At 33.0% G+C, this 144179-nt stretch overlaps 7 protein-coding genes and 1 pseudogene across 14 annotated transcripts; 4 read left to right on the plus strand and 4 right to left on the minus strand.

Moving 5' to 3' along the window:
• Positions 1 to 2691: 2691 nt before the first annotated feature.
• Positions 2692 to 11328, minus strand: LOC129291985 (DNA (cytosine-5)-methyltransferase 1-like). The gene is made up of 12 exons (XM_054929473.1): positions 11032 to 11328; positions 8052 to 9558; positions 6165 to 7680; positions 5640 to 5804; positions 4935 to 5133; positions 4740 to 4851; positions 4504 to 4651; positions 4225 to 4422; positions 3858 to 4136; positions 3603 to 3764; positions 3299 to 3517; positions 2692 to 3100 (listed from the first exon to the last, which is right to left on the minus strand). The coding sequence occupies exons 1-12, from the start codon at positions 11099 to 11101 to the stop codon at positions 2963 to 2965; spliced, it is 4713 nt and encodes a 1570-aa protein (XP_054785448.1). The 5' UTR covers positions 11102 to 11328; the 3' UTR covers positions 2692 to 2962.
• Positions 11329 to 17596: 6268 nt separating this feature from the next.
• LOC129293804 (T-complex protein 1 subunit gamma-like) lies at positions 17597 to 24233 on the minus strand. The gene is given in 15 exon segments (XM_054931915.1): positions 17597 to 18178; positions 18430 to 18504; positions 18595 to 18699; positions 18828 to 18953; positions 19033 to 19433; positions 19436 to 19694; positions 20209 to 20282; positions 20901 to 20972; positions 21059 to 21127; positions 21436 to 21505; positions 21615 to 21682; positions 22009 to 22081; positions 23373 to 23434; positions 23642 to 23759; positions 24046 to 24233. Coding segments are annotated over 14 exon segments (1671 nt in total). The 5' UTR covers positions 23667 to 23759; positions 24046 to 24233; the 3' UTR covers positions 17597 to 17986.
• An 11411-nt stretch (positions 24234 to 35644) lies between these two features.
• LOC129293003 (uncharacterized) lies at positions 35645 to 62596 on the plus strand. 3 transcript variants are annotated; one of them, XM_054930778.1, is made up of 22 exons: positions 35651 to 36226; positions 37110 to 37172; positions 42339 to 42462; positions 42537 to 42678; positions 42802 to 42901; positions 42976 to 43053; positions 43149 to 43208; positions 43328 to 43432; positions 44781 to 44891; positions 49042 to 49083; positions 49281 to 49394; positions 49487 to 49668; positions 50894 to 51177; positions 51253 to 51374; positions 51495 to 51537; positions 51621 to 51712; positions 52385 to 52433; positions 54661 to 54731; positions 54852 to 54971; positions 60589 to 60689; positions 61365 to 61410; positions 62241 to 62596. In XM_054930778.1, exons 1-22 carry the CDS (start codon positions 36050 to 36052, stop codon positions 62289 to 62291), a joined length of 2277 nt encoding a protein of 758 aa, XP_054786753.1. In that variant the 5' UTR covers positions 35651 to 36049; the 3' UTR covers positions 62292 to 62596. The 3 variants fall into 3 exon arrangements, 2 of the variants coding, with proteins under 2 accessions (XP_054786754.1, XP_054786753.1); XR_008589082.1 differs by lacking the exon at positions 62241 to 62596 and having other exon boundaries at positions 35645 to 36226; positions 54852 to 55025; positions 61365 to 61381; XM_054930779.1 differs by lacking the exon at positions 60589 to 60689 and having other exon boundaries at positions 35646 to 36226.
• Positions 62597 to 79582: 16986 nt separating this feature from the next.
• On the plus strand, positions 79583 to 89726 carry LOC129293220 (uncharacterized). Of its 5 annotated transcripts, XR_008589116.1 has the most exons (17): positions 79589 to 79852; positions 79955 to 80032; positions 80105 to 80164; positions 80245 to 80349; positions 82291 to 82404; positions 83214 to 83255; positions 83330 to 83603; positions 84745 to 84872; positions 84969 to 85011; positions 85110 to 85201; positions 85474 to 85522; positions 87795 to 87865; positions 87991 to 88110; positions 88209 to 88319; positions 88397 to 88672; positions 88985 to 89085; positions 89283 to 89300. XR_008589116.1 is itself a non-coding variant. In XM_054931050.1 (16 exons), the coding sequence occupies exons 1-16, from the start codon at positions 79805 to 79807 to the stop codon at positions 89616 to 89618; spliced, it is 1512 nt and encodes a 503-aa protein (XP_054787025.1). In that variant the 5' UTR covers positions 79601 to 79804; the 3' UTR covers positions 89619 to 89726. The 5 variants fall into 5 exon arrangements, 2 of the variants coding, with proteins under 2 accessions (XP_054787026.1, XP_054787025.1); XR_008589115.1 differs by lacking the exon at positions 88209 to 88319 and having other exon boundaries at positions 79583 to 79852; XR_008589117.1 differs by lacking the exon at positions 88397 to 88672 and having other exon boundaries at positions 89283 to 89305.
• Positions 89727 to 94064: 4338 nt separating this feature from the next.
• On the minus strand, positions 94065 to 104311 carry LOC129292818 (uncharacterized protein At5g08430). Its single transcript, XM_054930469.1, has 8 exons — positions 104119 to 104311; positions 102296 to 103082; positions 100460 to 100572; positions 99926 to 99985; positions 97974 to 98024; positions 97178 to 97249; positions 95679 to 96048; positions 94065 to 94688 (listed from the first exon to the last, which is right to left on the minus strand). The coding sequence occupies exons 2-8, from the start codon at positions 102969 to 102971 to the stop codon at positions 94288 to 94290; spliced, it is 1743 nt and encodes a 580-aa protein (XP_054786444.1). The 5' UTR covers positions 102972 to 103082; positions 104119 to 104311; the 3' UTR covers positions 94065 to 94287.
• Positions 104312 to 127524: 23213 nt separating this feature from the next.
• LOC129292282 (uncharacterized) lies at positions 127525 to 131341 on the plus strand. 2 transcript variants are annotated; one of them, XM_054929860.1, is made up of 3 exons: positions 127525 to 127878; positions 130598 to 130788; positions 130849 to 131341. In XM_054929860.1, exons 1-3 carry the CDS (start codon positions 127711 to 127713, stop codon positions 131141 to 131143), a joined length of 654 nt encoding a protein of 217 aa, XP_054785835.1. In that variant the 5' UTR covers positions 127525 to 127710; the 3' UTR covers positions 131144 to 131341. The 2 variants fall into 2 exon arrangements, with proteins under 2 accessions (XP_054785835.1, XP_054785834.1); XM_054929859.1 differs by having other exon boundaries at positions 127534 to 127878; positions 130598 to 131341.
• Positions 131342 to 136212: 4871 nt separating this feature from the next.
• Positions 136213 to 137384, minus strand: LOC129292403 (uncharacterized; annotated as a pseudogene).
• A 1575-nt stretch (positions 137385 to 138959) lies between these two features.
• Positions 138960 to 141837, plus strand: LOC129293877 (uncharacterized). Its single transcript, XM_054931995.1, has 2 exons — positions 138960 to 139216; positions 141138 to 141837. Exons 1-2 carry the CDS (start codon positions 139043 to 139045, stop codon positions 141672 to 141674), a joined length of 711 nt encoding a protein of 236 aa, XP_054787970.1. The 5' UTR covers positions 138960 to 139042; the 3' UTR covers positions 141675 to 141837.
• The last annotated feature ends 2342 nt before the right edge of the window (positions 141838 to 144179 follow it).

The following is a 144179-nucleotide window of genomic DNA, read 5'->3' on the forward strand; positions in this document are numbered from 1 at the left end:
ATTTTTATAATTTTATTTTTTAAAATATAAAGATCAATATTTAAGATGTTTAAACTTCAGGAACTAAATTACAAGAAAAAAAGTTCAGAGACTGATTTACAATTAAGTTAAAATTTTAAAGACTGAATTATAATGAGTCAAAGTTTAAGGATTAAGTTATAACTGAGTCAAAACTATATGAATTAAATAATTAATTTTTTAAAAGAAAAAATTAAGAGGGATATTTTGATAATTAAAATCTAAAACTTTATTACATTGAAGGATTTTGGAGCCGCCAGCAAATACGTTGATTTTGAAGGCCCCAACGAAAATTCTCATAAAAAATAATGATAAACCCATATCACGTGACAAAATGATTTGACAAGGAGAGTATAACACATGAAGTGGCACGGTTTTCATTTACTACCCCGTGTTTTGGTGCTGCCCCTTTCACCCCACTTGTGCCCCTTGTCTTATTATACCTCTTGCATCGTTTGTGAGAAATAAATGTAATACATTTTTCATGGGAATAAAAAAATAGTTTTTTTTTAAATTACTGTTAAGTTTCTCACAACTATTTTTATTATAAAAAGTCTCACCAAATATTGAAATTTAAACATAAGGTTTTGCGTCTACGTTTAATCCTTGAGGACTTGCTAGTTGCTACAAGTGGCCAGAGCCTACCAACCAATCTTTTATTTTCTTTTTGCAGATAGTTCAACTGTTTAATATCATTTTTGTTTATGCATATTCATATATTATGCAAATGAGTTACCATATTCATTAACATTTTTCCCATTTCTGAACATATTGCGACCGTATGCTATAATTTACACATGATTAGGCAAACTTCAATATTTGGGTTTAGCCATACAATATTACAATTATTTATCAAAGTTTTTGTCGTCACTCTAAATCCAAGCACTAACAATTGTTGATTTTAGGAGAGTATAACATATTCAGTGGCATAGTTTTCATTTACTTCATCTTTTGGTGCTGTCTTTCTCCCCACTTGTGAAATTTAAGTAATATAGCCTTTTTGGTTTTGTATTCTGTTTTTATGTTCTTAAACCAATTTTGAAGAATAGTTTTTCAAATCAAGTTTTGGAAACAAAAATAAAAAATATATATATTTAAATTATTATTTTAAAAAACATATTTAAATTGGTGAAATAAAATATGAAAGAATAATTTATTTTATTAACATAATTTTATTAATAAAAGCATGATATTTTATGCCTTTTTTCTAGTTTTACAAAACAAAAAGTAATGAGAGATCTAAAAGATATTTTGGTTTTTTAGTTTTCAGAACAACTTTTAACCTTTTTGTTTATCAAAACATGCAGCAAAAAACAAATTTTCAAACATTTTTTTCATTTTTTTAAAATAAAAAAAACTGTTCTAAAAACAAGTAATCAAACACGTATTTTTTTTGGCAATAAAAGTTAAATTTCTTTCTTTTTTTATATACAATAAAAGTTAAATTTGTAAACAGTACTCTTATGATGTTTTCACTGCCTGGTGGCGTCTCCATGGCATCGTAAGCATCAGATCATATTCATTATAAAATAAAGAAATTAGAGGAAAAGAATACATGGTTTTAAAAAGATTAAAAAAAAACTCAATTCACAGGATGATTTTCACTATTTTCTAGTTTCTTTGTATGATTTATTTAATCATATTCGACTAGCGTATTTCGGAATAAAATAAAAGGAAGACAAAATTATTCATAGTTTTATAAAATTTTGTTTTTAATCCTTATGATTTTTTTAGTATTTTCAGTTTTTATAATTTTCAAAAAAATGGATGACATTAGTTTTTTAAATTATTATAGTTTCAATATTTTTAATATTTATAAAAATTAAAAATATTAAAAAAAGACTACAAAGACTAAAAACAAAATTTCATAAAACTACATAAATCAATGATTGAGTTTTTCTTAAATAAACATTAACTTTATTATTAATGATTTGACTCTGTACAGGAGTGTCAAAATGAGTTTCATTATAATTTTATTGGACTTTGTTTTTAATCCATGTAATATTTTTAGTGTTTTCAATTCTTATAAGAACTGAAATCACTAAAAACACTAAAATTATAGAAATATGAATAACAAATGTCACTCATTCTCATTCTTGCTAAAATTATAGAAACTAAAAATATTAAAAAAACTATAAAGATTGAAAGTAAAACACAATGAAACTAATGCTCATTTAAATTTCAATTTACATCTAATAAAAATATATTTGGGAGATCTAATTATTTCTTAAATTTGACAAAAGTATATCTCAGATATAATTTGAATATACTTTTGACAGTTATCCAAACAGGTGCTATAAAAATCAATGATTGTGTTTCCTTAAAAATATTACGAAAATTGTATCCTTTCTAACAAATATTTCCTTCCTATTCGAAAAACTCATTTTTTGTACCATATGCACGTTCATGTGTTTTTATTTGAACAATTGTCTTAGTATGTTAGTTTACTAAGGTTTAGTTACTGACTATTAATATTTATATTAATTATTTCTCCAGTTACATTTGCACTTGCATGTTTAATCCTTGAGGACTTGCTACACATTGCCAGAGCCTAACAACCAGCTGTGATCACACCAAGTAAATCTAAACACTACCAATTGTCAATTATATCCTTATCACTTAAACAGTTAAACTAATCTCAACATTTTAATCAAAATATTTTGAAGATAATAATTTAATCACATCATAAGTCCATTTTTTTAAATATTATTTTTCTGAAAAATGAATATTTGAAAATCATACAATGACTGGCATATAAGGAAAAAATTTACAGAGTGAGTTTTACTCAAGAAAGACTCAGTATTTCCCTCTGCTAAAGATAAGAACTGCAGTTCCTGAGTCATGACTCATGAATAATAGCCCCCCAATTACTGGATTTACAATTATGAAGGGTTGAAACCATCATTTAATCCCAAAAGCATCCATTTCTGTTATCTAAATACCCCTAATTGGATTTCTTGATATCTAAGGCCTCTTTTAGTTTCCTCCCTAATGCAAATGCCAAAGGAGGAGGAACAGCATTCCCAATCTGCCTGTGCTTGTGTTGTATATTTCCAGAAAATCGATAGTTATCAGGGAAACCCTGCATTTATGAATGCGAGGCATGTTAATTGATAGGCTACACCAAATCAAATGGCATCGTTATTCATTTTCCTATTTGGGAAAGCAATAAAGATCACTATATTCAAAATTCTCAGCCATTTTAGGAATTTTCACTTGCTCATTGTAAAATCAACTGAGGCATTTAAGGCAATAGCTAATAAGAAGTAAAAATGCTTACTTGAGATCGGGCACACTCTCGAACAGTAAGAATCCTGTCTTGCTCAGGATGGAAGCACATTCCAACCTTCCCCATTGGTTGAGGATCTGTTATGGAAGTTGGAAAATTTCCTTCCCAGTCCAACCGACCAAATAACCCCTTCCATTGGTTGTGTCTCTTAGCTGTGTTGGGCAGGCACCATGGGATCAAATCTGCTATTTGTCCCGTAGACAATTTCACCTGCATTTCGTTGATGTTTGATTACCATAAATCAGTTCAAACCAATATATCTTGTCTAATAAGCCACACAAGAATTCAATATTACCTTCTCATCAGGAAGATCACGCCAATCTGCACCTGGCCTCCTAGGGATCTTTTGGCATCGAATCAGATTCAGTTCATTCATTTCCTTTGATATATGGTCAGTCAAGACAGCCATGTCACCTCGAATATTCTTTTGAAACCATGAAACAGGATCGTTTCCATACTGGGCAACAAAGAATTGAGTCAGTACATGGGAAAATTCCAACGCAAAAACAGAAGGGTATCTTAGACATATTTTTATTTTGTGACAATATACCTCCATGTTTGCATTAGAAGCTCCATTTCCCACAGAAGGGAGATCTCCAATGGTATCTCGAACAGTTATTGCACGGAATGGAGCACCATTTGCTGTACTGCGAACAGCAGCATACTGAACACTGTTCGATAAAGAGATTCTCAACTCTGGAGCTGCAAACACGTGCATTGGCTCAGGCCACTCAGGAAGAATGTCCTCTGGGGAGGCTGCCCATATAAATGCACGTTTTCTTGACTGTGAGACACCAAAAGCTCCAGCCTCTAGGATACCAAACCTCACCTGTATACATGCAAATAAGTATTCAGTTGTGCCCCCAAAGCGTAATTAATCAAGAAAAATGAAAACAAATTGCAATTAAGCAGTTTACCTGATACCCCATCTCAAGAAGTGAAGCTAAGGTTAACCTGAATGTCTGTCCTTTATTGAAAGACACAAAGTTCCTCACATTCTCTAACAGGAAATACCTTGGCCGGAAATAATCAGCAAAAGATAAGAATGCCAGTATCATCTCACACTGAACTTTACTCCAAGTACTCTGGTTGAACCTGTTCATCCCAGAGAATCCCTGGCACAAGACATACAATTATTTAATAAGTACCCAAAAGTTCTTCTTAGAAGAATTACTAGAATTCCAGAAGCTACAGACCTGACATGGAGGGCCCCCATTAATGAAATCCACTTGCCCTGGTATTGGCAAGTTATTTATCTCCGTCTCATCTAATTTAGCAGCTAATTCTGCAGCCTCAGTGGTTGAGATACAATCATCTGCATCCCCACACTTCTCCATCACAGCCCTACATTACAATGCATCAGTTCACTTACAAATGGGTCCTTTTTTAAGATTGGGTACTGGGAGAGTTTTATGGCAACAAGAAAATTTACCTAAGAATAACATTGCAGTTGTTGATAAACACCAATGATTCAGGATGATTGAGTTTGAATGCATCTCCAGCTGGTTCTTCATACTCAATAGCCCACTTAGTTGATGAAACTCCTGTAGCATTCAAGCATTAATGCACAAATTATACGATGCATTTAGAGCAGATAGTGTTTCTTGTTATGGAAGAGTAAATTTACCTGACTGCTGCAACCCCTCTGATAAACCACCACAGCCGGAAAAAATGTCTAGGGTTGGTAATCGATTCTCACTCAATGTCTTTTTTTCCTCATCTCTTCCTGAAATGCCTTCTCCCTCTTTGTACTTTCCTTTTTTCTTCCTAGCTGCATCCTCACCAGTATCTCCGCTGGAGTATCTTACTTTGATATGTGCTGGCAACTATTGATTTGAATGATAAAAGGCCAAAATAATTATGGTTATTAATACAAAGCATTTTGAAGTTGCTGCAGAATCTTATATAAATTACGTGAATAATAATCCTATATGTATCCTCTTATTAAATCAATAAATAAAAGGTGAAATGTATTTGCAGTGATTTAAATTTTAACATTGAAAGCACAAATCACTGCCCTGGCCCCTGGGACTAAACAAGAAGAACGGCTTTAGCTAAAATGCCATATATAGTCATAGGTAGAATACTCCATGTTACAGTTATCGCTGATATCCAGTACCATGACAAGATTAACGTCAGCAATTAAATTACATAATCAGCCACACATGCATTAGTTCAATGGCATGACCTCACGAAAACTAGATGGGCCACACTAAACCTGAAATTTAAAAGATACAATATTTATGTATAAATTATAAAACAGAATCCATTGCCTTGAAAAATTTATTTGATGGATAGGTTACGTGCACATGAAGGGGCTAGGTATCCATACCTTCTTGAGTGAGCCAGTGGCAGGATCATACAAATTCTCACAGAAGAACATGTGTTGAAAAATTCCAGGGGATCTACACGCTGGGATATCATTCTTCTTTCTTACTTGACATTTTCCTTCAATAGATTCTACAGATATTATGTGTGTTTCTTCACTGTAATATACCTACAAAATTTTAAGTCAAAAAACTCAAAAAAAATGACTGAAAATATAGCAACACGTTTAACAACGGTGGGGTGGGGTTGGGTAGTCATCTAGGGTTCAAACCCTCCTAGTGCCAAAAAACTTAAAAAAAACATTTTAGATAAAAATCTAAAAATGAAAAAAAAAATAAATAACACGCATATAGGCAGGCAGGCATGCTCAGGACACAGCCATTGATGAATTCGTTATTCCAGCAATTCTCACTTCATGCAATGACTATGGTCAATTTTACTTGCTCATTCAATATAGCATTTCACGGATACTCTCCAAGTGTTTATGTACGTGAGTTTTTTATTTTGATAAGTTATGAGTAGCCTTTACCTCTCGAATATCAGAGCCGTATGCCTTCTCATTTGATATGTCTTCAGGTCTGAAAAACCTTCTGACTTTGACCTGGGTGCATTTCACTTCAGATTCTCCTTTTTCCTTTTTCAAAATAATCTCCAGCAACTGGCACACAACATATGCTTTCAAACCTATGTTCCTTCCACTCTTATTAGTTCCCTGCTCTATTCTGTCTTCAAAATCATATGGACTTACAAAAATATAATCATGGAGAGCATATTCAGTTCCTTGTAATTGAAAAGCAGTCTTGGATGAGTTCACAGAGAATTTATCCTTTTCCTTTTGGGCTTCATTTAATTTGCAAGAGTGGCAGATGCCTGTGCCTAGGCCCAAAGTCTCAAGCGGAAGCCTAAAGAAAGCACCTCTTTCAGGCAAATACAGGCTTTTGCAATAATACTCCACAGGCAATCCTTTCTTCTTCCTCTCTTCTGCTCTGGCCCTATCAATTTTATCAGCAGAGATATTATCCTTCCGGTGTTGGTGTCCCCATTGAATTTTCCGAATATCAACAGCAGGAATCTGCTTGATGTCTTCCAGTTCCAAATTCTGACATTCATTTGTCAAAAACAATTCTCTCTCACTAGCAGCATTGCCAAGTACTGTCTTACATCCATACTGCATCATTCTTCCATGAAACATTTTTCTTCCTTTCAATGATTCAAACAAATACTCAACCAAATAAATGTCAGGAAATTCATTTACTTCTGCAACTTCCACAGACACAAATTTCCCTACAGATATTTCTTCTCCATGAACAATGGCTTTTTTGTATAGGACACAGCCAGAACTTGTTTTACCTTCACTCTTTTCATCCCATCTTACTTCCCCATCAGGAGAAAGATATTTGGTCTGTTTTGACAATGAAGGGGATTTATGAGTTTCCTCCAAAGGTAATGATGTATCCCCCTCAGCATCATCATCGTCATTTTCTTCTTGCTCCTCCTCTAGCTCTTCAGCTTCATCTTCTTCCTTTGATTCACTCAAAGCCCCTTTCGAATCTTCAGGCAAATAATTAGAGTAATACTCTCCCCATATCCTATTAATCAGTTTTGTTGTAGTAGCCTGCATGGCTTTTCTCTTTGATACAATAGAGGCCACTGCTGCTCTAGGATTCAAATTCGGTTCACTTCTGGGCACAACCTTCTTTGTCTTCACCAACCACTTGGTGTGGTGTCGGTCCTCCATTTTACTCATAAGACCGGTGATAAATGCACACTTTCTAATCTTTGCATCAGGATATTCTGCAAACAGTTGCAGAATTATTTGTCCATGGACAACAATGTATCTTTCAACTGTTGCTAGATCAGATGAAATGTAGGAGCGACAATCCTGACCAAAGTCAGATACTGCCTTAATGACATCTGCAAAAGAAAGACGTGATACTCGGCTCTGTTCCTTCAATAAGGTGATTATGCTGATAGCAAGCCTTGCAGTTTTTAAAATTGTCTCATGCCAAGGAGCATACTGCTTGGATGGCTTGCCCAGTCTATACCTGAAAGGAAAGTTTTGATGTCTTTATTAACATCTGCTGTCAATTCACTATAAAATGCAAGTGCATCAACATTTTATATACAACTTCACTTCTACTTTTGTGGCTTTACTAATTCACTTACTATTATAGATATCCACTTATGAGCAATACAAAAAACAAATATTAATAATTAAATGTTTAATTCCATACAAATTGATTTCCTATTTTCATTTTGCTTCAGATAAGATTGCTGCTATAAATAACCCAGGTTTCACATCCATATTTTTTTATCAATCACGCCCATATTATTTATCACCCTACAGGAATGGTTTACATTATACTTTAAATGTAAGAAATATATAACTCCAAATTTTATGCAAAGGACGACATACCAGGCCATATCAGTCCGAATCAAGATAAAAATCATGGATGAACCAAATTCTATCATCCATTCCTTGATCGCACTAAGATAAATAGGGATTCCATCTGAAGCCTGTGATCCAGACCCAGAGGAAGAAGAATGACCAACATCAGTATCCAGATTGAATCCACTTCCATCATCTTCAGTCATGAGTCCTGATCCAAAGATTGTCACATCAATCTCTGAACAGGGTCTCATAGGAAGAAGTTCCAAAGAAATCAACCTGGCATCTGAATTGTATAAAGACCAATTATTTAGCATGCTTTTAGGAAGATCCTCAGGGTCATAGGCGTCAAAATCATTATCAAAAACTATATACTCATCAGTTTCTTGGAGAGAGGTTTTGTAATATGCAGGAAGAGGATAGTCATTCGCTATCTCATCTTCATTAATTTTAATGTAAAATTTGCTTGGTGCGGAGGCAGATCTGTGGCTTTTCTTCTGCTTCATAGATTGCCAATACTCTTCCTCTTGCAACAACCTGGCCAACTTCAGATCCTCATTTTCCTCAGGTAGATCAGTTGTTGAGTTTACCTGAATCTTGTTCTCTTCATCCCAAACCCCCGAATCAATCTTTAAACTACCACTCGATGGAAATACTTGCGCTTGTATTAGGTTTCCATGATTCTTGCTCGCATCTCTTAGGGCAGCAAGAACAGGAACATCCAAGAACATCCTGTCATTTTTCTTGGATGTCATATCTAAGCCTATCAGTTGCTTATAGATAAACTCACCTTGAGAAATAACAAACTCCTTCACAGAAGCAGTTCCAGAAAATCTCTTGCATCCACTCATGGACCGTGCCATGCCAGCAAGCAACTCATCTAAACTTATATCAGGATTCCCACCTGCTGATATTGTGAGTTTTTTGTAAACTTCTACACAGGCCCGAGCCTTTTCATAGAAATGATCATAAAATTTCTTGTAACAAGTGGCAGGTTTTAAGCAGTCATAATCAGCGACATCAGTAGAAAGCCAGACCACCGGAGAGCCATCTTCATAACCAGAGATGTCCCATGACTCAATGCGTCCAAATCCTTCACACCTAACGCCTTTCTCTTTCTTCTTATCAAGGCTTTCTTCAAGTGGCAAAATAAGTCCAGATATAAACAGATCATTGACTTCCAGCATCTCTAGAGGTTGTTCTTTGCCAGTTTCATCATGAAGAATAAAGTCTGTGAGCCTCCTATTTAGGCGACCATCACCATCATCAGGTCCAGCAGTCAGGCGCACAGCTAGAAACTCCTCTTCCACAACCTGTTCCTTCTTCACTTCAATAAGACCAGCCTTATCAGATAAGTGGAAGGACTTTTCCTTCAAACTTGTACATGCTGCAGCTCTTTTTGGCATCTTGCGAGAACCAATGGACTGCTCACTTCTCTGTGAAGAGCTTCTCTTTCTTTGCTTATCTCCAGCCATGACTTCTTCTTTGATTTTTGTAACAACAGATTTTTGTTTACTCTTGCTACTCTTTTTACCTAATTAGTTAAAACGTCCATGGTGTCGAAGAAAAAGATGAAAAATTATAAATATGATGAAGAAACAGAAAGGTAATAATATAAGCTAAACGTACTGTAAAGGCTCAAGGCAACTGAAACAGATAGAACCCAAATACAAAGTGACTCTAGAACAACATAAAAGTACAACATGCCAAGAAAATAAATTAATGAAAATTGTAAGTGCAATAGTAGCTAACAAGATAGAACTAGGAACTGCAGTGAGGACAGAATTTCCCAAATATTTATTCCGTATATGATCGAAAAGAGATCTAGCGAAAAGATACAAGGAAATGGAGTGACATAGCCACACATAGTAAGAGAGGATAGATGAAGTTGGCGATAGAATGACAAGAACGACTTTTTGTAAGCAACATAGCCAATTGAAAATAGGCAATCTATCAGAGCTTAATAAATAACAATTAAACCTTACCTGCATAACACTGTATCAGCTACAGAATCTAAGGCTTGATCTATGGATACATCAAATAAATTTTCAAATATATTAGTTCGTTTCCATTCAACCTGCTCCTTTTGTTTTAATTTCTTGGAAACAAATCAAAAGATGTTCTTATATGGTAATGTCTGAGAAAAAGATGGTGACTTTAGACCCAACCCGGAGGTACCCAATTTGTTATACATTATTAGGGTCACTGGTTCGAATATAGAATAACAAGAGAAGACTTCGCAAGATCACAGAAAATAAAAGAAAAGGTTAAAAAGAATGTGTAACACCGTGAATCGCCGCATTGTCATCCCTAGATCCAGATGAAATTTATCGCATTGGAAAGATGAATTCTGCTTCCAGCAACTAGAAATTATACAACCATTGCACGAGCTGAGGGCAAAGAAATACAATAGAAGTTCAAATATTCATCCAAAAATCATTCCGAAAACATCAGTCTGGGAAAAAGCACGTCAGATTACCCGGTGAAGAAGACGACAAATCAAGTGTGAAACAACGAAGTAAAGCCTCAAATTTGAGCTCGAAGTGCAAGAGTTGTGACCGAACGAAGATGGGTGTCAACACACGGGTAAATTAAAAAAAGAAATGGGAAAGAGATAATTCGTTGATTAACAATCCAACGCCGCTGAGAAAACTTGGCAAAAACACGAGTTTCGAGCACCCAGTGAAGAAGGCAAGAAAGAATCAAACCTAGAGTCAAACAATAAAGCAAAGTCCCAATGTTGAACTCGTAGTACAAAATTTTAAGAGTAAACGATTCCGCATTTCGGATTCACACATGAGAAAAACGGGAAAAAAAAAATCTACGATTATCCACCAATGACCACTCCGCATAATCATGGTTTGACAAAATCACGAGTTTCATGTACCTTGTGGAGAACAAAGACACAGCAAAACCAGACTCTACCCGCAAATGAAAAGCAGACAACAGCAAGAAGATGCCTACAGTTTGTGCGTGAAAACCAAAGAAAGCAGATGGGCTTACATACCTGATTTCGGAGCATCTCCCGTAGAGGAATCATCGGGTGCTGATGAATCTATAAGGGCTGCAGGTGCCATCCGTTAAATGTCCTTCTTTGTTTCAAAATCTTAGATGTTTGATTTGAAAGGAAAGAAAGAAAACCAAGGAATGGACTGGAACGGTTTGAACTAATAGGTGCAGTGGTTTTGGCAAATCCCTCAATCGATGTGAATTTTTGCAGAAACTTAAGTGCGTTACTTCTTGCTAGTTTGGAAATGATGCGGCTCGGTCTTCAACCTTGGCTTTGGCGGGGACGCGCGAAACCTTTTTTGGCGCCTACAGGCTCGAATTAAAATCTTTTTGTCGAATTTCACGAAATTTCGGAATTTCCCACCCCTGGCGCGGCAATTTTAGGTCAATCTACCAGTATCATTGACTGAATTAGGAGGTCAAATAAATCAATGAATCATGGAGAATTTTCGTCGATACCTAGCATTAATTTGTTAATTAGTCGACGCATCAAAAAAATTAATTGAAAAAAACAATGTTCAAATATCAGTTTTTAGCATTGCCTAGCAATATAGGGTGATCAACCTAGTGTTGTCAATTAGTCATAATAGGCTAAACTATGCCCAATGTTACTCATCATTACTCATTGTGTTAATATTCATACCTTTTATTTAAAAATTTAAAAAATATAAAATATTTTAAGAAGTAATCATTATATTTTTTTTAAAGTACTTTTAATTAATAAATTATTTTATATTTATTTTTAAATAAAATATTTTATTAAACAGAAATAAATATGAAAAAATGATATTAGTTTGAAAACAAATAATTATATTATTTAAAAGTGATATTCAACTAAAAATAATTTATATTTTTGTAAGAGGGGAGTATATTGTGAAATGTACGGTATTTAACCTTTTTTCATGAATATGCTTGTGCTGAAAATTGTTCTACTCATATTGACTCTCTCTCTCTCTCTCTCTCATTTTTTTAGAAAATATGATTTAGAATTTAATGAATTTAAATATTTAATTAGAGTCAGTATTAAAAAGTTAGTACTCCCTATGTGCTAAAAGAAAAAAAAAAGGCAGCACTCCCTCTCTTAAACTTTTAAATAATTTGCAGATTAAGTTCCCAAATTATTTTTTGATTCTCACTTTTTTTTAATACAAGGTTACAGTAAAAACTATGCAAGTTAATCAAGATTAGGTTATGTTAGAAGCTATAAAACTTTCACAATTAGTGGGTGGACTCTCAAATAGACTTTCACAATCAGCATATTTATTAGTTTCTTTATAAACACGATCAAAAATAATCTCTCAATTTCACATGATGAGATTTCTAATGTTACTGATAATAGTTGAGAGAAGATGGCTACGAGAGGAGTTGCATTCAATGAGAGACAAAGCTTCCATAAAATCTAAGCAAGTATTAACTCTGAAAATCTTAGCACTCCAACAAATGTTTGGCCTTTTCAATGTCCTTATAAATCCAACTACTATGCTAGGTTGCTAGCCAATATTTAAAAAAAAAAACCTTTAATTTAATTACTTTTATTGTCTCCAATAAGGCCTTCACAAGTAGATACACCATTAGAGTTAACATAACCATCAATGCCTACTCTAACTCATCTCGAATTTAGTTGACTCCATCTAGTTTCCTGAATGGTTTCAATTTTGCTCAAAAGATAAAGTTTGAATTGAAGCCTCAAGTCATTGATAATTTGTTGAATGCAGGAGAAGACAATGTCATTGCCTAAAATAATATCTTTAGAATATACTTACTTGCATTTAGCTTTTCACATATTTCAACAGGCTTAGCCAAAAAATTTTTGCTAGTGTAATCTTCTTATAGACGGGTTGTCTGCTTCATTTTTAGCATTTCAAATTATTCAATCCTACCCATAGAGAGAAAAGAAATTATTATGGTTGGTAGAACTGACTAATTTTTCCCAAACTTAATTGGCTTTCTTATAATCATGTAAGATATGAATAGAAAAGTTATGAGAGTTACAACTAAAAGGGCAAGTATGTTGCTGAAGAGTATTTCCATTGGAAAGTGTGAAATTGATTTAGAAACAATTCCATGCAACTTTTTAAAAAAAGTATTTAATTTTTTTTATAAGTTGGCCATTTCCAAAATTTGGACCTGATATTTGAGTGTCTCTGAATTTGATGAGTCTCTATAACTTTATAAGTAGATTTGATCTAAAAAGTTATTATCAGAAGAAGGCCTCCAAACAAGAATGTTGCCTTCACCATTCCGAAGGTTGCATAAGAGCAATATGCTCAATTGCATTAAAATGGAGATATCATCTTATAATATCAAAATTCCAACCACTCACAGGCTTACAGGAATTCAAGACTCTAGCATGTAGAATAAGTTCAATGTCATGTAAAGCGTGCTTCACAAGAGGGTCAAGTAGGAAAGTACACTTATCATACCAAAAAGATATTTGATCTCCTTTTCCAGCTTTCCAACCAATGCAAGACATGAATTTATCCCAATTTTTCAATATACTATTCTATGTACAGGAACAAGAATTCAATTTAACAACTTTTAAGAATTGTGAGTTTGCTGCAACTATATTTATCACGAGGACCCGCACTCAGACAATGGTTTGACAATGAGACCCCAATAAAGTTTCATAATAAAAAAATATTTTAATTCTTGAGCTTTTTGAAGCCAACAACCCTAACTTTTTTTTTGGGTCCAAACCCTCATTGCAGCGTTTATTTTTATTGACGAATTGATGAACTATGAATAATTAAATAATTTTCACATTGATTTGTGGGATTCAAGTTGTTGTCAGCGCCAAGGCCCTAATGGCTGCTGATGCCAACGTTGGCTCCGACAACGATGGTGGATGATGTTTTTTTTTTTTAAAAAAAAGAAGGAAAGGCATTTTGATAATTCACTAATAAAATATAGGTAAAAATACATAAAATCCCTCCAAAATTTGAGATAGTTGTATATAATTTTTTTCACACTTAAAAATTTAAAATTAACCCCCTAATTTTTAATTTTGTCTTTCAAAACTCCCTATTGTGTTATTTTTTCATGAGGGTTCAAATATCATTTAAATAAAAAATATTATTAAACAAAAATATATTGCATAACTATTTATAATAAATTTTTTATATTTTTTGAATAGTTGAAGTATTGATAACAAAAAAAATATTATTATCACTGTATAAAAATTTAAATATTTATATTTATATTAGTTTTATTCATGTTTTTTTGTTATCAATGGTGCATGATTTTATTATTTTAAAAGATAAATTTTTATTTATTTTTCATGTTAGATTAATATAATGCACATGGCTAAAATATTTAAAATTTTATGCAGTGATAATAAGATTTTTTTGTTATCAATGCCCAACTATCCAAAAAAAAATATAAACTTTATTATAAATAGTTATACAATATTATATTTTTGTTTAATAATATTTTTTAATTGAATGACATTTTAATCCTTGAAAAAAAATATAATTAACAACGGGGAATTTGGAAAAATAAAATTAAATATTAGGGGGTTAATTTTAAACTTTTAAAGATAAGGAGAGTTATATGTAACTATCTCAAAGTTTAGGGGGTTTATGCATTTTAGCCTAAAATATATTTTCAATTCAATACCTAAATTTTATTGTATTCTGTATTCTATAATTTTTACATGTTGATTTCTTCTGTCCGAGGTCATTAAGCTGAGATTCTCTCTTGATTATATTGTTCATTCTCAATTCACGTTTAGAATTCATTAATTGATTTCCCAAATCTAATTTAATGCATTAAGAATTCATTACTTGTTAATAAAACTGGCGCAGCCCATGCAATGCTTAGTATATACTTGTTCATAATCTTGCATTTTTTTACAAAATATCAATAAACACAAAACAAGTAGTCAGCATTTATGTACTAATACACTTGATTAGTTGATTCATATATTCAAATGGAACACTAAAAGTAATACTCTCCCGTTAAGAAATACAATGTATAATTTGGAGTGATTTTTTATTATCAAATGCTACTTCCGTTAATTATTATAAGACATTTTTTGAAGTATCATGTTTTAAAATAAAAAGTATTTTGAACTTTTAAGATATAATTAATATTGTTTTCTTAAATATCCCTTAATTAGAAGGGTAATTAATAAACATTAAATTAAATAAGAATAAATATAGAAAGAATGTATAATTTTTAATATCATTAATGAATCATTGAACAGTACTATAAATTAGTTAAAAATGTTTCAAAATGCAGAAATTATATAATCCAACAGATAATGCACAGTCCTTTGCATATTTAAGTAATATCTTTTCAAAAAAGTTCTTAAAAATTAGAGTTATCAATTAGGGCCAGCTCGGCCTTAAAGGGTCAGCCCTTGAAGGGCTAGGGCCTAAACAGGCTGGCTCTAATTAGCCCGATTGTATGTCAGGGTTTCATTTTATAAGACCTGGCCCTAGCCCTTAGGGCTAAAGGGCCGACCCTTAGGGCCTCAACCTTATTTTTTTTTAAATTATTTTTTTGATTTAAAATTATAAAAAAAATATATTTATAATCATAAAAAAAGTTATTATACATAAAATTAAGTTTAAGAAAATAAATTTAAATTAATTTACACCACAACAATAAAGAAAACTAAAATATTTAGGTCTAATATCAAATAGCAATGAATACCAATAAAAATTAAACTTAGCTAATATTATCATCTAAATCTTAATAAATAAAAAAGGGATGGATGAGTACATTTAATATATTCATTTATTTGAGTTATATATTTAATATTTTATTTTTTATATTATAATTTTTTTAAAAAATTATAAAAGAGCTTAAAAGGGCCGGCCCTTTTATTTTCAGGCTTAAAAGGGCTGATGCTTTTATTTTCAGGTTTAAAAGGACTGACCCGATAGGCTCGATCCTAATTGACAGCTCTACTGAAAATACTCAAAATTATTGAACAAATTATGATTTTTTATTTTCCAACGCATGTGGGGCATAGGTGGAATCAAACTAAAATTGTTGGAGATACAAATTTTAACTTTGTATAGTAGCAACTTAGTGCCTGTTTGAATTTTAATTAGGTATAATAAATTATAACAATAATTAATTAAGTAATAAATTTTAATTATAATTGATTATGTTATAACGTAATCTGTTTGGATACTGTTTTTTACAATTAATTTTAATAGAATTAAAGATATTTAAATAATTTATTCAGAATTAATTTTAATTATATAAATTATCATAAAAGACATTACTTTTAAAATTAAATTATTGATAAATTTTTATATAATATTATTAAATTTTTTAAATTTTATTTAAAAAGTAAAATATATTATTTAAATTATATATCTGATTAATTATAAAAATTTAAATTAGATTAATATTAACAATTTTAATTTACGTAAATGAATAACTTAATATATCTTAATTCAAATCAATTTAATAAAAGACAAAGATTTAATTTTTAAATACCAAAATTAATTTTACAATAACTAATAAAAATGATAATATATAAATTAATTTTAATGATATTATGAATATGAGCCATATCTGACGAAAATGTTAAATACTGTCTTAAAATTTTGACAATATAAAAAATGTAGCAATGCTATAAATGATGTAAAATCTCTCTCTATGAACCTTTACAACAATACTTATCATGACTCTAAATTTTAAATTAATTTTCATCTACTAATTAATATTTTATTTAAATTAATTTTATAATAAGTATTAAGTGAAGGGTGATAATTGACAAAAATTTATGCTAACAACTTTTTTAAAAATACAAAGTTTGAATTTTATTTATAAAAAAACAGAGAGAAGAGAAGAGAGTTTAATTTTATTTTTTATTAAATTATGTTTTTTCTTTATATTTTTTTTAGTTTTTCTTTGTAATTTTCTCCAATGCTTTTTGGTAAGCTTCCCTGCAAAAGCTTGGATTCTCATCTTTCAGGAAAAAATTAAATTTTGGGCCCAAAAATGAATTAACCCATTTTATGGGTGTTTGGATAATTTTGGTTTTTAATCAATCTTTTTCTCAAATAATCAATTAAAAACGCTATCTAAACACACCCTTATAATTTAGGACGGAAGAGTACTTTCCCCAAATTAACATGTTAATTGCACACATCAATGCATACAACCAATTACCCCTCCCATTCTTATTACAAGATGCTTCAGGCATTCACAAATTTATTTGTCAGCGAGCATTCAAATACTCCAATCATACACATATTCATCTATTTTAAGCCTTGGCTCAAATCACGCGACTACTATTAATATCCTAAGAATAAAAAGAGAAATTCAGTCAAGCTTTTGAGCTTTAACACAACACCATTTAAATTAGACCATCTTAGAAAAACCTATATATGACCAGAGGGAATAGCTTCCTTTGCAAAACTTTTACCTAAATGACGTGTCAATTTTTTATTAAAAACATACTCTACAAAAACCAACACACTTATTATAAATGATTAACTAATTTCCATAATCCAAATAAATTATCTAACTACCACAATTAGAATTGTAAGGAGTACTATTTTTTAGTGAAAACTTGGCCAGTATCAAATATTCACACCCTCTTCGCCAAAATTCCTCCATTGAGACATAGTAAAAGAGTTAATCCAATGGAATCTTTACCCGCTTAGATCCCATAATAGTAAATAAACAAAAAATAAATTAACAATCATAGTTCCCTGGTAGAAATCTGATTACACAATAAAAGGCCCCACTCAGATGTTACGCCGGCATTCGAAGTAAATGAAAAACAACGGACAGATGAACACTAAAATAGAGCAGATGCCATCCGAAACATCATGAAAGAAGTTGCAATCTCTTGTGAAAACGGTACAAGGCACAAAAACAACAGCACCATCGATGACCCAAAATTTTAATTGTAATTAGATTCAAAGCTCAACAAGAATCTCGAGGATCTTCAGCCACGTCAAAATGAAACGTCAGTTCAACTGTTATCAGTCTGGCAAAATTTGCTCACCGTCAGCATCTGCCTCGGTCTCAACCTTGGGCTTTGATGGAGCCTGGCCAGATCCAGGAGCCTGCTTCTTCTTGATTCCACTCACTATATCATCAATTCTCAGGAGCATGCAAGCAGCTTCAATGGCGGTCTTAAATGTTTGTGCCTTTACATTGTAGGCATCCCAGATCTAGCACCATATTAACAATACATGTAACATTGACACACAATGCTTTACCAAGACAACCCAAAGGGGCAAGGGTGTCCAAATATGAAAAAAAAAATATGTCAAGCTTTAATGTTGGGGAGGACCCCCAGGGAGGTGCATAGGTCCTTTATACTGTCGCACATTTTGGTGACACTTGAAACGTTAAATATAATTATATTGTCGCATATTGGGAGAACCATTCAAATTTACAAAAGGCAACTAAAGTATGGTACCTTCTGCTCTTTCATGTCAGTGATGGCCCCGGTATTTCCATCGATGCCAATCCATGCATTCTCTCCATTTGCATGCTATAATTTTCCCAACACAAACATGCCATTAGCCAAAATCAAAATTAATAGAAACAGCACAACAGCATAAACAAAAATTTCTTGTCTTACTTTTCCTTGCAGTGCAGTCATAGTGCGAATCACATTAACCCCACAATTTTGTGCTAAAGTACGGGGTATAGCCTCAAAAGCAATAGCAGCAGCTTCATAAGGCCACTGCCAGCAAGAATCATAGTAATCAGGACTCATGGCCCAGAGTATATCATTTTACGAAAAAAAAAAAAAAAAAAAAATGCTCCATATCAAACGATCTTTAATAGAAGAAACAGCAATGTCACACTCACCTTCTCTATGCCCTCAATGGATGAACTCTTCTGCTTCAAAGCTGCTGACACAGTCAACTCTGTAGCCCCACCTCCAGGAACAAGTTTTGGATTTTTTATAATGTTCCTTGCAACAGACATGGCATCCTGGCATACAAAAAAGCTTCAGAAAGCATTGATGGAAAAAATGCAAGTTCTCATATCATATCTCCGACATCAAACTTACCTGGAGGTTTCTTTCAACTTCATTCAAGAGATCCTTACTGGCACCCCTTAATAGTACAGTACAAGCTTTAGGGTCTTTGCAATCAACAATAAAAGCAAAATACTCATCTCCAATTTTCTTAACTTCAAATAACCCAGCACCAGTCCCCACATCAGACTCCTGTAATTCATCTGGTCTGTTTACAATAACAGCACCGCATGCCCTTGAAATTCTATTATTATCAGTTTTCCTCAGCCTCCTGATTGCACTGACTCCATGCTTACTCAGATAATGACACGCCAAATCACTAAGCCCCTTCTCCGTAATAACCAAGTCTGGTTTAAACTTCAATATTTGCATGCACATCTCCTCGATGTATTCTTCTTCCATCTTCAACAAGATATTCCAGTCTTCTTCCTGAGGAGCTCAGCATTTGTTTGGTTTTCACCCTTTTTATACTCAAGGGGGCAATCCAAAAGAATGATACGTGGATTAACAATCTTTCTCCTCATCTTGCCAGGGGCAACTACATCTTTGTTTATCATAACTCCTTTAAGAACTCTTGAATCCTCCAGCTGACCACCAGGGACCTTTTCAACTTTAATATAATTTTTTATATCCACATCTCTCAAACCTTGGCCAAGATCAATGCCTACCGTTGTGGTAGCATCAATGGCTAAATCCTGCAATTTTACCCAAATATAAGGTAAATGCTGTGGTGTTGCAGATGCCCAGCAGTTATATGCACTCATAACAGCAAAGAGGTTTTTATCTTGTTTGTTCGAACAGAAACAACAAAACTGATTATGAACAAGAAAATATACGAAACAAGGATCATTTTGCAGAACTATTTTCTAGATGTACATGTATTAGCAATTAAGGTTGGAAAAAAATTGTATCATTATAGATGCAAAGCTCTTAAGCTTTACCAACTCACGAAATATGGAGATAATCCCAAACCTATTGTCTCACTAGATGCTAAAATCACAATATGAACAACAAACAAGCAAGTCAAATTCTTTAAGAGCAGGGGAGGGGAAACCGATTGACAATATGACCCACCAACTCCTCCAAAAATTGAGCCTTTTATCAAGGGTTTATACAACAACCATGTGCCAGATTTTTTTTGGGGGAAAAAAGAAGATATTAAAGCAAGAATCAGCTCAAAAATCTAACCCACGTAGATATGATACTCACGGCAATTAAATCTCCAAATTGACTAGTGAATTTGGTACCTATGCAGCTTTTCACTAGGCCTAGCATTGTACCTCCTGCAGCATGATACACCAATAGCATTTAAACTTCACAGCAGTGAAAAAAAAAAACTTCTCCACAAAAAAGATGAATCTTATAGATGAAATCAAAATATTTTTCTTTTAAAGCAAGAAAGTGCACATGAATTCTACGTGTTAAAAGAAATAAGGAAAAAAGGCTATAGACACAAACAAAATTGTGAAATGTATTAATCACAATGAGGTTGACAGGCTCAAAGCAACTGCCTCTAGTGGAAAGGAACAGGAGCACTGCCCTGACAATTACATGCCATTGAATCACAGCAACTAGTTATACTGTAGAGATTCGTCTTGACTTAAGACTTCCAGTCGCAAGGAGTCATGAATAAACCATAACTACAATCATATCCAGTTTATCACCAAATTAGTACAAAGTACATTATGATTTGAGTTGACCCAGTCTCAAATTTAAATTTAACGGATCCTAAAATCAAATATCCAACTCAGTTCGGAACTATTTACACATCTTGTTCATGCAGTGCTTTTGCTACCCGGAAAACAGGTTAGAATTGGAAAAGCTTGGCCAACTATAAACTATCAAAAGCCAATATGAGGAAGAAACAGTCTTAAGAAAGTAACAGTAGCAATTATACTTACGATCCTTGGTGTCAATGGGCATGGCAATTTTGTCAAGCACAGCAATGGCATCCTCAAGAGCTTTGTTATAAGCTGTAGGTCACATGATTATAGGAGTCATCAATCATCATATACAATCTCAGACTTCTGCAAAAGAACAACTTATAAATACTTCTTACCTCGGCAAATGACTGTAGGATGATAATTTTTGTCGATGAATGCTTCAGCAACATGGAGCATCTCACCAGCTATAAAAGTAATTTTATTAAAATAAGAAAAAAAAAACAGAACAAGGCAGCATCTATCCAATAAATCAAAAAAACTCATCCCCTCTATTAGGTACACAATGACAACATAAAGTCCATTCATGACTAATTATTGACAACATAGAAAAGTACTGAAGCTGTTCTGTAGACAAAATAACCTTTTCCCTATTCAATGCCCTAATCACAATAACCAAATAAATGAATAATCCTGAATAGGTCCACAAGACGTATAGTCTAAATAATACTTCACAAAAAGATTAAATCAAATAAACTTAAATTTTAAAACCTACCAAGAATGATTACAGAAGTTGTTCCATCTCCTACTTCTTCATCTTGAGTGCGACTTAATTCTATCATAGACTAAGCAATTCCAATAGAAGAACAATGTCAGAAAGTTTCAATCAGAGTGTAGCAGTAGAAATGAGTGTGACAAATACCAATGAAGCAGAGCAAGAGAAATAAACCATACCTTAGCAGCTGGGTGAGCAAGATCTAATTCACGCAAGATAGCATTTCCATCATTAGTCACCACAATTCCTGTAAATTAAAAAGAAAAGAAACTATGCCAGTGAGACGTGTCACACGCTATTAAAAAGCAATTTACAACACAACCTAAGCCACAGGAAGGCCATGAAAAATTTTTAATGATCCAACACAGTTAAAAACACTAAAATAGAATCCAAGAAAGTGTTGGTTAAATTAAGCAGTTACTTCAGGTTACTATAACCAAGAAAAGGATCACTTTCTCAAGCAATGGAGGCATAAATCATATAAGCAGATATTTGGCCTCATGAACAAATGCAATAAATACAAGTTCTCAATTATCTGTAAGCTCCAACATGATTAGAAAACAAAACCCTAACCTCCACTAGCATCAAGTAGCATTTTCAACATGGACCTGGGTCCCAAGGTAGTGCGAATTATGTCAGCAACAGCCTGGCAAGCATTAACAATATATTCACAGCGTTAAATCACAACCAGAGTCTAGGCAGTAATAAACTATGTAATAAAGGCCACATCTATTGAAAATTCAAAATTTTCAGGCAAATTCAAGTTATTAATCATTGGAAGATCCAGTATTACATTATAGAGAAAGACCATAACAAAGGAAAAGAATATCTGAAAAGAAGCAAGATAAAACTGTGTTCAAGCTTTGAAACCATGGTTAAATAACATGTAGAGTTAACATCTGCAAAGAAGCAATGCCCGAAACCTAAATGAAATATCAACTAAAACTCTTGAACACTTTTCCATAGCGTGACCTTCCAATGCAACAAGATACTAAACACATTTTCAGCATCTTATAGGCATAATTGTCTTCCCTGAATATCAAACAAGATGGATATAGAAATATAGTACCAGAAAATCTAGTCCTCCAGCTCCGTGAGTTTGCAAATTATACTCTTCAACAAATATGGTTTTATATTTTTATATTGATATCAGGATTTCACCAGAAAGAATGACCAAAGTAAGGCCACTATAAATTTTGATGACAATATAGAGCGGAATATAATGTTCTTCTATGAGACATGATAATTAAGGAGATTTAAGCACTCAAACAGCAATTCTCCAATGCATCCCAAGGGTAGAATGCCACTCTTAAGCATGTCCCTGTGACTTGATAATTAAATTTATCAAAAATGAACTAGCTTCACGCCTTAAAAAAAAACAGATCATCAAAATTTGTAAACATAAAAAACAATCTGAGATACCATCTCCATCAAGTGAACATGTTTGCTTTTAGGTGATAGAAAACAAATAGGAGTTTTCACCAGAAGATAACAGACGAGATTTTATATATATATATATATATATACTTATTTTGAAGAGTATAGCAATTAAAATAAAACCACATCCGATTGCAAGGATACCAAACAGAGCAGCTTCTAAAACATCTAATTTCCTGCCTAGTGCACAATAAACAAATTAAAATTACATAGAATAAGAAACGACTGGACTCCCCTCAAAGTAATGTCTGTGGCCAACATAGGAGGGATGAATAATCACAAATTTTACATTATTCCAAGTAATTGAGTTCAACTATGTTACTTCTTTCTCAAAAATGAAACCGAAAAGTAAAGTCATTCCCTCTTGCAAAATGTCATTAAGCAATCCATCAGCTAAAGATGTAAGCTACTATATAAAACAGTTTTGAACATAAGACTACCAATAATGGGAGCGGTAGAGCACAGAAAAAACCCAAATGAAGCGGTACCAAAATTATTACCTTTGATGCCTGAATATTAGCATGTTGCACCTTACTTCCAGACTCCCGTTTCAAAGAGTCCTCTGTACATATTCAAGAGGTACTTGATGAGTCAAACAGAACAACGAACGTTCATAAAAAATTTGGACACACAGAAATTGGTGGCATTGGTGCATTGCTTCCAATAACAATCCAAACAATATGAAACAAATCTTGAACAGATCAGTGAATGGCACTTGACGTTCAATATTGTCATCAGTCGGCGAGAGAAAGAGAAAGAAATGACTCACTGAGGACTAGAACCGGCGCGTGCATGATTCTTTAAGTATGAGATACTGCTCGAAACTCTTTGTATGCACAATTAAACTCTGAAGTGGTAAAGAAGATCCTTGGGACTCTAGGTCCACACTGCTCACCAATTAAAAATATTAGCAAGTTGTTAGAACTCAAATATTTCCATAAGCCCATAACCAAGTTAATAACTGTAGTAAATTCAAATATCAGCCGAGTATGATCCTGAAACGCGCTAAACAAGTAAAACTTCAAATCCCAAACACACGCCTCTTCCCTCCAACGCTCGACTGCAGAGGGGACTGAGCGCTGGATGCGCCGCTCCAAGCCGCGAGGCGAACCGGGAAGTGCAGCGAGCGACCAAAAACTTTAACGCACGGGTTGAAATGGAAATGGGAGTTACCTGATGTTGATCGGAGAATGGGAGGTGGTGCAGTGTTCGGAGTAGATGGGTTCAGACCGCAGAGGCAGACGGGCGTGCTAGGGCAAACAAGAAGTGATCAGAGGAGGTGAGAGTGAAATGCCTCCAGTTGAACAGCAGAGAGGCTTCTAGTCCGCCAAAACGTGCGAGAAAACCCTCGAACGCCGTGGTGCTTTCTTCGTTTCCATGATTTTCAATTTCCAAAACAAAAAAACAAAAACAAAAACACAAATATTAATTCGGAACAAATATTAACCTGTTTTTTATATGGTTCCGCGAGAGAGTCACCTTTGAGTACTGGGATTAATTGGAGTGGCTCTCCAATAGTGATATAAACTTCTCATGACTATTTAAAATTAAAATTTGACAAAACCTTATTTCTTTTATTTAAAATATAAAATATTTTTAACTGAATTTCACTCATTAATAAAATAATTACATACTTTTCAATTAACCCTAACTTTTCATATTTACCCCTATTGAATACCTTACAATAAATAAAATTTATTATCAATAAGAGCACTTTTAAAAAAAGTGATTACACCTTAAAGGGCTAAAAATGCCTTATATTTTTAAACGAAGGGAGTATTCATTTTTATCATAATATAAATTATTATTAATTAATTTATATTTTTTAAAAACTTAGTTAAAATCTTGATTTCTGTACATTTTCACATATTCTTAATTGTACATATAATAAATACAACATTTAATTTATTCAAAACACTATCATTAATTATTTAAATTTAGTATAATAAAGTGAAAGTGTAATTGGAAAGACTTATATAAAACCTAGGTATAATTGGAAAGACTTATATAAAACCTGCCTAATAGGTCCATAACCTATATTTTGGACCAGCCATATTTTTAGAAAATACTCTATATTATTATCCGGAGCTTGTTTTCAATTCAATCAAGATATGTATATATTTTTATATAATTATTTGATAACAAACTCTTTTTATTAATATTATTAACACTTTAAATCTACTTATTTTGATTTCTTTGGATAAACATATATTAAGAATATAAAATATACTTTAAATCTTTTGCATATCTTCAGCATTTTTGTTCAATAATATGTTTATAGGTTTTGAGGAATTAAAACACTTGTCGGTAATAGACACATGACAAGTTGTTGTTAACCTTTTTACAGAATGTGATCAATGGTAATCCTATTTTCTTATATGTTGTATCCTCAAGTACACTCATGAATGCTCTAGGTTGCAAGATGAAACTGGGGAAAAAGTCTCATTAGTAAGTATATTTAAAAGATACCTTATTATTAAGGGGAAATTTCAATAAGGGACTCTTGACTAGAAATAATAAAAAAGATGACCCTAAATTTTTGAAATTTTAGTAAAGGAACCATACAAGATTTCATTCGAATTTGTGACAAAAATGATAAAATTACCTTTATTTAAATAAACAACATAAATGACTTATTCGTTTTCATATTATATGTTATTCATTTATTCATGGAATGTTGTTGATTTTCCTGCTTTACTTGTTTATAGTCATGCAGAGAAACGAACAACATTCCATAAGTAAATGAACGACATACACTATGGGAATGAACAAGTAGTTTTATCATGAAACCAACATTTGGAATAAGTTTAAGTAAAACTAAGACTATAAATAAGCGAAATAAGAAAACTAACAACATTCCAAAAGTAAACAAACAACAAACAATATGAGAATGAACAAGTCGTTTATATTGTTCTTTTAAGTGAGGATAATTTTGTCATTTCTGTCACAAATTTGAAAATAATTCCATACGAGTCATTCAATGAAATTTCAAAAAATCTTGGGTCCTCTTTTTCATTATCTTGGGTTAAAAGTTCCCACCTAAAATTTTCGCTATTATTAAAGTGTATATGAGGAAAAAAATGTAATCTTTATAGTATTGGTTATACAAATGGTGAAAAATAAAAAATACTTTTTAAATCACTGAAAATGAGAAAATCAATACAAGGAAAGTTATGGTTTGAGAACTTAATCGAATTGTTACTCATAGAAAGTTTCATATCATAATAATGATGATGTTGTCAAGAATTATGATTCTATTTTGTGAAAAAATTTGGCTAGCTTGTGGCTAAAGATTTTAGATAATGTTGTGTGGGAATGTAGGAGGGTAAAGAAATAAATTTATAGACTGATTTTTGGCTAGATAATGGGTGCCCTTTATATCAAAGGGCGTTGAGAAGGCCAAAAGGAAGGTTCGTTGAATGTAATATTGTTGACCTGGTTGATGAAAGAAAGGAATGGGAGTTGCTGTACTTAAAAGACTACTTATTTGAAGTTGATACACTGAAGTTACGAGCCATAATTCCAGCTATGGCTAGAAATCAAAGTGACAATATTATATGGATAGGGTCTATGAGAGGTTTGTATGTTGTGGCAGATATATATATATATATATATATAAGAAGATTATATGAGAGGTAGATGTTGAAGATAAGGTTGTATGGAAGAAGATTTGGAAGTAGAAGAGACCTAGAAAAGTATAGGTTTTTTATGGTTGGCAACTCATGATAGGTTATTCATTTCTATTAAAAGGGCAAGAATAGTGGGTGGTTCCTCAATATGTAGTAATGAGCGTGTAATGCATGTTTTAAGAGATTGTGAGGGGCACAGAAGGTTTGGAGGGCTTTGAGAAGGGAGAAAGTATCTAATTCCTTTTTTGTGTGGCAAGGAAAGGAGTAGATTTTAAATAATTTGAATAAACAGGAGATTGGGGACTAGTGTTTGCTATCGCTTGCTGGCGGTTTGTGGGGTGGCATTGGAGAAACAGTCACCATTTGAAGAGGGATTTCAAATGTTTGAGAAGCCTAAGTTGATTATAAACAAATATGTGCGTGAGTGGAAGCACTTGACTAGTTTGTTTGGTTGACCTAGCATATGTAGACAAGAGGTGTCAATGGGTTGGGTGAAACATGAGACTAGTTGGATCAAGCTCAACTTTTATAGAGCTATTAATTTGATTGAATCAAATACTGGTTGTGTTGGGTTACTTAGGGAAAATGATGAAAATTGGATATATGGTCATGCCAAGCGTGTGGGGTTTTGTTTAGTGGTTATGGCAAAGTTGTGGGGTGTGTTGTGGGTTAAGGTGGCTAAAAGAAGGAATGTGTGTAGGTTGATTATTAAAAGGGACTCCTTGGCTATTATTAGTATGCTCAAGGGGATAATGGTTGATGGCTTAGATAGAAATAATATAATGAAAGTGATTAAAGATCTACTTTGTACAATTGACGGGTACAGATACAACATATTTATAGAGAAGGAAGTACTTATACTCACTAGTTAGCTAGTGTTGGTCCTTTGTAGGATTTTAATCTAAAAGAACTTGTTTTTTCCTCTTACTGGTATAGTGATACTTTGTACAAGGATGAAATGGGCGTAACTATCCCACGTGAAGTTTTAATGCAACTCAATTGAGGCTTTGCCCTCTTTGCTTATCATCCTCATCGTCATCATCTACAACAACAACAATGCGAGTGTTGTGAGACGATGGAATGTAAAAATCTCCCCCGTTTGAGGCAAAGGTAATAAACATGCAAATTGACTTGCAATTTGGAACTTCCTCCAAACTAATGATGTGTTTATAGCTAGTGAATGAACCTTAAAAGGGTCTGTCCTATGTTACACAAAATATTTTTATAAAATATTTGGTAGTGGATGAGGTATTTTAATCACTAGCTTAATAAGTGAATTTTAAAGTATTAGTGTCCAATTGTGCAACAAGACTTTCAATGTGGCATTTTTATGGTATCAAGTGTGGCAAAGTAAAGAAGTCGAAGAGAATATTTGGGCTATTAAAAGTTCTTTTAGTTTAATTCAATGAAGTTTTTCTATTTTTATTGATTTTTTGTATTTTATTTTCATGTGTTTTATTTATTTATTATTTTAAATTTAATAGCCTAGTATGGGCTTTTGGGTTTAAACTATTTATTAAAGTTTTTATGTTAGGATTTTAGAGAGTAACAATTGAGTTACGAGTATTTTTATTTCTTTAAGTACTACTCATATGCAAACAGCACATAGAGCGAACATATAGAATAAAAAGTTATCTCTTTTTATCAAGTTTTACTTTTTTATTAGTGTTCAAAGTTTAATACCATGTGGCTTTTTTGGTTATTGTGGCATTGATAGTTCCTCATTTGAGATATCATAGGTGCAATTCTAGCTCTTTGTGTGGGTGTTTTCAATTAATGTGTTCTCCATGAAATAATATATCGTATATAAACCTCCTTCAAACCAATCATGTTCACGTATGGCTAATGTATGGAACTCCAAAAGTTCTTTTCCATGGTACCTTGAAAATTAGTTAAGGGCAAAGCTAGGTGCATGTCAAGGGGGCTGCTTGTCCACCCCTATACTATATATAAGAGTGTGTTTGGGAATTTAAGATTGAATGAAAATGAATGGTTATTAATAGAATGGAATGGAGTGGAATGGAATAAAACAACATTTTTCATTGTCTGGGAGTTTTATAATGAGAAGAAATAGTTTTGCATGATCATTATTTGGGAGTTATCATAAAATAGATGGAACGGAATGAATTAAAACTTTTTTTCCTATGTTACACAAATGACTAAATTAAAAAATAATAATACTCATTAAATAATTATAATATTGTCCAACAAAAATAATAATAATTGAAATTAATGGTAAAACAAGATACCTAAGAATTAAGAATGAAAAGAAAAGGTGAGTAATAGAACTACTCAAGTAAACATACATGTTGTGTAAGAGGAAAACACAATGAAGTTGTAGTGCTGAAAGGCAAGGGGGGAGAGAGATGGTAAGACTAAAAGAGATATAGTAGAAGATATGGCTGTACAATTTCTCAGGATATGAGAAGAAGGAATAGAAAAAGGTAAATAATGATGATAATGAAACTACATAAAAGAAGGCTACAGATTGTAATAATGAGTAAAGCACTTTTTGGTAGAAATTATGGGGGATGTGAGTGAGACAATGTCTAATTGACTATTTTTATTTTGTCAGGTAGGGTTTTTATAGGTTATCAGTGGCGACAATAGAATCATAATATCATCTTTTGCTATAAGTGACTTTCATATATTTTTTCTGTTTATTTTTTTTTTTGCGTAATGGAATCTCATATGAATATTGGTGAAAAAACATTATTGTTATTTGTTAAAGAAAAATCTAGAATAGATTCCTTTGCATACACTTTTTTCTCTCTCTATATTTATCATAAAAGCATTTGGTTTTGTTTTATAAATTTTTACCTTCATCGATAAATTCAAACTAAAAAACTTACATACTCCTTCAAAATTGTTTTAAAAATTGATATAATATGTAAATTACACTTTTTTTGTTTCTATTAAGTTATTATTGATTAGAATGCATTTTTTAAAATACAAAATGGTTAGTATGTAATTTAAACCCTGAACTATAGGTTCAGAGGTAATTTGAATTCTAAACTTTTAAACAAATATATCCAGAATCCTAAACAATTAAAATTGAGGCAATTTTGCCCATATTGTTAACTTTCAAGAAGCGTTCGTTAAATTAGGGCTTAAAATACAATTTTTTTCAAATGAATTTGATGACCATTTGTTAAAAGTTTATGATATAGGCGAAATTGTTTTAACTTTAATTATTTAGGGTTCATAATACACTTTTTTAAAGTTTATGATTCAAATTACTCTAGCGCCTATAGTTAAGGTCCAAATTACATATTAATCCTTTAAATTAAGGGCATCAATGGCAAGGATTTAGATTCAATCCATGTTCTAATTACACACATTGAATGAGTATCATTATGTGGCTTTATCTTTGCTATCGAATTAAATCAATGATTCCAAGTAAGGCTATGGATAAATCCATGAAATAGTGACCATGCATGCAAGGGCCAAAATTTCTCAAAACTCCCCCCTTTACATGCACTGTAAAATTTTTGTTTTAGGCAACAATTTTATCCGCAATAGTTCTAAAAGTGTTGCCTAGTGTGGTCATAAGTAACAGTTTTTGTATGTTGCTATTGATATCTTATTTAAGCAACACATTTTTGGCAACATTTAAAAAATATTTCTTAAAGTAGAATAAGCAACAATTTTCAAATGTTGAAATAAAATTTTTAAATAGGCAACAAAAAAGAAATGTTGCCCATAAAAGTTCTTTAATAACAATATTTCAAAATTGTTTCCCATTTTAATAGGCAATAAAAATATCAATGTTGCTTATAAATCTTTTTTCTAGCAACATTTAAAAACTATTGCTTGTTATTTTTCTACACATAAAAAATTATTTTTGATTTATAGTATAATTTTTATATAAATTTTTTATTTATTTATTCTCTTAATTTTTTAATTTATTATTTAGATAAATTAAAAAATTAATTTAACAATCACACAAAAAAAATATATTTTGCATTACATTATCAATAAGTCAATTCAAAAGAATGGTTAAAGTCGCTATTTCTCTCAAGAGGTTCGGGGTTCGAATCTTAAGTAAACAAGAAAATATTAATATTTAACTTTTTAACTATTTTGCAACAATTTTTAAATATTGCCTATTTTATGTAATAAGTAATATTTCAAAAACTACTGCAACAGGTCTCCAAAAAATCATTGTTTATTCTCATAGTTTTAGACAACTGTTTTTAAAATGGTATGGCTAAAGATAAGAAAATTATTGCCTAAAGTAATAGGTAACACTCAAATTGAGAACACTCAAAATCTATACATTTAGACAATATTTTTCAAACCTGTAACAACACTTTTGAACTATTTCAAGATAACAAACATATTATAGTGATGTGTGATGTCACTTTCCATGCACCCATTTCCATATCTTCAGTTCCTAGTTTGCAATTTTTCTAGTTGAATATTGCTTTCCTTTTCCCCCCTCAACACCTATATTACTTGAATTTGTTGAAATTCAATGATTTAGAAATCCATCCATACTTAATTTGATTTGCAAGAACCCATCTCCATTATGTTCCTCTTTTATATCTCCATCCTGACATTGAGAGGGAGGAAACTCCCCATTGTTGGAGCTTTCTTACTTTTACTATCATGATCTTTAGGTTCATTGTTTTCAAGAAGATGGTTGTATGGTTCTTAACATCAACGTTAGATCCCCTCCCTCGCTACTTCAGAGTTGGTTCTCTCCTTTTCAAAGGAAGGCAAGTTTTGTTTAGAGAAATAAGGATGGATGTTGTGGTTTATTTAGTTGCTCTTGCTACTCTCAAAGATCTCAGTCTATTGATTTAATCGAATGGTAGAGATAAGGTCACATTGTGACACTTATTCAATGCGTGTAATTGGGACACCAACTAAATCCAAGTCTTAACAATAAGAGTTTATCATAAAATAAAGGGAGAGTTTTTGTTAGGGCCCTCAAAAAGCAAGATACATACATTAAAGACTCAAGGGAATCTGAAAATTCCTTCGCAGGTTGATGGCCCTTCACATAATTAATTTATTTATTTTTTGCTAAAATGACAGATGGCTCTGCCTTCTTCTTTTTTAGAAAAAAGTTGTCACTGTTAGTGGCCACTAGAGCTAAATTATAGGCAAGGAGGCCACTACCATTGGAGCTTCATTTACTACCAAACTATCAAAGCCTTTTGATTATACACTACAAATATATATGTGTGTGTTATATTATAACTCCTATTTTTTAAAAAAATATACAAGCTATTGTTCGGATATGAACAATAATGCATCCGTGATTGACCAGATCATATGAAAATGTTTGAAAAATAAATTTATAACATATATTTTTTATTTGGTATAATATTGATAACTTATCAATATTGAAATAACAAGTTGTAAAGAAAATGCTTGAATAGGTTGTGTTTAAAAAATTGAAAACTCATCTTATATATGAACAAGTCATGGTTGAATATTTATAAATGATTGTTTGTATATGAATAACAATATGTCCATGATTAAATAAAGCTTATAAAAATGCTTGTAAAATAAATTTAAAACATATTTTTTATTTTTGTTTAGTATAGTATTGATAACTTGTCAATATTGAAATAACAAGTTGTTGACAAAATGCTAGAACAAGTTGTGTTTAAAAAATTTTGACAACTTATCTTATGTTTGAATAAGCTATGTTTAAATATTTACAATTGATTTTTTATATATGAATAAAAATATGTTCATAATTAAATAAAGCTTATGAAAATACTTGAAAGATAAATTTATAACATTTATATTTTTTATTTAGCATATATATTGCTTCCGAGGGCCCTAACTGAAATTATCCCTGCAATAAACAATACATAAAAGATTAACATGTCTTGATTAAATTGAAACTGAGCACTTTAAATATATAATATCAAGTGTATTGGGTTATTGTTGAATGAAAAAATGACGAGCCTTGCAAAATATTAAAGTATGTATTTTTTATTTTCTAATTTTATATAAATTTTTAATTTAATTTTTTAATTTTATAAAGTATCATTTCAGTCCCTTAACCTTAACGCTATTTGTTTCAAATAATTATTTTTTATGTCAATTATTGTTATTTTTTAAAAAAATTAAACTCAATGTGTTAACATTTGAAAATATTTTATAAATATTTAAAAGTCTAATGTAAAAAAAAATTTGTGATAAAACTAATGATATTAGAGTTAAATGACTGAGAAAACTTTATAAAATTAAGGAGTTAAAATGAAATATTGTACAAAGTTAAATGGTTAAAAGTATATTTTAATCTATTAATTTTTTAATAAACATGTTAAATTAATAATGTTAATTTCCTTGATTGCAAACGCAAGTTAACGTTAGCAGGAAGATCAGAGGCGAAAGTTAAAGTAAAAGTGGTCAAAGGGAGGTAGAGTAATTTCTCACGTTTTCCAAACAACTCCCAAGTTTTTTGACACCTGCCAGTGACCAAATCAAATTCAAGGGACCTTACGGTAATCAAGCTGTTTACACGCACCTTTATGTAATTATTATTGATTATTGATATTGATTTATTTATCCACGAGATACTGTCAAATAATCTTTATTATTTTTTTATTTTCTGGCCAACAAAGAATCTTTATCTTAAGTTAATTGAAATTGATTCATGATACAAATATTAGTTGAGACGCCACTCATGCGAGTAATAATTGAAGTTGGGACAGGTGTCAATAATTAGTGTCCAACAGTCAATAAAAACAAATTATGCACAATAAAAAACTTCAATCATAAATAATATGATGAAAAACATTTGAGGAAATCAACCATTTAATTCTTAAAATTTTAATCCAGCAACAATTAAACTCTTAAAATTTAACTTGGTATAACTTAGTTTTCTAAGTTTTTGTGTTAAATGTGTTCATCTCTTATACATAATTAATCTTCCACAACTCATTTATATGTAGAGATGGGCTAAGTCTATAAGTCAAGTTATTTCAAAATTGACCTTTTTTGAAGGCCGGTTGTTATTGAAATGGTTCAGGATTGAGTCTATAAGCTCTTTTCATTTTTTTAGTTTTTAAAATTAAAAATTTTTAATTATAATATTTCTTGTCTTTTTCAAAATGCAAATTATAACATTAAAAAATAAAAATGAGTTATAAAAATTTTAATTTTAAAGTATAAACAATATTTTAAAGTTTAAATTTGACTTAAAATAATTATAATATTTCTTGTCTTTTTCAAAATGCAAATTATAACATTAAAAAATAAAAAATGAGTTATAAAAAATTTTAATTTTAAAGTATAAACAATATTTTAAAGTTTAAATTTGACTTAAAAATAAAAAATATTTTATTTTTTCAACAGCAAAACAAAAACAGGTTTAAAAAGGCTTCGAGCTTATACTTTTTTTTTTTTAAAGATGGTCACATTTTAAAGCTCAATTTTTTTAAAAAAAATATTATTTTTTAAACTTTAATCCTTATAAAAATGTGGTTAAAATGGCAATCTTATTAACTTTATCTATCTGTGACATTAACTTTGACCAAACAGGTAGAATGATCATTTGGCATCCTTGATAATGCCACATGGAACCCCATAAATATACGCAAAACTGAAGCTGCTCTGTGGAGGACTGGAGGATGAAGTTTGCAGAGTAGAGCACTTTCCATGTGGCATTGACTAAGATGCCAAATAATCGTCTTCGCGAAGTTAATGCCTACGTTGATAAGTCAAGAGCACTGGCCCCTTTTTTTCTTTTTCTTTTTTAATAATTTTAGGGGCAGGCATGGTGCCCGAAGGGCCATGGGATCGCACTTAAAATTTAATGCCACAAAGGCACAACTTGGCACCACTAGATAAGGGTCTTTGGTTGCAGGACTAACTTTATATACATATATATATATATATAATATATATAATATATATAATATATATATATATATATATTATATATATATATATATATATATATATTATATATTAAATGGTAGATTGAGTTGCACTGAGACAAACTTCAAAAACTGACTGTAGCCGAGTTAAAAACTTTATCATGATTAATTTTACCAAAGCATTTTACTTGATATAAAAATAAAAAATTAATTATGAATTTCAAGAGCAGGAAATTATGCTTCAAAGCTTTTTCAAGTTAAATAATTGAAGCAAGTGACCTCTGAATTAGCATGTTGATTTGCAAACATATTTGCTAGTTAATTTTTTCTCTCCCAAACAAATGAGACTTGCAATTAATAAATAAATAATCAGCAAACAATATTTTTTTTTTAAAAAAGTAACATATCAACGAAGCTGTGTGTATTTTATAACATCGATTCCAATCATTGAAAGGAAATAAATAACACAAAGACAACACATCCCAGCAATCAATGAGAACCATGTCAAGGATGCAAATGTAGAAAAATATAATGCCTGACAGTAGATTTTCCATTGCCACTTGGAGACGTGGATTGTACTCCACTCCAAGATAAGCGATCGTTATAATTTCCATGTTTTTTTTAAGCTAACTTATTGCCAGAAAGAAAATATAAATGGAGCTATATCTGTGACAAACAATAAATAAATTCAGAGAAAAAAATCTTATATTTAATTTAATTATTATAATAAATAAAAATAAGAGAAATCACCTATTTTTGTTTTATATGTAGAATCCAAATATCAACCACGTTGTTATTATTATTATTATTCTTCTTCTTCTTCTTTTTTTTGGCCAACAGCCATGTTATTCATACTTAGTAAGCATTACAACTCATAACGTACCATTTTATGAATAATCTATGTAGATTTTTAGATTTAATTTTCATATTATTAATATTAATATGCTAAATAAAAGCCACCAATTTAGTAAATTTTACCAGAATAAAAGCAGCTATTTATTTAATTTAATCTTTATAAAAGTTATTAAAAATGATTATAATTTTACTGAATGAAATTGTTAATAAATTTTATAATATTTAATTATATTTTGAGGAATTTGAACATAATTCAAATTTCAACTTCATTTTTTTAAAGTAAAATATTGATTTAAATTGTAATTTAATTACACGTTTTCATGGACACACGCACTTGACTTTATCTTCACCTTTTTCTCTCCCCTTTTTTTTTGCCAATGGACTTGACTATACTGGTGGTAGCATCATACTAAGACACGGAATTTATTATTATTATTATTGGATTGTTAATTCATCACTCTTCATTGCGAGCTTTTGGCCTTTTATTGGATGTTAGGGTTTCGATTTCTGAAATGTCCATTTTCTTTCATTCCAATTTTAATATATCGATTTCTTTCCTCGAAATCCCAGTTCCATTTTGTTTTCGTTTTTAGTTGAATCATCAGCTCTCATTAATTTTTCCCAATCTCCGATTAGTTGCTTGTGCTCCAGGCTGCATTTGATTGATGCAAGGGTGGGAAGCGAATGTGCATAGTAATAGGTTTTGGCAAGGTAGCATTGAGTATAATAGTCAGTAAAGACGATGCGTGGGCGTTCCTAAGTATTGGGTTGGGTTGACAGAGTCGTGGCTGATTGATTTGCGTGTGCTGTTGGCCAGTTATTGCTGGGGGATTGTAGAAGAAGGGCATGGAGAATGGTTATGATGCGAAATTGGCCGAGAAATTCTCAGGCTTGGGTGTTAATCAGCATAATCAGCAACATGATCAACCGCGGGATCAGACTAACCCCACTTCTAGCAACAACGACAGCTTGTATCAAGTCATGAAGGCCGTTGAGGCGGCGGAGGCCACCATTAAGCAGCAGGTACTTTCATTTCAACATATGCGCTATTTAAGATTTTTGATCATGTTCATCAATATCTGAATATAAAAATTTTTACAATTTGCTTAGGATGCTCGCTTTTAAATCTAAACTGACTTTTGTTTCATAATTGATTGATGTCGACGTATTTACTCATGTCTTATATAATTGGACTCGATTGGCTTGGTAATGCTGACAATCCTGCTAATTTTCAGCAGTTTTTTTTTTTTTGGGGGGGTTACTTCTCATCGAAATTTTTGTCTTTAGACGCTGGAGAGCTTTAGCGGGAGATCAAAGCGTTTAGACTAGTTTATGTAGATTATGGGTTGTGTATGATAAATAGCCTTGGTGGTTCATCCTCTTTTTTCTCTTCCCCTCTTTTTCTTTGACTGTTGTTTTAACCCATGGGCTTCGATTCCTCATTGCTCCCTTCACTCATTCACTATTTTTTTTCAAGGTATCATGTCATGATTTTTGAGGGAGCAATTAGACTGAATACTGTCTTTATTATTTAGGCACAACATCGTGTCAACTGTTGTCCACTTGTGAAATATTTCAATTTTAGAGGAAGAGGCCCCCTTTGGCATTCAAAATGATAGGGAATGGAAAGAAAATTGAAATAAAAAAGTAATTTGTTGATGAGAAATGTTTTGTCATTGGATAAAAATATTGAAAATTTCATGATTACGATTGAGTAGTGATAACAATTATAAAATAATATTGCATATCGTGCGTTTTGTTTAATGAAAAGATATTCTCTGCCCAACGAAACGGAGCCAAAATTGCATGCATCTGCAAAAACGTTTACTTTGTGCCATAAACGGTGCTATCTATGTTGAAGTCCTTTTGGAGTAGATATTGAGGCTGCACGTGTTACTTTTGGCAGGTGGAAGAGAATAACCGGCTTAGGTCTGAGCTTCAAAGAAAAATTCAGGAACTTGAAAAATATGTAAGTGTTGCTCATGATTACTTGCATATCGGTTATTTTTGACACGGCTAGATGAATATTTGATGGTTAACTGTTTTCCGTTTTCATGGAAAACTTTAGATTGCTTATTTTTCTTCTTGAATCAAAAGTGTTGTCTAAGCGAGCCAGCTTGGCCCAGTCCATGAAGTAAACCTAAATCTTCAGTGGGTTGGGCTGGCTCTATACAGTGCGATAGATGCACTGGCTGGTCAAAAAATTAAAAAGATGTTCATAACAATTAGTAAACTTTTTTTAATTTTAATTATTTGCCAAATATGTGAAATATCTTAGACAAAGGTAAAAACTGGCTGACATTTTGAAATATCTTACTAATTGACAAGGGTGATAGACTGTCTCACTTTCATCAAGTACCGTTACTCTCAGGGGGAATCTTTAATGAAAAGTTCCAGCATATTGGATTGGCTAGTTCAGCCTTGTTCATCTACCTCTTTGGTGGGTTGGATAGGGTTGAGCTCTCTTTATACAAGGGCTCTAATTTTATGAGCCCAATTTGATGGTCTCAACCTATTTTTACATCTTTATATTTGAGCTCCAAGTGGAGCAAGGATTTTACAGTTGGGACTTGCATTCTGGATTGTAGAAGTGAAAGATTCCATAAATATTCTACTTGCCAATGGGCTTATCGTCTCTGTTTATGTACTTGTATTCTATTCAAGGTGGTCAATTGTGAAAGGCGCTTATTAAGGTGCTAGAACCCCATTAGTGCCTTGAGGCAAGAAGTGCAAATGCTACCTCGAGTGAAGTTAGGCTCTAAAATAAGAAAAAAAGAAGAAGCTGAAAATGCACTTTGTAAATGGAAAATATTTGTAACACAAACTATTAGGAGGACATTTGACGCATTATTTAATTGACTATTAAAGCATAATAATCATGGGGAAGTTAGAATGATGCAAAGTTTGTAAGAGAGGAGGTTTGGATGAAGGGCCCTTGCCCAACCCACCAAAGGCACGAAGGAATCTTTGCCCCTTCACTCATTTCCTTTTACTACACTGGCTCTATCTTTTGATTACCAGCTAGATAATGCTATTGGCAGAAAATGGGAGGGCTGTGCTTTGGTTTACACTAAGTAAAGTATGATAAGTTTGCATTAGACACTTTAGAAGAAAAAGTGGGGCAAAATCTGTGAAACGATCATGGTAGAGGCACTGTGGTACTATTAATTATTAATTACAGCTGCAATAAAGCAGAAGAATTTCCTTACCAACCAAAAAATCTAATCACCAACAAAAAATATCTTATGAGAGTTCTTTTTTAAATATTTTAAATTTTAGTATGACATGTCCTTGATGGCAATTATGGTTAATAAATGAAGGGGATTTTAGTGTATTTCCTCTAGTTCTAATTATAGGGCAAAATCAAGTACTCCATGGTTCTTGAGGGGCTGTCATTGCCATGCCTAAGTTTGTAGAAAAATGCATACCATTCTAATTTTGCCTTTCACTAAAATTAATGTTCACAATAAAGTGTTGTACTACAATTAAAAGCATGCCAACAACGTGGTGCAATAAAGAAGGGCAACAATTACAAAAGCCTTATTTCATTAAGTGAGGTTGATTACATGGATTGTACAATGCCATTGTGTTATGTTTGAACCAATTCTATTGATAAACCATTAACCAAGAGATCTTGATTAATGACTTCTCCAAGTGTCCTTTTTGGTCTCCCTTTTTCTCTCTTTATAGGGTTAAAGGCTATTTGCTCACCCTCCTTATTGGCTTCTCAATGGCCTTCTTTGTATATGACCAAATCATCTCGATCAATTTTCCATCATTTTCTCCTCAATTTTCCCTTTTCTGTGTGGTTACATATTCATCTCAACACTTTCATCTTTGCTACTCCCATTTTATGCTCATGTTGTCCTTTCAATACAGGAGGGGGAATATTGGAAAAAAATATTAACACCACATCTTTGCCCTATATTTTGGACCAAGTAGAGCTTTTAACTTTTCCCTATGATTAGAACAAGAGGGAGTAGTAGTTATTTTGTCTGGACTAGAAATGAGATAATCAAAGGGCTCATTTTGTTAGTTTTGTTGTAGGCTTAAAAATGAAGTGGGATTCAGTCTCGGTAATGTGCTGTGTAAAAATTTGATTGGAAGGCAAACAATGATGGGATGTTTCTATTTAATTAGACTTTTCCTAGATTTGGGTGATAAGAAACTGCTAGAAGCAATGGTTTGCCTTTTTCTGTGGTTAGTTAAACTACAAAAATCCTTCATTGGTCCTATCTCGAGCTATGCAGCCTTATCTCTACTATAAATATGTGCAACACAAGCCTCCCTTCATATCAAGTCTTTCCAAAGCATTCTCTCTCTCTCTCCCCCCCCCCAGAAATGATTATGGGCTTCAAAAGTATTTGAGTATGCTATTGATGCCTCACTTATCCCTGCTTTTTGGCCTTTCAAACATCTAAGAATTACCAAGGGAAATCTTTCACTTGGATAACTTGATTGGTTTTGATGCTATGTATTTGCTGTAAGTTTGATGATCCATAAATTGCTGTTGTACAATACGTGCTGTGCTAATGAATGTGAAATCCTACAGTTACTGGGCAAATTGATTTCTATCTCATTCTTAAGTCATAGCCCTTTTCTTTTGGCTTTTAACAATGGCTGGTCTATGAGTGTTTAAAGGGTGTGTAGTTGGCTGACATTGAAGTAGATTGGAGATTTATTGGCTCCAATTATTTTTCTGGCCTATGTCAGTGTTTTGGTGTTTGTCAGATGAAGCTTGATGTTGGTCAGTTGGGAGTATTAGATTCATGAAATTAGGGTTAGGTTTTTCTTGAGAAGATTAAAGGATGGAGGCAGGTAAAGGCAATAATAGTTTTGGAGGAAACAGAACGGGGTCATAGGGTCAACTTGGTGCTTGTTTGGGCACTGTGAGTGGCACTTATGGTAATGAGGTCTTGGGTTTGATGGGGTTTTGGGTAATATCATCAGGGTAAACGAGTTACTTGGTTGGGGCAAATTTTTAATGATTTCTAGATGGGAAATCTGGTCTGGTTAGTTGACAAAGTTAATGTAAAATATGATGGAAGATGAGCAGGAGAAAAGAGACATTGCATCACAATTAGGGGCTTGATTTTATTGATCAAACAATGAAGAGCAATTTGCTGCTACAGGTCACATTACTAATATCTATGAAATGAAGTCAGTACAGAACATTAAATTATTAACCAGATCTTGGCCTTCGATAACTTAACCTTGAACAATGTAGGATTTTTTTAGTCCTGTAAAAATTCAGACTCTTTACTATAATGGAGCACATAAGAGTTACGTCAATGCTAAAACAAAATGCTGCAACACCTAATTACAAGCACATGCCCAATGCCACTGAAGCTCAGGAAGTACAAGGGCTTGTTTGAATTCTTTCTCTATTTTTATATTCTTAAAACAATTCTGTAGAGTAATTTTTTAATAACAAGTTTTGGAAACAAAAAATTAAAAGAATCTGTTTGAATTATTGTTTTGAAAAACATATTTAAAGTGGTGAAGTGAAAGATGAAAGAATGGTTTGCTTTTTTAACATAATTGTCACCAATGAAAACATAATGCTCTTTGCTTCTTCTCTGATTTTGTAGAACATAAGGTAACAAAACATGAAAAAATATGTTCTGGTTTTTTGGTTTTTCTGAACACATAACCAAAAACATTTTCAAACAGTATTATTTTGGTTTGTTTCTCAAAACAAAACTTTTTTGAAAACAGGCGATTAAACAGGCCCTAAGTTTTTAAATTAAACTTTTGAGTTGTTTGGGAAATAACACATAATGTATTAAGTATTATAGTTTACTACTCCTAACAATCTCAGGTAATTGTGATCTGGTGAGGTTTTTGAAATATTAACGAGCTCCATACTTGTAGCTGAACCAAAATATTGAGTCTAAACGATATTTTTATACTTTAGCTTTCTTAATGTTGGTGTGCCCTGCCTCAAAGTCTCACGCGCCAGCTTTGTAGCTTTCTTGTTCTCTATTCCTAGTCAAACTTTCTTCTTTTATCATAGTTGTTCAAAGTATTGATTTGAAAATTTAAATCGCTCATACTGTTTAAGAAACTATGACTAGAGTCACTATGGAACTTTGTGGTGAGCATAGAATGAATTATTCCGTCACCTTTTACTGCAGAGTCACTGCACAGTATCAAGTTGAGTTTGCTGTGTCTTTTAATTTGGAAAGGGGGTTTGGTTCACAAATATATATTGAAGGATTAAAGTTGTGAATGGCATTTTTTGAGGAAAAAGTGTCATCCAAAAACGTAATCAATTTGGGTTAAAAAACTTGGAAAATGATGGGTGAAACCAGCTTCGGTTGGATTTGACTGCAAAAGTTTATTTGATTCTTTAATTTTGCTTGTTTAAGTTTGAAGTTCATCAAAATGTTCTTGAGAGTGGCAACTTACTTAGATAGCGTCCTTAACACATCTTGAATGAAACTAATATCATGTGGGAGTAGTAGATTTTTGATACAAGGAAGTGCATGCACCTGATTTTGTTGGTGCAAAGGAAAGGGACTTTCTTGCAAAAAAATCTGAGACGTGTAATATTTATTGCATCTCTATTCATATTACTCAACAGTTACGGTCTCTTTTTATTAATTTTTTAAATTAAGGAGCAAAATGAACATTTTTATCCAGAAATTTACTTTTTGCTATTCTGTTTCATTGCCCATTCCATTCTACTCTTCATATCAATTGACCCTTCTGGAGTATGTGCAGTAATAGAAATAAGCAGATAAAGTAAATAACTTTTGTGCTTTTGGCGCAAAATAAACATGCCTGCTTCTGGAATCCCCATACTTCCATGGGCTTAATTTTTGAAATTTTCTCTGATTTGGCTGAACAGTTTATCCTCATGATGATTACATGGGGTCAATCTCCACACCCCCCCCAATTTTTTTTTTGCTTTTGCTTTTGATAAAAGAAGAGAAAGGAGGATAGAAAAATATCCTGCATAACAATGAATTGAAATTTTCCTCAACAGGACCCCTCATATGCCTTTTTACTTCCCTTCTATTCTACAAACTTTCCTTTTTCATCACAAAGGAAATCTCTCCTTGACAATGTCAATGAAAAAGGAACAGTAAAATCAACAATCTCAGCTGTGCAAGTCTTCTAATTTTGACAGAAGCAAGATGAGTCAATGGATCGAGGACCACAATCTGTTGCACCATGGGATGAACAGAGTCAAGGGTCTTATGAAGCTCGTCCGTCATTTGTGCCATTAGGAAATCAAGAAGATCTGCTTAAGGGTATGAATATGTTTACCTAACTGATATAACTCGTATGCAAGTCTTCCAGTATCTAAAACATTGAGATGATGCAGCCAGAAGTGATGCAGAAATTCATTATCAAGGCAGTAAATTAAATGGGACATTCAGAATGCACCCAAATGATCGGCTATATGCTGATAATACTGGCCCCTCTCAAATGTCTCCATTATCTGCAAGGTCAATCTCTCCAAGAAGGTATGTTGCTGTTGAATGTCCATAGTATTGTTGGAATTGTATAATATCCATATGTTTTTATTCTGCCCAGGTATTATCAAAGAAGAACTTTCATATTTGTAGAAAACTGTATTTTTGCTGTAGGCATAAAGTTGAAGGGGGCTATGGTTCACGAATTAATTCTTCTGGACAAGGGTTGATGCCCGTGGCTGAAATGAATAATTCTAATAGCCTATGGAAGCAGGTACTGTGATAGTTCTAAAAGTCTCATCTTTTATCAGAGCACGATATTTATGGCCCAATGTCATATCTATTTAGGATCTTGCCATAAAGATTCGTGAACATGAAGAAGAGATCATGCAGTTAAGGAAACATCTTGCAGATTATTCCGTAAAGGTAAAGGATATGCATATTCTTAAAGCTTGTGATAATTAATATTTTTTTCCTGTTCATATCATGTTACCGGTGATTAATCGTTATCTTTACAATAGGAAGCACAGATACGCAATGAAAAGTATGTTTTGGAAAAGCGCATTGCATATATGCGTCTGGTAAGCATGATATTATTTGATGTCCATATTTAATTTCTTAAGAATTTTTGCTTTCCTTCCTCTTCCTGAGTTTTAATTGGAATTATGCTGTTTTTTTTTTTTGTTAATCATACCATTAGGCCTTTGATCAGCAGCAACAAGACCTAGTAGATGCAGCATCAAAAGCTTTATCATATAGACAGGACATAATTGAAGAAAACATTCGTCTCACGTATGCGCTGCAGGTGTTTTCCCCTTACACATTTTTTTATGGTACAGGGGTAAAAATACTCACAAAGTAGTCAGTCAAGGGCACCCAATATCCTAAAGTGAAGAAAAGGACATAAATACCCATAATGGTACATGAGTGGATACAAAAGTGATTAAATTGTTAACTTTGACTTAATCGTTAATTTTGACCGGTAAATGCTAACTATACATGTCATGTGTCAGTCTTTGCTGACGTGGACTAATAAAAGAGCAAAAGTATCAACGAAGTCGTCAGTCAAGAGCAAAAATACTCATAACTTTATCAGAGTTGGTATAAAAGTGACCAATCCATCAAATTCCTTAAATGTTGACGGTTTAGCTGACAGCTAAGTAGAAGTTGATTATTTTTTTGCTGATGTAGATAAAAAAATATCTTTAGATAAATTTTTACGGAGGTTGATTGATTATCGTATGACTACCCATAATGTTACTTTAGTTGATGGAATAGTGGTCAATTCGTCAAAATTCATGCCACATGATTTCTTTTCATCACCACATATCCTACTCCTTTCCTCCCTCCCTCTCTATTCATTTTTCTTGTTTGCAAAACTTGAGATTCAACATAGTGAGATAGGTTATACACAATTAAAAATTGAAACTGAGCACACCTCTTACGTCGTCCTACTTTAAAAACATTGTCATAATTTTAAACAGTTTCATTCATAATAAGTTCAAAATTTTCAAATGATTTTCATCAGTGCTGTAAAAAAAACGGGCGATTTAATTTGATATTCTGTTAAAATGACATTTTTTCACATGATATTCATAAGATGATCGAACAATCTCTGTAAAAATTCATTTAGGAGTATTTTTTGTTTGCATTAATAAAAAAATAGTCAATTTTTACTTAGGTGTCAGTTAAACGGTCAATGCTTAAAAGATTTGATCGATTGATCACTTTTGCACCAATTTTGATAATGCTATGGGTATTTTTGCTCCTGGCTGACAATTTTGTGTGTATTTTTGTCCCTTTATTAGTTCACATCAGCAAAGGCTGACACTTGACATGCACAGTTAGCATTTAATGGTCAAAATTAACGGTTTGGTAACTTTTGCATTCACTCATGTTAACATTATAGGTATTTATGTTCTTTTCCTCAATTTAGGATATTGGATGCCTTTGGCTGACCACTTTGTGGGTATTTTTGCCTCTTTACCTTTTTCTCATTATTGGGGCATGTTAAATTGTGCATGTGTGATAGTTTGGTTGAACAACATTTCTTATGTTTCATCGCATTTCAGTTTGGTATCATGTTCTGTTGGCTTTTTATGAACAGTTGGAAACTTGGGACTAATTTTTAGTTGTCTCTTTTCTTCTTTCAGGATGCACAGCAAGAAAGATCAACATTTGTTTCGTCCTTGCTGCCTCTTCTAGCTGAATACTCCCTTCAGCCCCCTGGTCCTGATGCTCAATCAATTGTTAGCAATGTCAAGGTCAACCTTGTTCTGCTTCTTTTTGTTTGAAATATTGCTTCTATTTTTTCTTAGGTATTTGAGTTATCACTTATACAAAATGTTCTTGATGTATGCTGTATTTCAACATTTTCATGCAGCCTCCTTCCACATGTGGGGTTGTCAAAGAGGGAATAAATGTCTGGATATAGGATGGGAATTTTAAAAGATGCCCGGGTAAAGGAGGAGGGTTGTGTTAGGCCATCAACAGCCAATGTAAAAATTTGTTGAATCTATCATGAACATGGACAATAGACGTTATAATGTTAATGCTAGGTCGTTGCCCGTAAGTAACGCGCTGCATGGCTCGAGTACAGTGATAAGTGAGTTAGAGCCGCTGCATCGGCGCCCGGATGTAGTGTTAAATGAGCAAGGGCTACCGCGTCATTCTGGACGCACGCGGCTAAAGAAGTTAGTCCATAAGAGCAAAATTAGATTTGGTACTTGGAATGTTGGGACATTAAATTGTAAATCTGTAGAGGTTGTAGGGGTTATGATTCAAAGGAAAATCAATATCCTTTGCTTGCAAGAAACAAAATGGCGTGGAGAAGAAGCTAAGGATATTCAAGGTTTCAAACTTTGGTATACAGGAAAAGTAAGTGCACGCAATGGAGTAGGCATCATTATAGATAAGGAGTGGAAGAAGAACGTTGTAGAAGTTAGCAGAATTGGAGACAGAATTATTTCTTTAAAAATGATAATTGGACGTGAGACTGTTAATATTGTTAGCGCTTATGCGCCGCAAGTCGGGACAGAAGCCAGTCTTAAGGAATTATTTTGGGAGGATCTGGAGGGGTTGATTCGACACATACCACAGAGTGAAAAGATTTTTATTGGAGGAGACTTTAATGGGCATGTCGGGAGGGAAGCTGGTCAGTATGCGAGGGTGCATGGTGGTTTTGGTTTTGGAGAGCTAAACAATGAAGGGCAAACTCTTCTTGATTTCTCATTGGCGTATGATTTTAAGATTGCCAATACTTGTTTCAAGAAGAGAGATAAGCATCTCATCACCTACAAAAGTGGAGCCTCAAGGTCGCAGATTGATTTTCTTTTGGTTAGGAACACAGATAGAAAACTTTGTAAAAATTGTAAGGTGATCCCTGGAGATGCTGTAACGACACAACATAGGGTCCTAGTCCTTGATGTGTGTATTATGAGTAAAATCCAAAAACGTCGACAAGTAGTAACACCAAGGATTAGGTGGTGGCAATTAAAAGGTGAGAAGCAAGATATTTTCAAGCGAAATCTTTTGGATAAAGGAATTTGGGATTCTCAGGGAAGTGCTAACATCATATGGGAGGATATGGCTAAAAAGATACGGGAGGTTGCAAAAGTAGTTTTGGGAGAATCGAAAGGTCTTGGTCCGAGAGATAAGGAGTCTTGGTGGTGGAATAATAGTGTACAGGACAAAATCAAGTATAAGAAGAACTGTTTTAAAGCCATACATTTGTGTAACAATGAGGAAAATTGGGAGAGGTACCGTATGGCTAAGAAGGAAACTAAGAGAGCTGTGGGTGAAGCTCGTTCTAAAGCTTTTGAAGAATTTTATAAGAACCTTGAGACGAAGGAAGGAGAGCAAAATATTTATAAGATTGCCAAGAGTAGGGAAAGAAAATCAAGAGATCTAGAACAGGTAAGGTGTATTAAGGATGAAGAGGGAAGAATTTTAGTTACAGATGATGAAATTAAAAATAGATGGGAGACTTATTTTTCTAAACTTTTCAATGATGGAGAGGATTCATCTAGTAACTTGGAGGATTTAGTAATTGGTGAAGGAGAACAAAATTTGTCATTCTATCGAAACATACGTGATAAGGAGGTAAAGGAAGCTCTTAAGAAAATGGCAAATGGTAGAGCTAACGGACCTGATTGTATATCTATCGAAGCGTGGAAATGTTTAGGTGAAGAAGGGGTGAGATGGTTAACTAAGTTATTTAATGTGATTTTACGGTCCAAGAAAATGCCTGATGAGTGGAGGAGAAGTACATTAATTCCTATTTATAAAAATAAAGGAGATATTCAGAATTGTACTAACTATAGAGGGATTAAACTCATGAGCCACACAATGAAATTGTGGGAGAAAGTAATTGAGCATAGGTTGAGATTGGAGACAAGTATTTCTGAGAATCAATTTGGTTTTATGCCAGGTAGATCAACTACAGAGGCGATTTATCTACTAAGGGGATTAATGGAAAAGTATCGTTGTAAAGATAAAGATCTACACATGGTTTTTATTGATTTGGAAAAAGCTTATGACCGTATACCAAGAGAAGTGCTTTGGAAAGCGTTGGAAAAAAAGGGAGTACGGATTGCTTATATTAAAGCCATACAAGATATGTATGAGGGGGTAAAAACTAGTATAAGAACGCCTAGTGGTCAAACAAAGGATTTTCCTATAAAGATTGGGCTACATCAGGGATCATCTCTGAGTCCTTATTTGTTCAACTTGATTTTAAATGTTTTGACGGAACATATTCAAGAGGAAATCCCGAAATGTATGCTCTTCGCGGATGATATAGTTCTTATAGCAGAGACAAGAGAAGAGGTTAATTGCAAACTTGAGTTATGGAGGAGGACATTGGAGTCGAAAGGTTTTCGTCTGAGTAGAAGTAAGACGGAATATTTATATTGTAAATTTGATAAAGGACTATTCGAAAATAATTTGGAAGTAAAATTGGGAGATCAAATTATACCTCAAGTGGAAAAGTTTAGATATTTGGGAGCCATTATCCAAAATGATGGCGAAATCAGTGGAGATATTTCACATAGAATTCAAGCTGGGTGGTTTAATTGGAGAAAAGCTAAAGGAGTTATTTGTGACCGTAAGGTGCCTAATAAACTTAAAGGAAAGTTTTATCGTACTGCTATCAGACCGGCAATGTTATATAGTAGTGAATGCTGGGCTCTAACGGGACAGCAAGAGCATAAAGTTGGAGTAGCAGAGATGAGAATGTTACGATGGATGTGCGGACATACACGTAAAGATAAAATTCGAAATGAGCACATACGTGAAAAAGTGAGGGTGGCACCTATTGAGGAAAAAATGGTAGAAAATCGGTTGAGATGGTTTGGGCATGTACAAAGAAGACCAAGGGAGGCACCAGTGAGAAGAGTGGAACATATAACTTTGAGTCCGATTAAGAGAGGTAGAGGAAGGCCTAAGAGAACACTCTTGGAAGTTGTTGAACGTGATCTCTTAATTAATAATATTTCTAAAAGCTTAATAAATGATAGAGCACAATGGCGTCTTGCAATCCATGTAGCCGACCCCACCTAGTGGGATAAAGGCTTGTTGTTGTTGTTGTTGTAGTCAAATATGCACCTTAAATCTCACTCCTTTTTCTCATAGCTTTAAATTTCTCTTAACAACTACTTATTCTTGCAATAAAAGTGAATGTTTATTGAATAGAGAGAATACTGTAGGATCGTTTAAATATACTGCATTTAAACATGGGGTGATGGTGTTAGCAAAACGGCATGGACAGGGTTTGAAATTAACATTAGGCCATTAATCTTGCCTTAATTTGTGTTATGTTTATTAGCACTTAGTGTGACTTTTGATACAAAAAGTTAGACTCATACCTGATAATGAATGTTTTTAGGGCTTGTAAGTCTTGCCCATGGTCCATTGCCCATAAGTATGTTTTTAAAATTTTCTGATTTTGTAAAGTTAACAATTTAGGTTTGATTAAAGCATGTGTTTTCAGGTTTAATTCCTGCGTGTGTGTGAGAGAGAGAGAGAGAGAGAGAGAGAGAGGAAGGTTTGACTGCCAGGATCTAATTTTTTAAAAATAAAATTATTGGGACCAGATTAAAATTAAGAGAATTATAGGGACTGAAAGACTATTTCAGCTTTTTTTATTTTAATTTGGAATTCTTGATGGAATCAACTAAAAATTGCAGTAGAAATATGTTATCTCTTCTTTTCCTTGTTGCGGAATCTAAAAAATTGTACCAAATTAAGTGCTCTTCTTTTCTCAAGTTGTTGATTTTGTCATCTTTTGAATTTTAATCTGTTAATTGTGGGATATTTGTGCGTACGATGCAATTGCAAAATGTCCTTTTATATACTTAGTTCTGAATTTTAAACTATCACGTGCGTGGTTTTATAGTAAATTCTTCTTCTTGGCAGGTTTTGTTTAAACATTTGCAGGAAAAACTTATTCTCACTGAGGTATGTTTGGCAGATAATGATATTTTTTGAATTCCTGCATGCAATGTTAGGACAACAGGTTGGGTTTTTGGTTGATTTGTTAGAATTGATACTAAAGATTGCATGAACTATGCTCTTGTAAAAATCCTGGGATTTATGGTATTTCCCTTTTTGCCAGCGTAATGGTGTTTATTGACAATGTCAATTCTTCATTGCAGTCGAAGCTAAAAGAGTCACAATATCAACTAGTGCCTTTGCGTTCTGATATGAACCATTCGAATTTTGCTTCACAATCCCCATCTCATTCAGTTGGTGCAGCATTGGCAACCTCAGTATGCTCATTTTGTCTCTCTCTCTCTCTCTCTCTCTCTCTCATCATGCTACTAGCTATTATAAAATTCTAAATCGTTGCATTTTTTGTTAGAATAAAGATGGACTTGAACTGGTTCCTCAGCCCATGTATTCCCAAGTAAAGCCTCAGGTCTCTGTTGATGGTCAGATGGGAACTGATTGGGATATATTGGGTCGCCATCAAAGTGGTGTGGGTGGGATGACGAAGAATGTAGATGCTGATGTAATGGGGAGATATTCACCTCTTGCAAGCAGGTGAGCCTGGTCAAATGGAGACTGCTACTCTGAACTGAATGTATTGGTGGGTTCTATTTTCATGGAGTCTCTCTTAAAGTGGTCCTGATCATTTGACATGTGGATAAGCCTTACATGTTGAAGTTGTTAGAGACCATGTTTGGTTCTATCCAAAGCAGATGGGAGAATCTATGAAGTGAATATGGAAGTTATTGTCTTCACCATGTTCTGTGTAACATGGTATTTAAGATTAACATTTTTTATCATCTCATTTCCTGGTGACTTTCTAGTCGATTTAGAGCTTCACTTTTCATGAAAATGTGTTCCATGAAGACTTAAGTGTCTCATCTCATTGTGAAGATTGGAAAGAGTTGTCATTTTTGGAGATAGTCTGCTGGCATCTACGTCTGTTTTGCACTTTTGCTTATGTGAGACTGATTTGCAAAAGCAGTTGGTTCTCAGGAAGCAATTTTTTTTGAGGCCGATTGAAAGAAATTTTGTTACATATTTAAGATACGATGAGGTAGTAAATAAATACTGAAATAACTTGGTTGTGTTTTGCAGTACCTTTTGGGGTCTGTTACAGGCTGTTATTAAGCTTTGCATGTAAAATAGAAGTTTGTTGGATACTTTGTTTTGGTTTCTGTCTTACAATCTTAACTATTTGAAACATCCTAACCATTGTGGTTTTTGACATTTTTGTAATTTTGAAATAAAAGCATAATTGATATTGTTTTCTGATGGGCTTGATAGTAATGGGCCAAGTCTGAGTTATTTGAAGGGTGTGAGGTGTGAGAGAGATGAGAGTTGCAGTAGGCTAGTAATGAGGAATTTATATGTGGTTGATGGCTAGAGTGTAGTTTCAGGTGATTAGTATGTACTTGGAGAGCCTAGTACAGTAGTACTATCGAACTGCTGGGGGTTGGTGTGCCTTTTCTGCTATTTTCTTTGTTACTTTCTGGGTGGATTTGCATTCTGCCAGATTGTAACTAATTTGAATACTATTTGGGGCTAAGTTCCATTAGTTTCTCTCATGTCATTTTCGTTTAGCTGCTCCTCTATTGGTTCCTTCGGTTAAATTCATTTGCCATATTAAGGTTGCGGACTGATGAATATTTTAGTTTTGTGAAATTCTAACCAATAATAATTTATGATTTGAAAAATATATACATTTTTTGGTTTATAAATGTCTTTAGTTGATTGTAAAGAAGTGCATTTGTGCACAATTGTATTGGCTATTTGACAGGACATCTAGCCATGATACCCCCTCCCAGCATGTAGTTGATGGTGCTCGTCCTACGCATTATGGAGAAGAAACAACTAACAAACAGGTTACATTTCGTGATCCTGTGAGTAATAGTGAAGTGGATGATACTGATGGTGATGGAAATCAGAATGAGAGAGAAGCTTCTGCTAACTGGAGTTCGGGCAACTCTCCTTATACAGCTGCCGCTGATGATCCCAGTTCCTCTTATTCTCCTTATCATCTACCACCAGTCCTAGAAGAACCTTGTTCATCATTTTCTGAGGGTAAGAATTGATGGTTTTTGAATCTTAATTATCAGTTAAAGAACTAACCTTGGCATGAATAAATGCATCATGCAGCTGCAGATGATGATCCGTTACCAGCTATAGAGGGTCTTCAAATTTCAGGAGAAGCCTTTCCAGGAAGAGAACTTCAGGCATGCGGATACTCTATCAATGGCACCACTAGTTGTAATTTTGAGGTGCATTTTAGCCCTCTACAAGTTGAAACTTTTTTCCTCATATTACCTAATGCATTTTCATGTTCGATAACTGTTGTACTCACTCAGCATTGCCTTTTGTGTGTCCTGTTGGATTGTCAGTGGATAAGGCATTTGGAAGATGGATCTGTTAATTATATTGATGGTATTATCTTTTTCTAGAGAATGTTGTTTTTTTCCTTCATAACATTAAAGCTTGAGTCATTAATCTTGGATCCAAAAATATAGGGGCAAAGCAACCCAACTATCTTGTCACTGCTGATGATGTTGACACCTACCTTGCCATTGAAGTTCAGCCTCTGGATAACAGAAAGCGCAAGGTAGTTCTTACTTAAACATAGTATTGTATGGAAAAAGATACCTGAATATTGACAGCTACGTGGTATATCATCTTCTTAGCATTGAAATATAGGTTTTTAAGGTTGTGATTTAGATCACAATGTCGTCTGATCTTACAGTCCCACCTTTAAAAATCAATTAGAAACTATGACATTGGTGATCCAGATCCTAGGATTGCATAAGCTTAGTTATTCTGACATGTGAAGGGACACACACTGGCTATTTTGTCCGTTTCTTTTCATTAAAGTCTACATATTAAAAATATTGACTGTAGTTCCCTCTCCCCTCTCTCTCTTGCAAATATGATTATTAGATTCTGAAGAGTCATAAAAGATTAGAATCAGTTATAACATTCCCAAACTAGCCATGCAAAATTTACTGTTCACTTGATTATAAGAAGTCCCCGGAAGGGTCATTTGCATTAAGCCTTCAACATGTACTTTTGGTGTCAAGATCATGTACATAAATCCCATTTCTGAACTGTGAAGTAGGTAATGAGAGTTAGAAAGTGTAAGAGGATGATAAATCACAAAATCAAGAAGAAAAAAGACAAATTCTGTATGGAAATAAGTATGTTATCAAGTTAATTTGAATGACTCTGGATATTTCAAATATGGATGTAACTAAATTGCTTGCATACTTTGTGATTATAGGGAGAACCTGTGAAGGTTTTTGCGAATGATACTAAAAAGATCACTTGTGGTGAGTGCTTTACTGTGATTTGGCGTTTCTTAAGTTCAGCACCACCCTAAATTTCTTTAAGTTGCTTCAATGTGCAAGAAGTGAGATAGATATGGGTGAGGAGCAAATAATTGCAAATTTGCGGATTAATTTCACAAAACTGCAGCGTTGGATAGTAGATTTGTTGGAATCTTGTGATTGTGTGGCCATTCATTTTCTAACCGCCCCTTGTTTATCATATAAGATTTTAGTATCACAGTCGATTTCTTTTATTCCATGTATCATGCTACAGTTATTATCTATTTCTTTTTCTAGAGTCGACAATCTCGTTTATGTGGTTTGTCCCTTTTTCATAGTAAAATGAATCAGTTTAGATTTCTAAATTATAAAATTTAAATTATAAAATTTTGGATATATCTGTCATAATTGTGAAAAATGATTTTTGATATGGAAAATAGAAAAGATGGTAGAATAGAGAAGTAGAATAGAATAGAATTGAGAAGGAAGGACGAGAATTCAGAAGAGAATAGAGAGAACCAGAGGGAAATCAGAGGAGAGAGTCAGAGATTAATCTGAATAGTACGCTTTCATTATGTCAATATGCTAGCTACAATGGAGGGAGTAATCCTGATACTTATAGGATTCAGAAAATGGTGAGAAACAACATTAGAATATAGGCAAAACGACTTAACTACCCTCAACCAACCAACAACTATCTAAATAACAGACTTTTATTATTTTCATATCAGACTTCTACTCAACAGAGTTAAGTTGTTGAAGTGAATACCTAGAATATTTTTATTGTAATTTCTAATTGTAATGCATGTCTGTATTAAAGTCTATTGGACTAGAAGTTTGAACAAAACATAGGCTCTTCTTACCAAAAAAAAAATTGAGAGAATGTGGAGTGGTGACTGGTGAGGAACTGGGGATCAAACTCTACTTGGTGATAAAAGCTTTGACACCATGTTGAAGACCATGCCTTTTTCTTTATAGAAGATTAAGCTGTTGGAGTAAAATTCCTTGAAACTCTTGGAGCAACCTTTTTAGGATCTAGCTCACATCATTTGTTGGATCTTTGCATTATTAGAGAAAGTAAAAAGGGAGAAAATTTATGCTGGTTGATGTGAAAATGATGTTGATGTAGTTTTGATGTCGCTGGTGCATGTTTAACATGGGTGGTGTTTCTTTATTGAATTGATGAGGATAGCTACAAGCTAGAGAAAAACAAAAATACAAGACATCAGACGGTAGGTATTAGGCACGGTGGTATTCTGTTATGTAATTATTATAAATAAGAAAAGAATTAAGAATTAGTTAGGATTTAAATAGATTTCGGTATGATTTATGATTTAAACAAGATTTAGAAAGGATTTGATATTTAATTGCATTATTATTATATTACTTGGATTTGGATAGACTAGGATATATATTCAGATGAAAATAATGCCTATGAATAAGAGGCAGTAGAGTGCCTACTTTCTGACTTTGATTTCCAATAAGAATTGCATATTCAGATTTGCTCTTAATCTTTCTGTTTCTGTCCCTATCTCTACCCCTCTCTTTCTCTCTCTTTCCAATCTAAATTCTATAACATATTCACCCCGGCCCTTGCCATAAAAAAGAATATTAGCAGTCTCTAGGGGCCTTCATGAAGAAGAGAAACCTGATAGGTGGTGATTCTGACATCTTTAGTATAATAAGGTTTCTTCTCTACACTGGGAAGTTATACATGGGCTTGTAAAGTTGTGTGTTCTTAACATTGATCTTGTTCTTGGAGAGCATAACTTGCTATAAAAGTTGTTGAATTATTTGGAATAATGAGTCGATTAAATTTCTTGCTTTCAGAGGCAAATGCTTATTGATATAAAGGAATATTTTTTCGAATTGTGTGCATTTATTTCAACTGAAGGGATATCATGTTCCCTTTGGGGACGTTTGATAAAATTGGAATCATATAGAAGGGATATTACGATTAAAAGAACTAGTACAATATAACTTAAGACATGGCAAAGGAGGATTAGGCATTATCCTAACAACCAAAACATAAACTACGAACTGATTCCATCTTGTAGCCTGTAGGATATCTGATAGACTCCCTTGAAGCAACCTAACAAGGTCAAGCACCAAAAGGAAGGCAAAAGAAAAATCTAAACCAGCTAACCTGCTTTGGATTTGTCATATCTTTATTTTAGTTCTGTGACCTTGCTTTCCTTAATAGTTTATTAAGCTATTATCCTCTTTTCAGACCCTGAAATGCAGAGCTGCATTGAGAGGACCCTTTATAGTGGAGTGGCATCATATAAAGTTTCTCTTTCGGTAATTTGATGATAGCAGTTTCTTATTTAAGTTTCCTGTCTGTGTATGCAAAAAATTATTTTACAGTGCTTTAATGAAGAGCTCAAACTGTTTTGAAACACTTCTGGATTGCCTTTACAGACTGGATATCTGGATATATGGGAACCAGCTACTCTGACTATTAAGAGGGAAGGGTACAGTATCAAACGCAGTGGACCCAATGCAGTTGTAGCTGCAGACAAATTTTCTTCGCCTGTCAGTGTATGTCTCCTTATGTACCATATAATGAGTTTGTGAAAACATTTTGGTCAGCTGGTACGTTATTGATGCATCAGGGAAATACAAAATTGTAGTTGGCTATCAGTAATTGTGCATTTTAACAATTCAATTCGTTGGAAATTTATTGAAGAGAAATTTATGATTTATTTGGAATTTTCAGAATTTTGTGTTTGTTATGACATGTTTTTGACTTAAGACTTGTATTTTAGCCAAACTGAAAAATTTTGGTAGTTCAATGATAGCATGCTGCGTCAATGTGAACATGGACGTCTACTATTGACTTATTAGAGAAGAAAGGGAGGAAGTTAGAGTCAGTTATGCAGAATTAAATTAATTTTAATTTAATTATTTCATTTTCAGTTTAGTTGGCTAAATAAGTGGATCAACTTTTGTTATGTGGTTCACCCAAGTTTAGTTTGTTTGAGTCAATTTCTGTTTGAGTCTGTTATTATCCCAGATATGTTGGGATATTTTCTTATTATTTATTATTTTGGTGTAATTCCTGCGTTATAAATGGGCTAGCTTTCATCATAGCTAGACATTGAAAAAATAAAATACTATTCCTTTGGAGATTCTCCTACTTTGGCTATTAAATATTTTTAGAGTGAGATTCTTGCTCTAATTTATTTAATAGATTTATTTGCTTTCCTTGTCATTCTGAGTTCCTATCAATACCAGAGCATGTGATCACGTAGCTCTGATATTGATAGGAACTCAGAATGACAAGGAAAGCAAATAAATCTATTAAATAAATTAGAGCAAGAATCTCACTCTAAAAATATTTAATAGCCAAAGTAGGAGAATCTCCAAAGAGATAGTATTTTATTTTTTGAATGTCTAGCTATGATGAAAGCTAGCCCATTTATAACGCAGGAATTACACCAAAATAATAAATGATAAGAAAATATCCCAACATATCTGGGATAATAACAGACTCAAATAGAAATTGACTCAAACAGACTAAACATGGGAGAACCACATAATAAAAGTTGATCTACTTATTTAGCCAACTAAATTGAAAATGAAATAATTAAATTAAAATCAATTTAATTTTGCATAACTGACTCTAACTTCCTCCCCTTTCTTCTCTAATAAGTCAATAGTGGACGTCCATGTTGACATTGACGTAACATGCTATTAGTACCCCCCTTCTGAAAAATAGACTTGAGTCCTCAAGTTGAGAAGTGGGGAATTCAATGGCTATTAAATCATAGTCTTCCTAGCTTGCATCTTCAAGTGGACGGTGATCCCATTGAATTAGAAGTTCTAGAATACCTCCTGGTGTCCAGCGATGATTCAGTACCTTTAAGGGAGTAAGGAGGAGCTCCAGATTTGCAGAAAGAGGTAAAGGTGCTGGTGGTGAAGATGGTTGTTGCCCATGAGCAGGCCGAAGTAGGGAGATGTGAACAATAGGGTGCACCTTAGACTCGAGGCAAGTCAAGCTTATAAGCAACTGGTCCAATGCGCCTCACAACTGTATAAGGTCCAAAAAATTGGGGGGACAATTTTTCATTCTTATGCCTAGCTAAGGACTTTTGGCGATAAGGTTGAATACGTAGAAAAACTGCATCCCCTGGTTGAAATTGAAGGTCCCGCCTATGCTGATCTGCTTGTGCTTTCATCCTATCTTGTGCTTTCTTTAAGTTATCATGTAGTACTTTGAGCATGGCATCATGCAGCTCCAGTTGCTCTTCTAAATCTGCAACTAATGTTTCTCCTTTACATAAGGGCATAAAGGAGGAGGATCACGCCCATAAACCAATTTAAATGGAGTAGTGTTTGCTGAAGAGTGAAAGCTGGTGTTAAATGAGAATTCAGCCGAGCAGAGAAATTTACTCCATAATTTAGGTTGCTCATGAGCAAAGCATCGTAAATAGGTCTCCAAACAGCAATTTACTACCTCAATTTGGCCATCGGATTGTGGGTGATATGCTGTACTCATGTTTAAGCGTGTTGGACTCAAGTGGAAGAGTTCTTGCCAAAAAGCACCTAGAAAAATGGAGTCATGATCTGAAATGGTAGACTGAGGAATACCATGCAACTGTACAATCTCTTGACAAAATAAACCAGCCACAGTTTTTACAGAATAAGGATGTGACAGAGCAATGAAATGACTGTATTTACTGAGCCGATCAACCACCACCAAGATAACATCAAAACCTCTAGACTTTGGGAGCCCTATGATAAAGTCAAGAGATATGTCCTCCCAAATTCACTCCGGAATAGGGAGTAGGTTAAGGAGTCCAGCAGGAGCAAGAGTTTCATATTTATGTTGTTGACAAATTAAACATCTTTGTACAAAATGTTTAACATCTGTTTTCATACCTTGCCAATGCACACTTGATCCTAATCGCTTCAAGGTCTTTAGGAACCCTCCATGACCACCCATTGGAGTTGCATGAGCTTCTTCCAAGAATTTAGCTCGTAATTGAGCATCATTTGGAACCACAAGTTGTCCCTTGAAATATAATATGCCTTCCACCAAGCTGTTATCTAGGTGAGATTGTGGATTTGTTTGTAATGCATCCACAATAGCTTTGGTTTCAAGGTCTATTAATAATGCTGCAGGAAGTTGTTGAAAGGCATTTGCTAAAGGGATGACAATCTGGAAAAAGTCAGCATGTTGAGGCCTTTGTGATAGTGAATCAGCTGCTGTATTGTCCTTTCCTGCTTTGTATAAGATGGCAAAATTGAAAGGAAGAAGCTTTAGCATCGTTTGCTGCTGGGAATTGGTGAGGTTGTGCTGTTCCAAGAGGTACTTAAGGCTGCAGTGATCAGTTTGGACATAGAAATGGTGACCAAGTAGGTAATGGCGCCATTTTTGAATTGCAAGCGCTAGAGCCAACAGCTTCCTGTCGTATGTGGACTTATACCTGTTGGAAAAAGAGAATCCCTTGTTGAAATAAGATATTGCATGTCCTTCTTGAACTAGGACAGCACCAATACCCTCTATAGAAGCATCACACTGAATGGTGAAAGGAAGATGAAAATTTGGTAGTTGCAGCACCGGTGTGGTGGTCATTACTAATTTTGATGCCTCAAAAGCTTTTTGTGCCTGTTCAGACCAGTAAAAAGAATTTTTCTTGGTTAATTCAGTCAAGGGTCTAGCGATAATACCATAGTTTTTGACAAAATGCCTGTAATAACCAGTGAGCCTAGGAACCCATGAAGCTCTTTTACAGATTTGGGAGCGTGCCATTGCACCACTGCAGTTATTTTCTTAAGAGTCCACTTCAACCCCTTGGGCAGAAGCCATATGGCCCAAGTAGCTAATTTGAGTCTGGCCTAAGGAGCATTTTTTTGCATTGGCAAAGAAGGATTGCTTCTATAGAATCTGGAATACTGCTCTCAGATGCTGTAAATGCTGTTGTGGGGAAGCACTGTAAACTAAGATGTCATCAAAAAATACTAGCACGAATTTTCATAAATAAGGCCTGAATAAGTCATTCATAATAGATTGGAAGGTAGCCGGTGCGTTAGTTAAACCAAATGGCATAACTAAAAATTCATAGTGGCCTGAGTGAGTGTGGAAAGCTGTTTTATGTACATCCTTCGGCAGAACACGGATTTGATGATATCTAGACTGTAAATCAATTTTTGAAAAGTAGACAGCCCCATGCAACTCATCTAAAAGTTCATCAATATTGGGAATGGGGTACTTATCTGATATGGTGATTTGATTAAGATGCTAGTAGTCAATGCAGAGGCACCACGAACCATCCTTTTTACCAACTAGTAGCACAGGACTGGCAAATGGACTGGTGCTAGGTTGTATAAATCCACATTGTAGCAAGCTCTCAATTTGAGCTTCAATCTCATCCTTCTGGTAATGAGGGTAACGATATGGCTGTAGGTTAGGAGGTGTAGCATTTGGGAATAGCTTGATGGCATGGTAATGATCTCGGGGTGGTGGCAGGCACCCTAGCTCAGAAAAGACATCAGCAAAATCATGAAAAATTCTGTTAACATTCTAAGTGTCTTGATGCGTCCCTCTCACTTGATTCCTGAGTAAGAAGCATGCTATGGAGATGGACAGAAGCATCACTGTTAGTAGGTAGGCCTTGCAGCCTATATTTCTTCCTATTTAGCCAAAAAATCATAAACATTTTGTTCTAATTAGCTTTCACAGTGTTCAGTGAAGCCAACCATTTAATACCCAGTACCAAATCAGAACCACCCAAGGAGAAAGGGTAAAAATCTTGCTGAATAGTTAAATCAGAAATTGTTACCTCAACCTTTGGGCAAACCTGATGGCATTTCACTCTATTACCATTACCAATTTGAACTCCAAAAGTTGGAACAGTCTGCACGGGGGTTGCAATTCGGATACCACTGCATCTGGAATGAAATTGTGCGTGGAGCCGCTATCAACTAAAATCAGGACAGTACGACCCTTGAGCATGCCTTGAAGTTTCATTGTGGCTCCTGAATGCTGTCCTAGAATCGCATTAAATGAGATTTTGGCCTCCTCTGGCTCCATTTGTGTACAGGAGGTAGAATTTCTTCACCTTCTTCAGAAATTTCCAGCAAAGAAAAAGAAGCATTGCAGCGATGCCCAGGTTGGAAGATAGCCCCACACCGGAAGCACAGACCCTTATCTCGTCGGTTTTGACGTTCTGCATCTTTGGGAGAGATTCTCGCAGCTGTTGAGGAGTATTTAGGAGTGATTGAGGCCAAAGAAGCTGGTCTGGAGGGATATGCAGACGAAGCCAGTGAATTGGAGCTTCTGGAATCATGGAAATCACGTGCAAATTGGGACTGATTTAGGCAATTTTGAGAGTATGAGGAATTGGGCCTAGGCCTGGGCCTGGGCCCCACGCGCATTTTGGGCCTTTTTCTCAAATTCCAGGGCCAAACTTGCAGCTTTAAACACTGTTCTAGGTTTCTGAATGCGTAAATCAGCTTTTAATTCTTCCTTGAGGCCACCCAGAAAAATACCTAAGAGGCAGTGCTTTGGCCAGTTGCGAACTCGTGCTACCCGCCTAGCAAATTCTTGATGGTATTCCTGTACTGATCCTTATCATTCTGAGTTCCTATCATTCAATCTTATTGATTAGAGAAATTTTGCTTGATACAAAGAAGGGGAAGGCGATTTTGTATGGATCATATCAAGCACTTGTATGCTAACCACCTGAATTAGAACCTAACTGACTAAAGATAGCAGCTACCTCAGAATACAAGTCCTACTTCTATTTACTCGAAATTCCACCTCACAAAATGCCACCTTAAGTCATACTGTGAAGCATAGTCATTCCTTCTCTTTTACTTCCAAGAAATGATCAGTAATGGTTGATCCTCTCATGCCAACATTCCTCAGTTTAAGGCTGCTAGTTCTTGGTGGAAATTAGTATTGGGTCGCAGCTTGGCAGGAGGTGATGACTTCAAAGTGTATAAAATTGAGAAGTCTAGTTGTAATGTTGTAAAAGATACACCATGTTATAATGAGCTGTTCTGGTAAATGAAAGCTAACCAAGTCTGTTGCTAGGATGTTATAGTGAGCTGTTCTAAATTTCTTTTTCAGTGTACGTGATGGTTATGATAAATTATTCTTGATGGTTAGCTAGTTTTCTTTATCTTTTTTTTTTATTTCCTTTTGTAGGTTGTGATTCCTTATGGAAATGTTTCAGAATTTGTAATAATGAGTTCTAGTGATGTTCAGCATATATTACGAGCTGAAACCAACCCAACAGATGTCAGTGGGTAAGCGAAAAGTCATATAGTTTATCTTGCATGCCATTCACAGCAAAAAGAATTTAGGTAGCATATTTTTAATGCAAATATTTCAGCATGGTCTAGAATTATGATTCATCCTGTTGCTGAATAATCCACTGTATAGTTGTATGCTGTCTCCGCATTTAAACCTGCCAAAATGAACAAAATGTATAATATGTTAAATGTACCTGAAACATTTTCTTTCTAATGTTTGAAAATGCATTTTTTGTTTGAGAATAGGAAATCACCTTTGAAACATAGCGTTTGGATGCTGCTTATTGTTTCTTTGGGTAATAGATGGGTTAACTCTGACCTGGCTTGGCAACGGTGGCCTACCTTTTGAGCGGATGCTCAGATGTTAAAAACCATGTTAAAATTCTTTGACAATGGGAAGAATCTGAATAACGTTGCTCTCGCAGTCTGTCAACAAACCTTTAATATATTGTGCTACTTACAGTGGATTTGAATTTGTCGCTGTGTTTTTTCAATTCCTCAGCAAGAAGATAGTTATCGTTTTTCCTTTTTCAGGAAAAATTAAGTGCCCTTTGATTCATTTTCTAATGGGTGTGGATATAATACGAATTTTCATGATCTTTGTTCATTATACTAAATGTTATTTGGTTTCTGCTTTTGATATTTAGTATTTTGTTGCTCCCTCTGCAGCTCGAGAGACACTATTGTGCTCACCATGAGATTGTTTATCCTACGGGTATGTGTTAAACTCATTGCCACTTTGACATGTTGCTTGGTATTTCATTTTGTTGTAACTGGTAAAATAATCCTCAATCTGTTACTTTGCTTACTGTCAATATCACAGACACCCATGCACTCATGATAACGACCAGATAAGAAATGTGAGATGGAAAGACTTGGCTTGTTCACCTTGTCCCATCTCTTCCCCCCCCCCCCCAACCAAAAAAAAAAAAAAAGAAAAGAAAAAATGTTGGTTACTTCGTTAGTCAACCATAAGCATCACTCAACCTTTGTGTGCACATAACAACAAAAATTTGCAACGGGGGAGCCATTCTTTAGTGCTCAAATTGAATCTAAATAAGCTTTGTGATGATGATGCTGAATTGTCAGGTCTTCAGTTATACCTTCCATTAGTTCAGGTATCAATGCCAGCATTGTCGTTTTTGACTTCAGGCAAACTATAAATCCTTACAGTAGGTTTTGATCGTTATTGTCTAGGGTATCTTGGAAATTATTTGGACTATAAGGTCATGTTTGGTATGCGGAAAAATATTTTCTGAAAAGGAAATTGGACAGCGCGTTGCCATGTGTTGAAGCAGTGCACTTTCCCATTTCTTTTCTACATATAAAATATTGAATAAATCTCTTTATTGATCTTGAGGTATACTCTCGCTCATCAGCTTAGTGCATTCGGGATTTTATTTTCAGAATGCGTGGTATGATCTTGAAAAGAAAAGTATATAAATTGTCTTGGTGCATAGATGTTTGATTATTGGAGCATGTATTTAGCTACAAATATTAAAGAGTAACTTTAGTGACCTGGGATTTGATCTTTCTGTGCTGCAGGCCGTGGAGAAAAGGAGGGGAAAGAAGAAAGGTTTATTCTTTAACAAGTAAAGGGAAGACAAGCTGGTACAGACTATATGGTGTCAGTGGAATAATATAGGATGGGCACAAGTAGTGTATTTTGTTTGCAACCTAAATTATTTATTTTTCCTTTGTATTTTTTTAAAGGGTAGGCTTAGCTTGAAATGTAATCTTCTGCGTGCGGTCACACCCCTTCTTTCCATATTTTCCAGTCTTTTCCTCCCATCTTGTAAATCAGATTTTTTTCCCCCTGTACTGTCATTGGTTTGTGCAAGTCTTTGTGCGCACAAGCCTGTTGGATCCTTTAAATTAATGAACTGTCAATTTTGATGATCTATCCAATTCTTGGGACGTACTTGTAATGTGCAAGATTCTAAGGAATATGAGGTATTCAAATTTGTGGGATCCCATAAGTAAACCATAAGGCTTAAAAGTGTTATGCTTCCCGTGTTGTGGGAATTGGGGCATCTTAAATTTTCGTCATTACATTATCCTCAAGGGAATCGAATGTGTGTAATTTGACAAATTTTCTGTGGTATATATCAATTATCCATGCTAAGATGCTGTTGCATGCATATCCTATTATTTTCCATCATCTGTGTTTTTAAAACTGTAGGTTCAAGAATGTTCTGAACTTGGTATATATTGATTCTAATAAATCTTCGAGCGCATGCAGTATCGTATCGGATGTGTACCAAAAGTAACATCAAATACAGGTTTAGGCTCGTTATTAGGTGATTGCAGTATTACACACGACAAGAAGGATTCATATCCAAGACGGAGAAGCGAGCGTTGGGTGGTTCATCAGGAGCCCAGCGTTGTTATGCATGCTTCGAAACTTTTGCAACTTGCTTCTTCCTCAGAGTTGTCCGGAGTAGTTGGAGGATCAGAGCTTATTTGCTTAAATGTTCAAAGCCTGCTGAGTCGTAGAACTGAGAGACCAATCTTTCTTTGCGAATCTGTTTTTTGGATGTAATGACAGCGGATTCTTCAACCTTTCACAGGCTCTGAACGGCACAAGAAGCTATATAATTGTCAATGAAGTAGCTTCATGCCAGCCATGCCTACATATAAATAACCACCACCTCTGGAAGCAACAGGCTTACTTGGTGGTGAAACATGAGCTTCACATTAAGGCCATGTTTGGTTGGCAGGAACGGGAGAAGGAATGATCAATCTGGGTGTTTGGTGCATAGGAATACCCATTCCAATGAGACAGGAAATAGGGGTAGTGAGTGTCAATAGAAGAACTTACTGATTTAAATCATGAAGAGGCCGTGGAGCTGTCTTCACACAAAGACCATTCTGCTCGCATTTCATTTCCATGGTATGTATTTCTGGTTGAAGTATCTCGTATTTCTGCTTCTGGTATATTTTCTTCTTACGAGGAAGACATGGGATATCATGAGAATGTTGGTTTTAAAGCCGAGGCCAATTAGTGTAAGATAACGTAGAGCATGTTCGGTTCCATGCTGAAAACTATGATTTTAATAATTTTTAACGTGAAATCAAACACATTTATTGTGTTTAGAATAGATTAAATACAGTTGAAATTGAAGCAACTGATTCATTATCACTAGCAAATGGGCACGCATTCCTTGAAACTAACATTGGGACTCATGATTCTCTGTTTCTCAATTTTTAGCCGGATGAAAGTTGTGCCATGAGATCTTCAAGTCTTCGACATGTTAAAATTATTAAAATATACATACAATTGCTTTAGACAATTTTTTTCTAAGGATATATTTGAAATTAAAACAACATTGTTTTGATTTTTCAAAATTATACTTTATTGTTTACCAAGATTTTTTAATTAATAACATTCTTAAAAGCTTGGTAAGTGACAGAGGATAATAACGTCGTACAATTCATGTAGCTAATCCTATTTGGTGAGATAAGGTTTGCTGTTGTTATTGTTGTTGTTGTATACTTCATTGTTTTAAAAGAGGTTTTTCTTATCCATCATAGTGAAGAAGGAATGAAAATGAAGAGAATTTGAAAGAGACGAAGATGAGAATCAAGCCTGCCCCTAGAAGGAAATCAACAATAGTTAATAGGTAGAGGAAGAAAGCAAAGTAGTACGAGAGGTTAAAAAGTGTCTTCTTCAAAATCAGTAACTTACACTCTTGGATGCATATGGTGTAGTATGCCTTTGTACCATCCCTTCTTGTATTGCGACCAGTCACTTTCACATTGAACTTTTCATGCATTTTCAATCATAATAAGAAATTCAACATGAGCACATTTTGAATGTATGCATCATATGTTAGTCTTAACTTGTATAAATGATATAAGTATCTTGTGTATTGCACGCGCACCGTTCTAGTTGATATAAATATCAATCCAGGAGCTTTGACGCCATCTACGCTGTCCAACAGAAAAGTTACTTAATTCCTAGACATAAATAATTTCCTTCTCTTGAAGCAACGTGTTTACTTTATGGTGAAGCAACATGATCTTCACACTTGTCTTGAAGGAAGTGCAGAGATTCCACCCAATAAGATTCAATTAAATTGATAGAGAAAAATTATGCACTATCACAATTTTCTTAGCAATCAACAAAAATGAGAGTTATCAATGTGTGATTACATTAGAAATGTGAAATCAATCCGAGTTCATCTTGCTGCTCTTGGTCATAAGGTGGTAGGTGGTGTTGTATAGTACAGGTCAATTATACCATCAATGGAGCAAATACTGGTTTGCTCACAATGCCCTTGTCCTTTACCATGTCCTTTACCATCAATATTTGAAATAGAAGATGGGAGGTGCCAATAGAATGACTTTGTTAGAGATATAATCCAGAAGACAAAGACTAAGACCACAAAGCCCACTAAAAAATCCATTATAGATTAGGTTAAGTTTGTTTTATCCTTATCTCTTTATACAATAATTTTTAGAATATTCTTTTCATTCTTTTATGTGGCCAATAGTATTGGGCCACTCGTTTAGATCTTGTATTATTTAATCTTCTTATACAGTTTCCAATAAATTCAATTGATGCAAATATATTTACAATATTTTAATTTGGTATTAAAGCTTTAATGGCTTCTTCCACCTTTGCCGATGTGTCGCCATCCATGGCCCCATTTCACACCATCTCATATCCTTTTTTTTTTCATCTCTTTTGTCCTCATCCATCCCATCACTTTGTAGCTCATCCATTCCTTTTCTTTATAACTCGTTCATGTTTCCTTCCTTCCCCAATAATCCTTTCATTCACATGCCCTTCAATCACATTCCCATACTTAATACTCTTCTTGGAGGTTCTTAAACCCTTGATATTGAATCTCATGTTATAACAACCACAACCAGTATTTCGGCAACCACAATCAAAATTATGCCTCTTCTAAATAGTCTCAATTAGATTGGCTCAATGAAGCTTGATCATCACAACTTTCTGGTTTGGTCCTCACTCGTTCTTCCCATCCTTCGAGGTAATTGTCTTGATGGATTTGTACTAGATATAAAGTTTCATCCCTAGGAATATGTTATAGAAGGTGAAAACATCATCATCAATCTAGCTTATAAGGAGTGGCTTTCGATAGATTAGATCCTCTATGGGTGGTTGTTGAGCATAATGGCTCTAGAAATTCAAACCCAAATGCTGCACTACAAGACTTTAGCTCAACTATGGCGAAGTGTGTAAGACCTAGTTGGAACTCTAATGAAATCAAAGATAGTTCAACTCAAAGGTTATTTTCAAAGGACTCATAAGTCTAACATGAAAATGGATGAGTACTTGGACAAGATGAAAACTCTATCTTACTTACTCTTTCTCACCGGATACCCTATTAGCTAGAAGGATCTTATCCTTCAAACTTTGGCAGGGCTTGATGCAAAGTATACCCCTATTGTTGTTCAGCTGAATGAGAAGGAGGGTCTCATCTAGCTTGCAATGCAAGCCAATCTTTTGACATATAAAAGTCATTTAGGTGCTATTCATCATGGTTTTGTTTCAGATATTGGTAATGGAATGGCCAATCTGGCATTCAGAACTAACAATTTCTCAACTAGTCATGGGAATAGAGGCTTATCTAGAGGCTCTGATCAACATATAACTAGAGATGGTAGAAGTGGTCATGGCTAGAGGAGAGGAAGACAGAATAATAATAATAGGAAATTTGAGTGCTAGCTCTATGAAAAATATGGTTGTGAAGTATTTGATTACTGGCATCGATATGATAGGAATTTTGTGCAAGGAGAGTCTTCAAACTCTCGTTCTTCTAGCTCTGACTCTATTGCTGCATACTTTGCCTCCCTTGAGATGGTTTGTGATCCTGTGTGGTACCTAGATAGTGGGGCTACAAACCATATAACTCATACTGATCTTGATGATGGAAAGGGCACCAAACGAGGTGACACAGGTAACAAAGTTACTGGTATTGGTTCTAAACTTTCAATTAGTAATATTGTTAAAGGAACTTTATTTATCGCTTAAAAATCATCAGATCTATTGTTGAATGATGTCTTGGTTCTTCCTAAAAGTAAGAAAAATTTGGTAAGTGTTAATAACTTGCTCAATAATGATGTTTTAGTTTTATTTCACCGTGGTGGTTGTGTTGTGAAGGATCCAAGGACCTTTAAGGTATTGGTGGTAGGGAAGAGATATGACAAGCTGTTCTAGTTGAAGAAAGAACCACAGTTTTTCTCTCATGATATAAATGACCCCAAGATTGTATAAGCTTACTTTACTGAAGCTAATTTTACCTCTTTATAATTTTGGTACCAAACATTAGGCCATAGCTTAGAAAATGTTTTTAGACAAGTTATTAGTGATTGTAATAAGAAAGTTAAGATGAATGAAAAATTTAATGTTTGTTTTGTCTGTTAGTTTAGCAAGTCACATAAACTTTCATTTTTTGTCTCTGATTCTTATACTTGTACTCCTCTTGATTTAATACACTTACATCTATGGTCCAACCTTTATAAAGAGTACCATGAGTAACAAATACTATATATGCTTTATTGATGATCATAGTAGGTATACTTGGGTCTATCTTTTGAAATTTAAACATGAAGCTCTTAAGGTCTTCAAACATTTCAAGAACATAGTTGAAAATTTATTTGACAGAAAGATTAAAAATACTTCATAGTGATTATGGTGGAGAGTATAAGAGTTTTATCTCTTTACTCATTGAATCTAGAATCATTGCATATTATTCACACCTTTACACATCCCAACCAAATAGGGGAGTTGAAAGGAAATATTGTCATTTATTTGAAATGAGTTTGAGTTTGAGTTTGTTAGCTAATGCTAGTATGCCCTTAAAATATTAGTGGGAAGCTTTTACTTGTACCGCAGATATCATCAATTGCTTACCTACTATTATGTTGCAATGGAAATCACCTTATGAAAGCTTGTTTAGTCAAAAACTAGATTACTCTCTTAAATATTTGGGTGTTCTTGTTATCTTTATCTTCAACCTTACAACAAACAGTAATTGCAGTTCAAAAGTGAGAAGTGCACTTTTATTCACTACAACACCTCACATAAGGGGCATCAGTGCTTGAACAATAAGGAAAGAGTCTTTATTTCAACATATGTCATTTTTGATGAGTCTAACTTCCCTTTTGCAAGTTCATCTTTAGATAAAATGTCCAAAACTAATGTTGAAGCTATTATAAGTCTTTCATATGCAGGTATTTAGCTTGATACATTTTAGACTCAACAATTTTAGTTTGTACCTGAGGCAACTCAAGTAAATGAAGTTAATGGCTCTCCCTCAACTTTAAACTCAGGAAGTATTGAAGACTCCACCATTAGCTCTGATTCTCAATTAGTATAACTTAGATGAAGTGGTCAAAATGATGATTGTTTAGCTACTGTTCCAGCTTTTATTGTTCAAATAATTATTCATTTTCCTTAACACGCTTTCACACAACTTGTAGCTTATACTACCTCATCAGCTCAAAATTCACATGCCATGATTATAAGGGGAAAGGCTAAAATTTTTAAAGTTAAACAACCTTACATTGGTGCATCTCAACTTACTCACAACACATAACTTAAACCAGCTATTATCAACGATGCTTTGTAATCTAAAAATTGGTTTAATGCCATGAAAGCAGAATATGAAGCACTGATCAATAATAAAACTTGGACATTAGTTCTTGTACAGACTCATTTCAATGTTATGGGAAGCTAATAGGTATTCAAAGAGAAGTTTGATCACAAAGGAGAACTTGAGCATTACAAAGCTTGTTTGGCAGCTAAGGGCTTTCATCAAGAGCCAAGTATTGATTTTGGAGAAACTTTTGACAAATTTCTAAGAAATTAATGCTTTTTTGAATGGTTTGTTAAAAGAAACAATTTACATGGTTCAACCTTAGGGTTTTATAGATCCCATATCATTTCATGTCTACAAACTCTCTACAGCTTTATATGGGCTCAAACAAGCTCCATAAGCTTCGTTTAAGGAGTTAAAATATACATTAATTTCCTGAAAGTTTGTTGACAGTAAAAATGATGCTTCTCTTTTTATTTACAAAGATAAAACTCAAATTATTCTCACCTTGGTTTATATTGATGATATATTAGTTATAGGGAGTGCTTTTATGAGCATCAGCAAATTTGTTAACAATCTCAATCAAATGTATTCACTTAAAGATCTAGGTTATGTGAAATATTTCCTTCAGATTAATGTGTACAGAGATGAATCTGGGTTCTTCCTCAATCAAGCTAACTATGCTCAAGAGATTTTTAGAAAATGTCAAATGGAGAATTCTAGCATTTATTCAACAACAATGTCTATAAGGCATAAATTATCCCTTTTTGATGGCATTCCTCTTGCTAATCCATATTTGTATGGATAAATCATTGATGCACTTTAATATTTGTGCTGCACTAAGCAGGATATAAGCTCTAGTGTCAATAAGTTAAGCCAGTTTATGTAATGCCCTTTAAAAACTCATTAGAAAGCTATTAATAGAGTCCTTAAATATATCAGAGGTACTCTTTTTCATGGCATATCTTAAGAGTTCATAGCAACTCAGTCTTATGACTTATTTTGATAAAGATTGGGTCTCTTGCCTATGTCATAAAAGATCAATAGGTGGCTATCTAGTATACCTTGGTGATTCATTAACCTCTTGGTCTTCCAAAAAACAAGCTGTGGTTGCACAGTCAAAGACGGGAAAATAGTAAAAGTAGGCTTCTATATAAGAGGCTCACAGTCCCTAATGAATTTCATTACTATTTATAAAGATAGGATAAAACCCTAATACAACAAAATATAAAGAATAAAGAATAAGAAAAGCTGTATAGCACGATAAGCATTATCTAACACTAGGTTTAGATAAGGATTGGATTTTATTATTATTGGGCTTGAGTAAATAAGCAGTGGGCCTTGCTTGTATATTCTTTACACTCCCCCTCAAACGAAAGGCTGGATTTTTAGATAGCTCAAGTTTGTTTCTCAGACTGAGGAAGCGTGTGTGAGTCATTGCCTTGGTCTAGTGTCAATAAGTTAAGCCAATTTATGCAATGCCCTTTAAAAACTCATTGGAAAGCTATTAATAAAGTCCTTAGATATATCAGAGGTACTTTTTTTCATGGCATATCTTAAGAGTTCATAGCAACTCAGTCTTACGGCTTATTTTGATGCAGATTGGGTCTCTTGCTTATATCATAAAAGATCAACAGGTGGCTATCTAGTATACCTTGGTGATTCATTAACCTCTTGGTCTTCTAAAAAACAAGCTGTGGTTACACAGTCAAAGACAGGAAAATAGTAAAAGTAGGTTTCTATATAAGAGGCTCACAGTCCCTAATGAATTTCATTACTATATATAAAGATAGGGTAAAACCCTAATACAACAAAATATAAAGAATAAAGAATAAGAAAAGCTGTATAGCACAATAAGCATTATCTAACACTAGGTTTAGATAAGGATTGGGCTTTATTATTATTGGGCTTGAGTAAATGAGAAGTGGGCCTTTCTTGTATATTCTTTACACTCCCCCTCAAATGAAAGGCTAGATTTTTAGACAGCTTAAGTTTGTTTCTCAGACTGAGGAAGCATGTGTGAGTCATTGCCTTGGTGAAGATATCAGAAACGTTCTCCAACAAAGGTACATATTGGACCACAAGATCTCCATTCATCACTCGATCTCTAATAAAATGCACATCTAGTTCAATGTGTTTACTTCTAGTGTGACAAACAGGATTAGTAGCAAGTGCAGCAGTACTCAAATTATCGCACCAGGCTATTGGGATTTGTTGGAGCTTTAACCTAATTTCAGAAAACAAGTATTGAAGCCAAACAAGTTCTGCTGTTAAGTTAGCAAGTAATCTGTATTCTGTTTTCGTGCTCGATCGAGCAACAACTTTTTATTTCTTGCTTGACCAAGTGATTAGGGAGTTGTCAAAATAAACATAGTAGCCTCTAGAGGACTTCTGATCATCAACATAAATAGTCCAGTTAGCATCTGAAAAACCTTACAAGCAAAGATAATTGATAGGTCTGATATGGAGAGTAAGATCAGATAACCCCTTAAGGTATCTTAATATTGTTTTTATTGCTTGCCAATATTTGTTAGTAGGGGCCTATAAAAATTGACTAAGTTTATTGATTGAGTACATGATATCTACTCTAATATTCACTAAGTACTGTAAAGCTCTGATTACTCATCGATAAGTTGTCAGATTAGACATAAGAACTCTATGTTTAATGGACAGATTTTTATTACCCACCATTAGAGTGGGCACCGAAGAGCAATTTTCCATTCCACATTTCTTCAAAAGCTCTAAGATATATTTTTCCTATTTGAGATACAGTCCTTGAGCACCTTTAAAGGCTTTAATACTAAGAAAGTGATGTAATTCACGAAGATCCTTGAGAAGAAATTTTGCATTTAGCTCTTTGATAAATAGATCCAGTATGCGAGAGTTGTTCCTTATAACAATGATATCATCCTCATACACTAGGCAGAATAATATGTCTCGCTTAGTCTTGAAAAAGAACAAAGAACTGTCACACTTAGAATGAATAAATTTCCAACTCAAGTATCAAACCAAGCTCTTGGAGCTTGTTTTAGACCATAGATAGCCTTTTTCAACAAGCAAACATGATTATCAACAAATCATTCTAGTTGTTTCATCAAAACCTTCTCTTGTAAATACCCATTGAGAAAGGCATTATTTATATCAATTTATCTAATATTCCATTTGAAACTAACAGCAACAGTAAGCACAAATCTTAGAGTAGATGATTTGAGTACAGGACTAAATGTTTTAGAATAGTCAACACTAGGGTATTGTTGAAATCCTTTGGCAACTAACCTTGCTTTAGATTTTAAGAAACTGCCATTTGATCCATATTTGCTTTTAAAGACCCATTTGCAGTCCACTGGTCTATCTTCTTCTATACATGGAACTAAAACCCAGGTTTGATTCTTAATAAGAGCATTAAATTCTTCAAACATTACTTTATGCCAAATACTGGACTTTGGTGCCTCTTGAACACTACAGGGCTCAATAACTAGATTATTTTCAATTATAATTAAACCAATATAAGGAGTCTTAGATTTAGATACACCTGACGTGCTTCTAGTAACCATTTGATGCCTATTTAGTGTATTGCTTGCTTGATCAGTAGATTCTGAAGCACTATCAAATTGACTTGACATATTGTGATCATTGTTACTCGATTGTGAACTAGACTTAGTAGATGAATGAGTGAGTTGAGAGCTCTGTGGAGGAAAGCTATTTTCCTCTTCAAGTGAGTTTTCCATTTCTTCAATCTTTAAGTTAGATTGTTATTGAACTTGAATATCTGCACTGTCATTATTCTGTTTTGATTTAGATGACTTGACAAATTTGTCATTTTTGGTGAAAGCAGAGCAAGGTGATGGCAATAATGATAAAGAGCTTTTGAAGAATTCTTACAAGTGTATTTCAAGATTAGGAGTTTGTCTTTTATTTAGAAATCTTTCTACAAAAGGAAAGGATTATTCATTAAATTCAACATCTCTTGATATATAGACCTGGCCAGTAGGGCTTAGACATTGAAACCCTTTATGATGGTTACTATATCCAAGAAAAGCACATTTTTGGTTTTGAATTGAAGCTTATGTTGATTATAAGCTCTAAGACAAGGATAGCAAGCTCATCAAACACTTTTAAATTAGTATAATCAGGATATTTGATAAATAGTTTCTAATAAAAGGAGAGATTCCTCCTAGAATAGTGGTAGGCAACTTATTTATAAGTTCTGTAGCTATATGGAAAGCTTCCCACCAATAAAAGAAAGGCATATTAGCTTGTGCCAATATATTTAAACCTATTTCAACTATATGTCTATGCTTTCTTTCAGCTCTGCTATTTTAGGCAGAGGTATGGGGACAAGAGCGTCTAAAACTATACCAACATCCTGAACAATCTTGGTAAAACTTTTATATTCTCCACCCTAATCACTTTGTATCATTTTAATCTTCCTCTCAAATTGATTCTCAACATACTGCTTAAATTTAACAAACATCATCAATGCTTCATCCTTGGTTTTAAGTGGAAAAATCTAGCTAAACCTACTATAATAATCAAGAAATAGAATGTAGTATTTGTAACTATTCTAAGATTGAGTGGAAGAGGGTCCCCACAGGTCTATATGTGTAAACACCGTATTTTGTCCGGGCATTTTTTTTTTAAATTTGATAATAAATAAACAAAAAATATAAAAATGAAAAAATAAATTTTAATCCTTTTAGGATTATATTTTCAAAACAAAATTTTTTTTAGTTGATAGGGCTTAATTTTATTTTTTTATTAGAATTTTATTTCTTTTAGTTCATTAAAATAATCAAAAAAATCTTGTTTAAATTATTAAAATCTTTCCCAAATTATCTCAATCATCTAAAATATTGGAAGTCAACTTTTGAGAGTTAACTTTTCTCTCTTTAAATCTTAGTTTTCATTAAATATATATATATATATATATACACATCTATGTGTGTGTGTGTTTAAAAATTAAATTAATTAAAAGAAAAAAAAGAAGAAGGCTTATCACAAGCCTTATGCGGTTCACATACACTCACTTTCAACACACACAAAAAAGAAGACAACCGCATAGCACACACACACGCAAAGAAAAGAGTCAGGGACTTATGCAGAAAAAGAAACTCATGCACGTACGAAGAAGCAAAGAAAAGCAAATGCTGGACACTCACGCGAGCAGAAAAAACTGGACAGCAGCAAAAGCAAAACAGAAGTGCAGCATGCACGAAAAAAGCAGAAAAAGCTGAGAAAGAGGGAAGAGAGATAGAGAGCATGAAAGGTAGAACACATCGGGACAGAAGAAAGAAGAAACCGGAGAGCAAAAAGAGAGCACAGAAAAATGAAGAAGAAATTTGAGACGGAGACATAGGAGGGCAGAGCGAGAAAGCACATAAACTCTCCTTACACGTAAGCTTCCCTGTTTCTACTCTAAAAGGGATGAAGAAAACAGAAAGAGGAGGAGAAAAACGGGAGGAATGGAAGAAAATAAAAAAAATAGAGCATGGAGATAAGGAGAGATAGGAACGTTTTAGCGTGAGGGAGAGGGACTGAGAAGGAGACGAGCTTTGTCCTGAAAAAAGAAGAGTGGAAGAGCAGGAGCAAGAGACCAAGAGAGATGAGTCTTCTTCTGAAAAGAAAACAAAGACTGACTAGACCGAGGAAGGAGACTGATCCAAAACTGAAAAAAAGAACCAACAACACAAGAGAGAGAGCCAAAAATGAGAAGCAGGGATAGTGAAGACAAAAACAGAGTAAAAACACGCTGGTAATAGGACTTTCAGCAAGATGAGAAAAGGAAAAGAAGAGAGAGACTGAGAGAGAGCGAAACAGAGCATAAGAGACGCAGGAGAGAGAGGGAGAAAGAGACTGAGAAAGAGAGAGCACGAGACCGAGAGAGGAGGAGCAGAACGCAGCTAGACGAAAAATGAAGAAATAAAATAGATCATGAACAGACCAAAAAACTCAGAAGGAGGAGAGAAAAACCGAGGAAAGAAAGCACAAAAAAAAAGAGCACACACATGAGGTTGGGGGGAGAGCAAGAGAGAGAGAGAGAGACAGAGACGGAGAATGAAAAGGAAGCTACAATAAAGAGCTTCACGCTGTTGGAAGGGGACTTCATTGACATCACCACCATCTCCTTTCCTGCGGATTTCACTTGAATCTGTGAAGGTATTGCTTCTAAGAGTGCTTAGACTGAGTTAGTGGCATTCAGCTATGGCTTCATCATCAGGTGAAATTCTGCTATCTGTTAAAGGTTTGGGCTAACCTATTATTATTTGCTTTTACTTTAGTAATTGAATATGAAAACTAAAAGTGGCTTCGTGTTGAGTTCATGGTCTAATGAACTTTGATTGATTATTCATGGAGGTTCAGATTAATGGTTTCTCAATGCCATTTTATTTTGAAGTTTTCAAATAATGAACTTCATGATTCTGGGTCACAAATTATTATTTTCAATTTCGCTATCTCTGCAATTATTAATTTGTTTTATGTCCCCATTGATTGTGATGAAACAATTGTTATAATTGCAGTGATAATTTTTGCTACAAGTGGCCTTGGAATTTCATTTCATTATAGTTATAATTTCTATTATGACTATTTGCGTTTATCATATTGTAGTGTTTTGGTTTCTTCTTTTACATGCCCTGCATAATTTCTTCTTGCTTGTTATCGCAGATGTCGCGATTATTAATTTGTATATACTGCCCATTATTGAAATTAACTCTCTCTTTATACTAAATGTTTAAGTCCCATGTGAGATTTCAAGAATCTTCGTAGAGACTTAAATTAATCACATTATCGTGTGGGATAATAAGTCCTCGTAGATATAGTGATTCTCAATTTCTATATTAAATAAATAATTTTTGTAAATAATCACATAATACAATTTAGAAAAATTAATTAATCAAATTAATGAATTTAAGTTGTAACCATATTTACCAATTATATCTTTAGTCATGTGAGATTTTTGAATCTCCGTAAACTTCTAAGATAATCGTATTATCGTATGAGTCAATAAGACTCTGCAGATATAACGATTAAGTTTTTAAAATATATATATATATAAGTTACATATTAAATTAATTAAATTAAAGACGTATTTAAATTTAATTCCTTTATCGTGTGAGATTTTAGAATCTATACAGATATTTAGGATAATCATATTACCGTATAAGTCAATAAGGCTATACAGGTATAATGATTAAAATTCTTTAAAAACATATATACATACTTAAGTGAAATTATTATTAACACTTAAAGATATACATAATAATATAAATAAATAAATTAAATGGCCAAACTCTTTTATCGTGTGAGATTTCAGAATCTCCGCAAATATTTAGAGCAATTGCATTACCGTATGAACTAATAAGGTCTTGCAGGTACTGCGATTAAAATTCTCAATCATAAAACATAAAGAAAAATAATTTTAAACCCTTTCCTTTCTTTATTAAAAATTCAAAAATGAAGAAAATAATTAAAATTAAATTACCTTTTGCAATTTAAAACACACATATCAAAATTTCAGAAATTGTTTTATTTGCAAAATGGTGAATTATTTCTAATTAATTTCTCTTCAAAAAATATATGTTCACCAACAATTTTCAAGCCCGAACTACATGGATTTTGATCCCCATCATAGAGTACGTAGGCCTCAGAGTCAAATTCTGAGTCAAGTCCGTCCGCCCTCTTAAATAAATAAACATTTGTCACTTAATTCTTATCATTTTTTAAAACACATGAATATAAAATAGATAATTAAAATAATTAAAAAACCATATTAATATAGCACAATAAACTTCAGGTAACCGTTCTGACGAATTGGTGTTGTGGGGTGCCTAACACCTTCCCCACACTCAACCGACTCTCAAACCTATTCTCTGTTTTCGCAGACTACCCTTATCCTCCTTTTAATCAGTTTCCCGAGGTTTACCTCAAAATCTTGGTGGTGACTCCTCGTTTGATCCGGTCCCCGCCGCGAAGGTCGGGACCTCCGCTCGCGTGCCGTCCGCATCGCATTTTTCCGGGTGCGACAGTATGTATAAGATCAAGGGGATGAGAAGCATGAGAGATAGAAACTTTAAATAGAAGAAAACGAGACTTTCCAAACTTGCAAGATTCATAAAACAAAGGTCTAGTATTCTCATTGACTTTGACATTACAAGAATTTAGAATTTGATGCAAAATTCGATCATTAGGATGACCAAGCCTATAATGTCAAAGTTTTTTTGGTTAAAAAAGACTTAGAACTATTGATTAAGGTGCTGTCAACATTCTTGGAAATTGAAAAAACTAGTTGAGATCCTTTTGAATCCCTTAAACTTTCTTTAACTTTTCGAGCATCAACTTTGTAGAGTCCCTCCTCATTTCTTACCCCTTGTAACAGCACTGTTCTTATCCCCTATCATCTCACAAGAGCAAGTTGAGAATTTAGAGAGATAGTTGCATCATTATCATCAGATAGTTTAAGAATGCTAATAAGATTCTTCTTAGCTGTGGGAGCATATAAAATATTATTTAGCACAACACTATTACCAGAAATATTCTAAATTTTAGAGGACCCAATCTGTTCAACTCCCATTTTATAACCATTAGCAGTAAATAACTTAACCTTACTATTGTTTTGCATTACATGATCAAGCTTTAAAACATCATTGGTGATAGGGGTGGTTGCACCACTGTCTAAATACCAGGAATCATCATTGACCACCTCTGGAGAGGCATAAAACATTGAGTTCTAACTAGATCCATCAAAAACTATTTTATTGTGAGTAGGAGGCTTAAATAAGCAATCAAACCTCTTAAAATAGTTCTTATCGTGATGTCCAAGTTTCTCACATAGAGCACAAATAGATTTTTACCTCCTCAACCAAAGTGGCCTCTTCCTCCATTATTTCTTCCACCACATCCAACTCGAGAAGAGCCAGAAACAGAAAAGGACTCAGAAAAACTTAGATTGGCAAATTGAGATGAAACATTAAGTTGAGCAAGCTGATTAAGTTGCTCCAGATGAGATTCGAAGTCAATAATGAAGCCCAAAAATTTATCCAACTTATATCTTCTTCCTTAACAAGTTGAACAACAATAGGATTATACTCACTATCTAACCCAACAAGAACTTGAAGAAGTAGGTCAGAGTAAGATACAGGACTACTAGCCAGTGTAAGACTCTCTAATAGAGTCTTTATTTTTTTGAGATAATCCTGCATAGTAGTTGATCCTTTACGAGTTCGTTGGAGTTCTGCTCACGACATTAGTACCTTAGACTTATTTCTAGCTCCAACAAGTTCCTACTAGCACTCTATAAACTAGCAGAAGTAGAAACATTGGTCATCTCAGCAGAAATGTTAAGAGTCATGGTATTAAGAAGCTAACCAAGCAACAACTGGTCAGTTGCCACCCAATCCTTAAAGGCAGGATTAGGTTTCGTAACATCATCTTCAGTGATAAACTAAGAAGGGTGGAGATTAGTTCCATTAATAAAACCTTCCAACTTGTGACCTTTAATAGTTGGAAGAACATGAGTGACCTAAACAGCATAATTAGTGTGATCTAATTTGATTGAGCACCCTTGACATAAAGAGGCAGAGCCTACAGACGTCTTGGGTAGGTTAAGAGCAGATATGAGTAAGGAGTGTAAAGCTGAGGGTATTTTTGGTGATGTTAAAGAGGTCTCGTCAGCCATGGCAGTGATACAGAGACTGGCTCTGATACCAAGACAGGACAATTGTAAAAGTAGGTTTTTGTATAAGAGGTGCATAGTCCCTAATGAATTTCATTACTATTTATAGAGATAGGGTAAAACTCTAATACAATAAAATATAAAGAATAAAGAATAAGAAAAGCTATACAGGACGGTGAGCATTATCTAACACTAGGTTCAGATAAGGATTGGGCTTTATTATTATTGGGCTTGAGTAAATGAGCAGTGGGCCTTGACTGCAGATTCTTTACAGTCAAGCACCGTGTTAGAATACTGGCCTCTTGCAAATTCTTTTGCAGAACTTCTTTGGATCAGGTCTTTTCTATCAAAGTTATCCTTATTTCTCAAATGACCTTTTATCATTTAGTATGACAACATGGGTGCAACATCACTAGCATCAAATCCAATATTTCATGCTTGCATAAAACACATCGATATTGATGCACATTTTATTCATGATCAAATTATATCCGAGAAACTTGCTGTCAGTTATATCCTTACTGAAGACCAAATTGCAAATTGCCTCATTATGGCTTTGCCTTCATCAAGATTTCTTGCTTTGAGAGACAAACTTGGTTTGGCTGTAGCCCCATTATGTTTGAGGGTGGCTGTTAGAGATATAATCCAAAAGACAAAGCCTAAGACCACAAAACCCACTAAGAAGTCCATTACAAATTAGGGTTATTGTAAGTTTGTTTTATCCTTATCCCTCTATACAACAATCTATATAATATTCTTTTCATTCTTTTGTGTGACCAATAGTATTTATCCACCTGTCTAGGTCTTGTATTATTTAATCTTCTTGTACAGTTTCCAATGAATTCAATTGAGGAAAATACATTCACAATATTCTAATTGACTTCTATAAATCGTGCTGCATATTTGTTTTCATATACAAGCCATTATTTAAACATTTCATTTCTATATTGTGTGTTTGTGGTTTTAAGTGTTTTGCATTCATGTTTTTGGTATATTTCTATTTTTTAAAAAGAAAGTGATGGATAGCATATGATATGTTAGGATTTTGAGATTCAAACTCATTAGCATTAGATGATGACTTAATAGTATGTTTGGTTTCACATGAACAACAACAAAAATCATAGTTTTGATGGCTTCTAGCGTAAAATTAAATGCGTACTTAGATGCTTACTTAATTGATTATATGCAATTTTTGTCACTGTCTTGTGCTTGGAATATAATTGAGGAGGAAGCATCTAGTTCATGGTTATAAGCAAATGAGAAGTGTTTATATTTAGAACATGCCTTGAAACTAATATAGGGAATGACGATTGTTGTTTTTCAATGTTTAGAGGGATGAAAATTGTGCCGTAAGATTTTCAATATATCAAAGTGATTAAAATATTTTTTCCATCCCAACTAACTGCATAAACGTATGTGTGGTTTTCCAAAATTCTACTTCATCATTAAGGGTTAAAACAAGAAAGAGAGAGAGAGAGAGAAGAATGAGAAAGAAGAGACAAGGGAAAGCGGGACCAGCCATTAGAAGCAAATAAATAATAGTTAAATAGGAAGAAGAAGAAAACAGAGTCCAAGAGGTTAAAAGTGTCGTCTTCAAGATCAACAGAGAAATTAATATGCATAACTTGTCGTATGCCATTGTGCTTCTATTCATTTCCACAAATTTTTCTTCCCCTTTAGCACAAATAAATGATAATTTTCACCCTCACCCTCAAGTCAATGGCGATTATTTTTTTTTTAATAAAAAATCACCAGTACAAATCTGGTGGTTTCAACGAAGCAAGAGACGAGTCAATGGAAGAAAGACCTGCCTGGGATGAAGCTTCTTCTTTATTCTTTATCAGCAATAAGCTCAATCTCTCTTCAATATGGCGGAACCTGAAGCATCCACGTCTAATAATAACTCAGAAAACCAGGTACTAAATCTCAATTTCTTAGAGCTGTTCGAAGCCAATTCCTTTCAATTTTTAGTTGAATCGATCTAATCAAAACCGCTCAAATTGAAACTCTTGATTTAGGAGTTCGTCGCAAAGATTCGCGAGAATGAGAGAGAGATCATGCAGCTAAGGAAACGTCTTGCGGATTATTCCATTAAGGTAAAATAGGGTTTATACTTTATGCATTTCGTTCTTGTCAAAACATGTAACTTGGTGGTGTTTTTGTTGTAGGAAGCACAAATACGCCATGAAAATGATGATTTGCAAAAGCGAATTGCAGATATCCGTGCGGTAGGCGTCAAATCCTTGAACGTATCTGGCTTTGATTCCTGCGAATGTAGTTAGTTATGATAGGAATTTGTGTCCGATAGGTCTTTGATCAACGGCAACAAAACCTAGAAGATGCAGAATCGAAAGCTTCGTCATACAGACAGCAAATTATTGAAGAGAATATTCATCTCGAATATGCCTTGCAGGTTCTGCTTTCTCCTACTTGTTTGGTTGCTAAGAAAGTATCAATTTCAATTTTCTTTGCACATCAATGGCTAACGCGCTTCTTTCTTGGGAGAATGAAATGACAGATAATAAATGACAATAATCACTGTGAAATCTTCAAGACTTCTTTGATTAAATTTGAGTGAAGGGTGATTTTTGTCAAAGAAAGCGCATGAACTCTCTTAAATTTAATTATAAATTAATTTTATCTCTTAATGTTTAAAGATTCATTCCATTATTACTCTATGATAAAAACATTTAATATCGGTTACCAGTATGCCCTATTATTTTTTTAATATTTTTTATCAAGTTAAAAGTTATTCTTACTTTTTAACTCAAATATTTTATAATAAAAAATATTAAAAAAATATAATGTTGGCCTACTAACTATAAAAAAATAATAGGATGATGAAGAAGAAAATTTTTAAAGTTGAAGAGTAAAATTGATTCATAATTTATGACCTTTTTTATATAGTTTAAAAACAAAACTAATGCATAATCCATTAAATTTGTGTATGAAATTATTTTAATACTCCTCCACAATTAATTTTATATGATTTATAAGGTTGGTATAAATATTGGCAAGTTAGATTTTACCAATAACTAAAATAATTTAAGAAATTATAATTTTCTATCAACAATTTTAAATTTGGCATAAGTATTCACAAATTTAGTTAAAAAAACACAATTATTTATCAGCAAAGTTCAATTTTATATTGTTGGTATAAATATTTGAAATTTTAGTTCCACTAATAATTAAAACATTTAACGAATTTCAACTTTTTAAATTATAAAAGAGTATTAAAGTAATTTTATGCAAAAATTTAATCTCAAAAAAATCTTTTGAGATCTTATTGTTATTATCACATTTTACTGTATCAAATTACCATTTTTTACTTTAAAGAGATTGGTGGAGAATTTTCCTTTACTTTTTCCACCTCATTTTTATTTTTAGGTGAGATGAAAAACATACTTTTCTGTCATCAGTTCTTGTTAAAAATATGCATTTACACTTCCCGACGTTATGAAAAAAAATGCATTTACTCCTTACTCAATGCTTATAGACACGATTAATATGTACTCAAAAGACAATTAGAGTAATTGTGTTTAAAAAAAAAAAGACTATAGAGTAGTAAAATCATTCTATTTTTTTTGAAGTTGGGTGCTTTTTTTGTTGAATGAATATTATGTATTATTTGTCTTTTAAATTTCGTTGAAACTAGGCTTACGTTTTGTATTAAAAGTTATGCATATTTCTTTTAAAATAATATATATGTTGCATTTTTTTTTGTAAATTTAGCAAAATTATATATATATATATATATATTCAAAATTTGCATAAACTTCTACAAATAAATATAAAGAATATGGACATTTTTTAAGCTTTGAAAAAAAAAAAAACGCATTTTTTTTTGGCTTAATCAGGCATTATTTTTAAATTTACGTAGACTTATCTTAAAAATAAATAGTAAATTACACTTATGTCTCTTGAATTTCGTTGAAAACTTGAAATTACATATTTTTTAAAAGGCAACTATGTGTATTTTTTTAATACATAAAACGGAGTTATATGTAATTTAACAGGATCTTAAAAAAACTGGGCAAGTTATTTTCTGTTTAAAAAAAATTGTGTAAAATTTTGAAAAAAATTTCTTGCATTCGCAATTTTAGCAACTTTTTAAAAATTATATCAAGTTCAAGGATATAGAATGTTGGTAAGAAAAAAAAAAAAGAGAATATGGGAGAATTATAATTTTCACTGAAATTATTATATAAGTTTATTCTATTTTTTAAGATTAAAAAATCACTTACAAAAATATATATATATCTTTTTAACAGTTGAATCATATATTTTTAAAATTTAGCTGGGAAAAGTTAAAATATATAATTCAAGCATAATTTTTTATGTTGTGTTGTGTCAGAATGCAGAGGAAGAAAAATTAACATTTATGTCAACGTTGTTGCCTCTTCTCGCTCAATACTCCTTCCAGCCACCTGATCCTCCTGATGCACCCTCCGTTGTTAGCAATATCAAGGTCATTCTCTCCCCCCCCACTTCGGCCTCTTCCTTTCACTGTTTTCGTCTTTTAACAGATATTAATTAATATATTTTCATTGCAAATTTATGAAATTAATATATTAATTTATAAAATGCACTGGTCTCACAAACCCTTTACACTTGGTCAGAGTAGATAGATCCGAAGCTCATCTGCAATGTTGGTAGGATGACATAAAGACCATAAATATATTAATCTAATATATTTGATTTCAAGCAAAAAAAAAAAAACAGTGATCTCAATGTTCGTCAAAATAGGCTGTGTTCTAAGTTAGAACACAAAAGACTGATAATATGCAACTCTTTTGGTTTAACACAATATACTATATATATACACACACTGATGGTGACTTCGAAATATAACACAAATTTTAGAAGACATTGAATTATACAGTTTTTTAATTATGGATGCAATGCAATGCCGAATCAGTCAATCAGTATGAGATAAAAATTACAGGAGCCGCATTATAATGTATAAGTCATAGCCGATTCATATTCCTTCAGGCTCTATATAATCATTTTTTTATTCTTCAATTTTTTTTTTAAATTTCATTAGGCTCTATCTTACACACACATATTCTATGATTTGCTTTTATCAACAAAACTAACTTGCTAGGAGCCAAGGACTAGGATCGATTCAGTTATTGTCAGTTGATTTTCCCTCGCAAAAAGTAAACTTGATATCATTCCAAAGTACAATGCTCGTTTAGTTTTAGACTGGATTGGTGATGTTGATTCTAAGAAATTACTCGTATGGATTGATCCATAGTAAGAAGTTCTCCTTTGCAGGTTTTGTTTAAACATTTGCAGGAACAAGTTATTTACAAGGAGGTATGTTCAGCAGATACTGATGTTCTCAATTCCGGTATACAATGTTATATTTTGATTTTATTTTTTTTTCCCAGAATCAAGAAAGGATGGGACTGGTCCCTCAGTCAGTTCCTGATCGGGACATATCGGGCGGTCATCGGAGAGACTTGGTGGGACGTAATGGTGCGGCAAATAAGGTAGGAGCTGATGAATCAGGGAGACAAATAACAAGCGGGAATTCATTCTATGGTGTGCCCACGAAGACGGGCAGCACATCTCGCGAACCTGGGAGCAACAATGCAGAGGCGAACGCTCATAGTGGAGATGCAAATCGGAATGAAAGAGAAAATTCCTCTAACCGGAGTTCAGGTAACCGTCCTTTCACACCCAGTATTGATGGTCCTTGTTCCTCCTCTTGGCCCTTCAGCTTCATGCTTGACTGGGAGTTTTGAAGAGAGCCGACTTTGGAAATTTAAACCAAAACAAATAAAATAAAAAAGTATAACTAGAGGTGAGGTGATTTTGGCGCATGGCTAAAGCATGGTTTTATTTGAAACATACAAAAAGTAAATACCAAGTCTTGCAAAGCAAGAAATAGTTCTCAAGTTTTCCTTTTGCGAGGGAAAATCAACCGATGATAGAAATTAAAGAGAGAAGAAAACTGGTGGAAGAAATGAGGAACTCTCACTAAAGCAAGAAGAGACTCTTATAGGAGAGGGAGAGAGACTCTAATTGAATATAGAAATAACTGTTGGACGCTTGCTGTGGTAACATAGTTGTTAAATTGCGATGCTTATTGCAAATCTAAAAGCACTAGCTTAAACTATAAAATATGACAAGTTTATATTCTCATCAAGTTCACAGAATGCTCAAGACAATAAACTTAACAAAGTTTAGAGGGAAAAAATTGACCTTAAGCTATATACAAGGTCATTAGTTATAAATTCCTAAGTAATTTATTCATCTTTCTTTGCTTTATAAGAGGCATAAATGATATTCAGCAAAAATACCATATAGGCACGCCGACTTGTTATTCTCATGCGCTTTTGAATTGTAGAATTGTGTTCATTTCGTGCTGGCTCTAATTGCACAAATATGTATGGTGGATGACCTATTCATGCTTCTTATTCAGCCATTGGTTTATACAGTTATCGCTTTGCGAATCTTAAAATTTGGATTGTGAATCATACATTTTGATGACTATGGGAAAAGCGATCCAATATTATTTGTATTCAAATGAAAAGGAAAGTGGAGATGATCAAGAAAGTTAATACAATGTTATGAAGAAGCCAACCTATCTCAAACCCCTCCCGTTTTGGAGTAGATTGGAAATTGAGGGGTGGTCTCACCCCTCCCTGTTACCTTTTAAACATTTAAACATCCAAACTGTGGTCTGGACATTCAATCCCTCTTATCCCATCCTACAATCAATCCTTTCTTCATCTTATGAGGGTGTTTTAAGCAGTTTATTAATTAAAGCACTAATTTTTGCAGTAAATGCCTTATGCAGATGCAGATGCAGATGATGATCCTCTACCAGCTTTTGAGGATCTCCAAATTATCGGAGAAGCTTTTCCAGGAAGGGAACTTCTTGCATGTGGATACTCTATAAATGGCACCAGTATTTGTAATTTTGAGGTGAATTATATTCCTTTTAACACCTAAAACATTTTTTTATGTTAGATAACTGTCTGCTAAAAATTACCTTTTGTACTCTTCCTTTTGGTTTTCCAGTGGATTCGGCATTTTAAAGATGGAGCTGTCAATATTATTGATGGTATTTTCTTGTTCGAGATTATGTTTACCCTTTGTGCCTTCCTTTGTTCCTTTCTAACAAGAATACCTGAGTCAGTAATCTTGTGACCAAAAATATAGGTGCAATGCGACCCGACTATCGTGTCACTGCCGATGATGTTGATACATACCTTGCCGTTCAAGTTCTGCCTCTGGACGAGAGAAATCGCAAGGTACTTTTTACTTACTTCAGAGACAGTTACGTGTATCCGTGCAATGAAAAAGCTAGTTGATGATGATCTGCATGATGATACTTGAAAGTTAATAAACTTCTTATAATTGAATATTTGTGTTGTCAAGTTTCAGCTATCAATGATTTTAAATTGTATTTTCTTGGTTAGAGAAGTATGTTTAGGAGTCTTTACGTAGTGATAGGATCAGAAGAAAAAAACAAAATTACTTCAGCAATTTAACTAAATATTACTTGCATTCTTTGTTATTGCAGGGAGAACCTGTGACTGTTTATGCAAATGATAAGAAAAAGATCACTTGTGGTTAGTGCCTGTGCCATATTAATCTTTTTTAAGTCCAATGACTCAAAATGGCTTTTTGTTTCTACCATCTTTGCAAGATATGAGATAGAGTAGGGTATGAAGCAAAAGATTGCCAATTTACTTTTGAGTTTCTTAGACACATGATGGGATTACTCAAATTAATCAAACCACTCCTACCACAAAAGCCTATATCAGGAAGCCAAAAGGTAGAAACATGACTGGTGGGACTGTAACTGATGCTGTGAAGACCATGACAAGTTGATCAACTAACTGTGCCATATGCTAGGAAGGTCAGTGGAAAGGGGGACCAAAGGAGGATTTCTCGCTGTATGAGGAGGGAGTGCCTGTTCTGGAGGAAAGAGGGCTGAATTTCAGGAGCGATAGTGGTTGGGAGTTTAATTGAGAACCTGCCATGGAAAAGGCAGAGAAGAACATTTTGGAAAGGAGTCTTTCAAAAGAGTTGGCCTCTCAAACTGAAGTCTTTGTATTCAAGACGCTATGAAGTCTGCCATGAAACTGAACATGTTTTCTTTCTGCCCTGAAACTGTCCTTGTTCACCATGAACTGAAGCGTTAAAGCCTACCATCCGTAGCTCTCCCATTGTGCTTGGCTTCTCTATGTCACCCATGAAACTGAACATGTGAATTCTACTGGTCAAGAGACTAACTTGAAGGCTACCGCCCAGCAGGCCTAATTGTCTATTCCAAGAACAAGAAAGCCCCTCAGGTTGAGGTTGACCCACTCCCGCAGAAGAACCATTCCTCCATTTCAAATTCAGGTACAAACTTCATGAGGATGATTGTGTGGAGATGGACCTATTGCCATGCGGAAAGAAGTCACATCATTAACTAAGCAATGTGATGGTCAGTTTGTGTCTCATGATGGACTTTCTCCTACTTATAAAGCTTCTTTGACTACTGTGTCAATTGAAGGGGTTCCACAGAATATTCATGAGGCCTCAAGCAAGAGAAGTGGAGGAAGGCAACACATGAAGATTTAAATACCCCTGCAAAAGTTGCACAGGGCAACTTGTGAAACTACCTGAAGGGAAGAAGAATATTGGAGTGTGAATGGATGATGGTTAAAATCAGGTAAAACACTGATAAAAGGCATCTATAAGTGATATAAAGGAAGATTAGTTTCAAAATGGATTTATTCAGACCTATGGGATTGAATACACAGAAACCCTTTTTTTTTTTTCCTGCTGGAAGAATACTCAGAAACTTTTGCTCTACTTGCTAAATTCCAGTCAGCGAAGGTCCTGGCAACTAATAATTTGGACTGATATCTTTATCAACTTGATGTGAAAAAGTATTTCTTAGTGGAGGTTCAAAGGAAGAACTAAGTAAGTCTCGAGTACTTACCTCCAAAAAGCTTGAGAGGCATAAAGATGGGAAGCATGCAAGTTTTATAAATCATTTATGGCCTCAAACGATCTTGTAGATCAACAACAACAACAAGAAGAAGCCTTCATCCCACTAGGTGGGATCAATTACATGGATTGCAAGACGCCATTGTGCTCTATTATTTACCAAGCTTTTAGAAATATTGTTAATTAAGAGATCACGTTCAACAACTTCCAAGAGTGTTCTCTTAGACCTTCCTCTACCTTCTTAATAGAGCTCAAAGTTATACGTTCTACTCTTTCACTAGGTGCCTCTGCGGTTTTCTTTGTACATGATCTTCTTTGTAGATCATGGTTTGAAATTTTGCTTTGATAAAAAAAAAAAAAACAAATGTCTATACAAAGATAAGTTGACCATACAATCTTTGCCAAGTTTACCTCAAACAGTAAGATACATCATGTTAATGCTGGGATGTAAGATAGTTATAGGGGAAAGATAATCTCAGGACATTGCCAACCCATTCCAAGGAAGTGTTCAAAATCCTAAGGCCCTTTATTTCAATGTAATGGTCAGTCACATCATGTAAGATAGCTACACGGAAAGGATAATCACAGGATCAAGTCAACTTTGTTTCTTTCTTAGCTCGTAGATTTGCATCCCTTTACTGCTATGTTTGTTGTTTTTATTATGTCTGTATCGTTTTAATTATGTTTTGTTGCCTGGTCCCAATAGGTTCTAGAGGCAAACTGTTTCCATGATCACCATATAATTGTACTTGACTTTCGAAAATTCATTTCTCTCCATCTCGTCATGTTTTCTTTCTTAAAGAAGTTATTAGCAAAAAAGGAAGGCATTACAAATGGGGAGGATTAGGCATCCTCCTAAGAATAGTTATAGTTTATTGAGTTATTGTCTTTTGTTCTCAGATGCTGAAATGCAGAGCCACATTGAGAAGACTCTCTATAGTGGACGTGCTTCTTATGAAGTCTCTCTTTCGGTAATTTAATGAAAGTTGTTTCTTATTTATTATAATTTTCCCTTTTCTATCATTATGCAAAATCTTGCCTTGCTGTTTTCCATGAAGAGCTTCTGTTTTAAAAAATCTTCGGGTTGGTTTTACAGACTGGATATCTTGATATATGGGAACCAGCTACTCTGGCCATTAAGAGGCACGGTTACAGTATCAAATGCAGGGGAGCAAGAGGAGTTGTAGTGTCGGAAAAATTTTCTCCATCTGTCAGTGTATGTTTCCTCAATTCTTTATTCTGTATTTGTGAGAACATGATTGTTAGATGGTAATGTGAAGTTATTGATACATCTGAGCTGATGAATAAATTCAGGTTGTGATTGTTAAGTGAGCGTTTTAACATTCCAAGTACCTGGATGTCTATTCTCAAGACATTTGGGTATGATGTATGTGGAACATTTAGAGTTGCAGTATTTGGTATTTGGTATGACATACTCTATCTCATTTACTCAAGTATCGTAAATTTGTCATACATCTCATTCTGAAATATTTTATTCTTAGGATTTAGGTAATCAGGATTTCCGCTTATCAAACGCAATCTTGAGAGGCACACTGTCAAACATAGTCATTCCTCCTCCATTATAAAACACAAAATCTCATCCCATGGAAAATTGTTGATCGTCTCAGCAAATGTTCCTCGATATATGATATATATTCTCGATGGAGATCAGTATTTTGTCAGTGCCTTGTAGGAGGGTATAAATTGAGAAGTCTGGTTCTAATGTCGGAAAAGATACATCATGTTAATGCCCATTGCAGTTGGTTATTAATGGGAAGGTATATTGGTAATTCAGATTACAGTTTGTATAGTTGCATGGAGTTTATGAGATTTATTGATTATCTCTGTGCCTAGCTTTAAATTTTGTGTCTAAAGACATGATTTTTCTCGCTAAATGAGAATCAGGAGAAGCAGAAAAAGTTGATGGAATTTTTTTAACCTTCTTCCTTAATCACTTGAGCCCTTTTTTAAAAATAAAGTTTTATTAGAAAAGGTCAGCAGCAGGAGTTGCACTGTAGTTTATGTGTTTATGGAAGAGTATTTTTGGGAGATAAGCTAGTTTCTTTATCTCCTTGACGCTTCCCGCGCAGGTTGCGATTCCTTATGGACGTGTTTCGGAATTTATAATGATCTGTGCTAGTGGTGATCAGCTTCTGTTGCGGACAGAAAACAACTCGACAGGTGCCAGTAGGTACGTGACAATTATTTATTTCGTTGTGTCGACACTGAATACATAATTGGTCACCCCTTAAGTGCAATTACAGTAACACGAACTAAAGTGATGATTCTATCTGGAGATTACTATATATATATATGTGTGTTGTACTCTCTTGAATTCCTTTTGTTCTCTGCTTTTGATATTTAGTATGTTTTATGCTCTTTTTGCAGTTCCAGGGACACAATCGTGCTTGTCTTGAGAAATTTCATTCTAACGGTATAAATTTTCGCCCATGTTATTGTCTGGTGATTACAATTTATGTGGTAGTTTGTAGTTTGGATAATAGACTTTTTTCCAGGTAATTGTTATTAGAGAGAGCTCATGTGGGGTATATTAAGGATATGAAATCTTTATGACTTCTGCAGGCTGGGGGCAAAAGGGCTGGAAAGAAGGCTTATTTTTTAAGTAGGGGAAAAATCAGCTGCTTTGCAGTTGCAGGATCTCTCTGGTGTCAGTTGAATACGCTGACGAAGATGAGCAACAGAAGTAGTGTGATTTTGTGCTAACTAAATTTTTTATTTATATCTTATATATTTTAGCTGGAAGTGTGATTCTCTTCTCAGAAACTTCACTTTTTTATTCCATTTTTTAAAATATTCCTTTTCATCCCATCATTTTTTATTGGCCAAAATCATCCCAGCATTTCAGGCATCCCCCCCCCCCCCACGGATGTCATTTTTATTTTCTACATCCCTTTGAAAGCATATAGTTGCGGCTTGAAATTATTGAAATTGTTACCTATTTGTTTAGAAATAATTAACTTCTTTGTTTTGAATTTCTTACTTTCTTGCTGTTGAAATTCCAAACCATTCATAGTTTTCCAGAAATTTTAAAATTGAGAGCAGTATATGTATATTTGAATCAAATCTCCCTCCCATACGAGATTTTGCAACCAATAAAGGTTAGTTCAATTTAATGCCGATTTGAGGACCTTAATGGTTGGTAATCTATAAATATTCTCCATAAGTGTTCCTTGAACCTAAAAAGTTAAGATTTAGAATTCGTTATTTGTATTTATTTTGTGAATGTAAAAGATCTTTTCCACACCAAAGTTCTCAATTAATCTTTTCTTTTCTTTTTCTCATCTCATCCCACTTTTAGATTGACAGAAATTATTGGTTGAGATGTAATATTTTATATTATTATTATTATTATAACATTACTTTAAATAAATAAATTTTAACCATTTAAATTTGACATATACAATTTACAGCTATATTAAAAAAAATAAAAAATAATTTATAAAACATTTTCATAATAATATGAATGATGTAGGTCAAGTCTTAATAATTTAAATTTATTTTTATAATATTATAATAAATTTTTTTAATATTAAATCAAAACTATTTATTTTTTTTAAGATAAAGAGGTAAAAATACTCACGAAATAATTAACTAGGGACACTCAATATTTTAAAATGAGAAAAAGAGTAAAAATACCAATAACGTTATATGAGTGATGTAAAAGTGATTAAATCATTAATTTTGACGTAACGCTATTAATTTTGACTGTTAAATACTAACTGTATATGTCATATGTTAGTCTTTGCTGATGTAGACTAGTAAATGGGCAAAAATACTCGGCCATGCGTAAAAATACCCATAACGTTATCAAAGTTGATGCAAAAGTAACCAATCCATCAAATCTCGTAAATATTGACTATTTAGCTGACACTAAATAGAAGTTGATTATTCTTTTTACATATGTAGATAAAAAAATATTTTCAAATGAATTTTTATGGATGTTAATTGATTGTCATATAAGCACCTATAATGTTACTTTAGTAGGTGTAATAGTGATCAATCCATCAAAATTCATGCCATATGATTTCTTTTCATCGTCACATATCTTTTCTCACCCACTTCCTTCCTCCCTCTCCACTCATTTTTTTTTTTGTCTACAAAACTTGAGATTCAACATAGTGAGATAGGTTGTACACAATTGAAAATTGAGATTGGGCACACCTCCTATGTTGCCCTGCCTTAAGAACATTGTTACAACCTTAAGCAATTTAATTCATGACATGTTCAAAATTTTTAAATAATTTTTGTATTGCTACAAAGAAACAAGTGAGTTAATTTGATATTCAGTTAAAATGACATTTTCTTACATACTATTCATATAATGACTGATTAACCTTTAAAGAATTTAATTTGAAAATATTTTTTATCTATATCAGCAAAAAAATAATCAATTTCTACTTAGGTGTTAGCTAAACGATTAACATTTAAGGGATTTAATGGATTGATCACTTTTGCACCAACTTTAATAACATTATAAGTATTTTTGCTCTTGGCCGATGACTTTATTGGTATTTTTGCCCTTTTATTAATTTATGTCAGTAAAAATTGATACATGGCATGCATAGTCAACATTTAACTGTTAAAGTTAATGGCGTTAAGTCAAAGTTAATGATTTAATCACTTTTATACCCACTTATATAACGTTATGGTATTTTTATCCTTTTCTCAATTTAAAATATTGGGTGCTTTTGGCTGATCATTTTATAAGTATTTTTGTCTGATTATCCATTTTTTTATCTAAAAGTTGGGGATGGAACAAGGAGAGAAAAAGAAGAGAAGGATTATGAGAAGATATGCATCAATCACAATATGTGCCGCTCAGCCGCTGTGACATGTTAATGATCAAATCGTTAATTTTTAAACGAAGTTGGTGATAATAGAACACTAATGGCTTGATTGTAATGACAACATTTCAACTTAAACGTTGAATTGACAAAAAATATCAGAAACACTAGTGGCTCGTTTAGTGACAAAAAATTTGTGAGCCCATATTTTAGCTCGCGTCCCCTTTTTTTTTTTTTTTTGTCAGCGTATTTTAGTGTGTTTGGTATCGTGGAAGTCGGTTATCCAATGAAAATTAGTTCCGTCAAAATCGATGGAAGTGGGTTGCATACCTCAATTTAGGACTGTGCAAAAGTCTCGTGGTTTTATTCAGTCCTGTCTGACCCATAAAAATCCAATTCAATCTAGTTCAGTCTTGTAAAATGTTGGTCCTATAGGACCAAAAAGATCAAAAAGACAAGACTGATTTTCGAGTAAGATCAAACTAGAGACCAAGCATCTGGACTAAGTGGTTTGGTTTGATCCTATATAATTATTTTAATATAATTAAAATTAATTTATAAATTATTAATTAATAAGCTTTAAAAAAAAAAAGTCTTAATCCTGCCTTGCACTTTGCACTCTGATAAAAAAAAACCTCAACACTGTTACTCAACAGCACTTAGCGTCTCAGCCACTCACTCAACTTTGCTCTTATTCTCAATTTCTTCAGTGCGCCAAAGCCCTAGCCTCTGCCTTGCACTTTGCACTCTGATCTTGATCTATTCAAACTTTGAATGAACATGTCTGTGGGCTGATTTTTATTACTTCTGTTTTGCTGATTTTTTTTCTCTGGTCTATTTTTGGTCTTTTCTCTGATTTTTTATTAAAGTTATGTATTTAAATCATTTGGAAGTTTGTACTGTAACTAAAATATTATTTTCTTGGTGTTAGAAATTATTATGGATTTATTATGATTATAAGTGTTTTTATTATCTTAATTGAATTTGTTAAGCTGAAATAGATTATTGGTCATCATAGAGGAAAAAAAAAAGGCTAAGTGAGTATTGGACTAACAGGACCAATCTCCCAGTCCTATGGACCAAGTTCAATCTTATTAATCTTCGAATTTTCACAGGACCAGACCGGACTACGGTTACCTAACCTAGTCCTTTTCATGAAAAGGACCAGACTCCGAGTCAGGCTAAAGTCCAGTCCGTCCAGTTTTTTGTGCAGCCTGCCTCAATTTATGGAACTGGGTTCCATTTCCATTTTGGACCCCTTTACCAGTGACGGCGGCGGTCCTACGCCAGCAACGACAGCGACGGTCCTCCACTGAGCACGTCAACACTTGCTCCGATTTCTCGAACAGCGTCTTCACCTGATTCAAATCAATGCTCTGGCTCCGACTCGAACACTCGAAGCTTTGGCTCCGACTTCTCGAACAGTAATGGCTTGACTACATTCAAACGCAGACCGACTACAGAACGGCTACGGCTCTGTCTTCTTCTTCAGCATCACAAATTGGGTTCAGATCTGGGTTGCAAATCTGTGTTTGAATGTCGAATGTGTTCCATGATTTTCAGATCTGGTTTTTTGAAATATGATAGTTTTAGTTTATATTTGAATGCTTTGCTGATGTGTGCTGAATTTCTCCAACAATTTTCCATGATCTGGTTCCATGTGAATTTTCCATGACTTTCTTCACGATGGTTTTCCAGGGCAATCGCTTCATGTGTGTGGGGGTGGTTTTTTCTTTTAATTTTCATGAATATTTTGATATTTTCACAATATAAATACAATATTAAACAAAATTTTTTATCTCAGTCCTAAAATATACCTTTCTAACTTACTTTCATTTCACTTCACTTTCACTTCTATGTTCATTACCACTCCCATCAGAGTTTTCTTTTGATTTGAATTTATTGATGTTTTAACTGAAGCTTAATTTACGAACTAAGTTATAAATTATCCCCATGTTCGGCCAACTCCTATCAAGCATGATACTACTTGAATTTGATCCAATAACACTGAATATACTAGTTATACAATATATATTCCCTTTCCTAAAATTAAACATGAAAAAATCATAAAATTATTTCAAGCTAATCGTTTTTTAATAATCAATAAGATGATAGAAATTTCAAAACAATGAGAAACCTGATGATTATCCTTGTTATAGTAACCAATACTGGAAGTGCAAGGATTGTTATCATGTAGATATGTAGTAAAATTAACGTCAATAATATCTTTATTAGTTCCACATAAACAAGAAGGAAAAACAAGTAATAAGAGAGAGATAATGACAGGCACCGTAGAGAGAACATGATCAATCAGTAAGCATAAATTCAACAATACAATTGTAGATTGCAGGTTGCACGTAGCATATGGATCAAACAGAATTGACCTGAACTAATTATTATTATCATGGCTAAAAAAAAAAGAACTAATTATTATCGTTTGGTGTACAAGATGCATGTATACAATGACGAAATGAAAATCTAAGGTTTTCAAACGTCACATGAGGTATTTGTCCGATGTCAGTCTTGTGTGAGGCAATGTTCACAAGACTCCTTTTTTGGAGTATCCATACCTTATGTTCTGCAACTGTTCAATTGGCAAAAAACCAGTGAAGAACATCTACCAACAATACACATTCATCAGGCCTTTGACCTGCCTTCCAAATCTTAAAATCTGGAGGAAAGTAGTTAGCATCACTCCAGCGTTTTAGTAAATCTACTGAAAATGGTCCTTGCACACGGCCCCGAGGATCTCTGTAGTGCCATCCTATCGACCAGTCCAGCATCTTAGCAGTAGTCTGTTTTTCAGAGCTCGGTTCTTCATTTTCCTCGCCATCATCATCACTTAATTCGATTACTTCACGTGGTGGAATCGGCTTGTTCGGCGTTCCTCGAGAGACCTTAGCTTTCTCAAGTCCAGCTTCACCATCATCCTCACAGAGGTCTATTTGTTGCACTGGCTGCTGTTGAGTATGAATACCGTTGCAGTTTTCTGCGAAAGCATGCCAAAGTATAGCAATGATATCAAGGGGGTTTGAGTGTATGTTGAGATGCTTGGTGAGATATTTAAGAGAGTTAGTTCTCCCACTTCAATAGCTCAATTTTGGGAGAGATCCCCATCCCACTAAAGTACATGTCAATTGGAATTAGAGCTGGTCAACAATTTCATAGAGGGCTATAGCAAAGTCGAGTGATGTGTCACCGAGTGAAGTGTCACAAAGTGCACTGACCAGGACAGCAACTCTCCAAGGGAGCCAATTGCTAGAGACTTTGTTAGCATGAGATTCATAAGTCCCACACTAAAAGGTAAAGAATACTCAGTGGGATATGTATGTGGGCTGGTGCTCCTACATTAATAGCTTTTGGGAGAGGGATCCTTATCCCATTTGAGTAACCATTAGTTTTCTCTACACGACTTCAACCTTGGGAAAGTTTGAATTTGATAATTTCGTTTTGTTATGATAGGAAAGGCTGCCTAGGGTTGAACCATATATATATATATATAAGATGGATTCTATTGTTTGGTAACTATAAAATTAGAAGAGCCGCTTCTACTAGGCTCGATTTTTATCCTTCAAGTATTGGAGGCGTAGAAAGTACAAAGACAGGATTAAACCCTCTTATCTTGATTGCATGTTTACCAAGAACAATTCACTCTTCCCTTACTAAAAAGACCCATTAGTGACTAGGTCCAATGTTGCTCTATACCTGCCAAGTTCGAAACCCTCACTGCCATAACAATCATCAAGGTTGCAGACATTTAGCTATTACTTTCGGAGCTTCACACCCTGTCTTGATGGGGATGAATATAATATTTGATCAAGCTATAGAGTTAGATGGCTTGTAAAAGTAATTAATTCCATCCAAATCAGACAGCATTTTGGATTCAAACGACTAATTTTCTGACGCGTTCATTTTGGTTTTCATGTTGGAATTGCTTGTTTGAGATGAAACTTGGAAAAGCGGAAGGTTTATAACGAACCTGCAGAAACCGGGTCATGAGAATGTGCAGTTCCACTTGCAGGCATGTCACACATAACCTCTGAGGATCCCCTGAGAATTGAATTAGGTGATTTGTTTTCATGTCTTGCACAATCAGCTATGTTCGTTGTTGTACTTTCAGGTTCAGGAGCATCTCTAACTTCCTTTTGAACCTCTCTCAGCAAAGATGCCTGCTTACATGTAGCCTGCATTGATTCTGGTGAACCATTTTCCATCTTTTCTTCTGGAACATCTGGTGCTGTAGATTCTGATTCTATGTCATCCGAAATAACAGATGGAATTTCCTGCAATAGCCGTGCCTGTTCATCGAGAGTCTGAAGCTTCGCCTTTCTCTGTAGGTAGTCATCCAGTGTAATTCCTACTAGTAATTAAGGAATCCAGATTTTTATAGGAAAGCTTTCTTCCAGCATTTTGACTAGAATTAGCTCTCAAGATATGACACATGATACTCAAAACATAAGTTTAGTGCAAAATGTTCATCACCCTAACAGAGATTTCCTTCCATGAACGTGTAAAGGAATTTGGTCAAAAGAAAAAAACATGTAAAGGAATTTAGAAAGAGTGAACAAAAGTTTAACCGATATGCATTACATCAGAGAACCATAGAAGCTACTCTTATGCATGTGCGACAACTCAGAGAAGTTGAATAGGTTGTAGAACTCACTCCATCACCATAATTAAAAATACAGGCTCAAGCTGAATAGGTCACAACTCACAAGTTTTCATATTAAGATGTCAATATGAAAACAAATACTCTCTCCAATTCTTATTATAAAACACTTTCAACCGCTTCACGCATCTTAAGAAAAGTTATTCTTTTTCTTGATCCCATAAAAAATGAGATATATTTTCATTTTTATCCTTAACTTTAAATCATGATACAACAACATTAAATACCTTCATGTTAATCAAGAAAGGATAAAATTAGAAAAAAAAATTTAATTATTACAAGGTGTCCTACATTTTGAACCAAAAATTACTCCTAGAAGGTGTTCTACAAATAGGACCTGAGGGAGTACATTAGCAAGCCAGACAACTCCCTGAACACAGGAACAAGGATAAACTGAAAAAGGATTGCCATGTATGCTTTTTGCTATTATTTCCCTTAACTTGATTGGAAGGCACTTAAGAAATCCATCCATCTGAACACTGAACACTACAAAGATAACAGATTTTAAAAGGCTTGCAAAATTAATGACGGGTTTTTTCATCTCAATCTCCACATTATAAATAAGCAAATGTTCCTGAAGCTGCCAAGTATCATTATATATTAACTGTCAAAATGGCGTGGATTTTATTCACACACTAATTGAACAGTTACATAATAACCTATAAAGCATGCTTTACAGAACACATCTAGTTGTATTACCCAAGTAATGCATATGCTTAACCAGTCACTACATTTTATGACATTCTAACACATATAGATAGAGAGATATTACCATAATACAGTAAAGAATTTCATCTTAGGAAAGGATATTCTTTGCGCCATCCCTTTTCATTAGCTCGTTCAATGAGATTTTGCAACATAGTGAGTTCCCTTGCAAGCCACTAGAACAAATTCACCACATAAAGAAAAAGATAATAAGTCAGGTGAAGAATCAAAAGAGCGACACTATAGATAGACAAAACAAGCAGAACATTTTCTATCTGGTGAGATAGCCACATGGAACTCACAAAACATGCTTCTATTTATTTAATGTCACTGTATATCAAACGCTCTTTTCTATCTACCAAGAAAAGGTTACATTTTCTATCCCATGATCCTATCATTTTGTCTTCTTTGCCTCTATTGAAGAGTGGCATATTGAATGGTTTTTTATCTCGGAAACAAAGCCTTTCCAGACCTGTCCCTTTCATTATTATTTAAAAGTTCCCTGCACTATTTCCTCTTCGGATCATGTGCCACTAATAACCTGTCTTTGTTACCCACATGAGCCAACCTGAACCAGGCTTTCAGGAATAAATCACCAGAACAGTGGCAATTGCGTCATTCCAGCATGCCTCACATGATTCTGATGATTCAAGCAGCAATTCTGGTCATCGCAAATTCACAATAATTCAAATGCTGGATTTGCATCATTTTTTTCTGGGACTAAAATCATATTCTGCATTTTTAATCAGAAACTCTGATTTCAACAACTATATTTTCCACACAGGATTGGGAGGACTTGTTCTTATCAAATAAGGATACCATATTAACGCATATAAAAACACTATTGAAACAAAAAAAAGAAGAGGAAGAAGAAGAAAGCAATATGAGCCCAATACTCACATGCTTTGTCATATCCTCGTGCAATATTCTAGCCTTCTGCTCTAAATCCACCTACAACATATAGCACAGACACATTTATTTAATGAAGCAAATGGAAAAGAAAAATGCTGGAGATTACAATTTGTACAAGCTTATCAATAAGTTTATTTTTCAATTATAGATTTACTGAACTGTAATTCCCTCCAAACAGAGAATGGAATGGCTAGCTGTCAGTATCAGATGATCACAGAGAAGGAGGAAAGAAAGAAAAGCATAGCAAATAAGCAACCGTTGAAGCAAAGGTTTTCCGGCTTTACAGAGGCCAGAGTCTCTACCACCACCAAAAATTCATCGCTCCATCTCACACAATACCCCCTCCAGATATTCACCCCCAACATCCTCCCTTCTCTCTCCAGTCTCCACCAGATCATGTTTCATGTGACCCACTTTGTTATGAGAATATTCCTTCTCCAACTTTTTTGCTACCTCATCGGCATTTTTACCAATAACTGAATTATCAATCATTTTGTCCTGATTCTATTTCTGATAAACCAGTTCCCTACTGGCCTAACCTTTTTGGGCCCATGATAGTATCAGTAAATCTGAAGGTACAAAATCATTTAGGTTATGCCGATAAATTATTCAGATTCATTATTAGTCAGAGCACTTGAAGTCATGAAACCCTGAACCACACAATCAAGAAGACAAGGTTGTGACGTCATTTATATTCCATGTACTTACGCTTCATAGTGCAAATAATCTTACAGATAAGAGAAATGTTAACTGCAATAAGCAAGGATGTCTAAGTTAAATTTTTAGAATATTAAAATTAGCTTCTGAAAATGGTTATAGTTCTTTGCAAGGGAATCATCAGTTTTCACAAAAAGACTACAACCAGTAGCATTAATTTCACATTGGATCTGAATAAAAATAACTGATGGATCAAAAAAGTAATACAATCATGTATCAACATTTCAATCTCAACTTTTCTAATCCTAAAAAAAATGTTGGGATGCATATGATGCATTAAGGCTAACACAATTTTAATTCAATGCTCTCCTCCCTGTTGGTGCCAAAAAATAAAATCACAAACCTACAAAGGCATGGACCAAAAAAAATCCACCAGTTTCACATCATAAAAGATAGTACAGTGTAAATTTAGAAGAAAGGAGACTTGTCCTAGACATTATGGGATAAACATGTAAAATTTACTCCATTATACTTTCTTGTCACATTCTAGAGATGCACCCACACATGTATTCAAATTCAAAAGCATGATCAAGCTAGCTAAAATTAATTTTGAAGTATATTCAGCTTCCAACAGGGGATCTGGTTCCTTCCTCAGATCCTTCTAGTCCTCACCAACGGTTAAATGTTCATTGGTAGGGTCTAAACATCTCTTTAGACAATGAAGGAATCCAGGAGCATCCAAAGGAATTTAATGCAGACAAGGATAAGCTAGCAGAAGTACTCGTGGTCAAAAGCTCAAATTGCTATATTGTTTTCAGGAGGATCTAACCCTCAGGATCCCTTGAGCAGTGTGTGATTCCAGGGTCCATAAGGTCCCAGTATAGCCTCAAATTGCAAATTGGTACCCCTGAGAAAGAGGTTGGATATTCACTATGACTGCATCACATTACAAAGGCATACATGCAGCACAAGACACTGATTGTTTTCTGTCTAATAGAAAACTCAAGACCCAATTACCAGGTTTGAATGAATTCAATTGAGAGGATTCTTCAACAGATTATACAAACATCTTCTCATGCTTGTTTGATATCTGATGAGGTTAACATTTAACAATCAAATCAAACCTAATGAAGCCATAGTTCAAGAGTAAACAACCTTTCATTTGGAAAGATAGACAGTGCTGTTTATTCCTTGCAATCCATAATTCAAAGCAATATATTGTTCTGTGGGATAGCAGAAACTACACTGTTTTAAAAGTAATGAAATTTAAAAACAAAACTCACAATCATAGGCCTCTTGAGCAAGCCACCCTTCACTCTCTGACAAAGATCGTCACACTCCTCCTGAAACCAAAACCAATAATATACACCAAAAAAGCTTTCAAGGAAAAACTTAATAGACTAGTGGGAAGTCATGCAAAACTTATTCTAGGCAAAGGAAACTCTAGTTTAGACAAATTTTAGTTTTATGTAATTTTTTACTTTAATTTGTTTACATATTTTCTGAGTTGTTATTTATTTTATTTTCTTACAATGGGATCCCTTCATAGAGACCATTTTGAATTGATTGCAATTTTTCCCTGCCACCATCATTCATTGCCCTGCTCACTCTCCTCCCTTTTTGTCTACTGTTCAGTATCAAATTTAATGTAGAGAGTTCTGGAACATGATAAATCTCATAGTGAAGTAGAGCAACAACATAAGCTGCAACATGTCTCCAATAAATGCACATTAGAAGCAATTTTACACTTTTGACCTAGTACATAAGTCCATTTTTGCTAAGTAAAATTTTAAACAAAATTGAAATATTAGTCATACCTCAGAGAAGTCTTCATCAGAAAGCATGTGAATGCCAACATCTTTAAAGAAACCAGAAACTTGAAGGAGAATTTCCCCACTCACATCCTTCTTTCCAGGGCACTTCTTTATACCTAAAGGATAGCCAGGGAGAATTATATTATAAATATCTGGTGCATGTGAAGCGCATAAACAAATGGCGTTTAGCATGCAACATGAAACAATTTATCAAAGAATTGAGAATCATCAACGAAAAGCACAGATAAATAGTGATCACCAACAGATCTTTAAAGAGAGGCATATGAACTGACAATTATCTTTACTAGAGGGCTTAAATCTGCAGAGCATAATTAAGAATTCTTAAGACTCCAATATCCAATCAGTGCACGAAACCATCCTTGGCTCACTCAACAACTTCTTTTTGACATTAGGTATATAGTTGTGCTATTCAGGCTACAAACATAAAATGCAATTAATGTTATGAACTGATATGCTATATTAAAACATGGTAACATGCTATCAATGTGAATCATCAAAATGTCCAAAACCTTGTAACTGGCATATGCAATTTTTTTTAATAAGGAAAATCATGCGTTTTGGTAAGATTCATTTTGAGGGGATCATCTTTGCTTTTATTGATTCTGCCTTGTTTGAGTAAGAATCTTTTTCTTTCATCAAAATAATAAAAACAACAAGAATCCCTATTGTTTTAAATTACTACTTACTCTCATCAACAAATCTTAGTTCAGCTCAATGTTTGAGCCTCAGGCATCTAGCTTGCCCAAGGAATAGGTTGTTTGGTAATTGGTACTCCATTGGAAATAGTCTATTAACCGATTACCACCTAACAAAGGTGAAAGACGCTCTTAAGGCACCATATTTGTAAAACCCTGGAAATGCTAGAAAGGCGCTCACTCAAGTGAATCAAGGCACTACAATAAAAAAAAAATGATGCAAAGACAAAAAATAGATAAAAAATAATTTGAAAGAAACCTTCACATCAATTTTGAAAAATTATGACATTTGGACAAAGACTATTAAATGTAGCAGCACAAATGACAAAATACACTACTCAAGTTCAAAAAATTGTTTTAAGACATAGAAGAACAACCTAAAAGCCCATCATATTAGTTATCTGAATTGAAAAAAAAAATGAGAAAGTATAACCTAAATGTTATTTTAAATTTATAATATGAAAAAGTGTGCACTACTCAAGTCAAAATCCTTCATATGACTAAGGCAGCTAAGGCGCACCTAAGAGACACTAGAACTGCTTAGCGGCTTGCCTTAGCACCTCTGTGCTGACAACATATGGCCAACGAAGAAGGTAGATAACAGACAACAGCTTTGAGGAGATATTCATTTCTTCCAGATGGACATCCTTTAAAGGAAGAATGGAAATGATTACACAGAGCAAACAGGTGGCGTACAATGGATCTAAGATCTATACAAGTACTATCATCTTGAATTTACAACTATGAAATATAAGAATGATAACTTCAATTAGTTCATTGCCATTGTAAATAATAAAAAAATGGTCAATTAAGCCTCCAGATAACCTGAATTTATTAACCCTATATGAAAGACATCTACTGTCAAAGAATAATATTAAATATGTAGACAAGAACATAAGATTATGATTAAGTTATAGGCTTCTTTTAATAAGTGGCTTCCAATTCTTAAAATAACTTGTCAAGTACGTTAATTTTTCAGAAAGCAAATGCCATGCCACTGCGTTTGGAGGGATCATTCTAGAAGCATGCCGGGGATAATTCTAGAAACAACTTGTACATTTAAAAAGCTCGAGTAGGAGCATATATACATATGTGATGCCCTACCACACAACAAACGAAGTACCTGTAACTTGCAGAAGCTGGTGGGAGTTCTTCTGAAGATAATCATTTGGGTCACATCTTATTCTAATAAAACTTCCAACTAATTTACTCTCCAAAGTTTCAGGGTCTTTAAGAAGGTCCTGAACTAGGCTCTTCTTCAAATATGCAAGCTTGATATTAGCAGGAATGATGGCCGCAAAACAACTCTTTGGTTTTTTTGAAACCCTTTTCTTTGATAGAGTCTTACTCTCTGATGTTGTTGTCCTTGGGGATTCACACGTTGCCAAGGTGTTCTCATCATCTTCTGAGTTTAATAAAGAATCCTCAGAAGATTCATCACAATTCGCAGCCAAGTGTGACTCCAGCATCTCATTGATTTTGACTCGGCCGATTGTTTTCCTTCCGAACAGTGAATGGAGCCTTTCATCACAAACAATTCTTTTCTTTTTTTGAGGATGAATAAGGTTATTCCTCACAACATACTCATTTACAACAGCAGCTACATCATATTGAGTTAATGGCTTGCTAGTATCTTTACCAATTGATTCAAGAAATGAAATTAGTAGTGTCGATCCCCACCCAATGTACTCCCTCTTCTTTGATCTGACTTTCCTTTTCGATCTCGTTGGTGTATAAACCTGTCCATTAAATTGCCCCACCCAGAAGTCAGTACCGATTTCAGTTTTTCCATTCATCATAGCACCGCAAAATGCAGTTTATCTTAATTTTCTCCACTGCTATTAAGCCTGCTTGCTTTGAAATGCTCTGGCATCATACTTTCTGTTCCCTGTCGTCAGCTGCTGAGGAGCCTACAAAAGAGAAGAGTACTAAGGCATCGGTTTGAGACATAGGAGCAACATGATATCCTTGGACCTCTGGTAAGCCAAATGATGATAGAAATTTATTCGCGGCAATAAATATCCAAGATATGTATTACTGTGATTGCTATCCATTGTTTAACGGGACCCAAAAAAGGGTTTAGATAAAAAGGACCATTATCAATGAATAACAACCTCAGCTATCATTTAATATAGGCCAATATAAATAATTAACACAAAATTGAACAAATGTGATCGGCATGTTGCTAACTGGATATGTAGAAAAAGAATCCACCAACAGTCAGAAAAAAGCCGTTTATTCACAACGGTGTAGGTTTGCTCTAAATACAGTAGCACGGTACTTTCCTCATGGAAGATGGCAACCGTACTGAAATATTTCTATCAGGGCATGCTTTGAAGTTATGGCCCAGAGGGTAGTTACTTGTTCTCCGGATCCGAAATAGCAAATTAATATAATTCTCTTCCCGATTATTTAAAAGCTTGATTATTTCTTTGAATATCCTTATCTTTTTTCCTTAAACCGTTCTAGACGCCACATGTATCCTGATAATTTCTCTTCAAGTAAATTCATGAAGTTCTAATCTTTCCCAACATTAAACATTAGTACTGAAACAAGAACCCACGAGCTTTTCAAATGCAGAAAAATTGCAATACTTCATACCATGAAGAAAAACCAGAGGAATTTATTCAAACGAAGAAAAGTAAGAAAGGAAGAAAGAAAATTGTATTCAAAAGAAATTGTTGCAATCCCTACAATTATGCAAATGACCAAGTAAACTGGGATACAGTAGCTGCCAGAGTAACTATTTCATAGCAGAAGTTAGATGGAGCTGAGAAAAAGGGTTCACAAATGTAACAGAAAAAATCCGAAGGTCAGCATCAGCAACAAAAATTTCATAGAGAAAAGCATACACTAGAATTTTTAGAAAGTCAATTCAACAGCACGAGAGAAATAGAAGAATTAAACGAAAAGGAAGGAAAACGATGAACAGAAGGGACCAACTACCCAGTTGGGATGTGCCTCAATAAACTGTGCTTGACAATCATGGTAAACCGGTGGACGCTCCCAGAATGAAATCAAACCCCTTTTGTTTGCCTCGGTCACTGAACAGAGTCAAGAAGTGACGACAGTCGACAGAGGCGCAAGAAAATTGAAAGAAAATGAAAATTAAAACAGAAGAATGCAATCCTTCCTCAGTTACTCCGAAGAAGATCAACGTGGCGGGGGTAGGATCAGCTGTGAATAGTATTTAGGGTTAAAATATGTAAAGAAAAGTTAAATTCTGGCCTTTAATGGAAGAGATATTCTCATTCTCATATATTTTATAAAAATTTATTTATCTTGTCAATAATATTTTTTAATAATTAAATAATTTTATCTTTATGTTAAAAATGAGAAGATATATTAATTGTATATTTTTTCCATCATTATCATATTATTAATTGTCATATTATTAAGGATAAAATTAAAAAATTATTATAATTTTAACTACACAACAAACTTTTATTAATAAAAATATTTTATATATAAGGATGGAGGAAGTAAGTCATACTATTTACAAGGGCAACTAAAATGGCATGAAAATCTTCTTGAAATGTGTATATCACAGCAATATTTTTTAAAATATTATAATTCTTTTTAAATCTTTAAAAAGCTTTCTGACATTAAAATTTTTGGTAAAATTACTAAAAAAAAGTCCAGTTTAAAATATAAAAAATTGCACAATGAATGTTGTAATTTTTTTTTTTTGTGTTTTAGTCATTATGAGAAGAAAAAATAATATTTACTTAAATTAAAGTAGTCTCATAGATATTTATAACACTTTTACTTTAGGAAATCAAAAATTTGTACAGAGAAAATTATAATTGTTTGTTCTACTTTAATTATTGTCAAAAAAAAGTAGTCCTTACTTATACTAAAGTAGTAACACGTGAACTTCGCTGAATAAAAAATTTACACAAGAAAATTATAATTACTTTTTTATTTTAGTCATTGTTAGAAAAAAAATAATCATTGTTTAAATTAAAGTAGTCATCAATATTTACAATACTTAAAATTTTGTGAATTAAAAATTTACACAAGAAAAATTATAATTGCTTGTGCTATTCTAGTATTACTGGAAAAAAATAGTTATATCTTAAACATAAGCAGTCATTGATATTTATTTTTTTTAGGGCCAAGGTTGCTACATTTTTTTTTATTTTAGATGGGAGCATTTTAGTCATTTCTCCAAAAAATTATTAATTTCAAAAAGGTCTCTATCGATTTAAGAAGAATTATGACATTTTGTGGGACCTAATTGTCATTTGCATATTTTAGGAGAATTTTCTATCATTTTTCCTCTTTGTAATTTATAATTTGTAAATAATAATTAAAATTATTTACAAATAAGATTGCTCAACAGAAAGTATCTATGAATAATAAAACAATATAAAAAAATTTACAAATTTATTATAGTACTCTTAATTGGGTTGTATAAAAAAAAAGATTAATGAACATTTTAGACCTTGAAGTATTACATGAAAAGTGCGTTGAACTTTGAACCCTTAAAATGTGCAAAATAGGTTCTAAACTTTTAAATTCATAGCAAATTATTCCCCACCATTATCTTTTTATTAATGTTGTTACTGTTCACCATATTGTTCACCATGGGGTTCAATCAAAATGTTGATGTTGTAGTCCCTTACTGATATGTCATATGTTAATTAGTACCATAAACCATAAACTATTGTGTGAGTAGTGTCATGGATCCTAAACTTTAAAATTTTGAGCAAATTACCCCATCGTTTATGTATAAAATGTTGATTATTATATAGATCAAATTAGCCTAAGCATGGTTCGTCACGGTGAAGGCATTGTTGGCTATGGCAAATGACTCATAATTTTGTGAAATGACATTTTTTGCCTCTTTTTTGTAATGTTTTTTAAACGATTAATATCTCATCCTTCCATATATTTTATAACCCTAGTTTAGTCTTATTTTGAATAATATTTATTTATTTAATTATGAAAATTTGGGATACCATTTGAAAAGAAGCTTAAGTATCAGAGGATTTTACAGACAATAGATATGAAAGTTGACAATTTCATCAACGAATTTAAAATTCAAATTAACCAATTAATTAAAATCCTTTGATATTTAAACTTTTTTTTTCAAATGGGATTTCAAATTTTTACTATTAAATAAATAAAAATTATTCAAATATGATTAAATCAAAGTTACAGAGTGTGTAGAAATATGAGATACTAACAGTTTGAAAAATATTACAAAAAAGGATACAAAAAATATTATTTTACAAAATTATAGGTCGTTCAGCCGACCAACGATGCATTCACCAGGTAGACCATGTTAAAGGCTAATTTGATCTGTATAATAATTAACATTTTATACATAAACGGTGGGATAATTTACTCAAAATTTCAAAGTTCAGGGTTTAGGATGCTACTCAAGTAATAGTTTAGAGCCTGTGGCACTAATTAATAAATGACATATCAATAAGGGATTGCTATGTCAGCATTTGACTGGGTCTCATAATGAACAATAATGGTGTTAAGAAAAAGATAACGGTGGAGTAATTTATAATGAATTTAAAAGTTTAAGATCCATTTTATATATTTTAAAAATTTAAGATCCAAGGTACTTTTTGAGTAATACTTCAAGTTTCAGAATGTTCATTAACTCATAAAAAAATTATAGAAAATATCACTAATTTTTTGTCTATGCGTGAATAACACTTTAATTTTTGAAATTTAATAAGGGACCTCCTAAGTTTTATTTTTTCAGACAAAGAAAACCATCAAGCTTAATTTTTAATTTGGTGCAAATAACTCTTTTTTGGTGATCAATATAATTATCATGTAATTTTATTAATGGATAACATAATATGTTATTGACTGAAATCGCACATAATTTTTTGAACAGGCTGAATACGCACACATACTCTCTTGCATTGATGGGAGAAAATGAGCATCCATTGACTCAAAATTCATAACATCTTCAATATGATATAATTTAGTCTACATAATTGTTATGATAATAATTTTATAGAAAGTTAATGGTAAAAAAATAGTCTTCAATAAGAATGTTCAAAGATGTAATTTGATTCTATTTTGGGCAAAACCTAAACCAAGCCTAATCAATCAATTTGTAAAAAATGACACTTGAAAAGTTTTTAATTGAAGTTGTTTTGGTTGGGTTTTAGGTAATTTGGTTTGGTTCGATTCAATTCACTTAAAAATTAGGTTTTGATGATTTTCTTAAATATATAAAATTATATTATTGGGTAGGAGTTTTATTAGTGTTTTATCAATTAATCAAGGTTAACGTAAGTGATAGAAATTCTCGCCATCTAAGTAATTAACTGGGTTCGACCTTAAACATATCTAGTCTTAAACATTATATGGATAATGTGTGTGTATGCATGTAACACTTTTTTGTGATGCGTGTAATTTTTGTTTATTGAAAAAATTACTAACAATTTATTGTTCTAAAATTTAAAAAGCATTTAATTTATAAATATTGAGGCTGTTAATATTATGAATTTGTTGAGAAAGGGCTACGTTTACAAAAATATAGCTGGAATACATATTAAAAATTTGAGTTAAGATTCAATTTTGCTTTTGTATTTATTTTTTGGAAGCATTGAATATCTTATACTCTTAAGTAGGACAATTTTTCCTTGAAATATTTTTTTGAGGTCCAAACATGTCCTTATGTTAAGATGCCATTAACTTTACTGTTTTCCATTGACATGGCATGTACGTGGGACCTATGTACAGTAACAAGTAAGACTCTAATCATGTCCTTTCATGCTAATTTACCCTTAAATTCTAGGCACCTTAAAGTTTTTTTTTTTCAGAAGCACTAGGTACCTTGAAATCTTATTAAAATAAAATTTAATAAAGATTGTCAAATTTAATAATTTAAATATTAAATATTTTCATATTTAATAATTTAAATATTGTTATTTATAAATATTCATTTATAACTTATAAATTACTTGTTAAATACTAACAACTCAAATTATCATTTTATAAATTTATAGATGACTACTTATTTTTTATATATCGATTTTCGATCTTCTCTCTAAGACAATATCCAAATCGTTATGCATTTTACGCATGTTGAAACACTCTAACAAGTATATCCTCTCTATTGATCACAATTAACAATTCATATCTATGATAATTAAGGGATTACCCATTATGGAAATTACTAAGTTTTAATTTCAAATAAAGGGATCTCAAGTTTTCATAAATTAAAATGAGTCAAATCCATTCTTTAACTCTCAACTCAAAGTAAAATTTAGTTACGAAAGCATGTGATACCTCATACGAGTAAAAGAAATTGAAAATAGTTGAAAAACATCAAATTTGTTGAAAAACAGAGCAATGCCTTATGGCTCGTGCACCCTGCGCCATAGCTTGTTGGTCTCTATGCCACATGTCACGGCTCAGGCATCATGCACCGTGGTGTGTTGCATGTTTTTATGACTTTAGATTTTGCTATCAAATGATAATAGAATTGGGCAACTTTCAATGTGCCCCAAATCTCCATTCGATGTCTGAATGACATGGTCTAGGTGTCTACTAAAAGCTCTTGTCATAAACTAATTAATGACATAGGTTTCACTTTCGAAACATATCACACTATGAAGCTGAACATCTAAATATATTTTCACCATCTTTCACAACTTTCACATATAAAAGAATGTTCAAATCCCAAAATAAGTGTCAATAGTCATTCCTAACACCGAGATCATATTTATTGGACCTAAGACTACTAGTAAAACACATCACTTGCACACAAATATTATTATAACATAAAATCACTCCTCAGACCCTTTTATATCAAAAACAAAAAGAAAAGATAATTTCATTGCGTTGCATCAAAAAAATCAATCATATCATGTCTAAAACCATAATTTTTACACTTGCACTAGTATTTTGGCCCCATCAACTTATATAACTTATCATACATAATTACTTAGAGCCCAAAATACAATCTTGACATTACAATAAACTATAAAATGCAAGTGCAACCAAATGCATCCTAAATTGATAATAATATTCTATTACACAAAGTAAATGAATATTAGGGGCATACAAAAAGGAATACACAGATTCCTAAACCTTAGGAGCTTTGTCTTTGTCCCTTTCAACATCAGAGTTAGATCTTGTAAAATATTAAACGAAAGGGTGACTCTAGCCACTCAGTAACAAAAGTAAAACCTACCCTATACAATTGTATATCAATTAAAATAACATAAGAGTATGACAATAGATTTTTTTAGAAAATATGCATTAATACATATGGTCCGTTTGGTATGCTTGAATTGAGGAGGATGGAAATGGAATTGATGGTGGAAATGAAATTTTGGCTTGTTTGGTATGATGTAAATCAATTCAATGTGGAAGCCATTCCCATAAAAAATGATGGAATTGATTTCCATCATAATATCTCAGTTTTGGAATTCCATGCTTTATTTTTTTTTTACCCTTCCAATCTCATCTACTTCCCATTGCTTTCTTCTCAGAAATCATAGGTTATCTTTTCCCCCACAGCTGGTGAACGTCTAAACACTAGCGACCTCCAGCAACCAGCACCGATGAAGTCTAGCTTTAAGACAGCAATAGCAACAGTGACCTCCACCACTGTCTTGCCCTTTATCTTTGATTCAACAGCAACAGATGAGGTCACATTCCAACTTGATATGTGCTCCCCTTTTCTTTCGTTGCTGTACGGGAAGATGCAAATCACAAAGATAGTCAAAGATATTCTCTTTCTTTATGGTTGAAGCAGGATCTTAGCCTTTGATTTTTTGCCTCTTTGATTTTTCTTTCCAGATCTGTCGCTTTGCTTTTTTTTTTTTAAGTTTTGATGCTTGCAAAATCAATCTTGCATATATTCAAACTCTTTTTTTTTATGTTTAGCTTTGTCATTTCTTCCAAGGATATTGTTTTTTGAAGACGATCCAGGATATTGTTTTCTAGTTTTCCTTATTTTTCCAATTTTATTTCATTTTTGATCTATTCTATTGGTGATATGGGTTTTTGCAAGTAATTTTTCAATAAGGATATTTTGGTCTTTTCAATAAATATTATAACAGAATTCTATATACATACCAACCATATTTTTAAACCTCATTTCCATTTCCATTTCAATATCAATCTCCATATCCATTTCCATCAAAATCAATTCCAATATGCCAAACAAGGCAATAGTTCCATATATTTCACAATACCTTACTTTTCAATCAATTCACTTCCATTTAATCATATGGTATATAGTCATAATGTACTCAGACATGTGACCATGACCTGATATCAACATGACTAGCCACAACTCAATCATGGGACACGTCATACAATTATATAGGCAATGATGGACCATTCTTATATCCTTTTTATTTTCTCTGACTGAAGCTGTGAGTTATAATATCAAATAGGGTTTCGTCCATATGACGAGACTACCAAAACTCACTAATCGTGAGATGTGACCTAACTAAAGATAACACTGCTCACTCTCGGACCACGATTTCCCCCACTCTCAAACCTCTGGGATGCTGTATAACTTAAGCTAATCTCCTTGATAAATTGGTGGAGATAGCTAGGTTCTAATTCCTCGAAAAATTATAGAACAGCCCTTGACAAATAATGGAACAAGGCTATACCTTTGTGCACCGGAGGGCAGCCAAAATACCATATGAATTTTAACTACTACTATCTATAGGGGAACTTTTGCCCGTTGATCATGTTATGTACAATGCTCACTATTTTCACTATCTTATTATTTATTATTAACATGTTGGGCTCACATAAATTCGTTACCCAAGTGAGCATCCAAATCATTTTCACATATACCACATAAATCCATCCATTCACATCTATCCCATCATACTCATCACATCTCTTCATCTCAAATCATATACATGTTCATAGTTCGAAAGCATATTTTGACTTTAATCTCACGTTTCAAATCAATTATAACATTATGCACATTCATGTCAAACACTTGTCAAGACTAATGACATGCTTTTACCTTTGAAAATAATTCATGCATGTAACATTCGCAATTCAGAACTAATAATTAATTAAAATATAACTACCCAAAGTAGGGCTTTCCCGGTTATCTCAAACCTTTGAGAGGTCAAAAATTTACCCCTCAATATTCTAGCTTCCAAACTTGATTTCCCAAGCCACAATGGTGTTTCAAGAGTTCAATCTACAATTAATCAAGTTAAATTTCATTAACAATGTCAAACCTACACATTTCAATTCTTATCTTTCACTTCTAGATTTTTCAATACCCGCATTGTTTATGTTTGGGCCTACCCATTGAGTTTATTAACTCTCTTTATTCCTCAATAATATTAATAAGTTATTAAACTCTTATTAATGGCATTACAACTCTCCCAACAACTCTCATTAATGCTAAATCTACATATTAATGAGGTCCAACAACTAAAAGTCCAAAAACTCAATATTTCAAGGTTTAAATACTTGAATCTACTCTTATTAACTTCATTTGAGTCAATAGATTCGGATCCATAATCTATATAGATTGAAAATCATCTCCTACTGTTAAACCCTAACAAAAAGCTTTATAAATTTAGAAGAGAATGGGAGGAATGGAGTATAGGACACTTACCTTAAGTGTTTATTAACACCAAAACGTCTCAAATACGAACCCTAACTGAGCTTAGCCACTTGTTCTCATTTTCTCCTTCATTCTCTCTATTTTCTGTCTCAATTTGTGACTTAAGTTTTGCAGAAAAGGGTTGTACATCGTGGCACATAGCACAAAGAGGTCCCTTCTCGCTTTAATATTCATATATGCACCGCGGCAGACGTATTTCATGCCACGACATGTGGCACAGAAGTACTTCATCTTTATTTTCTTTTCTTTTCGATGCCCAGGTGGCCCAACTTCACACTGGACCCATAATTAGGCCCAAAACACATCCAAAACCAATCATTTGAGCTCCCTGGCCACATATCACGTCAATTTACTTAATTGCCACAATTAGGCTTAGTTAACTCGAGGATTAAAATTTAAGATGTTACATGTGTCAGAACTTACTTATATTTTTAATATTGGTTTTCTTTTGTCAAATATATTTTTGATATTGATTAAGTTTCTTTAATCTTTAGGTCATTTTTAGTAATTTTGTTGGTCAACTAACAATTTTTCTCTAAAATATTGCATTATTCAAATTTAATACTCTTTGTATGTTGCAGTGTTAGGAGTAAAATTAGAGACATGACAAATTAGGACCAATAATATGCCAACAAAAATGTTTATTTAAAAGATATCACTTATTCCATTTATGTGCTATAAAAAAGTTACTAAACAAGAAAAAAATGGAGAGATGAGAAGAAAAAATTCCTTCATTAATTTGGAGGTTCATTCCCTTTGTTTTTAATACAAAATTGTGAAATATTAAAAATATTAAATTGGGTGGTGTAATGTTTTAAATAATAATATTTAAATGTTTTAAATAATAATATTTAAATCATTAAATATTAAAATACTTAATATTTTAACAATATTTATTAAATTTTATTTTAACGTTAAGGGTCATTTTTGTCCCTAAACTATACACGAAAGGTCACAAATGTCCCTAAATTAAACTATAGGTTACTTCTATCTTTCAATTTTAAAAATTGCCTTGATCATCGCATTGCTGTTTTCTTACCATTAATGGGCCCCACATTATATTTTTTATTATAAAATATTTGAGTTGAAGGGCAAAAATGACTCTTCAAATAGAAGTTGAAGCGTAAAAATGACCCTTAATTTGATAAAAAATATTTAAAAATAGTGAAACCCACTATAACTAACAGACATTAAGTGTTTTTAATATCAAGGTGATGAGATGTAGGAAATCTTTAAAATTGAAAGACAGAATTGACCCATAGACCATAGTTGAGTTTAAGGGCATTTGTGACTTTTCATATACAGTTTAGGGATAAAAATGATCCTTAACCCTTTATTTTAACAAGATTTTAAAATGCTTAGCGTATCAAGCAAAAGACTTTAGAGTGCTTAGCGCTTTTAAAAAAAAAGTTTAAGGGCAAATTAGCACCAAAGGATATGGTCAAAGTTTTACATGTCATTGTGCGTGGGCTTCACGCCTATGCCATGTCAGTAGAAAACAGAAAAAATAACGGTTTGACTAATAGAAGAGGTTTTTGCTCCTCAAAAAAATAATTTATGGGTAAAATTGCCTCACTTAAAATATAAGATGTCTAACACTCTCAAAAAATAAGTACAGGGCAACATTAGACCTTAATCCTATAGATTATTGTGTAGATTGGACCTTTTTCAAGGAAAATAAATCCCATCGATTTTCATTTCTTAACGTTTGGCTCTTTGTACTGCCATATATATATATATATAGTGTATGTATGTATGTATGTATAATTTTGGTTAGGTGTCGCTTGTAAGAAGATGCACAGAATAGCTGCAAATAAATGCTCTCTGGTCATATATAATGTGTCATTTAAAAATGAAATGTCCAACTTAAAAGGTGTTCTAGCAAAATATCAAATGAATTTTTATCCTTAGAATTTTAAAATTAGATGTCTCATTGCTTGAATCAAAGTTTATTATCCCTGTTTGGACAAAAAAATTCACGGAACAACTTTTCTTAATCTTCATAAAATAATCTAAAACATTTTATAATAAGGACCAGAGGCTTTGGCCAAAAAATAAAAGGACCGGAGGCAATATTCAGAATCTGACAAGAAACTGATTTGTTGGAAAGTAAAATTGGAGACCCCAAATGTGCATAAGTGACCCTTTATGTATTAAAAAAAAAAAAAAAAAAAACGAAAGCCAAGGAGGCTTTGAGACTGAGATGATGTCAGAGGCTGCTAACATAAAAGTTGCATGCTGGTTAATTCCATACGGATATGTGGGAGGGGCAACATTGGTAGAATATATATTGGGCACTATCTGCTGTAATAGAATTATAAGGTGCCAAGTCAAAATATTAAATACTATTTCATTTTTATTTCTATAATTTTAATAGCTTCTTATAACTTGAGTGTAATATGATGAGATTTTTTAATCAATTAATAAGGATATATTTAAAATAATAAAACATTTTTGAACAAATAAAGTACTCTAGCATTTTTTCTTAATCCACCTAAAAGTGTGTAAACATGAGTAAATCCTCTTTCTTTTGCTCTTGGGCCCTGCCCTCGCCATCTTTGTTTTTTAATGGAAGATAAAATCTTTTACTTAGCCCATAAAATTTACATATTCCGTTTTTTTTGGGCCTTGCCATCTTGACAATGTTTAGGCCCATAAAATTTTGATATTCTTTTCTTCAATAAAAGACAATTTATTAATAACAAACTTAAATTCAAGTTTAAGTTTGTGTAATACATAAAATACTTTTACATGAGCTACTTCTAATTAAAGTATTTGAATTTAACTCAATCAAATAATTATATTAAATAAAAAGGGAAAAAAGCTTAACCATCTAAAGAGAATCAAGATGGATAAGGCAATTTGAAGAGACAGAGAGATACTGTCCGACATGAAATAATTTGTAAAGGAGAAAAAACAATGAAGAGAGCGAATATTATCTTGAATCATAGCTTCCAATTTGAAATTTGCTAGTTGTCTTGCCGAGAGAGGGAGCTTCCGATAGCCAAAGGGAGAATCTGATCTGATGCTTCATCGTCTCTGGCAAGAGGTACATCATTTCTTATTCTTTGTGTCTGATCAGGACAAAGTATTGCTTCTTTTGCCTTGTTTTAATTGTCCTCATCCGAATAGATCTACCATCCATTGCAAACGATTGCTGCAATTTGTTACTCCTTTAGGGGAAGAGCATATTCATGCTGCTCCAGATTGTGATTAGGAGACCATGAGCAAACAGCATTGATCCAGGTAATAATTAAGCTATACCAAATAATTCTTTAATGATCATTTTAGAGATGCCCTCGTATAAGGTCTGGTTTCTTTAAGTTCCACCAAATGAGTTGTAATAATAAAATAATTCTCTTGATCATCAATCAATGAAGCTATAGTTCTTAGAGTCCAATCTTAAACACCTAGGGAGGAGCTAATTAATGCCTGTTGATCTTATGTTTAAAGCTCCAAATTAAACGAATTAGCTCTTGTGAACGAGCGTCTTTCAACAAGATGAGTAATTGAATCTTCATCAGGGCAACCAAAAGCGCATAAAGTACATATATTAAGGCCTGCATGTGATGTGCTCTCAGATTAATTGCCACCACATCTGCAGGGAGTACGTGAATCATTAATAAGCTTCCAAATGAAAAGCAAATTCTTGAGGCAAGGTAACTGAATTTTCCGTAAATGAGACCAGAAATCATTAGGACCCTCAACTGTTGACAGTGACTCCCCTGGGATCATACGGTACCCATCTGTAAACCAAATGATCTTCAGCGCTGAAGAAACTGGAAATTCTCAAACTTCCTCTTTTGTTGGAGAGTCATAATTATCTTGAAATACCAGTTTTTTATTCCACTTGATTGTGGCACAAGGGTTGTTCTTGCTGGTAATAATTATCATAAGATCAGAAACATGAGATGAAATTTAGATATTCTTACTTAACTATTCTAATGAGAAAAAGCAATACACAATATATGCAGTAGAAATAAATTCTCATCCATTTATTAGAATATCATAAGAGAAAATAAACAAATATATGACAGAAAAATAAATAGCACAATTTAACTAGAGACACAAAAAATTATTAATGTGAAAAACCCTTCAATTCAAGGGTAAAAACCATGAGTCATTCAGACCAATAAAAATCAGCTCTACAATGATTAAAATAGGGTATAAGAGAGTCTCAATTAGATGTATAAACAAGTGTAAATAACCAATCAAAACAACAAAGCAACAAGCTTATAAAAGAGGATGGAGAAAGATGAAAAAAACCCAAAGTAGAGGCTGAAGTACAGATGTAATAACTCTCATATAATGAGACAAATCAACCATCCAACTGTTGAAAGTGACGGATTGAATGTTTCAAACTCATTGACCAAATTTTAGTCCAATTCAATAGTTAAAGAATTTGTTAATGTGAATTTGTCGATACTATTTTGTGAAGGTGTGAAAATATTTCTTTTTCTCTATTAAGTAGCTACAGTTCAATCCTAAATATGACTCACGATGAGTTTCAATATTAGGCTTTTTTTTTTTAACATAGGAAGGGAGCCCAAATCCCATATATTCTATTGATCCTATATGTAAAAATTTATAATGAAAATAACTTTATGTACATATATGTGTGCGTGGATATGTTTTTTTTTTAATCCCATCATTGTGCAACGTAATTACTGCATATATGTGTTAACTCTCGTATTAAGTTTGTCCTTGGGTGTTTGTTTTACTCAACTAAAGTAAATTTCAAATTGAAAAGGTCAATATAATCTTTAAGAAGATTAAAAGAAAAGTGCTCGCTTATTAACCAGAGAAAGCAGTGTACACGTCTGCAAAATGGAGGCCATGTATATTATCAGATAATGTGACCTTTTTTTATTTTACACGCATTTATTTTTGCATAGCCTTTCATAAGAACAAAGCCTGGCTAGCTACTTGGAGGGAGGCTTTGCCTATGGCATTGAGGAGGAAACGACAAGGTGCAGATACAGGAATCGCAGCACCCACCAGGCGATGGAAATTTCGACTTGGATGACGATGACATTAATCGACGAACGAGGAAGGAGCTTGCGTCATCCGAATGAGGATCTAAACGATAATCATCAGACAAATTAGAAGTGAAGGTCGTGATAAGGAAAGCCAACACAGCCGCCTTCACCACCACCGTCTTGTTCAGCTCCACAGATCTCTTTCTCTTTCTTTTTCAGCGACGTAGGTTGGAGAGAGTTATTTATGAGCAGGTTTGAATGATGCATCTAGCTAGCTAGCGAGGTGGCCTGCATGCAAAATATGAAGGCCGAAGCAGACAACTTTCACAAGTGATGATGTTCATTCATGCGCAGTACAACTAGAGCCGGAATTCGGGTGGCGTAGAATTCGCTGGCCTGTCGGGTTCGGGCTATCAATTTAAGGTTTTGTTTTTTAAAAGAAAATTTGGGCTTTGAAAATTGAGATCTCTTTATAAAACGGATTTTAAACTGGCTCTTTCAAATCTTGAAAAACTAAGTCAATATTTATTTTAACCCTAAAAAATTATAATATTTTTTATATTTGGATTAAATTTAAACTTTAAAATATGTTTGTACTTTAGAATTATGATTTATATTATTTATTTTAAAGTTTAGAACATTTTAATTTGTACTTTAGAACATAAATATATAATATAATAATGAGAAATTTAATTTAAAAAATAAAAAAATAAAAGGAATTTGGGCCCAATCCAAGATCGGACTTGAAGAACTGATTGATTAGTAAGACAAGGTTTCTAGACCCAAGCCATACAAGTCAAACCTGTCCATTTCCCCATTCTAGGTACAACATCTGGTGGCTTTAATTAAAAAACAAAATCCATATCCATTTGTGAATGAATATGCTATATTTTTTATAAATTCATTTTGTCTCCAAATATAAGGGATGCCATGCCAAAATATTTTTATTAATTAAATAATTTTATCCTTGTTTTAAAAAAGGAAAAAAATATTAATTGTATGCTTTAAGTATCACCACCGTTGCATTAATTGATATTATTAGGAATAAAATTAAAAAATTATTGCGATTTAATATGACTTTAACTAAATAATAAATTTTTATTAGTACAGGGGACTCGATTAAAAACACATTATATATAGGTATAGAGAGTATAATAACTTGAATATTCATTAAGCTTTTACGTTTTCTTTATTTATTTAGTTATACCATATAAGAAGTAAAAGAAGCCACTAGATATGCATATTTATTAACACGAGTTTATGAGCTGCGCGCATGAACATATAATAAGCGCATGTGAAGAAGCGGCGAAGTTAATTATGAGAGCTGTGTTGGCTGGCTTATGTTCGGCCAGCAATATTGGGACGAGAGTGATGAAATAGGCTGATGATGCAGATTCCACGAATAATATTGGGAAGATAAGATCCAATTTTGTATTTTTATTCAATTATGTAAGAGTTATTAAGATGTTAAACGTAACTGGAGTTGAGCTGATGAGGAAATTTCACATAAGATAAAATTTTGTTTAATAATAAGAAACATGTAAAGTAGAATAATGATTTGTAAACTCTTAGTCTTAATATTTTAAGTTATAATAATAAAAGAGTTTATACATTTTTAGTTTTAAAATTTTGACTCCAGTTCGCTTATTATGTACTCCCTTTTCTCCTTGGCCCAGATTGATGCTCCTTTGGTTTTTTGACTGGAGACAAATGTTACCAATCAATTTCTTCCAAAAATCTGGTTTCATCAATTAATTAATAAATTTAAGCACTAGCGCTTGGCTTTTTAAGGAGAAAAGCTTAAAACTTTCACTTTGAATTGAAAGTCGCTCATCCTGCTTTCTGAACAGGAAAAAATATCACAAAAATCAACCTCACCATTTCTCAACTTTAAAGAAAATCTGTAATCTACGAACAACATAATATAATATTATGACAAAATATGTGTAGTTCAAACTATTGGCACTATCTATGTAACAGAATTAATCATATTAATTGCCATATATATAGCAGATATTATCCTTTGAAATGCAAAATAATTAACTGCAAATTAATACTAATTAAACACTAACCTTTAATCTTTAAAACAAAAAAGTATCCAAATTTAATTCTTTAAAATATGTCAAAATAACAATTATATGAACAATAATTGTTTGCCGACAGTCTAGATGTGGTCCCTCCCCTTCCGCGACACAGCTTCAGTTTTCTTAACTATATGCTAAACTGAAGCCACAGATTCAACAATTCAAATTAGTTCTTTTTTCGGCTAGGTTGAAATTAAAGTTAGTTAATAGTCTTGAGATAAAAAACAACATCAAAGTTACTTTTTTTTAGCACTAATTAATAGTAAAACATATAAACACAACAATAACGAACACATAAAATGAATAAATAACTAACTATAGAATTTATAATCCCTTTCATAGATTTTTCACTCAAGGGCAAAGACTATTTGTGATGTGTATCCTCTTTATATCTTTTCATGATTATGAACCTTTCCTTTTTTCCCCTTTTGCTAAGTGGAACTTTCCCTTTCTGTTACGTCGGCAAAAAAAAAAAAACAAAAAAAGAAATACAAAAAAGTTTAAATGAATAATTATCGAAATTTGGTAAAATAAGAGAAGAATTTTACTTCATGTTCTCTTGATTACTTAATTTGTTTGAAAGAAATTAATTAATTGATCATATTAAATGTAGGCAAATTCAAAGTTCTGGCTTATCAAGTGAGAGTTTGGAAATTTACATCTCACGCGGATTATTTTCTTAAGCGAGACAAGAACAATATTTCCTCCTGCCGACAGCAGAGACTAATTTTATTGGCATCTCATGCGAATTCTAAAATTAATACGATGGTGCTATTTGATATACATTAGTATGCCTGTGGTGGGAGACAAACATGCATATCATGAAAGTAAAAAACGTTTATCCAAGGATTAAGGTCCAATGTATTATGCGATGACTATGATAGGTGTTTGATTAATGGACCAATATTAGTGTATATTTGATCTGCTATCAGATTCATTATGCGTCTCCAGTGTCATCACTCCTTTTCACTTGTCTTTTCCTCTCAGATATGAGATATTTATAATAACATTCAGCATACTGCATTATTTTACATGGTATGCCCACCAACACACTTGCAAGAGAGAGAAAAGAAAAGAGAGAATCAAGAAGGTGGGTGTTCTATTATCTTTCCTTTCCTTCCACTCATGGTGGAACTTAATTAGAGACCGTACTCAAGAAAAATAGTGTTTATTGATTTTCTAGGAAAAAGCACAAAAAAGTCATGAACCCCACATGAACTTTAATATATAAAATTTCTCTAGGATAATCAAAAGCAAGCTCAAGTTCACCATTAATTGAATTCTCTCGCCATATATATGCAGAGAAAAGATTCCGGGAAATTTATAATTGATTCTTGAAGGTGTGGGAGATTACAGTGGTACTATAGATCATTATTGTGGTTATCGTGTTGCTGAAATTAAGCAATTGAGTTTTCGTTTAAACTAAATACAATAGAAGCAATGACATTAACATATATAATTCCAAATAATTTCATGGGTAAAACCTACCATGAGAACTATTTTTCTCTACATTTACTTAGTGATCCTATTGTAGTGTTGTCTGAGCCTTTTGATGAGCCGTTATTTTTGCTTACATTATGATGCAATTTATAGCGTGGATTAAGTTATTATAGCATCAAAATTGAAAAAAAAAAAATCATTCTCTATTATCTCCCTTGTTGCTCATTTCTGGAAATTAGGAAAAGGGAGCCAAAACTAGAAAAAATCAAGCACAAAATGAAGCCAAAAACAAACTGAGGGCGTTCATGGATGACTCTCAAGGACTTGAGTACCATGCACGGACGTGGCAAGATGAAGGAGCTAGGGAGCCTTGGATCCATTGTTTGCAGATGAAGAAGTCTGGAGCAGAAGGAAGCCTTGAATTGAAACTGGTTGTAGAAGAAGACAGTGTAAATATCGACCGGTTGTGGTCGAGAGATGAAGGAAGTGTTCACCGGTTTGTGGAAGAAGGTCACGGTCGAGAAGGTTGTCAGTCAATCAACTATTCCTACGACTGTTCATGGTTGAAAGCATAAACACAAGGCAGAGCTTAGTTAAAACAGAAAAAGAAATTTAGGGCAAATTAAATGAGAAGATACGGGGTTTGAAGTGAGAATCTCGGTCCTAGGAGGGGAGAACACTCAAAAGGGCAGCTAGGGTTCCTTGTTGGAGAATCTGATCGCACTTTGGGGGAAGAGACGGCTAAAGATGGAGCTAGAGCACCATTATTCTGATTTGGGAATTGCACCTCTATTTCCTTTTCTTATTTTGCATCTGATGGCATTCTTGATTTTGAGATTTGTTGAGTTTATCATGATTTATTGTTTCTAAACTCCCAATTAGGGTAGGGAGTAGCATGGTTGGGATGAATTTACTCTTTACACATTTTGTTTTGGATTCTTATTGTGGTTGATTGACTTATTTATAGTTTTAATGCAATTTTATCTATTCTTGCTTTTTAATTTGGATTGTTTGGTTGGCCAACTTGCATCTGTTTGTAGGTTTGCTTGATGCACTGAAAGGAGAAGAGTAAATCTAAACTTAAGAAAATAGACGTAAACAATTGGGTTAAAAATAATCTAAGTGTTCACAATGACTTTGATCATAACGTCATGAGTTTAATTAGAGTTTTCAGGATATGGTGAGAGTTAATTTGACTTTAGTTAGACATACTTTAATTTATTGAAAGATAATTGAGATAACTCAATAATGGTCATCGCTCTAGTTGCTCAAGCATCTTAGTTGGATAAGAGTAGGGGAGTCTCAGTGGGTGAAACTCAATCCATGGCATTTGTTGATTAATTGGATCTTTGTTCTTTTGTTGCATTTATTTCCATTTGTTTTAATTAACTTATTTTTGTCCATTCGTAACAACAATCACTACCTTTTTCTAGGTACGGTTTCTAGAATATTATGAGGTTTTATTACCATGTCAACCTCGTATGTTTGTGGGACCTCTCTCTCTCTCTCTCTCTCTCTCTCTCTCTCTCTCTCTCTCTCTCTCTCCTCTCTCTCTCTCTCTCTCTCTCTCTCTCTCTCTCTCTCGTGTGTGAAATATTTAGTGAGAGATTCATGACACCATTCTATAGCATATTATCAAGGCATCATAAATTTTTATAAAATTTGAAAAAAGATTAAAAACGATGAAAAGAAATTAACTTCATATATACTTTTTCCCTTTATGTGATGCAAATATATTTCTCTCAATTATATTATAAAAAATGAAATATTATTATAGTCATGTTCAACAAATTAAGGGAAGAATATATTTTCATCGATAAAAAGTTTGTACAAAGTAACATATTGAGCCGCCGAGAGAAGTTAATTTGCTGGTCAATACATTCAATTATTCAAATTAATCACAATAATGTATATGCGTGTGTGTTCATTATTGTAATTATAAAATGCGCAGTGTGTATTCCACCAATAAAAAAAAATTAAATGGCAGGCCAAGTTAATTACTTTTTTTAAATGCCCAAAAACCACCATATGAAAGACGTCCACTGAATTTTTATAATCAACAAAATCTCAGTTACACATTGTGGCATGCCCTTCAACATGGGAAGTTGCTCCCATATTGTCGAAACATGATTGGATCCTAGTTTTCAGTTGTTAATCAGACAAAATCAATTATATTATTAATTATTAGTTGCATCTCATGTGACATCCACTTACGCGCGTACACACACGCACATCAAGTGTATATAGAAAAAAGTTCAATTTCAGTGTTCATCAAAACTTAGCATTTGGGCTGTCTAAATTTTATAAAATTTATTTTTTAATTTAATTTTATATTTATAATAAAAATTAAAAAATTTTAATAAATTTATTTTATTATCAATTTAGATAATATATATTTAACTTAGGTGGTTCAATTTGATATTAATTTTTTTAAAAAAATTTTATAAATTGATTATCTAGATGTACTTTGAATCCAGTCTGTCCAAAGTATATATGAATAATTAATTTATAATTTTTTAAAAAATAATATTAAATTACATTACCTAAATTAGATTTATATTGTCTAGATTGATAATAAAATAATTTTATTATAATTTTATATTTTATAGTTTAATAAATATATATTAAAATATAAAAATAAAATTGATAAATCTAGACCGTTCAGATTAAAAATCTAGACAGTCCAAATTGCTCATTAGGTGAGATACCCTATTAAATAAAGACAAACATAAAAAAAATAATGTAAGTTTAAAAACAATTAACTAACTTAATTATTGGAATGTATGATTTGATTAAAAATATTTTATATTTTTTAATAAATGGAGTAACATAACTATTTATTTTTTATAACACACAAACGCATGATATGTTATATAAACAGAAATGCTCTAAGTTAGGAGCGAGCAAGTGCAGTGGAGGAGTATGATATATCAAGAAATAAAGAGAGTGTCATTGAGTGATTTTTATTACATTATATGTGTGTAGTATGTGTGACCATTTATTTTTCCATGACAAAAAAACTCATGATGTGTGTAAAGATTTTTTTTTCACTCTTTATTTACCCTAATGATATTTTGATAAAAAAAATTAAATATTTTTGCATCATGCTGTCGAAAGATATACAAGGCCAAATTAGGAGAATGTTTACAGACAATTTATGCATCTTTTAGGAGCATTTTGGCGAACAAACAAAAAAAGTTTTGTGTTAATTACAAACAGTACAAAACCTTTGCTTTGTCAATGTTTAAATAGTTTCATAGTGATCACATCATACATTTTCATCCATAAAGAAGGAATATACAAATTAATGGATCAAAACACCTACACTACATATAATTCTCCAATCATGCACGTTTGCTTTCAGAAAAATATCACAAAATAGGGTCAAATCCCCTTTTTTATCCTTATCTTTTTATTTAAAATACACTATATATGCTTTAGTAATCATAAAAAGAGGGCTTACGGATAATTAGTATTAGGCTATTAGCGTATTAATTGAAGAATCCACAGGAGATGTTGAATTAACTTATGAGGGTTGCTTCTGGAAAAGAAAACCAAAAAAAAAAAAACCATAAAAGTTATTATTATTATTATTATTCTCGCTATATTTTCGTATTATTCTCTCTGATTTTATTTATAAATTACTTTTCATTCCAACTATATGCTGAATTAATAAGAAGAGGAAGTTAAATAATTGAAATTGTGTTAAAAAAAAAAGAAATAAATTTCTCAATTTGCGCTTGTTACATACATCATGGAGTATACCTTTAAAAATATTTTTCTCTCACATATAACTGTTTACTTTACTCATATAAAATTGCGAAATGTTAAAATTGGAAGTAAGTAACTAATGACCCATATTTTTTTAGGATAATGCAATTTTTAGTCCTTTTTATTTGGGAGTCATCAATTTAGTTCTTTAACATTAATTTTTTATCATTCTAGTCCTTAAAGTTTCATAACTTATCCTTGTAATCCTTAATCTTGTGACAAAATTAACATCATTAAGTTATGCTGATGTGGCTAATGGAATGATGAGGTGGCAGCCATGTAGATTAATAACGTGGAAAGAAAAATGCTGACTTAATTAGATAATTAGAATAAAAATAACATATTCAAGAAAATGGAAAGCAAATTAAAAAAATGGTGTGCAGAACTGAAAAAGTGCTCGAGCACGACGTCTCTACACTCTCTTTGCATTCGCCGGCAACGTCTCCATGTATTGGTTTGGATTGGTGAAGCATGCATGCATACATACATACATACATACATACACATATATATATATATATATATATGGATCGGAAATAAGGATAGGGGAAACTAATTAAGAAGCAAGTTCGCGACTTAGGTGGCATAAAATCTAGCAATGAAGGCAGAAGCGTTGGTGTTGATACTATAGGCTCTCTGCAACCCAGCGTCCTCTGTCCTTAATGAGAAGCCTTCTTCTCCTTTTCAAATCATGCTGGCATTCGCAAGAGGTAAGGTATTTGAAACTTTCAAAAATCCATAATTCAAAATTAGAATGAAAAATTAGGAATTATAAAATAAAAAAATTAATCATGGATCAGCAATATTAGGATATGGAGTTTTGGCTTACGCGTATTAATTTATCCATTTTTATTTCACATCAGCAACTTAATTTTCATGTCAGCCTTTTTTGAGGTGTAATTTGTCTCATAAACCTTAGAGGACTAACATGATAACTGAAATAAATGTTAAAGACTGAAATAATAAAAATTAAATTTAAAGGATTAAATCAATAATTTCACCAAACGTAAGTAACTAAAAGTTGCATTATCTTATTTTTTTTGTTACAAAGTGACTTATAAAAAGGAGTATTAATTCTTTCTATAAAGTGACGCGCGTGTGTGTGTTGGGGGGGGGGGTTGGTGGGTCGAGGGAATTACTTACTTTAGTCTTTGTATAAGACCTTAAAAACCTTTGTCTAAATTAATTAATTTAATTACAATTCATTAGTATTTTTAAAATTACTCTTTCATTAGTTAAAAGATTGTTTAGTTACTGAAAAATATCAAGGAAAGATATATCTACAGGTTCTTAGTTTCACTCAATTTTAAATTAGGTCCCATGTTAACTCTTGAATATTAAAATTAATAATGAATTATTAAATTTCACAAAATAAAATTATTCATGGAGTTTACATAAAATTTAGTCTAATACTTTAAGCCAAAATCAAAAAAATAAAACTGAATTTAATAAACATTTTCTTTTTTATTATTTTTAATGAAAATTTCTATATGTATAAAAATATTTAGAAGACGATTTAATTATATAAATTTTGGGTTACAAAAATTATGTAATTAATATTAAAGTCATATAATCATTAATAAAAATATAAAAGTTCTGAATTTTGTTTTTTTAAAAGGAAAAATTTAAGGGCTTTAACTATGAGGGTTGAATTAAAACAAAATAGACTGTAGAGATCCTATTTAAAATTAATTAAAACTATAAAAACCTGCAGACATATTTTTCCAAATATCAAAACAAAGAACATTTAAAAAATTAATATTTTAAATAAAGAATCTTACATTAGAGATCGAGAGGAACATATATATAAAAATAATGACACATTCTTACCAAAAAAAGTAAAATAAAATAATGACACATTAGGGAGTATCATAGGAAAAAATAAACATGAGGCCTGAACATAGTTTATTGCCCATTAGCAATCCGTGGGATTTAAAATCATCGAGACGGAGCATTGCCAATGTTATGATATTAATTAACAATGCAGTATTCGTTTGCAATTAATTGTTTTTTAAGTTTGCTGTGTGCATATATATCTGCAAGTTACAATAAAACACAAAATGACGCATCGAGATTGACAATAGAAAAACAGACACACGTGTATGGCATTAGACAGAAGAATTTGATAAATATTAAACGCCCGAAGCTAAGCATTTTGTTAGTGCGAGTATAACGGCCACATGTGAAGGAGCACTCATTCCATACGAGTACCTTTGCAGATTCTCAATTATAAAATCACTGATCAATTACGCCAATTAGCCATTTTCATTTTTTTTATGCCAATTAGCTCAACTAATTATCAATAACAGGACAGTATTCTTCTTTTGTTGGCCATCAGGAAATTATTCTTACAAAATATTCATCATTATTAATTATATATATGTCACTTTTTTCATTAATCTATGTGTGGTCTTGTGGTAAATGCCATATGTGTGTGTGTTGATAATTTTAATCTTTTTACTACATTAAGACATATTTAATTAGCATAACGATGTGTAAGACTAAATCAAATTTCTATAACTTCAAGGATTGGATGCTGAATATCTACTTCTAAAAGAGAATCTGAATTTAATCGCACAAAGTCTGAATAAAATAACTGAATAAAATAAAAGTTTATATTCATATTTTAAACTAAGAATAAGTTTTTTCCTTTAATTAATGATGTCATGGGTCCAAATTTCGTTTATAATTAATCAAAGTTTATATTCATATTCAAGTGAAATGACTTGTAAACTTATAACTTGAAGGTTAGGAATTAAGATATTTCTTTTGTGTGTTAATTGACGATTTCATGGGTCTGAATTTTATGGTGAATTTTATTTATAGATGGATATACTGAACCTCTGTTGCGCTTCCATATATAAAGATCAAAGTTTATATTCTTATTTTAAAATTTACTCTGTTCATTAAAACATATAAGACATATTTCATTAAATGTTAAAAATATAAGGTATTTGTAGTTTTTTAATGTGCCATTAATAAGTTTTTTTTCCAAAATATTCTTAATAAATAAATGAGTCAACTCTTTGCCCTTAATTGAGGCGCCTTATTAACTAAATAAATACAAACATGTAAAGATGCTTGGTATCAATTTTTTAAAAATTAACTAACTTACTAAATATGATTTAGTTAATAATGCTTTCTATACTTTTAAACAGAGGAATATTATGATAAGTTTCTTGCTTTAATTTATTGATCTCATAGTTTCAAATTTTGTGTATATAATATGTGTGTGTGTGTGTGGTCGCAGGATGGACTTAAATAATCTACCTTTCTCCTAGAGGAAACCGGAATTTAAAATAAAAGTGAAGGCACAAAGATGAATGGACATGGAGCAAAAAAGTTAAAGAAAACAAAAAAGCAGGAAAACAACAGAAAAAGGCGAGAGAGAGAGAGAGAGAGAGAGATGATGCCTAAACTTATCACTAATACATGATCGATGCAGTTCCTTGCCTTAATTAATGATCTCATGGGGCACGAATTTTGTCTATAAATAGATCATGCTAAGCCTCCATTAACGACATCAAAGCTTATTATATTCGTATTCAAGTGATAAGATTAGAATCTCTCACCGATCATCGTCGTCACCAACACAGACGAAGCAGCACCAAACAGTACACAGACACAGCCCTGGAGGAGAGAAAGAACTTGATTAAATAAAGTCATGGAATGGAAGAAATATGATTTGGATTTAATGTTGGTGCCTTTAGGAGTAGTGATAACCATTGCTTATCATGTTTGGTTATGGCATAAGGTTCGAACCAGTCCCTTCTCCACCACCATCGGCATCAACGCTCATGGCCGACGCTTCTGGGTTCCAGCCATGATGAAGGTATGATTGCTTAATATCTGATCTTGATCGCTCTCGTTGCTTTTCTAATTTGGTAATCTTATCAAGTTTCTGAAGTTAAGTATATTAGTAGCAGGAGCGTTTCCGTATATAACAGATATCACGGCTTTCATATGCTTCTGTTTTGAACTGTACTATAACTTACAGAATATTTTGTTCTGATGTTTTGTTGAAGTGTTTGCTATGACGATGTTTATCAGAATCTTTTTCAACTTGAACATTAATATCATTAGGCTACTGAAAATTAAAAGCTCAAAGTCATAGCAGCAAAAAAACTAAAGACTCTTTGTTCTTGACTGCTTAGCTTGGTGAATTCTGACATAGACTGGTAAGAGAAAGCGCGCACCCGCACACACGACTTACAGTGTTCCTTATTCACAATCACACCTCAATTTTGGTGTTCCTGCACTTCACTAGTTATATCTGCTTATTATCTTTACATAAAGAAGCATCTATATATATATATATAAACATGTTCTACATGCGTTCTTCTCAATGGATTTTTTCTTTCAAATTTGCATTAATCTACTGTACATAGTGTTCAACTACAGTATAAGAATGATTGCTTTGTATCCACTTTCTTTTTACCCCCTTGATTAGTTTATTTATTTATATGCTGTAACTTATTTGCTTCACGGAATCTAAAACTCATTTTTTATTGTGTTATGAGAATTTATAACTCTAGACTAGTTTGTGCGTCAAAGTATAAACAATACTTGGTAAAAAAAAAAACACATTAATTATAGAGTAGAACATGAGGGGAAAAGTTAAAGCAAGCACGGTGAGGGTTCAGATATATATTTATCGCTGATGCTTCAGATATTGCTTTACAGTTTTAGTGGTATTTAGTTTAGAATCAATATCGAAATGATTCTGATGAAAGCCATACAGAAATGAACATCTTTACTTGGGAGTTAACAAATTAAGAATCTCAGACATCAAAGAATCACCGAATCTCGATATAATTGGCTGGCTTAGGTTTTGGATTTTTTTTTTTTCAACTGTGTGGGAAAAGAAAAGCCTTTAATTAAGCGAATATGATGTTACACCGTCATTTTCATTCAAAAGTGGGTTATCAAGATTCCACTTGCTCTTGTTTTTGATGTCTGGTTTTCATTCATTATCCCTTAAAAATCTATTCGTCCTGGTCCATAAAATTTAGAATAAAACAAAAAGATGATGTCTTTCATGTTTCATCCCACCATATCGTATAAAGTAAATTAGATCTCTTGTTTCAACTTTAAGTGGGTCGCCATTGTTTTGTTCATCTCCATCTTTAATTCAGAGCCCTCCATTATTCTAGTAGCGCAGCTTGTGCTTTAGACAACAACTACTTAATCGATAATAAGTTAATTATATTATCTACTCACATGTATGTTGAATTCATAAACCATGTTAAAAAAACATATATATATATATATATAGAGGATAAAAGAGCATAATAATTACTTGCGGGAGAAATTTGACTGTTAAATTTCATAGGCGTGATGAAACATTTTTGGTAATTTGAGTAAATTTATTCTATAATCTTGCTTCAAGCAACGGAGCAATTAGGGGCCATTTGTTTTAGCTTATTTATGAAAAGTTATTTATTTTTTTAAAAATATATTTTATAAGTTTTTGTTATGTTTTTTTAAATTTTTAAAAATAATCAAAATTAAAAAAAGTATATTTCTGATTATTTTAAAAAGCTACTATAGGTAGCTTTTAAAAATAATCTAATATGATAAATGAGAGAGAGTATTTTAAAGAGGTGAGATATGTAAGGATATTATAAAATTTTAAAATAATATAATGATAAATTATTTTTGTAAGACAAAAATCAAAAAATATATCATAAAATTTGAAAATAACTAACTAACAATCATTTTTTTATTATTGTAATCAAACATAAAATAATATATGCTTTTTATAAAATCTCTATAGAAAAAATTTCTTGTTATAAAATTTTTGAACTGCCTAAAAATTATTTATTTTTTAATCTTAAATAAAGAGGCCCTAGATCTAATTCAATAAACGGTTTAATTTTTTTATATTTTTAATCACATTTTCATACTTTTTTATTTTAAATGAACAAAAATATTAAAAAAATTCATTTTATAATTATCAACCTATAGAAAGAAAAAAAATAGTAATATCTGTACCATTTCATCTGAATGGAATAGACATACATTATGATTTGGATTCAAATTAAAAATATGGGTCACATATGTTACACCGACTCTAGAAAATAAATCTTTTAATCGTATTATAATAATACTATTATTCACGCTTTGAATAGTACCGCTTGTTAATTTTTCATGTTATATATAGAATATCGAAATAATTTTTTCTTGATTATAAATTTAAAAAATAGAAAAAAATATGAATTGAAATTTTATTTCTTTTTTATCCTGTTAATTTTAATCCAAATATATATAACTTTATTTATGCAAATCGATTGCTGTGCTCGTTAAACTCTTTATATAAATCATACTTGAGGATGGTCTATTTTATCAAAATGGCTTAAATCATTTGGTTAAACACACTCTAAACTTTATATATTCTTAAAATATTTTCTATCTTCTAGATGTAAGACTTCTTTTAATAGTACCCTGGATTTGGACAACTCAAAAGATTTTTGTTTTTGATATATTTAATTAAATATTTAATAAAAGGTGTTTTAATTTTACAAAAAATGTTTTCTTTTTGTTTGATGAAGGACATTGAAAAGAACACCATCTTAGTAGTGCAAACCCTACGTAATCTGATAATGGGATCAACTTTGATGGCCACCACATCCATCCTCCTCTCCGCTGGCCTGGCCGCCGTGATAAGCAGCACCTACAGCATTAAGAAGCCTCTCAACGATGCCGTTTTTGGGGCCCACGGCGAGTTCATGCTGTCCCTAAAGTACGTGACAATACTCACCATCTTCCTCTTCTCATTCTTCTGTCACACTCTGTCTATTAGGTTTCTGAACCAGGTGTGCATCCTCGTGGCCACTCCACAAGACCTAAAGTCCATTATAACCCCACAGTACTTGACAGAGCTTCTGGAGAAAGGAACCATATTAAACACTGTGGGAAATAGGCTTTTTTACGCAGCACTTCCTCTTCTTCTTTGGATCTTTGGTCCTGTGCTTGTTTTCTTGTGCTCGATGGCCATGATTCCTGTGCTTTACAACCTTGACTTTGTTTGTGGGAGCGACGGCAGAGGGAAAGTTGACTTCAATGGAACAAGGGATGTTAATGACTATGTTTTATGAGAAATTCTTTGGACTAAATATGCATAATTGATCAAAGTGTAAGCGTAAATGTTTCAATAAGTTTTGTCCATAGGATATGCTAAAAGTGTGTTTGGTTTCACCTTGGAAAGTAACATATCGTGGTTTTTAATGTGATACCGAATATGTATTAAATGGGACGATTCAATGGTTTATCAATTGTTGTTTAGATTGGATTAACGGCTAAAGAATTTCTCTATGTCGAATATGTTCGAAGGAAAAAAAAAATAAATTGTAGGTTGATAAAACTAGCGTAGAAAATAGGTTGATTAAGTAATCATAGTTAAATAAACATCTTATGTAAGTTTAAGTTATGATTTATTTAATTATCTATTTTTATCAATCAACTGTGGTCATCAATACTTTCTTTGTTTGAAGCACTAATTAATTTTAGGCAAAAAAAAAAGCACTAATTAATTAGATCTTGGTGTTGTCAAGTTGTTGATATTTGTTTGATAGCTTGTAATCTTGTACATGGAACAGGAACTGTAAGGATATAAGTATTTTCCCAAAATAAATAAGACAGGGACCTTAATTGTTATTAACTAAGGATTTGGTAATATTAATATTTATAGGATGTTCTTAGTTGTCATTCTTGGGTTCCGCTACTCTTTGTTCATTTGTTCTTTCTTCTCATTTTTCGGTAATTGCTTCCACTTCCTAACAAGTTGTTATATTTTTTTGGGAAATTGATATTTCATATTTTACAGCATCCTATTTACATTTATATTTCAGCTTATTAATATTAAATTTATTATAAGATAAGACGTAGCGTGAGAGATAAATTTTTTTTCTAGTTAAAAATGTTAGAAAGAATATTTCAGTGGTATGAAAGCTACTCCACTCAAAATTTCATAATTAGGAAAATCTTGGAGCAAAATTTGACATATTGCGTTGACTTCAGTTGTGATGCAAAAGTCAAAGATGTGTGCGTGCGTGTGTGTGAGATAGAATACGATAATTGTATTCCGTCTCATCAAAGCAAGTGCGATTTGGACATGAACTCATCGGTCATCACTCATGATTCGTACGAGATAGACGACTAAATAAGGTTATAAATTGAAACACATTTTTCATGAAAGATTATATAAACTTTAGTATATTTTTTGGTTTCATTTAATTTATAAGTCACTTTTAACATGTTTCATTAGCACTAAAGAAAATCTCAAAACTCTTTAATTCTATCTAAAAATTTAATAAGTTCTAAACTTCAACCATGTTAAATATACATACTTTAATAATAAATTTTCTTTCACAAATATTTAATGAAAGATAAAAAAAATTGTGATAAAAATTTAATAATGATGGACTTACAAATAGGACATAAATTTTTTTTTATTCCATCACTTAGTATTTTAAAAAATCTGGGTTTTTTTTTTAATTCCTAGGCTAATTTGAACCCTGGTGGATATCTCAAGAATGTATTTGGCATATTTATTTAACTCAATTGCATATTCCAGGACTCAAATTTGAGATCCCAATTGGGTAAGCTATTTCAATCCCCTTAGATAATTAAACAAAGTGCCCTTTGGTAAAAATATTCTCTCTATACCTTATAAATAAGATTGAAGAGAGTATTTGAAAACATACTTATCTGAATGTTACTACCTCGTTAAGGTAAAAAAAATAAATAAAATTTGCGTGGAAAAAGAAGGGGGAAATAACAAAAAGAGCATTCGCATTCTCCTTATGCTTTTACTCACTTAAGATTCTCGTTGTGAACATTATGATCTTAATATATGTAATGGTTTATTTTGACTATGTTTCTTGTGTGTGTCTGCCATTACGGCCAACAACAAAGCAACACATACATCAAAGCTGATTCCAATTAATTACAAGTGTTTGATACGTATTAGATAGATGAATCTTATTTAATTTATATAGCAGCATAACCTTTCTCTTAAGTGAGTGTAAACATAGTGGCCAGAGGTGAAAGCACTAATTTCACTCGAATTAATACTTTTTGTAGATTATTACTAATGATGGCTCACTTGCGTAAACGTCTCTCTCTTCTCTTCTCTTTTAATCAACTAGATGAATGGATCTGGTGGCATTGTAATCAATATGAAGCGCATGCATTAGGTGAGTTTTGTTTCTTTGAAATATATAAAGAAAATGTTTTTGACATGTGTCTAAATGAACGAATGTATTCCACTAACAGCAGAAATTAATATCCATTCAGGTATTTAGGATAAAGGATAAACTCCTCCCAACCAAGTTGTTATATAAAAAACATTAGACTTCTTTATATATCTATATATACATATAATTATATATAATTAAATAATGAAAGAGATTCTATGTATTTACATGAAAATGAAATATAAAATGAACTTATTCATATATAGCTTGTGAAATGTTGGTCAAAAAATATATATATAGCTTGTGAATAATTTTGTTTGTTATATTTTTAAAATTTTATATTGAAAGTCTTGATCCCTCCAATTCAAGACAATCTTCTGCTGAGGATTTCCATCCCTCGTACTAGAAGAATCATTTACCATTATGACGGAAACTAGACAAGAAATCGAAGAATTTAATATTGTAAATGAGTTAATTGTGTTCACTTGAAAAGTCCTTAGGCCCTGTATTGTATCATTGAATAAGCAAAATGAAAATGGAATCAAAAAAAAAAAATTCAGATCTAAGTATGTTTGGTAAATAAGAATTGTGATTCTTAAGGAATGTAACCCAATTCTGACAAAAATGTCAGAATACAATTCCATCATAATTTTGATGGAATCGGTTTGATTAATTCCCTGGAATTGACCTCTTCAAACCTCAATGCTATGTTTTTGAGATTTTTTCTTTTAATTATTTTTGGGATTTGATTTGGGAGCTTGGTTGAAGTTTCTAAGTTTGGTTGAAGTTTTTGGACAGTGATTGCGACACGGTCACCGGCGTCCACAGTTTTTTATTTTTATTCGACACGGATATTATATTAATTGAGTTGACATTATAAATATACCTATCCGATAAAAAAAAATATCTGCATTCTATGCTAATACCAAACATATTTTTATAATCTAATTTGATTCCATTTTTATTTCCCATTCTGAAAAGTCTTCCGTGGCCTTAAGTGATTAGTGTGGAAGGATGGTAACAACCTGTTTAACCTCTAATTAGCATACAAAAAACAAAAAAGCTTAGAGAGAGTGTGAAAATTAACTTTTAGCATGTTTGCTGCACAGGAAATTAAAAGTGTTCTCTAGGGGGAAAACAATAAGAGAGCAAGAAAATGAGAGGGCGCTTTTTCTATTTATCTTTTTAGAAAATATTTTTTTACCTACCATGTCAGGGTTAGTAATTTAGCTGTTGGATAATATAATTGCTGCACATCCTTTGATGTTCACATTGATCGTGCAGGTGACACCCTCAAAAGCACGTTAACTATAACTAATGAATGTTAGAATTAAAAATGCAAAATATTTATCCCAACCCGTCTTAGTCAGTCTTATAGTAAAAAACTTATCAATAAAATTTATGTTGTCGATTGAATCCATATTTTTTTTCTTTTAACAAAAGAGAAGAATTCATAACCAAAACAAGACAAGATGAAACCTATATTTTTTTCCATGAGAAGATCAATACTATTAAAATTACAATGTGTAAATGTATAAATTTAGCTACAAATTATTTCTCTGGGAGTATTGAGTAGTCTATATTATCGAATAGTGTAAAGAAAATTATCAACTATAAAAAAAGATCGTTTAGTGTCTTTTATCAATTTTGATCAAACGCTATTTGTTGACTGAATGTCAGATTGGAAAAAAAGAGTTGGCAAGCTGCATATGCGTTTTCCCTCTCCTTTCACACTCCTGCTAACTTTGAGAATTTTTCTTAATAATTTGACAAATATATTTAAAAAAAATAAAAGTTTCATATGAGTTTTTTTGCAAGTAAATTTTTGGTAATAAAAACGAATAAATATCTATAAAAACCAGTATATATTAAATTTTTTAACAAGTCTCATTAATAATTTAACAAGCAGTTATTTGTGAAATGATAAGTAACCATTAAAGTCCCAACAAGTATTGATTTGGAAAATGAAAACAAAGTTAATAATATATATATATATATATATATAATAGTTTGTATTATATGTTAAGAGGTATTACTAACTTAGTGGTTGTCATTTTTTTTTTGGTGACCTAGAGTTGTGGGATTAAACTCCCCTTGGCCACCTAGAAAAAAAATTAATTTGTCATCTTTGCAATCAGTTTGGTGGAAGCTATCTGGTGATTGGGGCTAGAGCTCTTGCCACTACTAGCAGTGTTTTAGTGGTTGGTGACATTGGGGGTATTTTTTTAAAAAAAATGAGAGGTATTTTTGTAATTTCATACTCCCTCCATTTAAAAATATAAAGTATTTTTTGAGGAGCTAGATGCTAAAAAATGTAAGATATTTTTAATCTTTTGAGGTGTAATCATTATTTTTTTTTCAAAAGTGCTTGATAATGACTTTATATTTATTATAGAATATTTAATAAGGGTAAATATAAAAATATAGGGTTAGTTAAAAAGTAGGTAATTACTTTATTAGGGATAAGATCTAGTTAAAAATGCCTTATGCTTTTGAACAGAGAGAGTAATAAATTTTAATTATATTTTGGTCCCTTGGTTTTGATGCAGAGCAATTTCAGAATCCTTTGGTCCTTTTTAGCAAATATGTTGCTACAAAGGTCCTTGATTGTAATATTCCCTATACTTAGCATCTTAATCCGTTGTGAGCTTAGCATTAATTCAAATCCAATTTTCCTAATTACTCATAATATGCCAAATAATAATTAATTAATTCAAATCCAAATATTACAACAACAACAACAAAAAGCCTTTATCCCACTAGGTGGGGTTGGCTACATGGATTGCAAGACGCCATTGTGCTCTATCATTTATCAAGCTTTTAGGAATATTATTAATTAAGAGATCACGTTCAATAACTTCCAAGGGTGTTCTCTTAGGCCTTCCTCTACCTCTCTTAATCGGACTCAAAGTTATATTTTCCACTCTTCTCACTGGTGCCTCCCTTGGTTTTCTTTGTACCTGCCCAAATCATCTCAATCGATTTTCTACCATTTTTTCCTCAATAGGTGCCACCCTCACTTTTTCGCGTACGTGCTCATTTCAAATTTTATCTTTACGTGTATGTCCGCACATCCATCGTAACATTCTCATCTCTGCTACTCCAATTTTATGCTCTTGCTGTCCCGTTAGAGCCCAACATTCACTACTATATAACATTGCCGATCTGATAGCAGTGCGATAAAACTTTCCTTTAAGTTTATTAGGCATCTTACGGTCGCAAATAACTCCTTTAGCTTTTCTCAAATTAAACCATCCAGCTTGAATTCTATGTGAAATATCTCCACTGATTTCGCCATCATTTTGAATAATGGCTCCTAAATATCTAAACTTTTCCACTTGAGGTATAATTTGATCTCCCAATTTTACTTCCAAATTATTGTCAAATAGTCCTTTACCAAATTTACAATATAAATATTCCGTCTTACTTCTACTCAGACGAAAACCTTTCGACTCCAATGTCCTCCTCCATAACTCAAGTTTGCAATTAACTTCTTCTCTTGTCTCTGCTATAAGAACTATATCATCGGCGAAGAGCATACATTTCAGAATTTCCCCTTGAATATGTTCCGTCAAAACATTTAAGATCAAGTTGAACAAATAAAAACTCAGAGATGATCCCTGATGTAGTCCAATTTTTATAAAAAAATCCTTTGTTTGACCACTAGGTGTTCTTATACTAGTTTTTACCCCCTCATACATATCTTGTATGGCTTTAATATAAGCAATCCGTACTTTTTTTTTTCTAACGCTTTCCAAAGCACTTCTCTTGGTATACGGTCATAAGCTTTTTCCAAATCAATAAAAACCATGTGTAGATCTTTATCTTTACAACGATACTTTTCCATTAATCCCCTTAATAGATAAATCGCCTCTGTAGTTGATCTACCTGGTATAAAACCACATTGATTCTCAGAAATACATGTCTCCAATCTCAACCTGTGCTCAATTACTTTCTCCCACAATTTCATTGTGTGGCTCATGAGTTTAATCCCTCTATAGTTAGTACAATTCTGAATATCTCCTTTATTTTTATAAATAGGAATTAATGTATTTCTCCTCCACTCATCAGGCATTTTCTTGGACCGTAAAATCACATTAAATAACTTAGTTAACCATCTCACCCCTTCTTCACCTAAACATTTTCACGCTTCGATAAATATACAATCAGGTCCGTTGGCTCTACCATTTGCGATTTTCTTAAGAGCTTCCTTTACCTCCTTATCACGTATTATTCGATAGAATGACAAATTTTGTTCTCCTTCACTAGTTACTAAATCCTCCAAGTTACTAGATAAACCCTCTCCATCATTGAAAAGTTTAGAAAAGTAAGTCTCCCATCTATTTTTAATTTCATCATCTGTAACTAAAGTTCTTCCATCTTCATCCTTAATACACCTTACCTATTCTAGATCTCTTGATTTTCTTTCCTTACTCTTGGCAATCTTATAAATATTTCGCTCTCCTTCCTTCGTCTCAAGGCTTTTATAAAATTCTTTAAAAGCTTTAGAACGAGCTTCACCCACAGCTCTCTTAGTTTCCTTCTTAGCCATACGGTACCTCTCCCAATTTTCCTCATTGTTACACAAATGTATGGCTTTAAAATAGTTCTTCTTATACTTGATTTTATCCTGTACACTATTATTCCACCACCAAGACTCCTTATCTCTCGGACCAGAACCTTTTGATTCTTCCAAAACTACTTTTGCAACCTCCCATATCTTTTTAGCCATATCCTCCCACATGATGTTAGCATTTCCCTGAGATTTTCAAATTCCTTTATCCAAAAGATTTTGCTTGAAAATATCTTGCTTCTCACCTTTTAATTGCCACCACCTAATCCTTGGTGCTACTACTTGTCGACGTTTTTGGATTTTACTCATAATACACACATCAAGGACTAGGACCCTATGTTGTGTCGTTACAGCATCTCCGGGGATCACCTTGTAATTTTTACAAAGTCTTCTATCTGTGTTCCTAACCAAAAGAAAATCAATCTGTGACCTTGAAGCTCCACTTTTGTAGGTGATGAGATGCTCATCTCTCTTCTTGAAACAAGTGTTGGCAATCTTAAAATCATACGCCAATGAGAAATCAAGAAGAGTTTGTCCTTCATTATTTAGCTCTCTAAAACCAAAACCACCATGCACCCTCGCATACTGACTAGCTTCCCTCCCGACATGCCCATTAAAGTCTCCTCCAATAAAAATCTTTTCACTCTGTGATATGTGTCGAATCAACCCCTCTAGATCCTCTCAAAATAATTCCTTAAGACTGGCTTCTGTCCCGACTTGCGGCGCATAAGCGCTAACAATATTAATAGTCTCACATCCAATTATCATTTTTAAGGAAATAATTCTGTCTCCAATTCTGCTAACTTCTACAACGTTCTTCTTTCACTCTTTATCTATAATGATGCCTACTCCATTGCGTACACTTACTTTTCCTGTATACCAAAGTTTGAAACCTTGAATATCCTTAGTTTCTTCTCCACGCCATTTTGTTTCTTGCAGGTAAAGGATATTGATTTTTCTTTAAATCATAACCCCTACAACCTCTACAGATTTACAATTCAAATCCAAATATTAATGATCTAAAAAATTATTCCAACACAGCAACGTGCTATTTTTATTTTATTTTTAATGTTTAAAGATTGCACTATTCTCCTTTATAAATAGATAAGCATAGGCTGTGTGAGTGATGAAAAAATATTGATATTCAAGTGATAGAAAGAACCTACAAGGATCGATCATCTGGTCGTCGTCGTCAGAGCCAAGAGTAGTGGTCAGCTTGATTTGGGATGAGCATGGAATGGAGGAAATATTATTTGGATGTCATGTTGGTGCCTCTGGGGATTATTATAAACTTGGTTTATCACTTTTGGTTATGGCATAAGCTTCGCACCGATCCCTTCACCACTGTCATCGGAATCAACTCTCATGGCCGCCGGCTCTGGGTTCCCACGATGATGAAGGTATTGACTATTGACTCTCCTGTCTCTCTGTCTCTCTATATGTGCGCGCGCACAAATTCACTGTAACTTAGTCATGCACATTACTTTCTTCGTTCCCTCTCTTAATCTGTTTTTTCAGTAATTAACTAAACACAACTTTATATATCTCTAATTCTTTTAGGCAAGTTAAGCTTTTGAAATTAATATGTTTAGCTGGAGATGTCGATTATTGAGAAAGACACAGCATGCGCGCAGGTTATTTTTTGATCCCACCAAGTGATGATATGTACCTACAACTTTGTTGACTCATGCTTTCTCTTTTAAACTGTTATTTTCGCTGCTTGCTGACTCCAGACGAGTCTGGATATGATATATATAAGGAATTATCTCAATTCTATTGATAAATAGATTGCAAAGGAATTCGTAGTAGAAAAGACTGAGCGTACTACAGAAACGGAAATGAATATTGAATTGAATCTTGAAATTACAGATACAGAAATGAATGTTCCAGTACTGAATCTACATAAATTGGCTGAAGACCTGAGTTTTGATAAAATTTTTCAAACTAAATTAGTTATGGAAAAAAAATTATACACTTAACCTTATATACTTAATGTGCTTATTTTCAATTAAATTATGACATGTGTATCTTTGTATAGATTATTTATTCTATAATAAATTATTATTATTAATTCAATTATTAGATTGAGATCCATTTGTCATGATTTGATAGGATATAAGCAAAATAAGTATATAAGACTAAGTGTATAAGTTCTGCCCATTAGTAATTTAACAATAGGATATACATATTTATTTTTTTAATATTTTCACAATTAAAATATCCCTCAATTGATTCCATCTAAAAAGGAATTCAACATTACTCAATTAATTGTACATATTTATTTATGTATCTTGAACCGAAAAAATAAATTACATCCTCTCAATAGGAATTATTATGATTATTAGTGAAAAGATGTTTGAGAAATAAATTGAGTGATCTTATCTAGCTTCAAGATGTTTCTTGAAAAAATGACTTTTTGTGTATTAAAATAAAAATATATTTTTAAAATGATCAATTATTTTGTTAAGAAAGATCAATAATTTAATTTTTAAAAAAACAAAGTAATAAGTGGAGACTTTTAGCACAAATGGTATCACAGTATATATTATGATAAAGAAATGGACGGTCTTATCATAATTCCACTTACATTCTGCTTTTGCGGTCTGGTCTCCTTCAAAATCGCTTTCTTTACCCATTCAATAAAATAAGAATAAAGGAAGGGCAAATTTCTTTCATGATTGAACGGAACGTGTCACAATCTAACGTAAGGTAAATCAAATGTTTTTTCACCACTAATTAATCTTTTAATTAATTAATAATTAACCAAATATTGTGTCTTAATGGGATCTTGATTATCTCACTTTTCTCACTCTTGAAAATTCCATTGTTCATCTCTGCAGCAGCCATTGATTTCTGACGAGTGATGTATCGATCACAATTCTTTAAACAGCTATATACCCTTTCTAATTACATTATCTTTTTCTGTATCTAGGTTCAAATCATAAACCACATCTCTTTAATAGACAAAAGGATCTATAAATTTATGTTACTGAATTTCATTGATAATCCTAATTAGACTCAACTATTGTGCAATCTAAAAAATTCCTTGAGACAAATATTGTAGTGAAATTAAATTTCCATGCGTGTAATACTTTTTGCACGACACGGGTTTGAATTCATAAATCATAGTATTAAAATTCGGGTCAATCTATCTAGTTGGACCAGTAAATTGTTATACTAGTGTCTTGGTCAAGTCAATAAATGTGTTGTTTATAATTGATCTGATGATTATGGTTTGACTACGAGTTTAGATATTAATCCTTGATTGGTTTAACGATCTGTTTTCATGCATTGAATAAAACCTGTGCTTTTTCTTTGAAGGACATAGAAAAGAAGAACATCCTAGTAGTGCAATCCCTGCGCAATCTGATAATGGGTTCAACACTCATGGCCACCACATCGGTCTTCCTCTCGGCCGGCCTAGCCGCCGTCATAAGCAGCACCTACAGCGTGAAGAAGCCTCTCAACGACGCCGTTTACGGAGCCCACAGTGAGTTAATGGTGTCGCTGAAGTTTGTGACGATACTCACCATCTTCCTCTTCTCATTCTTGTGTCACACTCTATCCATAAGGTTTCTGAACCAGGTATGCATCCTCGTGTGTACCCCACAAGACATGAAATCCATGGTGAACCCACAGTATTTAACAGAGCTTTCGGAGAAAGGAATCATATTGAACACAGTGGGCAATAGGCTTTTCTACTCAGCACTTCCTCTTCTTCTTTGGATCGTCGGACCTGTGCCTGTTTTCTTGTGTTCAGTGGCTATGGTGATTGTGCTTTACAATTTTGACTTTCTTTATGGGAATAGTACGACGGCAAAACTGGACTTTAATGGAAGAAAAGATGATGACGTTTGATGGACGTGAGAGAGAGATGCATTCTTGAGTAAGAAATTCTCAATCTAGGTATAAGAAAAATTTGATGGATCACAAAAATGGAAACTCTATGACCTGTTTACTTTTGTATGAAGTTAAAGAAGGAGCGCATTACCAAAATAAAATCAGTCAGCATTTTTGTTAATTATGATATATGAAGATAAGATAGAAAGGGAGAGACTATCAAATGTTGGTCTAATTGATAAGAATTTAACTCATAACTCAAAAAGTCACTGCTATCATATTTTGCTATTGATACGAAGATTAGTTTTCTTTGAATTTGAAGGTTTGGGACTTAATTTGCTTAAACTTTTTTTATTAAAAAAAAAAAGATTACATGCCAAAGTGACAAGCTCACATTTTCTCGCGGATTAATTACTTATGTTGGCAAGCCCCTTGGATTCCATATACAGTGTCATGTGAGACGCTTGTCAAATAAGAGAATTTCTAACACACAGAATCCATATTTTTTAGCACAGAGCAAACTATTCTTTAGTTTTTACTTTTTAACTAGTTTTACCGAAAAAGTTTAAAGGCAAGCCTTTTTTTTTTTTGGATTGTAGCCCAATTGTTTTCTTTTCTTTTCTGTTTTTTGGTAGGAAAGAGGCAAAGCCCATACTACTAAAGTGAAATCACACAAAAAGAGATTATTGGTGGAAAGGGATTGAGCTCCCAAACTATCAGAAGAAATAAGACTTCTTGCAAAACAAGGAGCAACCTCAAAAATAGAAGAAGAGGAAATCCCCTCTTTTTGCCATTTTGTCCGCCACTTGGTTTTGTTCTATTTCTGCGAACTTGATCTAAACTTCCCAATTTCATTTTAGCATCGTAATGATCTTGACAAATACCAAGCTGCCAACATGCGAGTTTGCGTTAATTTGTGAACGATAACTGATTAATTTATGAATTTTAATTTATAGGTTTCAATTTCCTTTCCACTTGAATCATGTTACTTCATTTAACACAAAGAAAGTTTTTTTTTTTTTGCATTGAATGACAGGCCCAAGGCCTGGAAATAAGAAACATTATATCATTATTTATCTGACCAATAAAGGTCAATGCAATCCATCAAGGGTTGAAACCAAATCCTAGTATCATTCTCTCTACCATGCGCATTTTTAGCGAGCCAATCTGCTAAGCACTTCCCAATTTGAATACATAATTTCCACATCCTAATAAGAGAAAATAAGATCTCTAACTTCTTGAATTTCAGACTGCAAAGGGTGGTGCAGTCCACCTCCAAATTAACTTCAAATATATTAACTTCAAATTTTGAAGTTAAATATTAATGAACGAGTGAAATGGAAATTATTTATTAAATATTAACTTCATATTTCAAAAAATCAAATTGAAAAAAAGTTCAGGACAGCCTTCTTAATAGAGGCATTTTTGAAGCAAATGCCTCTTGTGGGGGGCATTTTCAAACAAAGACCCCCCAAAAAATAACATGCATCAACGCCCCCTTTAGCAGTGTTGTTTTACCCCCCAAAAAAAAAACATCTCTAAAGGAAGCATTTTTTGTGGTTTTCTGGCACTTTTTAAAAATGCCACCAAAGCAGTGGTGGCACCTATTTTTGCAGCATTCTTTGATAACACCAAAATCACTTTAAGTGGTGTTTAAAACACCTCTAAAGCAAAAAAAAAAAAAAAAAGCTCTAAAAGCAATGTTTTTTTTTTTGGAGTGTCCCCTTGAATCTATTGGCAAGAATTTTAATGATAATCTTGAAACTGACATTATACAAGGAGATTGGATGAAAATCTTTCAGAGAGGTGGGATGATCAATCTCAGGAATGAGGATGATGTCGGTATGATTAATCTCCTTGACTCTCTTAGGGTGTTCAAAGGCTTTTTTAACACGATCATAAAATTTACGCCCCACAATCATCCATTGAGATTGGGAAAGAAAAAAAAAAGTGAACTTGGATGCCATCAACACCCGGCGCAGTAAAGGCACCCACACTAAAAGCTGCATTTTTAATCTCAACGTGAGAAACCTCTTTCTGTGTCTGTGTTAACTCAATATCATAAACAAAGTGAGGCTGCAACACCTTTACACGCTTTCACTTGTTTTCTCTTTCAAGCATGTGGGGTTGTCGATATTAGAGCTATTAGAGTGTCATCAGAAACCCGGGAAATGAGTGACATTTGGGGACTAAATAAGATAAATAATAGCACTTTGAGATTACAAATTTTTAAAATATCAATGTAGGAGGATGATTTCTTCTTTCCTTTTCAAAAGCTTCCAAACCAAACACAAAAATAAATAAGCCGGAGCCAAATATGAGATCATTTTGTTTTATTTAAGTTGTCTCCTATGATTTCAAAATTTAAACCGTTCGACATATTTTTAAATTTGTGTGTTAAAAAAAGAAAGGTATTTGGCTCCGGCCTGCCTCCTCTTTTGTCCTCAAAATATGAATCCATCGTTATGATCATTTCCTCTTGTCCACCCTTTTTGTCCTCAAAAAATCTCAACCTCATATATT

This window comes from Prosopis cineraria, unplaced genomic scaffold (assembly GCF_029017545.1).
Source record: "Prosopis cineraria cultivar Desert tree isolate PC_DT_omini unplaced genomic scaffold, ASM2901754v1 PC14, whole genome shotgun sequence".
NCBI lineage: Eukaryota > Viridiplantae > Streptophyta > Magnoliopsida > Fabales > Fabaceae > Prosopis > Prosopis cineraria.

Coding starts and splice junctions, on each gene's coding strand:
- LOC129291985 (XM_054929473.1), bottom strand. CDS start 11,101: ATGGCACCTGCAGCCCTTATAGATTCATCAGCACCCGATGATTCCTCT. Junction 4,852..4,934: donor AGAGGGGTTGCAGCAGTCAG/GTAAATTTACTC, acceptor TGAATGCTACAG/GAGTTTCATCAACTAAGTGG. Junction 4,652..4,739: donor AACTGCAATGTTATTCTTAG/GTAAATTTTCTT, acceptor ATTGTAATGTAG/GGCTGTGATGGAGAAGTGTG.
- LOC129293003 (XM_054930778.1), top strand. CDS start 36,050: ATGGAGAATGGTTATGATGCGAAATTGGCCGAGAAATTCTCAGGCTTG. Junction 43,054..43,148: donor TTGCAGATTATTCCGTAAAG/GTAAAGGATATG, acceptor TCTTTACAATAG/GAAGCACAGATACGCAATGA. Junction 44,892..49,041: donor CAATTGTTAGCAATGTCAAG/GTCAACCTTGTT, acceptor TCTTCTTGGCAG/GTTTTGTTTAAACATTTGCA.
- LOC129293220 (XM_054931050.1), top strand. CDS start 79,805: ATGGCGGAACCTGAAGCATCCACGTCTAATAATAACTCAGAAAACCAG. Junction 83,256..83,329: donor AACAAGTTATTTACAAGGAG/GTATGTTCAGCA, acceptor TTTTTTTCCCAG/AATCAAGAAAGGATGGGACT. Junction 85,012..85,109: donor AGCTGTCAATATTATTGATG/GTATTTTCTTGT, acceptor CCAAAAATATAG/GTGCAATGCGACCCGACTAT.
- LOC129292818 (XM_054930469.1), bottom strand. CDS start 102,971: ATGATGAATGGAAAAACTGAAATCGGTACTGACTTCTGGGTGGGGCAA. Junction 100,573..102,295: donor CCAGCTTCTGCAAGTTACAG/GTACTTCGTTTG, acceptor GCTATCCTTTAG/GTATAAAGAAGTGCCCTGGA. Junction 98,025..99,925: donor TGCTCAAGAGGCCTATGATT/GTGAGTTTTGTT, acceptor TATATGTTGTAG/GTGGATTTAGAGCAGAAGGC.
- LOC129292282 (XM_054929859.1), top strand. CDS start 127,711: ATGGAATGGAAGAAATATGATTTGGATTTAATGTTGGTGCCTTTAGGA. Junction 127,879..130,597: donor GGGTTCCAGCCATGATGAAG/GTATGATTGCTT, acceptor TGTTTGATGAAG/GACATTGAAAAGAACACCAT.
- LOC129293877 (XM_054931995.1), top strand. CDS start 139,043: ATGAGCATGGAATGGAGGAAATATTATTTGGATGTCATGTTGGTGCCT. Junction 139,217..141,137: donor GGGTTCCCACGATGATGAAG/GTATTGACTATT, acceptor TTTTCTTTGAAG/GACATAGAAAAGAAGAACAT.